Source organism: Colius striatus, chromosome 3 (genome assembly GCF_028858725.1).
Source record: "Colius striatus isolate bColStr4 chromosome 3, bColStr4.1.hap1, whole genome shotgun sequence".
Taxonomy (NCBI): Eukaryota; Metazoa; Chordata; class Aves; order Coliiformes; family Coliidae; genus Colius; species Colius striatus.
This window is the reverse complement of record NC_084761.1, coordinates 19,141,123-19,285,301: the sequence shown is the minus strand read 5'-3', so window position 1 is coordinate 19,285,301 and position 144,179 is coordinate 19,141,123. Positions and strand designations below refer to the sequence as shown.

The window sequence follows — 144,179 nt, the reverse complement described above, 5'->3', positions numbered from 1 at the left end:
TATTTATTTTGGAATTGAAGATGGCCTTCAAGTGACTTCACAGATTACCAAGGCCTAACTGTCTTGGAATAATATTCATAATTGAAAGCACAGTTTCTTGATAAATTTTGTTTATATTCAGAGTTCTCCCATTAAAGCAAAACCATTAAAAACCTGTATCATCATTTCTAGATTGGAAGTTGCAGTCTTTGTGGGGAGCAAAGCTCAGTTACCTCACTCATGACTTAAACACTGAGTTGCAGGAAAATACAGATTTTGGTTAAGGTACTTGGAGCTTTCTTTGGAATTTTTACATTTAAAAAATTGAAAAGTTTAAAAAAAGAGAAAAACCTCTTTAACTATGACTAGCTTAATGTAATACTGCTACTTCTGCAGTGTACCTGCACGTATTGCCGTGGTCCCGTTCCCATAGCACGCAGAAAAACCAAAAGACAGATTTTGCATAAGCTCAGAATTGCTTGGAGAATGAGTGAGGAGGAGGGCACTTAAGAAACCCCTGATTTTATGCTGTTACCAACTCCTAGCTGAAAACCAAATCAGTGTCAAAGTGCCTTGTAAACTTTGATGCTACTTTAATAAGCAAGTTCCTTTGCCGGACTGAGTTCTCAGAGGGAAATCACAGTAGCTCACAAGCTGTGGTGCAGTCCAGCTCTTACCTTCCCCTCAACATCTGAAATGCATCCAGGATGAGGAGCATTTTTGGCACCTACCTTTGTGTCTGCACAGAAGGGACAGGGAGTGGAGCCTGCCAAGTCTGTGGACCTTCAGGAGCTGACAGCCTGAACCCCACAGATCACTGGTCATGCGTGCGTGGCACCTGGGCCTTTGTCTGCCCTCCTTCCAACTCCATCTCCCACAGCCCAGGCGTCTTGGCTGGCTCAAACATCGTGCTGTCAGCATCTCCCGCCGTTTTCACATGGCTTCCTCCTCGAAGGGGACTTGCAGCCAAAGGAGAGCCATCAATGTCACAGTCCTGATATATTTATCATTCAGGGCTGGTAACAGGACAGTTGGTGATACAAGGGGATCAGTCTGCTTCAGTGTGCTCTCCAGAAGTCATGAGGAGCAAGTATGAATGTAGTTGTCACGGTGTCTTGACTCGGTCTCCTACATGTACACCTCCTGAGCCCCAGAGCTGCAAGTGTTTGCATTTGTTGGGCTGTGAAGCATCACTTGAAAAACCTGTGATTCTCTGCAGGACCTTCACTTCTGCTCATCACACCTCAGACGTGACTGAGGGTGCCGTGAAGGGTGCTTCTGCTTCTGTGCATGCACTGATGACATGCCGAAGCCAGTGGAGCTCATCTGTCACACAGAGGGAGACAGATCATTGTGGTGTGGCTTAAATAGCCTTGTTACAAGCACTGCCCTAGCCCTGTTCCTCATCACCTGAGACTCTGGTCCTAAAGATGCCAGTTTCCCCTTTTTTTCAGGGCACGTTTGGCAAAGCCAAGTACCTGCTCTTAAGCACATACTGATTTTTGGGATTAGGTTGAAGATGTCTCAGAACAGTAACAGTCAGGCATGGCGACCTTAGGAAATGCTGCTTCTTGTTTTGAAAGGACAAAGTTTATCCCTCGTGTTGAGCAGCAACCCAAATAGGGCAGGGTTGCTCAATGCTAGACCTCTAGGCCACTTAATTCTCTGCTACAGAAGATCAGTTTAAACTCAGGACTTACAAGCTTCAAAGCTCAGGGCACCCTTTTTAATTATTATAATTTTTATATTTTTATTGTCACACTACCAATCACTGCAAGTAAATGAGCATCATCCTTCATGGGCACAAAACTGAGCTTTGCAGGATGCTAAGTGTTATGATCTGGGGTGTGACAGAGAAGAGGTCAGCAGCGATTTTCTGAATGCAGGGGCTTGAGTGGTTTTTTTCATCTGGTCATGTGTCTGCAACTATTGATGAACTTTAAGTAGAGAAGAATCAAATGTTTAGGAAACTATTGTCATCATCTTCCCCACCTTTAACCTGCCTTCTTTGTGCTGTTACTCACAGCTTGTAATATGTGTGAGCTTGTTAGTAGCACAGTGTAAAAGCCAGCTTGAAAATGCTATGTTCCACTTCAGTGTCAAATTAATAGCGAGAAATAAAATCCCTGCAGCAGCTTATCTTAGTGAATCTTCCAAGAGGATAAAAGAGGAGCTTTACTCACTGTTTCCCCAATGGCCCTCTCCTGTGCTGCAGAGATTTTGTAGTGTTTCTACTCTTGTCTTTGAGGAGGAGAGTGTCATCCTCCATGATTGTAGAGTGACTAGTGTGTGAAACCTCGTTGCCTGGTCAATAATGGATTAGAGATAAATATAATAATGCAATACCTTATGATAAACACAAGGCTAAAGCTGCAATAGGACACTGAAAAACAATTTGGGTTGATGAAAGGAATTTGAGCAGGGGGTTGGGTTCTTCTCTTGCAGGTGAGCCTGCTTAGACCATCACATAGCCTGGTGGAGTTGTGTTTTCAGGCAGTCATCTGCATTGAATACTAATTTAACTGGACGTTGCACAGATTACCTCTTTCCCCAGTTCTTTTGGTTTTTATTATCTTCACATTATTGTGCTACTGCTTTCCCCAGTTCATCCATGGAGAGGCCTCACACAAACTTCAGTGATACTTTGTTTCCCTTAGTGGGCTTTGTCTCAGGCTATAGCCACATCAAGGTAAAACACCACATTCGTTTTCACCTACTGTCAGTCACACAGTCCCCGTGTGTCTCGGTTTCTGCTGAGCCTGAGTTGTGAAGAGGCATAGTTGCATCTGTATCAAAACACAGGAGAAAATCTGTGGTATGGAGCATGGTGTGAAAAGATGTCAAGCTTGCTGGGATCAGCTTCTTTCCGTGAGTATTTTCCTAGTGCACTCGCATGCCATTTGCACTCTGCAAGCTCACCTTGCATCAGAGCTGTTCACAGCTGGTGCTGCTCTTATTCTCAGACATTGAGGCCTGTTTCTCTGTGAGCAGCACGGTTTCAAAAATGGAGTCTAGGTAGAACAGCTGAGCAGGAATCGGACTTGCAGCTGCTGCTACCACAGCTCCCCCAAAGGCACTGTGTTAGAAAGCAGAGTCAAAGTTCATCTTGACACAGTAAAAAGCTTGGTCGTGAGCTAAGAAAAAAGTATTTTTATCATTGGGGTAATGCCGTCCCCTGGTGAACTCTGCTATAACAGTACTTTAAAGATGTATTTTCTTGATAACACGTGCATGGGAATAGAAATGAGTCTGGGAACACAGGAGCGTTTATTTGGAGAAAAAGCATTTTGTTTGAACCATTCAAAATACCTTCTTGTCACCTGAAAGAGAAGGAAATGAACGTAAAAACCAACCAGCCAGGAACATATCCAGCACTATATTGCCTTCATAGAAGCTGCACCTCAGTGCTCTCCATATCACGGGAGAGCACAGTGTGAGCAGTGGTCTGAAATTTGCTTGAAATTAATATTTTCTGTTGGGAGGATGTACAAGGCAGATATGGTGGAAGAAACATGGTGTATGAATGAGAGAAGAATGGCCTCTACTTAGTAAAAGCTGTTGCCAGCAGAGTTCTTCATCATAACACAACAAATCTTGCAGATAAGTTTTTAAATAGTTATTATTAGGGTGGTGATTATTTAAGGCAAAGTTTGTGTTTCTGTTGTTGTTAACGAATCCCTGGTTTCCAGTGCTGACTTGGTTTATGAATGTTAAATGTTCATTTATCATTTGTAAGTTTGATTTTTGGTGAATAATTAAGGCTAGCATTCATTATTTTCTCTAAGCCAGTCTTCACATCTGGGTTTTCACAATGAGCAAACATGCAAGGTCTTTTAATATGTCCAAACTGCAAATTACATTCAAAGTCAAACCAATAGGCAGTGTATTTTTGCCCACGAGTTTCTTCTGCTTCACTTAACACCTCCCAAGCATTTCAGGAGAGGCCCTCTGTCAAATCAAATAATTTCTCATGGGCCACCAAGCATCCTTACCCAACAGCTTCTATTCAAAACCACCATCCAAGTGCTGCAGTCCCCAGAGCCCCTCCAAAGCACTTACCTTTTCATTACCCGCACAAGTGTCAGATGCATGCCCTCTTCTTCTCTCAACATAGGAAGATTTTATACTTCAGTCCTATTTTTTTAAAGCCTTTTCCTCTTTCAGTTGCTTTGGTAAGCTTGACTTAATTCCTGTTTGGGGTAAGCTATTGCCCAGAGGTGGCGTTTACACTTGTCAAGCAATTTCAGAGCTGTGTAGTTGCCTGACCACAGAGTTAAGATGAGCTTAAGGAGTAGTCACTGTTATTATTTAGTTGGTGCAATATAATGGTATCTATAATTTAGATTTGTACTTTCACCAGATGATCATAGCATCATAGAATCGTAGAATGGTTTTGGTAGGAAGGGACCTGGTCCAACGCCCCTGCATCTTCAACTAGATCAGATTGCTCAAAGCCCTGTCCAACCTGACCTCAAATATGTCCATGGATGGGGCATTTACTACCTCTCTGGGCAACCTGTTCCAGTGTTCCACCACCTTCATCATAAAAAAATCTTCCTTATATCTAGTCTAAATTTACCCACCTTTAGTTTAAAACCATCATCTTTTATCCTGTCTAGGCTTTGTTATGATCATAATTCAATTTTTAAAAGAAGTGGGAGAATGATATTTCACTAACTTGACACATACTGCACTTGACTTCATCTGAGAGCTGTGCACTAATGTTGTCCATTGTCTGAGATGACAGTCCACCACTTCACCTAAGCATTGGTTGTATTTGCTCAGCCTTTTTCTATTGTAAAGAAGTTTTGCACTTCCCATCCCCACAGAAGGAACTTTTATGTCTTGTAATAAGTAACCTGGAGCCCATAAAGACCAAGAGGTCAACCATTCAGTCCAGATGAGTCTCATGTTTAATACTTGGCCCAGTTGTCTGCACAGATCTAGGAACACAGGGTCTGTGGGGCCAGGGCAGGGAGAGTAGTAGCTGAAGTGGGAGTTGTGCCCTAAACTTGCAACTGAGATAAGGGCTCTTGGCATAATTACCCCTCTGTGGAGTTCATACAGCCAAATCCTGACCATCCCCCTCAGTTCTTGTTCTCAGTCATAAGCTTGCAGAAGGACTACGAGTATCAGTGGCAGAAGTGTATGATTCAGACAAAGCAGTGCTAATATAAACTTGTTTTCATCTAGTCCAGTGTCCTGGTAGAGAAACTCCTGTAGACACTTATTTTAAACCTGTCTTGTACTGAGGTAACTTCATCTGATCTCTTGGTGACGTAAGCTATGTTTGACATAAACCAGAGTGAAACTGATTTCTGTTCACCCACACTGAAACTTCCAGCAATGTAACTAGCTCAATTTTGAAAGTTGTTTTAGGACATGGAATCTCAAATAAAGCTGGAGAGGCATGAGGAAGAGGAGAGACCTGTGGTGCCTGAGGACTCCAGGGGTGACAGCCCATGAAGGGGGATGTTGCAGGGTACCTGGATACCCAATACAGTGTAGCTGACAGGTACTAAGTCACAGCCCAGTTTGCCTTGGAGGAACTTAGTGCTGTTTCTGCACCCTCGGGTAAACCAACACATTTTCTGTAAAATGACAAACACAGCAAATGGGAATTTTCTGCCTAAAGCATTTAAGATTCTTTTCTGTTGTTATTACTCTAGTACTGAGCAGAGGTTTATGATGTACTCCAAGATGGTGATTGAATGTATCTACACTTCAGGACCTAATAATGTCAGCAGGAATTAAAAATGGTATTTTTTTAAGAGGAATACCAACTCTACATCAGTTGCCACCATTATCAGGGAATCTTTCAAAGCTTACAGCAAAGTTCCATTTATTTTATTTGTATTGATATCCAAATCTACTCAAGGGAGGAAGCTGGTTAGATAAAATCTTCATAAAAGAGAAATTGGAGAAAAGACTTGCAAGTTTTGTACCTGAAAGATTCCACATCGGATGTAACTAGAGCTCCTGTAGTATTTAATGTTTTGCTCTCCTGTCTCATTCATGCTTGATGCAGAACACATTTTTCCTTTGTGTATGTCAGTAGAGGGGCAAAATACAAATGCCACCAACTCCCTTGGAGAAATAGGACCACTGTACAGTACATGGCAACTTGTGGAATGCTAATGAAAAGTGATAAGTTGTCTAGCATAAATATCTGGTGCTGTTAAGTACATGTACCACAGTCTATACTAAATAGCAGGAGCTGTCTCTGTTGTCTATAGCCGTCTTAGTTCTACTGATAGACATGGGGCACCTGTCAGTGGTGCCCCTTCTGGAGTCTCACATGGCAGCAGCAGTGAGGTACCACAGATCCTCAGTGGCCAGCCTGGCTGATGCGCAGGAGCCAGTGAGCGCTCCCAATGGCAGACAGCTCCAGGCAAGTGGGAACTGTGCCTCCATGGGATTTTCAAGTGCTTCTGGGGAGTAGAGCCATTGCTGCTAGTGTGTGAGACTTGCCCACAAGCCCTGAGTTACTGAAGACCTCCTCCAAGAAAGTTGCATGTGTAACGCAGAATCCCAGCCAGGAGCTCTCTGACTCCAGGATCGTAGCCAGCATGACTTTCATTTGTTCTTTGTTCTGAGTGCATCTTTAACTCTTTTGTAAGTCAAGGCAGGGCTTTATTATAAATTGGCAAGTACCACAAACTAGAAGAGCTTTTTAACCCATGGGTAAGGCACTGCCATTGCTGCTTCTGTTTTTCTGACTGGTGTAGTGTGACTCTGTGATTTTGCTGAGCCCATACAGGAAGCCCTCAGGATGTTGTTTTGCCCAGTGGGCACTAAAATGTGACTTCTTTGTTTTTATCTGAAGTTGTGTTTTTTTCCTTGTTGAGCTAGAGCTCAGATTTGAGTTCAGTGCTCTCATTTCATTTGTAATCATGCTGTCAGTTTTCAAAGGGCAGCTCTCATTACACAAACTCTTGGAAACAAGAGAACCTCAACATCAGTGGCTTGTCAGGGCCAAACAAAAACACAGAGCCAGCTGCCAAAAGCAGACATATAGCAGTTTCCTCTCTCTGCACGTCACATCCATCCCACTTGTGCTGCAGGGGGACAGAGGGGAGAATGCTCTCTGGAATAGGAGGAAGTGGAATTTAGAAGTAATAAGGCTTAAACCACTTCCCCAGGAGACCTGCCTTTGCACTTATGACAGGAGCTTTTTAGGTGTGGCTAGCTATGTTGCACCACTTCCATCTCATCACTCAACACTGAACAGCAGATGCAACAAGAAGTTTTTGTTTCCCATTTTCTACTGCCTTTGTTGCTGCTGGAGGAGGCATTGTTTATTTGGTTTGCAAGCTAGAGGGAGAGAAACAGCCATGCTCTATTGCCTGAACTCTGGCCTGTGAGGCACGCAGAACAAGCCTCAGCTGTTACACAAAGCTTCTGAACTTTGTAGGGGATATAGTCCTCCTGCAGCATCACTATAGGGAATCTGAGCAGCAGAGAGAAGTAGACCATTGAGTCACTGAGCTGATTCAGCACAAGATAGCTCAGGTCTGAATGGAAGGTGAGCTGTAACATTTAGAAGGAACAGCCATGGGGCAGCCACTGTCATGTCAACACTTTAGGGGGAAGATATTTTGCACATCACTAAAAGTAAGATGAGCTGAATGCTGTGAAGGTGGTCAGGAGTGCAGCAGTGAGGCACTGTGTTACTTTGTGATGATTGCTGCAGAATTATGTGCTCTGGAAGCCATAAACCACACTTGCCTGCTATTGCATTGATAGCTGCTTTTCTAGTAGTACTGTTGGCTTCCAGTTCAAAGCATCTTCAGAGCAATGCTCAAAGTACATCTCCTATCACCTTTTCTCTGCAATCTGAAACCAACTTTATTCTAAGAGCAGCAACTCTCATATGGTATGAGTTAGATTTGATTTTTGTTGAAGACTGTAGGGAGAAATTCCATTCCCTCCTATCTATACATGTACAATTTTAAGAGCTATGCTAATTGTTCCCCTTGAAGTGTCAAAAAACCTGAGGATTTGAACCACCAGTTTTCTGCAGCCATGCCAAAAGCATACATTGTTATATCCATATCTCCTGAGCTTTTTGACCGCAGATTGCAAAAGCAGGTGTTTACGTCCCATGTCGTGTTATTTGAATGCTACAAGCTGCAAAATGTGGGTCTGGAGGCAACTTTCTGAGTGCAAATTAGAGCTGACCCTAGATGAAGTAGCTGTTACATAAAACCACTTACAGAATAGATGTGTAGAGGACTGCCTGACTTTCTGGTAAATCAAAGATCTGGCATCAAACTCGTCACTATAGCCACAGGTCACCGTGAACTTGGAGCCAAACTACATGTCCAGCAAAACTGGAGAAATCTCAGGAAAGTTCTCTGCTTGACTTCACTGGATAAGCAGTAAAGTCCTTCAGGATTGGTAACCAGCCAAGGCTGAACAAGAAACACTGGAGAGGTAAAGTTACATTAAAATACAATGAATTAGGTGCTGCTGAGGCCAAGCTGTTGCAGCTGGACCTTATACTTAAATAAATGCAATGCCCTCTACTCCGCCCTGGTGAGGCCTCATCTGGAGTCCTGTGTCCAGTTCTGGGCTGCCCAGCTCAGGAGGGTCAGGGAACTTCTGGAGAGAGTCCAGCACAGGGCCACCAAGATGTCTAGCGATAGGACTAGGGGTAATGGACAAAAGCTGGAACAAAAAGTTCCACTTCAACTTAAGGAAAAACTTCTTTACTGTTCAGGTGAGGGAGCCCTGGCACAGGCTGCTCAGGGAGATTGTAGATTCTCCTCTGGAGGTTTTGAAAACCCTCCTGGATGCATTCCTGTGTGACCTGACGTAAGCGGATTTGCTTGAGCAGAGGAGTTGGACTGGATTATCTCTAAAGGTCCCTTCCAACACTTACCATTCTATGATTCTATGATATGGAGCACTCTAAGCTCAAGAGGCCTATGAGGGATCATGTTTCCTTTCTAGTGCAGACTAGCAGTCTCCAGTTTGCCAAAGCTTTTGTTTTGCTGCAGTCCTTCTCAGACCAAGAGGATCTCAGGAATTGCCTTGGGCAACCTGATTCTGCCAGGTACTGCTCTGGTTAGGAGCCTACCCCATGAAAATGGAAGTAGTAAGTGCATTTTGACTGTACCACCTTACCAGAGACCAGGTTCAAGGTCATGCAGGAGACAAGAAGATAAGAAGGTCCATCTGATGAAAAGGTTGGAAAGTGAAGAAGGAAAGAAGAGGGTCAGGCAGAGCCAAATAACAGCTCAGACCTTGCTCAGCTTTTGGGAGAGACCTACTAAAGGTGCCAAACTGGAGAAAATGATGTGCGAATAGCAATGCAATTTAGTCACAAGTGGCAGCAGCAGTAACAGACAAGAGAGCAATAAAAAAGGCTAAACAAGTTTGAGAAAGTACTTTCCTATTTTGTTGTCCAGAGCTGACAAGTTTTATCAAGGCTTCTATCCCAGCAGTCTTGACAAACACCTCTCACTGCCACCTCCTGGCTGGGTACACAGCCTTGTGTCCCTGCTGTTGCCCTGAGACAGGAGGAGCACAGTCCTCATGCTCTGAAGAAGAGTCCCAGCTCTGGAAGCTGGCAGGCAGCAGGACAAACAGCACAGGCTTGTTGGGCTGGAAAGGCCCCCTTGCCAGCATGACCGAAATCATGGCTCCCCTTCAACAGGGAGGCCGATCCGCCAAATGCTGAAACTAAGAGCTGCACACAAGTCCTTTCTTGCCCCTAGGGGAGCAGCTGCTCCACTGCTGCCCTGTGATGGCCTGCCAGCCAGCCCTGTCTGGCTTGGAAGTTGGTGTGTCTTCTGAGGGAGAGAGAAGAAAGATGTCTAACCCTTCCACAGGTGCTTTCCCTGGCCAGTCATGCAGCCGTATTCCTACAGCTGGTAGTCAGGGACTTTGGAGTCTGAAGCTGGTGACCAAGGTGGAGCTGTCTGATTTGAGGCATTTTGAGGTTTTTTTTCTCTCTTTCAGTAGACTGAACCTTGGCAGGGAAGGAGAAAACAATCTTGACAGAAGAGATTCAGTGACAGAAGAGATTCGTTTTGTATACCTGGAGATACAGAATCCTGTCTGATGGGCAACGAGGGCACAGGATGAGCCACTGCTCATCTGATTCTCTTTTGGGCACAAATATGGAAGGCTGTGTTTTTGGGCTGCAAGTTGCTGCAGCCAGTATCATTGCACCTGTTTGGGTCAGATCTGAGCACAGTCTTTAAGAGGCCCTAAAAAAGAACGGTTTCCATCTCTTTTTGCTGTTGTGATTGCAGCTGACTGCTTAGTTCTGCAAAAGGTTTTCAAAAGGTCACTGCATGTAGCAGTGACTCACTGTAGCCACAGCCCTGGGAGCATTAACAGTTTGGGCAACTTCCAGTGTGGAGTTTTCCAAAATACAAATGTTCATGAAAGAGAAAAGAAAAAGACAGACACAGAGTGTTTTTAAGGACTCGGTTTTGTAAACGACATCTGGGTTGGCAGATTATATTACCTAATAAGTATCTAGATCTTTTGTGTGCTGGTATTTCACTACATATGCTGGCTCTGTCTTTCTCCTCATTTGGTTTTTCCTTCCTGTATGCCTTCACCCTCATCTTCTTTTTAGTGAGCCTTCAGCTTTTCAGAAGTAACAAAGTTTGTGCCCTTTGCAGGGTCTCCTTAAATGTCCTCCACCTCCTCCTAGCTGCTCCTTTCTCTTTTGGCTCTGCTTTAGGGATGTTATGGAAGAGCAGGGAAATATGACCTTATTGAAGCTACAAGCAGATAAGCTGTGTCCAAAGAAGTCCTTTTGTGCAGAGACAGAAAACAGCTGCTTTCCTGTTTGCAGATGAAGGTGAAACCAAGTACCAGCTTTCAGTAAGGTCTGAATAAAGATCTCAGCTCCTTAAGAAATTGTCAACAAAGAAGTAATGTAGCTTTTCTAGCACCTCCAATGGTGCTTGTTTCTCACAACAGTTTAGTGTCACAAGAAACAACTTCTTTGAAAGGCAGGATACAATAACGTGCTGGGGATTTTTTCTACTAGCCACATTTTAGGACATGACATCACCTTTGTGGTCTCACCACCGATGAGTGTGATATGTGGGACAGCAGCAGCCTGGCTTTCCTGATAGCCAGGATGTTCAGCAGACCAGGATGTCCTGAAATAGATCTAATCCCACTTCCTAACTTCTGGTGCCCATATTTGCTCAGTTGCTGACCTGCTAGCCATGTTCTTCTTTCCTTCTCTCCAAAAGGCCACACCCTCATCAACTGCATCTTACGTATATATCCTGGCACATTGTGAGCTGTGGGAGGGTGGTGAGACCCTGCCCAAGGCAAATGGGGCAGCAGCAGCATGTTCTTTAATCAAACAAATGGACTCTAATACACATTTTTTGCCATACCAAATCATACTCCAGTCAGTGGAAAGGTGGTGAAAGGATGCTAGGGCAGTAGAGTCTGCGTGGTGCCCTTGGACCCAGCCCAGCAGTGGTGGGTCTACCTTGTTGTATGTGGAAGAAGTGCTGGTCTTAACCCACATGCTGGGAGGAGCAAGGGAGGGAGTGGAGAGCAGTGAGCCCTGCACACAGGTCTGCTGCAGATTCAGCGCACACCTCTGGCACCTGCAGTGAAAAGAGCCTCCCCGGGTCAGTGCTGTGGGAGGAGCAGACAGAGCTCAGGGGGAGCTTTCACAGGTGCCACAGCTATGGCTGCATGCCAAGATGGGAGTGACTTCCTTGCCCTTGTCCCCATGCTCTGCTTCTAGTCCCTATTAACTGCAGCTGTAATCTAATAAAGCATACCACCTTAAATAAGGGCCAGTCTGCAGGCCCCCTTGGTTTTCATTATGCCCATATAGGGGGAAGGAAGGATGGAAGGAAACCTTACTGCACGTTTGTTACATGACTGGTAATTATCACAGCACAATGCTGTTACAGGTCCCAATAAAAATAAAAAGTCTTTGCAGTTATAATGAGATACTCATGCATGGCAGCACCAGAGAATAAACTAAACTTTTATTGTATGCGTTAGCTACGGTAAATGAAGCGAAACAGGGCTAAATTCATTACGTCCCATCTCAGCTGCATCTCACAAATAACGGGCCTTAAACATTTTCATCAGAAAGTCCATTTCCTCTGGTTGCCAACAGCAGTTAACTAGCACTGAATATTCTCTCTGCAGAGATGGTTGAACCTGAGGGTGATATAGGACAGTGGTAAACATTTGTTAAGTAATGAATATAACCTGTTTACAAGGAACACTCAACAGTCACAAGGCAATAAATAATGTCTCACACCTTTTGTCTCCTCCAAAGGAGGGGTAGCTCTGCAGTAGAAGAGCTGTTCATGCTGCAGCACCCAGCAGGGAGGTCGTGATGCACTGTGGATGGGGAAACTGAAGCACATAGGGCAAGGTTGGATAATCTCGGGTGATGTTACGGGTGTCACGGGTTGGTCAGTAGAAACCAGGGCGCTGAAGGTCACTTGCTCGTTTCAGAAGAAAACAAGCAAGGAAAGGTGGCAGTATTCTGGCCACAGAGTCCAGCGCAGGGCCACCAAGATGATCAGGGGTATGGAACATCTTTCATGTGAGGAAAGGCTGTGGGAACTGGGGCTGTTTAGTCTGGAGAAGAAGAGGTTGAGGGGTGATCTTATTAACATTTACAAATATCTAAATGGTGGGTGTCAGGAAGCTGGGACATCCCTTTTTTCTATAGTAGCCAGCAACAGGACAAGGGGTAATGGGATGAAGCTGGAACACAAAAAGTTCCACTTAAACATAAGAAACAACTATTTAACCGTGAGGGTGCTGGAGCCCTGGCACAGGCTGCCCAGGGAGGGTGTGGAGTCTCCTTCCTTGGAGGTCTTCAAGACCCGCCTGGACATGTTCCTATGCGACCTGATCTAGGTGAACCCGCTTCTGCAGGGGGGTTGGACTAGATGATCTCTAAAGGTCCATTCCAACCCCTACCATTCTGTGATTCTATGAGATCTCTCAGGCCTCCTTTAGTCAGAGACACTCAGCTCATGGTGGCATCCGTCTGGGTTTGTTGGGTTTTTGAGGTTTGGGTCGGTGATAGTCTTTAAGCAAAATTTTCCAAATGACTTTACAGCACAAAGCCTGGCGTCTTCTGCAATTTTTTCCTGCTGAAGTATCTTGCAAATTGAAGAGCACCAACTAAAATGTTGTCTAGTTTGGCACCGTTTTCATTAGATAAAGCTAGACGTTTGCTGCTGATAATGCTTTCACAAATTCAGAATTAATCATAGCATAATAGAATCTGGTAGCTTTGGTTGTTAATTCTCTATTGAGTCTGCATCCCCATGTTTATTCTCATTTGTTCTGATCAGGTCCATTGTCTCTAATATTGCTTTGTAAAGGGTAAGAAATAAATCAACGGTATTTAGCTTCTCTAACCATCTGGTCTGGCTTACATCCCAAAATCAATTTTTAAGTTGGACACAGTTCGTGTATTTTTGCCTTGTAACAGAAAACGTCTCTGGGGAGAGAAGAGAAGGAAAAGTCGCTACTAATCTCACCCCAGGGATTAATCATTTTATAGATGCCTCACTTGAAACTCTACAGGTTTTTATTGTTGTCATAGCTTCGGTTGTTGGGCTGAGCTTTTGCACAATTGCCAAAAGGAACTTCTTTCTCTCTGTATTAATGGGATTGATATTTTGAACAGCAACGCATTACTTTGAGGTATAAAAGCACTTGGTTTGGACGTGGAGTTTATTTGCTTTAGTAGCATTTGATCTCAGTGATGTTAATCTTCAGCATGTGTATACATTATAATGTGCTTCACAGGTCATTATAAAACCATCCTGTGGAGTTAAGCCAATTGTTTTTAAGAGGTGTTGTTAATGTAGTGAAATTTAATGCATTTGGGAGCTACTGTATTGCCACAGATGGGAAATATATCTTGTAAACTATAAATTTTTAAAAATTATTTAGCATCTCCATTGCTTCGTGGGGCCATGTGGCAGCCAGTGCAGAGTAATTCCACTGCTTTCATTAAAACACCCCATCATCAAACATTTAAAGTCCACGGGCGATGTTTTCGGGAACTGTTATAATAATTGGAAAAGGAAAATGGGTTCAATAAGTGTTGTAAACAATTATCACCAGCCAGACCTTGTCCCCTCCTGCAAACCCCATCTGCATTGCACATCTGGGCATGCGAAGCAGGGAGTAACAGTGCTCCATCTCGGCTACCCTGGCCCAGAAGAGAAGGCATGAGTGTCTCGGGGTCAGTCTGGGACACAGCAATGACAGAGAAACTTGAGGAGGACAAAACTGTAACGTAAGCCCCAAAGCTAATAAATACCCTTTCAGTCAGACATTAGTGTCCTCGCCTCCTGGCAGCCCGTCACTGGATGCCTGGGGCTCAGTTTCAGAGAGCCGTGTAGACTCGCTACTTGTCCAGATTGATACAAAAGGATTTCAACACTAGTGAAGATGTAGGGCCAATGTTTATTTCAGCAGATGGGATGCAGTGTAGCAGGGCCTGGGTGCCCAGGCCAGAGAAGGGTAGTACATCTGAAAGGAATGAAGTCTCACTGTCGTAATCAAGCAGTGATATGACCACGGCTGATGTGTGGGTTAGAGACAGTGTGCCGGTGCTTTCCTCCACATCAGGTTTGGAGAGCAAAGGCACAGAGGTGTCAGATGGGCTCAACTCATGCAGGAGAGGGAGCAGTCAAGCGATTCAGCAGGAAGCCTGCCACTGTCTCACCCTTCACAAGTACTCAGAGGGCGGGTTTCTTGAGCCAAACGCTTGCTATCTGACTGTCACACCTCCCTCTGAAGTCTGGCAGATACAACTCTGCAGCTTTTTGATGCGTTTTTTCTGTCAAGATGAGGTACGTGAAGTTAAAATTGCAAATTCTACTTAACATTACTAGTGGCTGGACTCTTATCTACTTAAGTGTACCAAGCAGTGAAATCTTTGAGTGCAGCTCATCCTCACTAGGGTACAAAGTCGCTCTATTGAATGCAGCCATCTCCTAGCTCTGACAGGTGGAAAATTTGGTCGTGCTATGTTAGTCATCAGCATCTTCAAGGTGATGAGATGTTAGAATCCCAATTACACCCAGTGGAGGAATATTCTGAAAAGAAGATTCACTTGATTTAGATTTGATATTTCATGCACAGCAGCCGTGATCTAGAGTGCTTCTCATCTGTATGGAGAAACATAGGGTGTCCAGACTTGGCGTCTCTGATCCCCATTCCCTGTCATACTCTCTGCGGTAGTTTGTGATTCCCTAATGATATGCAGTGCCATCACCTCTTCAAGGTCTTTTGTAGAGGAGAAAGATTGCAGTGATTTAGTGAAGGAGTTGTTTGATATGTAGCTACTTGCTCCAACTGAATTACGTGTACTACTAGGTATTAAATAAGCTTTTCTTAGGGATTGGACTAGATGATCTCTAAAGGTCCCTTCCAACCCCTGCCATTCTGTGATTCTGTGAATTAGTAGGTCATTTATGTGATTTGATATTTCATGTGAGTATCAACCTCTTTAGGAAGAAGCCAAGGTCTGACTGACTACAAGCACCTCTGCTTTGAATAACTACTACCAGGAGAGGCCTCCATTTCAGTCAATACTTTCAGTTGAGCTGTCCCCTTCTTTTCTTGAAAGCAGACTTTTCTCTAAGCCAGAGAACACAAACATCGAGCTGTGACGACCTATCAGTCACTGGCCACCTTCAAACAGGCCACCAGCAAGGTCTGCATGAGGGAGCTTTGCTAGAGAGAGGTTGCTGGATGTCACCCTGCTCCACTGACCCCTCCCATGCCACCCCAAGGGTACACAGCTGCACAGCTATGATTTGTGTATTCACACAGGAAGGCAGACCCGATGGTGGGAGAAGCAACCTCTTTTTGCTTCGAACTGAGGGTTCTTCAGCTATGTCTGGCAGCCAGATGAGGGACGAGGGCTGTTTCACTTGCCCTTGTGCACTCTCCCTTCTACCCAACTGGGCTGGATGCAGAGTCCTAGCAAAGGGCGAGCACCCCAAAGGGAGCGGCTGGAACCGGCCTTGGTGTGTGCCTGAGCACAGCACACCCCAGCTCTGGAGCATTTGTGTTTGGACGGTCTGTTGGCTACTGACCTAAATTGAGAGCAAAGAGAGCAAGCAGCTGCCCCACCACTGTTGCTCTGTTTTCAGCGTGGATCGAGCCTCCCTAATCCCCTCGGATTTTGTATCTACCAAAACAGCTTGGACCCATCAGTAAATTGCAGTGGCATATGGTCCAGGTTTATGAGTAATCTGGCACACGCTTAAGGCAAGGAGGACGTCATCCTTCAGCAAATACAGAAAATATTGTGGGGCTTTTTTTTTTATGACTGTATTTAATATAGTTGATGAGAAAGCTGTGAGAAATGTTTACCTTTTAAGCCAGTCCTATTTAAACTTCAGCTGCTGGTTGAAGAGCTACGTAACAGGAAACAAACGTAAATAAAAGGATAGTCCCATTGTTCTGCAAGCATTTTGTCGCTTAATACCCTGTGGGTACGTTTGGGGCTAGAGGACGGGGCAGCAGGTGTCACCAGTCACCCCAAACACAACATCTGGATGAGGAAGGTACCCAGCCTCGTATCAGCCACTTTAAAAAGTACTTATTGCCTCTATATAGGTGAAGAGATTCCTCTAGATGCCGTGCGTGTCAGGGGACACGGCCTCATTGCTAGAAGAGAGAGGACTAAAATGCAGTGGGCTGCTTTGGGAGAAGAAGGCCTGATTTTGAAGAGCTTGGTGGGCCTAACCCCATTAGGTGATGGCAGTGGATGCCCCTGCTCAGTTTCCAGCCGTTCTGCAAGGCTGTTGAAAGACACCACCCAGTATGAATTTACTCACCGTTGACTTTGTCTGGCCAGCTCACCTTAAAGATTTTCAGGTCCTGGTCAAGTAAACCTCTTTGCTACAGTCACGTCTTGTCAGGAAGATGAACACTGCAAGTGGTGTCAGCTGCCATTACCCAGCGTGACAGCAGTTCTGGAAGGCGCTGTCAGGGCTTGAGGCATCTGTAGGCTCAGCCAAGACACCCCAGGAGACTTCTGCCCCCTTCTTGGCCCTTCGTCAAAACTGGGGCATCTCTGGGGGATGAGGGAGGACATGAGAGATGGATGTGACTTTGTTAGGTAAAATGCTGCAGCAACATTGTGTGAGCTTTTTCTTGGCACTTAATTTATTTCTCCAAGTCTTAACCAGTGACACCATTTTTCCCTTCAGCTGGGATGCAGAGTTAATAGCTTTTCTTCTCCCCATTCAGCTGCTGTGGGCTCTGGATCCCCATTCTGCAGAGGGCTTGAACTTCCTTTCACTCTTCCCAAGATTAATCTTTTCTCAATATGTTTGAGCGATCAGCTACAGGAAGCCTCCCACTTGCCAGCTCTTCCCTAATTCTGTATTACCAGCCTCCCCACACTATGTAATACTTTGGCACCATAAAATGTTTTCTTTGGTTGCATAGACATGGGCTTTAGCTACAACATCCAAGGAGTAAGTCATCTCCAAGGCGAGGGCTGACTTGTCCTTTCCAGTGACCTGGTCAGCAGTGTGGGGAATGGAGAAGAGAACATGGCTGGCTCTGAGCTGCTGCTCTTCTCCTGTCTTTAAGGGCACAGGTTAGACCTCACCTCTGTGGAGCAAATGGGCTGCAAAGTGCTTCCAGCCCACAGCATCCCCAGAGTGCTGAACTGAGACTGCGGCTGCCACAAAAGCAGGATAAGGTGCTGTGCTCTGTGTGCTCTGCCAAAGACAGCATCACCCACTGCAGATCTCTTCCAATGTGTTTGTCCCTGCCTCTCAGCACAGAGAGTGATTAAACAGACTGTCAGTGGCAAGTGGCTCATTATGAAGACAAGGGCCTGTGCAGGGTGTAGTGATGGCAAGGAGCAGCTCTGAGCTGTGTAGGTCACTGTCTTGTGCCAGTGTTGACTTGCACGTGGAAGCACCCAAAACTTCAAGGGAACCTTGGTGTCTCTAATCAAACCAAAGAAAGCAATGAGCCTTTTCACAGGGGTTTGAAGTGGTGAGCTTGTACCAGAGACTTCACAGTTTTTATAAAACAAAAACATAACATCTCAAAGACTCAAATCATTATTAAATGGTCACTTCTAAAGCTTTGGAAACCAAGTCCAGCAATCAAAGAAATAAGAAGAAGTGTTTCAGTTGAATTAGACTGGATTGGACAATGCCACCTTGTAAATTACAAAAAAAAAGGGAATTTTGGGTGGTTATCAGATGGCCTGTTCAGAGGAAATTACTTGAAATAGCAAAGCCACTCCATCAGCTGGTTTGATTTAGTTACAGATTCAGAAAGGTTAGTGGCTTACTTCGGAGAGGTCCTGCAGTCCATGTGTTGATAGCTTTTGAGAGAGTTACCATAAAGCTTCGTTTATAGGAACCTGGGAAGCTTACTGTGATCTTTTTGTACAGAGACTGCAGAATATGCTGGCACATACGTGCCATACCAAAAGGCCTGAGGCCAGGGGGCCCTGGGCTACGTCTCCTTTCATTTTCCTGCAGAAAACAGAGGGACCTGATCAGTACATCAGGGCAGGTTGGGACAGGAGAAGTACTGCTAAGGAGTCTTGAATTAAATGTTCCTCTGGACATTGGAGGTAGCCAGCAAGATTGCAGTGGGCAGCCTTATTCAATCCCTTATCACTGTGGCTTGGCAGCCACGAGGAGAAGAGCTGTCATGGCATTTTAGTGACTAGGTTATTCTGTGCACAGTAATATTTTACACAGTAACATGGGGATAATGAAACCTTGAGTGTCAGGGAGGAAAGCAAACTGTGCATAGAGCAGGAGGCATGGTGCAACTTGTTCCCGTGCTCCGTGCCCTGCATGTTGGTGGGCAACAGCTACTGGGTGATGGCTGCTGACTCCCTGGGAAATACCAGGGAGAAGATGAAACAAAACCCTGGGTTTTCTGATTTGTATTTTGAAGTCAGGAAAAACAGTTACAGAGGTTGGTTGGGATTTATGATGTGTTTGTGGCCACTGTATTCCCCTTAAAAGCTGATTATGGCAATCGAAAATATTTCTCACTAAGTGCAGTGACTCCTCAGCTGCCTTCAGTTCCTGTGCTCTTTCCCTGTGTACTAGCAGAGGAAGTAGTAGGGGACGCAGAAAATGGTTTACACAAATCCCAAGGAGTCTTGTTCTACAGAGTTTCTAACCAAAAAGTGAAAGTACTTTGATAAATCTATGTAAATGAGAGGAGCTGCATTGCTAGCGAAGCTGGCAGGGCTCTGCGTGCAGAGCTGCTGAGCCTTGTGGAAAGGATATGCAAGATGTTGGCACTGCAGAAGGGAAGCAGAATTGGAGTGTCTTGGCTGCTGAACACTCACCCTGAGCAATCCCTGTCCCTGCTTGCTCTGTGGTTTGTGAAGAAATTCCAGTTTGTGCAAGGAAAACCTCCTTGCTGTCAGAGCCTTGCTTTCAAACCCTGCTAACAGGGCCTCAAGCAGCTTATAAATAGCTTAAACCTTGGGTTTTGAAAACTTTAAACAGCGCCTTTTGGATTGTATTTGTTCAAGCCTGTTATATCTTGGTGGCTCAGATTTTTAGCTCTTTGCTACAGTCTTTGAAGTAATACACTGTGTAGTTTAAAAGAAGTTTTGCTTTTTGAGTGGAAACTTTTTCTAAGGCTGGGGATTGTGGGATTTGTTATTTTTATTTTGCCTAGTCCTATCTTGTGTTCAGCAGTGGGATCAAGACCATGTGATCTCAGCAGTGAGATATCAAAATTCCTATCTGTGGGTCAGGGCATCCCCAAGCTGCTAACTGTGGCCTGGGAGGGTGTGGTAGTTTGAGCCTGGCTGGATGCCAGGTGCCCACCAAACCGCTCTATCCCCCACCTCCTCAGCAAGCCAGGGAAGGGGAGAAAATAAGATGGGAGTCTCGTGGGTTGAGATAAAAGCAGTTTAATAAAGAAGCAGCAAAGCAAAAGCAGATAAAGCTGTTACTCTCTACTTCCCATCAGCAGCGATGTCCAACCACCTCCCGAGAAGCAGGGCTTCGGTACGCGTAGCAGTTGCTTTTGGAAGGCCAGAAATGAATCTTGCCTCCCCCTCCTGCTCCTCACCCCCAGTTTATATTACTGAGCTGATGTCATATGGTATGGAATATCTCCTTGGTCAGCCTGGGTCAGCTGTCCTGGCCATGGTCCCTCCCAAGATCATGCCCATCCACAGCTATTGGTGAAGGTGGGGGAAGGAATGCTGGAGGGACAGCCCTGATGCTGTGCGAGCAGTAGTCATAATATTGATATCAACAGTAAGCACAGCACTGCAGGAGCTGCTGTGGAAAATCACTACCATCCCAGACCCACTACAGAGGGCACACAGGGAAAATACCTACGCTGGCACCATTGTCATAGCTGCGTGCTCCTGCCATGTCACTGTGACAGGGGGCTTGACTAGGTGGATGTTTGGTCTGAACCATTACTGTTGTAGTGGTATTTTTGAAGGGGCTTAGTAAAAACCAGTCTGCATAACTTGGAAGGTGAGAGGTGATGGGGCAGTCTCTGAGCTCATTGTCCTGCCAGAGCACTTATTGTCTCTTTCCACCTTGTTTGACAGTAGACAGGAATGTGTCTTGGTACATAGTATCTAAAAGTCATGGATCAGCTACATCTTGCTGTAGTAGTCATCTGGTTAGAAGTTACGAAGATCTCTGTATCAAGCATAAGCAGTGACCAGCAGTAGCTGCCTGGAACCGGGCTGGTAGGGACTCTTTATTTGCAGAAGGGTAAGGCATCATGAGGCATGGACTCTGATGCATCGTTGCTGCTATTTGGTTGGTAAAAAGGAGGGACTAGTTGCCTAGGTTTGTTAGCTGTGCTGGCCACAGGGAACAGATGGGTGCATGCCTTTTTGTGCCTTGCTCCTAGTGCTTTTTCCAGCTGAGCATGAGACCTCCTCCCAGTTCAGCTGTTTTGTGGTAAGTGGGCTGAAGAGTCAACATTAGAACAAGGGTTATAGTGACCCAGTGGACACGCTCTCCACTGTGGGACTGGCTGTCCCTCTGGTTCCTCTATTTCTGAAGCAAATTGCTGGAGCTGCAAGCAGGGAGATTAAGTTTTCTGTAGCCCCTAAGAATCCAAGGGCATCTGCTCACAGTTCTTATTTTAAGTGTGTGTTGACAGGATCTTCACATGCTCTGTTGCTGATGTCATGTTTGCTTGGATTGATCAAGGACATGGCCCCACCTTGCCCCGCTGCATCACTTTGAGCACAGCAAAGGCCTCTCTTGACTGCGCCCTGCTCGCTGACGGGGGCACAGATATCTTGTGAGGTCCTTGCCTTACAGCTGGCTTCCACTCCGTCAGGGCAGTCGCTGCTGTGTGGCCCCTCTGTGTGCAGGAACCGGCCCTGGAGCACATGGAGAAGGCAAAGCCGCGTGTTATACCTTGGGCATCGAGAGGAGGATGACTTCACACCTGAATAACTGTCAACACGTTCTTTCCCCTCTTACTGCTCTTGGTGTGAGGAAGAAAACAGCATCCTGCAGACAGTTCTGCCAGTATTTTCTGAAGCAGTTTGTGTCTGAGCAGGGGAAAGGCCTGGAGCAGCAGGTCTGCAGCAGAGCTGCACTCTGTGGCTGTTCATGAAACTCTCTTTATGTGGGTGGGACTTCACCAGGTGATCTTCCCATCTGTGTTGACAAGGCAGTATCTCTTTCCCAAAACGTTTCAGTGGCTGAGCAAAACCGTGAGTGCCTGATGGAGTGGAGCAGCCCAGCCCAAAGAGTGAACAAAAGGCATGATCTGTGCGTCCTAGGTTTCCTAGAAGCCTCTCTTCATATCTAACCTGTACTTTCCAGGTATTTAATTTCATCCATCCCACATCCATTTACTTTTCACTACCCTTAAGGAGTTCCATACACCATGGATCTTTGCATCCTTCCGTCATTTTTAACCACTTATACTCAAGACTTGTTATTCCTGATAGCCAAATTTCCAAGACAGTTTTTCAGCAAAGCTCTAGACATGATGGAACTATTGTCTCTTTGGAGGTAAGGAAACCAGTCATCGCAAGAGGTCAATGAGTACTGGAGTTGTCATGGTGCATAAGATACTGTGGTCAGTCCTTCGTGTTGATTCCTGAGGAAATGGCAGTAACTAAGTTGTTCCTTTGGGCATTTATTGGAGGAGATTTACAGGAGATCCTGGAGATGCTGGTAATATCAAACAGAGTTTTAGGGAAAATTATCCCATGCTCTCAGCAAAGTTTTCATCAGTGAAGCCAATTCATCATAATGAGAAATTAGATCATGAAGAAGAATGGATATGGAGAAGAAAGACGGGGAAAGGTGTTATTTGCTGTTGTCTCTGTTGATGTACTGATGGTACTCCTGGGCAGCCCTAGTTTTGCGGCCTTCCAGATGGCTCTTATTGGAAAGCTGTGTTCCCATGGGATGTGGCACCTCAGCGTGCCAGAGCCAGGAGCAGGGCTTTGTGTACACAGGGAATAAATGCTGAAATGGTGGAGTCATTACATGTGGAAATGTTAGAATAAGGGAGAGCAGCAGCAGCTGCAGTTTATGTGCAGACAACATCCCCAAGGCAGTGAGACAAGGGGTTTCTCTGCTTACCCCTGCAGCTGGGGCATCTCCCTTGCCTTACCTTCACATTTAACCACTCAGGGGTCCTGGGTGCAAGCTGACTGCTCCTGCATTAGAGATGAGAGCCTCTTTCTTGGGTTTTTGGGTTAACATATGGCAGGTCACACCCTGCAGAAGAAATTATGCTCTCCTGCTGTAAGAAGATTATGGATGTAGGAGGGTTACGCTGACTTGCCTGGCAGAACAGGAAGCAAATGGGAAGCCTGTAACTTGAGGTACTGAGCAGCTGGCAGCAGGGTGCTGTGAAAGATACTCAGACAGGCAGGGTCTAAAGGGACAGCTGAGCACCATGACAAAGTGCCTGTCCTTCAGCTTCATAAGAAATGGGTTGGAGGCAGAGATGTTTGGGAACACAGCTCTTAGAAAAACAGAAGGAAAATAAAATTCAACAGAAAGGAGCTGAACATGGGCTATCAGCATTCTAAAGAAATGAGTGCATGCCCTTGTTCCTCTGGGCTGCAGGAGCTCTTCAGCACCTAGGCTGAATCTCCAGCAAGTTGATTTAGAAATGAAAATGAAATAAAATTAGAATGAGCCTGCTTTTAATACAGAGGCTGTGGTTACATGAGGCTTATTTAAGGAAAAGTATGTCTCTAGGCACAGTTTAGGTCCTTGCAGATTACTGTGAGACCCCAGAACTCAGTGTTTCGTTATGCTGCGATGTTCCTTCTATGTTGTTATTCTCAAGAGAATGTAAACAGAAAAAGTCAATACTTAGTGATACAAAGGTACTGGTCTTAGCTCTGGTATCAGCCTTGTATTGCACCATCACAGACCCGCAGCTAAGCCTTGTCTCAGCTGCTTCTCTTAAGCGCCTTTCTCCTGCCTGTTTCAGCAAAGGACCACAGGTTATGCCAACACTCAGAGCATGCCCAGGTCACAGGAAAACGTGTCATTCCTCACCAGCTAATGCGTTGCAGTGATGATCAGCACCAACAACTTTTCTGCTTGGCAGGATCAGCCCTAAGACACCGGAGATTTGCGAGTCACTTAAGAAACCCCTTCCATCTCGGTGGCCACTGGGACTGCATTGCTTCAGCTGAAAGTCAGATTGTTACCATGATGTGTCAGTGGGCTCTCTCCCCTCGTTCCTCACAGCCACTCTTTCAGCAGACTCCTTGGCCGGCACCTGTGGTGACCTCATAAGAAACAGGCCCTTTGTACCAAATTTTGGCAAATCCACATGCAACAGGACCATTTCCCCGCCTGAAAACTGTTGAGCTCATGCGGAGTAATTTTCCAGAGCTCTTGGCACTGGTGTTTTGGCTGTGGGCTGATGTCAGTGATAAGGTCCTGTTTATTTCCAAGCTGAAGTGATAAGCTTTGGTGAAAAACTTCTGAAAATCCTGCCTGAAGGAGTTTTTCATTGACCACTAACAGTTTGTTGGGGGGCAGAAGGGCAAGGGAAATCGCTGTGCTGTGTGACTCCCAGGAGCTGCCACCAGTCTGCCCCATCCTTCACCTTAAGGTAGGATGTGCTATGGGGGTGTGTAAATACAGAACTTGGGCTGACACAAAGGGGAAGGTGCAGCCTGTTATCTCTTGAGCACTCTCTTTAGCCTAGGTGTTATGGGAGTTTGAAGAACAGAACAAAGGCAGCTCCAGAAGCTCAGGGGTCAGAGAGAGAGTATTATCTCCTGCAGCTTACACCAGTACCTACAGGCCCACTGTGCACACTTGAGCCTTATGCAGCACCGTGGGAAATGCTGGCATGAGGCAAAAGTCAAAAAGCTCTTCACAAGAGGAAGCAGATGAATACCATTCCTTTAGGGGCATGGAAAGAGGCAGGTGTTCCCACCTTGAAATCAACTCCAAAATCTGCTTTCGCTCTCTCTTTGTAGAGGTTGGCTTGGATTGGGGCCATCCCCTACGCAGTGTGCTTAAACCAGGATGTTTTCTCCCATACCTTGGAAACCCATGTGGAACAGGAAGGTAAAACAAAGAGTCAACGTGTCCATCCTGTGCTGACTTACCTTGTGGTGTTTCACTGTACAGCACAATGTTGGGCAGCCTGGCCCACATAGACTTATGAACTCTGTAGCTGCACCGTAGCCTGCAGCCCTGTAATCCCCCTGGTACAGCAATTGGAGCCAAAATCATGACCCTGAGAGCCTCTCCTTCCATTGACGGCCATAACTAAACTACTCATCAAACTGTGAGCTGAGAGCAGTTGAAGTGTATAAATAGCTGTCTGAAATGCAGCTGTAATGACTTCACATGGGAAAGCCACCTTGTTTCTCTGCTGTGCCCAGAGTTGACACAGGAAGGGAGAAAAGTGGCATTTCCAAAAGAGTGGAGGAACTCCTGAGCAGTTCTGGCCTTTAAGAGACTTTTTTTGTAGGTATCATTGCATGAAAAAAGATTTGTCTTGTCAGACTGGCATGTCTCAGCCTGTGTCTGTTGCCCTTGATGTTCTGTTTTTATCTCACAACTTGATGACTCAGAATTTGTGTTTGTAGCTGTGCACATGCGCACAGCCTTGTGCTGCTGCTGCAGGACACACGCGCTGGATCCCTGAAAGCCGAAGGAGTTAAACTGCTTTCCAATTGGCCTATTCATGCTAATAAAGTACCTTGGAGCTGGTCCAGCAGGCAGACACCTGGGTATTATTTGAGCATCTGACACCCCTAGAGAACCAGAGCCTTGATGAGCTTTATAGACTCACAGAAATCTTGGAAAAGAAAGGAGGCTTTCCATAGAAAATGGATTTTCAGGGCCAGCTGAAGGACATGATGTTCAAGATCATTGCTTTAAAATAATTTCAGCTGCAGTTAATGTGAGGCAAAGAAGAAAAGAAAACCCAAGACAGTGAAAGGATAATTAATTCCAAGTTTGAACTGCAATTTGAAAGGGCTATATTGTGAAGTGACCCTTTACCAACTTATATCTGAACTGGCTCTTCTCTTAAAACCCTCTTACAGATGAAATGTAGTGTTGTTTTACTTTTATACCATATGTTTGTTCTTCCCTAGTATTACAGAGTGACCTTGAATTCAATCCTTTCTTAGAAGAGGCTGATATTGTGGGGGGTACTACAGCAAGCCCCAAGAGCACCAGCACAGGCTTTGCTGCTGCGAAGCTGTCTCCAGAGACAGCCTAGGTTTCCCTTGCTCTTGGAGAGTAGCAGCTGGCTGTCCTCTGAGTTCTTCTAAGAGGTGGTCCGTCATCCTTGTTTCCTTCTTCCTTCTTTCTCCCCAAATAACCATAGAATGCAGCATCACCAAGATAAGTTTTGCAAAGCACTTTTTTTTGGCCACTCAACCACCCATTTAGAAAGCTACAGTGTTGTGGTACTCCCAGGGCTCTCACCCCATAAAGCTTCTTTTCTCTAAAACAGCTTTCAGCTCTGAGGGAACTTAGGTCAATAGGTAACGCTCTGTTTCTGACCTCATCTTCCTACTGTGTCTCCTCTATTTCTAGTACATTTTTCACTACATTTCTCCAGAAGCTTAGAAATGCTTGTTACGAGGAGATGTTCCAGTGACTCAAGCCTGTACAGAATATGATGTTTATTACTGGGCAATTCCACTGTAATCTGAAAAATATATGTTTCTGGCTTGTTTATTCTTTCTCATCTTATAAGCTGAGCTCTAGTGAAATTCACATTTTGGACATCATATTAGTACAATAATGCATTTCACACTGTTGTTTCCTAATTTGCCTAATCAAATAAAAGGAGATCAAGCATTACGTAACCCAGCCTCCCCATTCCAACAAGGCAACACCAAGCCCATCAGGTTTGCAGTTCAATTAATTTTCTATACACAGGGTGGCTAAAGCACGTAATTTAATCAGCATTTTGCAGTTCTGTCAATAGGCACAATATATTCTGGGTGTTGACAGTACCCTGAGCGGCTGCCCAAGTACTGAGGAGTTGCTGAGGGCTTAGGTAACGTGGAGAGGTTTTTAGAAGGCATGAAGGCATCTTGGGCTGCTGCATTAAATGTTGTTGTGTCAGTACCTCATAGTGGTACAGGTGTTTTGCCTTAGTATTCAGCTGCCTAGTAAATAAAATGCTTTGGTCTAGCACTGCAGGCAGAGCAGACAGGTTTCCCCATTCTGTCAGTAGATTATCCAGGAGAGTAAGGGACATTGCTGGTGCTTGGCCAGATGGCTAGGGCCAGTGTGATACTTGGCTTCTGAGGTCGTGAGTAAATGCTGAAGCAAGTGATATGGTCATGGAGGAATCTCTCCATGGCTGATTCTAGTCTTGTAAGTAAAATCCATAAATAGACAAGAAGTGCACTTCAAGTACATCCGTTTCTCTTAAGATACCTTAGAAGTGTGATGTTAAGACAAAGTTTTCCTCTTTCAGTTACCACAGAAGGCTTTGCTCTAGGAGTGCTGAGTCTGTAGGTGCTGGTGCTCTGAGCAAGTCTGCAGCCAGCCATCAGCTGGGGATAAATAAATGTGTTGGCCACACTTAAGCAAATCAAGCCTCATTGAGCATGCAGGGAACGTAAGAGAAAAATGAGCATCATCCAAAGTGGCCAAGGTACTACAGACCATCTGTAGTTCTCTTCCTGACCTCCCATGTCCAGTGAGGGGACTGTCCTACTGAGCATCCTCAGCAGCACTGCGCATAGGTGAATGCTTTTTTTTGTGTACTGCTTGATCTACTACTGAGAAAAACGCAGCTCTGTGTAGATTAAATGGTGTGCTTAAATCTGGCATGCCTTTCTGGGCTGCAGAACAAAACTGAGAACTTTAAAATAAGCTGCAGTATTGTTGCCATTGCAAATACTTTTTTCCTACAACATCTTGGAGAATATAGCAGAAGAATTTGAGACTACATTTTTTTAAAGGGAAGCCAACTAATGGCCTGGGTTTGGAGCTTTGTCATAATTCATTGTGATTTAGGAACAGCATTTCAGTGCTTATGACATAAATAGCAAGAGCTAAAAATCGTTCTAAAAAAAAACCTCTAAAGAGTAAAAAGAAGTTTTAGTTCTGTTTCCCAGGAGATTTGTCCCCAAGTTTCACTCTGCTGTGGAGTGTATCAGGCTTTTTCTGCACAGATGAGGCTTTTGCCTCAAAAAGAGGCATTTGTTCCAAATCACATTAAGGAGATGTTCAGGTAGTGTGTTTTAGTGGGCTTTGGCAGCAGTGTCAGTGGCAGCATGTGCCAGGTGCCCTGGGTCCAGGTGCCAGCCCTACATGGTAGGTGTGCTCAGGCCTGTGCAGCTCTGGGAACAGGGAACCTCCCGTCAATGAGTTCAGGTGTCTCCTCAGGCCCAAGCCTGTCTGCAGTGGCCCTTTGTTTCGTCCCAGCCTGCAAACTTTGTTGTGTGTCTGCACTTTTATCTAATGTCCTCCTTCACTAGGACACCTGGGGACAAGTGCTCCATGTCAGTAACAGAGGCTCTGGGCCTGGCTGCTTTTACTGCTTCAGCTTGATGCTAGCACACTGGCTTCAAAATCCAGATCAGCAGCTTGATGTTGGTGAACATTTCTTTTTTGTCTGCAACTTTGCTCAGCAGGAAGCACTAGTTTGTCCATATGGGAAGACTCCTGGGGGTCCCCATCCCCCACAAGAGCATCCCATTGAGTCAGTTCCTGCAGAAATATTGGTGAGATGAGGAACTGCGTAGCTTGTGGGGTTTGGAGGTGACCTTTTTGGCTCTGTGGTCAGATACATTTTCTTTGTCCATTACACAGGACTTGAATAACAGGCAAATCTGTGCTGAAACAGGCATCAGAGACCTGATCCAGAAGGCAGACGGGCCCGCTCCTACAAATTCTTGTATTTCGCTGTTGCTTGTGTAAAGACTTGGTTTACCACGTGATCCAGGCAGCTCCAGCCATAGGAAACCAGCTGAGAGCAATCCTATAGATTGCAGTTTGGGAAAATAAGCTCATTTACAAAATAAGGCAGAACAAGCAAATGAAAAAAAAAAAAAAAGTGTGAATTAAATAATATGACTTTGGTGCAAACACGTAAATCAACTGTTTGCTGTTCCATAGGATGCAGAGCCATCCCTGTAACACAGTAAGAATCGCTGTAAGTTTACTGCCAAAAAAAATTTAAAAATCACTGAGTCTAGGCAGTCTCTAGAATCCAAAGTCCCTCATTATATTAAAAAAAAATTATTGCAGCAGAAAACTTACAAGTGCATCGCAGGACCCACTTGTACTGTTAAACAGATGGCACCTACACAAGACCCAAAAATATATAACAATTTTAATTGAGCCAATGCAAAACAGATTTGTGAAATAAAACAGTACATGCCAGGTCTAATAAGGCTTTTACTAGAAATTTTGACATTAAGTAATTTTGTAACAGCACAAGAAGTATTTAGAAGACGCTCATTAGCAAATGTACCATTTACTTCTCTTGCTTACTGTAAGCTCTCAAGTTCCTGATCGGTACGTTCCTACCTGCAGTAATTTTTCCTTGGCACAGTTTGTGTGCCTCCTTTTGACATTTGAGTCTTGTCATTTTAACGGTATTGTTTTAAAATTCATCTCCTTGGGCTGGATCCTTTTCTCTTTGCTGAAGACAATGGCAAAACTTCCCCACCCCCTTTAACAGTCTGAAAGGAAACATTTCTCTCTTACAACGTTTGAGCTTGGCTTCCACAGCAGATGACCTCATTATTTATACCCATTCTGCTGAGAGTGTCAGGCTGAATTCTTTTACGTGGAAGAAACACTTAAACTGTGTCACCCACCAACATGCAAACCTACTCTTGAAAAGGGCAACCTCTATGCCGGCTGCAGGCTGCTGTGGAGGACAGGATCTGCAGAGCCTGGTTCTGGTTGTCCTTCTTCCTGCCCAGTCTCAGTCTGGGTGAGCAGAGCTGTGCATGCAAGGGAATTCAAAGGTGATCTCCAGAAAAATGTGCATGTTTTTCTGCCTGACAGTATCTACACACCTAGAAGGTGGCTTTAACAACCACTAATGTCTGTCTATGTCAAGTTATTGTCATGTCGTCTTCCTGGGCCATGGGATGCTTCCCAAGATAGGCAGCTGTAGCCAGAGAAAAAAGTCAGTGGTGCTTCTGCAAGATTAATGTCTAGATTAGCTACTGAGAGGGAGGCATGTGCTTGCACAGAACATCCAAAGGCAACTTATAACTTCTAGAGCTGGGAGACATCCAGCAGCGCGCCAGAGGCGCAGCAGGAGCAGCCAGAGTCAGGCCCTGCCTCCCTGTCTGCAGGGTTTATTTTCCAAAATTCTCCTCAGAGGCTCCTCTGGTGAGGGAGAAGGTCCAGTGAGCTAAGACAGATGGTGATGGCACCTTTGCAACTTCCCAACAAGCTAGAAAAAAGAAAACTGTTCTGCAGCAGACCGGTGTTATTTCAGTCACAAGGTAGCAGTCGATAGCACAGGATAAAAGCTGTATTTTTCCCACCTGGAAAAAGACCTCATTGATAGCACTCGGTTTCCTCACCTTTTGCTGCTGCCTAAATCATGACAAAAAAGACAATTCTTCTACAGCTGGCAAGGGATGTTTTGTCTAAAATGTCACAACACAGGAATCCCTAGTCCCCATCCACGTGCAGAGAGGAAAAGCAAAAGGTAAAACCTACACTACTTGTGGCTTTCACCTTTTTTTTTTTCCCCTTGAGTATGTCAACATGATTTGAATTGTAAGGACATGCTTAAAAGTGAAAACAATGAACAGTGCAGTCTTATGTCACCATGAATTTTGAAGAGGCTGGATAACTGTATTTAGAGTCTATCAAAATCACAGGCAAGGGATGTAAACACCACTTGCATGAGATAGCGTTTACTGAGATGATTAAAAGACAACACTCTCTTTTGCCTTTAAAAAGAGTTAGGACTGCACCCATAATGTAGGCATGTTAGAATATTTTAGTATGATGACGTTAAGTAAACATCAGCATGTAAAATGCAGAGTTGTGATGTTGCGTTAAGGGTGGTTAGAAGAGGAAAGATGTGGCATGGTAATCTCCTCCAGGAAAAATACCAGCACATATTTAATATCATCCAGCCTGGGCTTCCATGCAGTGCTGGCGACTCAGAATGAACCTGCATCATGGCATTCAAGAAAATTCCTGTACCTTTCACCTCAGACAGGCCAGCCTGACTCGTCCTCTTTGGTTTAAGCCCAGCAGATTAATGCTTGGTGAAAGCTGTAGTTATTGTTATATTAAAAAACAACTGAAAAGGAAAACCGATAAATTCCTTTTCATTTTTATTTCATATTAATTTCAACCAATTAATTTCTGCTAGTATCAAAACGTATGAAATTTTTTAAAAGCCTTGTTATATTTAGGATATCCTGTTGTTCACAATAGTGTTCCCTGTTCCTATAAATTCTGCTTTGTGTAGGTTGTGACAGGAGCCCCTCAAGGACCGTCTGGCTGGTGGTGATTCTATTGCTCTTTAGAAAACTATTTTCACTGCTGTGCTTTGCTTGCTGGTGATACTCTCATATATGTGTGGTGAGGCATGCATTGTGTTTCTCGGCATGATCAAGTAAAAGAAACATCAATTCATCTCTTAAAAAATGAGAGAATATTATAGAGTGCCGTTTCTATCTCATGCAAGCCCAGTTTTGTTCAAACAGCTTGCCTGTGAGCAGCATCTGCAGACACGTAGGACTATCAGGGAATCGAGCACAAAGGTAGTGAAACCAACTTTCTGTTTTCCTAACACTTCAGGGTTTTTTTCTGCTCGGTTGTATTGCATCTGAAACAGGTTTCAGTGTAACTGGTGGCATCTAGGTGAGAAGCCCTTTAGATTTCCTGCCCGCTGGAATTGCTACTTGCTTCACCTCCCCTTGTACACCCGCAGTATGCTACCAGTGCACTGCCTTTGTGAGCAAGGTGTGCACTGTTCACAGAGCTGGTGTTGGGGCAGACCTTGTGGGTCAGCTATAATGACCACAAAGGAATTCTCAGCATCTGAGCAAGGTGAGACATTTGCAAGTAAGTGAAATAACTCACTGCTCGGGAGTGATGTGGTCCTCCCTGTCACCCTTCAGGGCACTTGTAAATTGCCATGCAGCAGGATTTCTTTAGGTTTTATTCACCTCTTGGCTCGATGTTATTCTTTACACCTGTAACATGAAAACCCCAAGCGTGTTCCATCTCTCAGGGAGTGTCCCTGGCAGGCATGCCCCAGCTTGACTACACTCCCAGGCCCACAGCAATCCCACTCCCTTTGGACAGGACAGCAGCCTGGAGCACACAATCCTGAGAACCTCTGCACCTTCCTCATCAGATGTGTGTCTGATGAGACACGCTTTCTCCCATTGTTTTTTGATAAATCAGAGGTTTTCCAAACTAGTTTAACGTTTGAAGGGTCACATGCCACCCAGTGCCTGTAGTTGCTGTGTCATCTGTATTTTTAAGGATCTTTTTGATGTGGAAATAAGATGCTGCAGAGCAGACATCTTGTTAAAGAGCCATTTCAGACTGAGGGGTTTACACATACTTCTAAGTAGAAAGTTTTCTGGATCACTCCTGTGCTCACTGAATTTTTCAAGAGACCTGCTTTCCTTCTGCAGGCTAAAATACATACCAACAACGTTCTCAGGACATGTTGTTTTTGTGAGAAGACACCTGAGCTTTCAAACTGTGCAAAGGAAGTGCTCTATTAACTCTCAGAGTCGTAGTTTTTGTCAAGCGTTCTGAGCTCTCATGTGAAGGAAATCTCACTTGTGTCATTTTGAACCACTGGATCTTAAAGTATTATTACTCTATACCTCTTAACCCCGAATTATTTGTGACAGATATTCCACACTAATAATGAAACTCTCAGGGTGTTATCTTGGGCTAAAGGAAAAGTGTAACATAGTGTAATATCATGCCAATTAGAAGGGAAAATCAATGTAGGTACCTGAAATACGTTTTTGCTTGGTATCAGCCACTCTGTGAACAATTGCAATTTTCACAGTTTTTAATGAATATGGATAGACATCTAGAGAGGACAAAAGATTATGAGTGCATTTCTATTTCCATCGGTCTGTTTGTTACAAATATTCCTTGAGAGTCAGCAGATAGATTTGAGGGGAAAAAAAATCTGCATGTTTCCTTGTTATGCAACATGCTGCTCAAAATGCAAGCTGACAATTCCAGTGATATCTTAAAAGAAGTGTCGCGTTTACATTAAAAATGGAGGAAAAATAAGTAAAGCAGGGCTGAGTTTATTTTATCTTGCTGTCTGATCAGTGTTTCTGCCTGCACCACCTCAGTACGTTGAACTGGAGCGGTACTGAACCTCACCTGTGTCCTACCAAACCTACCTAGTTTTGATTCTTGGTCTCAGGTTAAGCTGGAAGGTAGAGAGAAGTTTAATCTGTGGCTTAAAATAAGCCAAAGATTTGTTGATGGTTGGTCTTCATTGATAAAGTGAGACTTTTGTATGCAGCTGGGCTAAAACATCCCCAGCCAACAGCCAGTGGCAACAAAGCTGGGATTTCAGGAGGTACAGGAGTGACAAGCCATCTCTGTGGGCTCTTCATCGTTCTGTTAGGTGACTGATGCTACCTACTGTACAGCCAGCGTCTGATAGGTTCTCACTAGCTGTGGGACGGTTGGGAACCCACCGGTTAGGCAGTGGCAGCTTTCTCAGTGCGCAGAACAGTGGGCTGTCTTCTGAAGCTGGTATCGAGGGTGACTGTGTAGCTGGCAACATAAAGGTGTAAGTTGTGAAGAGGGTGGGAGGCTTGGGGGCAGGAGGAGAAGAAGGAAATCATCACCGAAACTTAGATAGTAATTTTATTTATAGTTTAATGTGCACACATGGCTGTTGATGAGGCTACCAGTGACATAAATAAACTCAAGCAAAAGATGTAAGCGAGTGGATACATGTAAAGTCTTCTTTGGGCAGTGCCACGAATTTGGACATCAACCAAGAGAATTTTTTGTGTCCCTTGCAATTTTGATGAAGAGCACAAAGGAGATAATTAGACCAGGATGCTTCGCATTGCTCTTTCCATCTTGCACACATTCATGCCCACCAAATGTGAAATGTTCGCCTTTTCCCCTCCAACGTGATGGTTGTTGAACTTATTTTTAGTGTCATTTGATAAGCCTCCCTGCTCGCAGAGAGACATCCCACTGACCCAGCCACTGGTCATTGTCTATACCAGTTCCCATCAAAGCGGGCGCGCTTTGTCAGGTTTCGACTCGAATATCCATTTTGCATCTGAAGTACAGTATCGAAAGTGACTGGATCATTTGAGCCTTTTTCTTCAGCTGCTCCCTCCTTCCTCCCCCACAGTGTTTCCGCTCACGCTAACATAATTTGGCATCGTCGACGTGACACGACACTGGTTTTTCTAAAAAATTATAATACATACATTGTCAATGTTTTGTGATGGCCGGCGCTCCCATAAATTTAATTCCTAAATTGATGGAAGGAGGTCTTTTTCCACTGCTGAATCTTAACCGACGCTCAGTGCCCCCTCGAAAACCGAGTAATGCACATACAGTAATAGGTCATTCAATGTCAAAAGGCATAAAAAAGATGAGCAAAATCTTCACAGGCTGCTGCTTGCTGTTGCCTTTAATTATATTAATTAAACTTTGAAATTCTCATGCAAAGAGAGTTGCTGGCTTGTGACGCTGAAGAGCCCTTGGAGATTTGGGGGGGAAAAAAACCCTGAGATACCAGCTTAGTGGCTACTGCTTTTTTTGAATCTTAAAAAAAATAAATACGTAAGCCTACGACTGCTAGGTATGTTTATAGATGATGATGTTTTATGCGCTACTGAACTCTGAATGCAGGAAAGGGGAAAAAACCACCAGCCACAGTGTCAAGGTCTTGAAGCGTCAGTCCCTCAAACTCCGCTCAAGATCTCTGGTTACAGGCTGTCTTCCTGTGGAATAACGCTCTATTAATTTTCTTCCTGTCCCGGGTGCCTAATGAAAGAAAGGTGTCTTCAAAAACTAAAGGGCAAAGTCTTGCTTGCTACCAATACCTTGAGGCATCCTGTCTACATTTTGTCATGCGTGTGCACTTTTCAGTGTTAGAATGACAAGATTTCCAGTCAGAAGGTTCCCGTAAGGCACGATGCGATGGGAGACTCGCAAGGGGTTTGTGATCTGACATCGCTGTAAGGCACTCGGCTCTTGCGCCTGCTTAGCCTGGTGGGAGTTTTTATCCTCCGCCTTTGGCTAGTAGTCCCTGTTTAAATAATACGTGCCGTCTTTGCATCTGAGAAACTTTGCATCTCTGCTAAAAGCAATTACGTCCTGAGAATTTATAGTCCTTAAAAAAGCACAAAATAACAAAAATAGAAAAAAAACGTTATCATCTTTGGTATCTGTGTTCTCCCTTTCGTGTTCTGTAACAGCACAGGCATGCAAGTCAGTGCTCCTCTTCTTGTCACTGCTGCAGGTCGGAGAGTATCAGCACACTGGGGCGAACCACAGGAGCTCGACACGGCAGTGCTGGCTCCTGGGAGCGGGGAATGCAGGAACCTTCTGAGTTTGGGTTGAAGACAATCCAAGAAATGTGAGGAAGTGCTCGGTTCTCTCTGCTTAGTTGAAAAGTGGCAATGTGGCTATGTTTCCTCCTGGTGTCCTCTTCTCCTCCTCTACTGAGACTGAACTCGGGTGAAGTTGATACATCGGCCCTGAGGGGAGGAAGAAGAGAGAAGCTCTTATTGGTGGAGTCATACATGCAACCAAGATTTACAAATGCTGAATATTAGATGCTAGAAGGCGGCTGTAATTTAAATTCAGATGTTTGTGAAAATAACATACCCATGAAAAGCATTTTAAGAATTAATGGAAATTACACAGTGAGGCACTACATTTGACTTACAAATGTATGATGTTAGGGAAGCAGTGATGACACAGAAGACACATTTTGAACACTCTCAGGTTTGTCGCGAGAATAATTTGCAAATTCTCGGTAACTGTAGTGAGCAAACTCAAACCCGTCTAAACATGGTAAAGGAAGATCACAGTGAAGACACATACTCCCCACAGATCTCCCCCAAGCCAAATTCTCATGCAGTGCAGTGTGGATAGATGTGACTGTTAGTTAGCAGAGCTGATGCTGATTTTAAACTGTATTTTATTAGCAATAACCAGAGCTCTGCATCTATAAGCCCTGTTCTTATGTGCTTCAAAATCACTGTGCACCAAAAGGAAAGCTTGGTGTCATAGCTGAGTAAATACCATTCCCCCATAAATGGGCCTGGATCAATCTTGACAGATTTTGGTGTAGCTGAATGAAACCAATCCAGTAGCAAAAATCATGACTCCCTTTTATTAATTTGGAATAATAAAAATTGCCAGTCATTTCTCAGAGCTTATTTAAATGTCCCAACTGCAAATCGATCATAGGTTTTTGCAGTAGGGTGTATTCTCAACAGAACAGCTTCTCTCTTTAAACAGCTCTTCTGGGCACTGCAGTGATAACCTTTCCTTTCTGTGGTTGGGAAAAGACAGCTTACGTTGAGCCTTTAGTTCTGCACCTCTCCACCCAGAGAAAGTAACTGTACGAAAACAGTGCCGGCCAGCACTGCGCGTTCTGGCACGAGGCTCTTTGTTAATGACAAAGCCCCTCCACTTGCATGGGCCCTGTAAGACACAAGGCCACACCAGGTGGGCAGTGAGGAGCACATAAGGTGACTCCCTCAGGCAGGGACCACAGCCAGGCCTGCCATAGCCTGTTCCCAAAGGCTGTCTCCAGACTGTGAGGAGACCTGCAAAAGTAAGTAGGAGTGCAGAGTTCACAGTTTAGAGGGGCTTTACGGGAAATTCTCCTCAAAAGGAAAAAAGCCAAGCTTGTCTCTGTCCTCTTCAGTTCCTACTTGAGGACTTTGAAATTGCCATGTCTATGTAGCAATTTATAAGAGAACTGTAAAAGGTGACGCCAAGTAAACTGTGCTAGTTTTGGAACAGGCAGCTGTGCTTGCCCTTTGAGTCCTTATTTCTTTGACGCATGGTTGGGAGAAAATTGATGCTTTCTTCTTAAACCTAGGAGATTATGGAATTATTAAATGAAATTAGAACTAAAACTCATATTCCTTTCATTTATTTTGATCTAAATGTTTTACCAGTTGAGAGGATGATTGCACACTGTGTTTATTCAGCATTACTCAAGCAAGGCTTGGCTGGCACAAAAGGGGCAGCGCTCTGATAAGGGTTTTTTTTCCTAATACTTTTGTAATGATTTTATTTCTGTCAACTACGTAATAAATATAAAACTGGTGGATAGGTGGTTACAGTAATTGCAGGCTGCTACCATCTGCATTATAAATACAGGAGAGATGCAGAGAGACCAACCAGGAGTGCAGAGAGACTCCTTTAAAGGCGAAGTATAACAGGCCCGGACATCTTTATTTGCTTTCCTGTTTTCTTGGTTGTTTTGAGTTTGTTGTGTTTGGTCTGTTTGTTTTTTTTTTTTTTTAAATTAAGCATATCAGAATGGATTCTGTTGTAGAAGCAAAGTATTTCTGGAGCATAAAATCCAGAAATACTGTGTAACTTGAGCACTTCTGATGACAGAGATAATGTTTAAAAAACACTGACAGCAAGGATATTTACTTTTACATCCAAATCATGCCACAGCTGCAAAACAAAACTGCAAAACATCAGCAGACAACAGGTAATGGGAGAATTACAGTAGTTCATTATATCATTAATATTACAATTTAGCCATTGATACAAAATTTCTGCATTTGTTTGTAGCTTTCTTGCTGTTCTTTAAAGACAGTTGCCAGTGCATGAATTTATACACCTTTTGGGCAAATTATTTGACTATTATTTAGTTTGGTGTTTGCATTCATTTTGCACTTACAAGATGTTTTAGTGGCTCAATGCTTTACCTGAGGTCTGAAATAATCACTGGAATCAAAAGTAAGTTCTTCAAGGTCTGACTGCATGAAGGCAGTAAATGCAGTATGTTAAGAGCGGCTGAGTCCATTTTTAGTTCTTGAGAATGGCACTAATGAACTATATAACAAATGTCATTAGGGGGCAAACTAGCCCCTTAATTCTAGGTAAGATGGCTGTTCTGTGGCCCTAGGAAGGATTTCCAGTTCAAGAGTCATGTACAGAAAATTAGGGAAGACTTCCACCTTGAAGGCTTGTTACCAAAGACAGCATGGGTTTCCATCTCTGCCTTGGCTAGGATCCTACCAGGTAGCACAAATATAACTGTCGCTACGAATCCACCATGAGCAGCACCAGCCGTGAGCGCTGGACTGCTCTGCACATTAAGCTGCTCCTTCTGCTCTGTCGTGGCCTCACCAGGACAAGGGAGGATGCAGAAGGTCTGTAGTGCTGGGCCCTGCTCCGCTGCCCGGGTGCATTCTCATAAGTGCTTCAGCATTCTGGACTGCCCATCATCTTCTAAAGGCTGGCCATGAGTGGTAGATGATTTTAGAGCAATAGAAAGGAGGAACTGAGGAGGAAAGGGAACACAGACCCATTCCAAAATAAATCTGGAAGCTCCAAAGCCTTAATATAAAATCTAGAGGTGGGATCTTAGGAGTTAAAGGGCATAACTTTCACTTAGAATTGAGGAAAACATGTCTTGTTTTGTTCTAAACATGTCTTCTCTGTCAGTTTCTAGTAAGGATTAGAAAGTTTTTGGAAGATGTGTCTGTGATACTTCTTTTTCCTTTTACCTGACAAAAAGTCCCCTGCACTCTGAACCTACTTGTAGGCATTAAGTTAGTGAGTGTATTTTATGTACAGCTATAACTTCAATGAATTCCTGTACTGGCAACTTTGGCTACGTTTTCTGCTCAAAAGAAAATCTGAGGATGAGAGATTTCAGATGAAAACAAAGCCTTCCATAGAAGAAGTCATTTTTTGTGTACAATGTGATGTATGCAGAGGACAGAGCTGAAATCCAGATGTTGGAAAATACACTGAAAGTGCTAATTCACGAGAAGGTCAAGAACACTGTAGTGTCATTAACAGAACAGCGAATACTGCATGGCAGCATAGTAGAGAACAGCTTTTACTTTTAGGTAATGGGATGTGACAAGGTGCCTGTTTCACAATACCTACACATGAAATGCATTAAGAAGTAGCTTTCAAGCCAACATAAAGAGCTTTGAGGTCCTACCATGCTTGCAGTTTAAGTCTAACTTACATAATTACCATATATACCTTTCATGGTGTTATTTCTTACCAAAAACACATACATGTCTGTCAGCAAGCCCCTCTCTTGGTCTGTTTGACCTGATTTGTTTCCTGTACGTAAATCTTTCCCCCAAGTGCTGGTTTAGAGGGTTTCTCCTTCCCGGACACAGAAAGGACAGAGGGGAGCCTTAAATGAGCAACTGCCACCCATCTCTCCTGGTCTCTGCCCTGGACTTTATACTCAAGGACTCATGGAAGAGGAGGGGGAGGAACAGGAGGAATTACTTGGTCAGCCAGACTCCTGCTCACGTATCTAGAAGATATCTAGAAGATATCTAGAAAATATCTAGAAGACGGGACTGAGGGGGGATCTTGTCAATACTTATAAGTATTTAAAAAGTGTATGCAAGAGGATGGGGCAATATTTTTTTCTGCAGTGCCCAGTGACAGGACAAGGGGTAATGGACCTGCTTTAGCAGGAAGTTGGACTAGATGATCTTTAGAGGTTCCTTCCAAAACCTACCATTCTGTGACCTAGGGAATCTCAAAGCACCTAAGAAACAGCAGCTATTAAACCATTGCCATTGACTAATTTGTAGTTGTTAAGGTTTATCACTCTAGATCAAATCAATATGAACTGAAGGGTTTCATCAACTAAGAAACTAGGTTTATGCGATGAAACCAATATCACTGTCGTTGTACAAGCTGGTTTTGAGAAAAGGGTGCATACTTGTGGAAGTCATTCCTCTACATGAATTCAAAACCTTCTGTGTAGTGATGCTATTTCATCACTAAGATCACCTTTCAGAAACAGAATATTACATTGTTCTAATTAATCTGAACATTATGAAAATGACTATTTCCTTAAATAGATACACTGTATACCAAACACTAGACTCATCAAGTCTATTTTTGGCCTTCACAATTAAAACATTCATGTTCTATGTAACTAATTACACCAGGGAATTACCATCTGAGCAGCATTGCCATGACCCACCAGTTTGGTGAGTTAATGTTACGCTCGTGTCCCTGTACTCAATTAAACAATCAATACAACCAATTTGAAATCAGATGTATCATGCCTTGTAAATCACTGGATCATAAACCTTAACAATACCAACATGTAGTCAGTGTAAAATTGAACTAAATTAGTGGTTTAGGACTAGATTAATTAAAAAATGAGTTATGCAAGTATTCTGTGATCTTCACATGGAATAGGAGATTTGTCTCCATGCACCAGACGCAACAGAAAAAGCCCACCTTTAACTCTCAAAGATCTACCACAGATACTGTAGAAGAAGAATATGGCAAAGAGTCCTATGGCAAGGGGTTTTTAACTAAGAAGGAGTACTTTTTTATTTCATCAAAGCCATTTCTTAAGTTGTTGACCATCTTTCTGAACTGAAGCTACAGAGCAACCAATATAAAGTCCTTGAAGGGCAGACAATCCCAAGGGAAGTGGATGCTCAGCCTGAACTGTGGATTAGAACCTGACAATGGCAATGCCCCCCAAAAAAGATACCACGAGGTGCCTGCAGAAACAGACATGTTTCCTGCTCTGTCTTGAAGCAGTGCTCTGCCAGAACAAGTGCACCAGACGTATAGAGGGGAAAACCTTTTGGACTGCATTCTGATGTAAGCCTGGAACTCAGTTGTTGATGTTGGCTAGGCAGGTTTGAAAAGCATTTTAATTTGTATGTGTGCACGTCAGCAAGTGTGTGCCACCTTCCAGCAATCAGTAGTACTGGTCTCTGTGGTGGAGGCAGTGGGAGGAACTGCACAGGCTCCTCTGGTGCCCAGCCCACTGCCTGTGTGGCCACAGCTGGCCTGACTTGATCAGCGTGGCATTCTCCCCATAAGGAATCAGTTGACAGTACTGGATTCTTCCCTGTAGCCCTTTCAGTAAAGGGACACCACTGGGTAAACCTTTTCTCTTTGCTAATGATAGAGAACCCAATTTCCTGCTTTCCAAATCTCTTTAGAATCATTAAGTCCCAGTACAGAGCTTACTGGGGATAATGAACTCCTACACACGCTCCTGACCTGCACACTCACGTGCAGCTGTTGACAATAAAAGGGCCTTTTAAAGGAACAAAACCGCCAGGGATTCAAACTAAGCGCTGAGATGCCACCACTCGCAGCAAAATGTCCTGGAAAAGAGCTGAACGGCAGTGGCCATTTCCATACTGGTAGAATCCCTCTGCTTCCCCTCAGCAGAGCCTGGTGCAAGCCAACAGCTGGTACCACCAGGCCTGTGTTGGGCTATTCAGAAAGAGCCATCAGTGATCTTCCCTCAGTGTAGCCAGCAAAAGCAACATTAACTAGAGCTAGTGTCACCTTGCCCCATCTCCTGGGCATTAAAATTCTACTGGCATTAACATTTGTGCGCTTCTTTACTAGCTCCCCTGCTTGCAATGTATTTCACTGCTGTAGCTGTTAGAATATTATGCTCACCTCATAAATATCCATTGACAAGCTGGAGCATACAACTGAAGTGAAGTTTGTTGGCTTTTTTTAAAGATAGCTGATTTATATGTTTACTTTGGAGAGGGGCTGCTAACCCACCAATGTCCTGTGTGGCTCTGAGCAGCACTTGGAGATTTAAACTGATATCTCTCTTACATTTGCTCTTTGTCCCTGATGATCAGGTGACACCTCACCTCAGAGATCTGAGAGGTTTAGAATATTATAAGGATTCGGAATTGCCTTTACAGTCTGCTAGCAGAAACCTGTATGTTCTGTTGCCAGGCTTGTAGTGTTCAAACCTCATCTCTGCAGATGTGCATTTCTACCAGCATGTTTATTTTATATAACACAAAACCATTTTAAGTTGTCAGTTTCCTGTCCTTGCATATGTTGCATTATTGGTCACAGAAGACCATGCACAACAAGTTTCACTGGCTGTGTGCTCCACAACTGCCATCCTCAGTCAGCACCATTAGGCAGACACACAAGTTGCAAGCGAAGAAGTCCCAGTCAGTATCCCCGAACCACACTATGGTGGTAGATATTTAGCACCTGGGAAAAGATGTGCAGTGCTATACGCTGCTGGAAGTATTTTTCCATCGAATAAATCAGCAATGAATCTCTTAGAAGAATGATCCTGAACTGATGTCGCTGCTAAAGAACTCATCACTACTGATGCAGACATCATGATCATTTCTAAGGCTGCCCAAGGAGGCTTTCTCTCTGAAATGACTTAACTGATGGCTGAAATGTCACTTACAGAGATAAGGGAAGCTCTGAACCCCAAGAACAACACTGCATAGGCACAAAATCCTCTTAAAGTAACAAAATAATAAAAGGAAACAAACTACAGATGAATGGTGCTATAAATTTTTACCCTGCAAAGGATTTCTTTTTCATTCTGTCATTTTTTGCTAATAAATTAAGTGGAAACACATATAACTTACTATCCTTGTATTTAAGTAATATAGCCTCTTTAGCATGTGTGCATGAACCTCATGATTTTTCCAAGCAATCTAGTGGTCCTGTAGGTCAACTTTTGAAAATCACATAATCTGAATGTCAAGAACGGTAGTTTCACACTGAAAACCAGCATGATCTGCTGCTGCAAAAATAGACCCATTTGAGGAGAATGTGCCTGCACAATTACACGGACCTCAGTAGCTGAGTCTGATGTCACAGCCACCTTTTGTCCATTAGTCCTACTGCAGATGTAGGCAAATAAAAGAGAACATGCAGTCAACTGCACATAAGGAGGACAGGGCTAATTTCTTTTAAAGGACAGTTCCTGTCTGCACTAAGGAAATGCTGTATTTTAGAGTATAGGCCAACAAAACCAAACTGCCAGTAATAAGTTCAAAATGGGTATTTTAAAGACATTGTCAAAATATCTAAAAAGTGTAATGGTTGGTCATAGAATCTGCTGTTGCTCTGCCAGACAAGTATTGCTTGCAGGAAAATATGCAGCTCAGTTGTAGCCATCTGCCTCAAACTTTTACCTTAATATTAATATTATGGTGTAAGTATTAATTTGTGGAGAGAAATCCCACAGTATCTGTGTTATATCTGACACAGTCTCAATTCAGCAGTTTACTACTGTTGAACAAAGTTGCTGTTTTTAGATTTTTTCCAAGTGCCTGTGGTTTAGGCACCTGTTTTGGTAAATCTCGTATTGACATGTTTTGCTACATATTTGGAACAAACATCCACTGACACAGAGCAGGCATGCATATATAAAATGCTGTTGCTGTCTGGCAGGGCCTGGTATCCACTTGGTACACTCTTTGCTTAGATGTAAATGAATATACTTGGTGTCTGCAGTGAGGAGTCCAGGGGTATTATCTGTAATATTTTTAGTACACTGGCGGCTTTGAGAAAATGCTATTAAGAACAGCTTTTTACCCCACTAATAATGCTTATTTTGTAACTGGACATATGGACATTTCGGCACAGTTGCTACAGCGAACAAAATCTTTGAAGTGCGTGTTTACCAGTGGTGCAACCTTGTGAAACCCAAGACTGAAGGGTTTTTGTTGTTCAATATGCTATGTGGCACTGAAAGGAGCGCTTCTGCCAAAGCTCTTGGTACTTGAGAGCGAGGATGCAGGCTAGACTTTCAACACTCTTTTCCCACCTTTGAAATTCCCATAAGTTGTGCAGAGTAATGTGAAAAGCTCCATCCACACTGACCTCCTGCTAATCAATTCAAACATGGACAGCACAGGCACGTACAGCTCCCCACCAGCACCTGCACAGACCCACAGTATGCAAGGCTGCTCAAGAGTGGGGCAACCATTGGTGTGAACGAGCTCAAGAGCTGCACTTATCACCTCTGCTCCTCTTGTATCTGAGTGCTAGTCACTGTCATTTATGTATATGGGAGGCAGCTTGTGCCCTGACCAGTTTTCACAGGACAAGAGGCAAGTCGACTGCAAAGGTATGCAGGCAGCTGGAGAAGGGACAGGAAGGCAAGAAGTGCTCAAGTAGCATGAGCATTTGCCATCCTGCCTAGATAGGTTTTGGTAATGAAGAAGGGAGGGATTCATCTCCCTCTGCCAAGTTTACTATGACTGCTTTATTCAGCAGTTCTCCAAATAAACTACTGCTTTGAAAAAGAGTGGTTGTGACAAGCTGCCTCTCCTGCGAGTCGGCCTTCCAGGTCTGGGAGAAGAGAATGCGACGAGCTGCTGAGCCGGTTGTGTGGGCCTTAGGGGAGAATAAAACTGTACGCATTTGTAGCATCTGCTTCAAAAGGAGGTTGTGGCAAATATTTTATTCAGCAGAGCTGGAGGTCTCCTGTCTCTAGAGGGCAGGAGTTTGTTGTTTTCTTCATACAAGGAAAGCATTGCTTATGCAAAAGGAAAGGATGTAGAAATGGCCTGGAGAGTCCCTGTTTTTCTACCATAGATTCTTTGGAGTGAGGGCCCGAGCACGCTCCCCATCTGACCCCTTGGCAGTAAGCCTCCCTCACTCACAGCGCTTCTGCCTCTGTGGAAATACACCATGGTCTGGCAAGGTTTGACCCTTCTTTCCTGAAGGACACATTCTTGTTTTCCCATTGCAAGCGCCTGCCAATGGAGAGCTCTTCTCCTTCAGATCTAATTATGCCTTGGAAGGCAGATCAGGCTTGTTCTCACTGCCAGAGGGAAAGTGATCTCTGTCCTGGCAGCCCTCCCAGCACACACCTAGCCCAGTGCCGACCTCACTCACGTGGGTGCAGCAACCAGGACATTTCTTCTCCTGTCATCCCCAGAGCGACACTCTGAGCTGCCCCTGGGAGAAAACCAGAGGGGTGGGATTATAACACACATTTCCAGGTGGAGCTTTGAGACCTCATCCTTAATTTCTGCAGCACACATGCATTGCTGCAACTGAAGAACAGGAGGAAGATTTCCTCTAAGAAACATTTTGACACTTTTAACTCTTCTGAAACTTTCTGGGATGAATCCTTGTTAGACGTATTACCGGGAATTCCATTTATGTTACAGGAAGACCCCAGCCAGGCCTACTCCAGTAGGCCCAATCTTTCAGCATCCTAAATGACTCCTTGGATCCTCTACATCTTTTTTAGGAAGAAAAGAAAGAGAATATGCTCCTAGATGCATCACATTGCAAGCCTTGTAAAATCAGAAGCAGAGACCAATTTTAAACCCACTAAAATGAACAAACATCAAAACCTGGCACTTTGGGACCTTTTTAATCTAAAAAGGCAAATACCAGAACTTTACAGTTCCTAGACATGGCATTTCTAAAGCAGAAGTTGAACATTCCAATATTCTTCCATCCTCCCCTCTGTGCAACTACTCAAAGTGAGAAAAATGCAATTTATCTTTCTTTGAAATCATCGGTAGCAATAGATAAATCATAACTGTCGAAGAACCACTCTCTTCGAACTGCTTTTCTCCTCTATCCTCAACTCAGGAGAGTCCTCTTCAAGCCTCTCCTAAAATCTCCTTCCTTTAGGAATACCTCACAGTCTCCTTTTCCCGATGGACTTCTCTAGCTAGGGCTTTTCTGAAGAGATGTTATCATCTTCAAATGGCTCATGTATTTAAGAAGCAGATGCTCTACAGCTTTAAAGTGTATAAGTCAACTAGGGGTCATGTTCTCAGCTCGTAACAGAGCAATAACATGCCCTTCGTACCCCAGCTAAAAACATGACCTATTTAACTTTACGGTATCTGACTGGCATATGATAATTATTTGTAAAGAGAGAAATCACCCCAATCCTTTAGCATTTAGGATGCTATGTAAATAATCTTTAAAATAAAGATCACACAACTATTAACAAGGCAAAAAACCCACTTCAGAAATTCTGTGGGAAAAGGTGAATCTGTTTGAAGATGTAGATAGTGTTTAAGTGGATTCCCTTAGGAAGAAGGCTAGAAAGGTCCCAGCATGGCAGGAGGGTGCAGCTCCACTACCACTGTGACTGCTGAGATTGAGATGACTCTGTGGATGGCAAGACAGAGCCCCAGCAGGAGCCTTGCTGTGTTGCGCAAATGCCTGCACACGCTGCATGTAGGAGCCCTCTAGATGCCACTGTGATCCAGCTGTCACTTCACCAGCCGGAGCCTTTACAGTGAGATCCGATAGCTGGATCCTTCCCAGCAATAATGAATTCAGCATTAATGACACTGACCACGGGGCTCAGGGAAGAATGTGGATGCCAAGCTGTTTCCCCACCCCTCAACCCGGGTCAGCTTCCCCAGTACAATGAGTACACGTCAACGAGTCAGCTCTCCTTCCTGCAGACAAAACCCCGCAGCACATCATTAGGCTTTTGTTTTAATCCAAATGGATTAGTAATCATAAACTTCACAGATATTTGGACATCTCTCCCCCTCAAAAAGCCCCTTCTCTGTTCAGACCCACGTTAGAAGCAGCAGCTCCAGAATCCTCTACCTTGGACCAAGGCCTAAATCCTTCCTGAAAGCCAAACCCTCATACAACACCATAATTAAAATGACTGCAGAATATCTTTTCTCCAGTGGCCTGCTCCACATCTGATTTAAACCTTCTGGATTATGAGAGAGGGGAATCTATGAAGCTGTCTGATTTATGTTCATACGCATCTCTGTCGATCTGCCTTGCTCTCAGTTTGCAAAGATGTCTATTAATTGTGTGTCAGGCATATTTCAAACGATGCTAATTTATTGCTATTGTTGCTGGCATTACTGCTGGTTGAAGCCCTAGCCATTGACCCACGATTCACTGCACTAAGAGAACACAGAAGAAGAGATAGCTCTAACTAGTCTGTTACAATAACAAGTGCCCATTTCTGATGCTAATAAACGGGGACAGAGATGAAATGCCAATATGTGTTTCCACATCTGTCTAGCATTTGAATTAGGAGCTGATGCGTCTGTGCAGGACCACAAACTGTTAGAAAGTGAGGGCTGCATGCATGGCCCCCTTGCATAAAAAAAAATAAAGCTTTATCTCTCATTTGGACATTAGAGACCACAGAAGAAACATAGTGCTAGGACTCACAGTGCTGTAGTGAACTGTAGCTACTCATCGCAGGCACAGGTCAGAGCAGCCTTTGAATAACAGAGCTCTCGTGTGATAGAAGATCAGCCAGTAGCCAGCAAAGGAAGACAGGAATTAGGTGTTCTCATATAAAAAGTTATTTCAGCAAGCAAGATAGGGTGAGCAGCACACATGCTGGAGGTTTCTGTAGTAATTCTTTGCCCAGAGGTCTGCAATTCAGGAAGACTTTTGTGCTGGATTATCTTGACTGCTAGCAGTACACTTCCTATTTCCCACTAGCAAAGCATTTGCTAACAATTCACTTGGATGTCCTAGTGTTAGTTACCAGCTTCTGTTAATTTTTAGGCACTGCTTCTGATCTCACATGTCTTGCTGCAAATGAGGAATAGTTCCTTTAAGTTAGCAGCGTAAAGCCCATGGAAATAAGATCAGAAGCTGGCCCTCAGATTATATTATGACAATGTGGTGTCTATCACGGGCTCCTTTTCAGGACAACCGAGCAGTTGGCCTGTCACAAGTGGTGCTGGCAGTCTCTAGGATGTGTGCACTGTGAAGAGATACCGCTCGTGTCCTGCAGCAGTTACAGTCTTCCTTTCCTGTGGACTAGGGTATGTGAGGTGAAGTCTATTCTCTGAAATACTTTCTCCTCATTGGAAATCACTGCTACAGATGTGCTTAGTAGAGACACTAATGTTCTGCAGAAGCTAGGAGAAGTGTCCAGTGGGGACACAGTCAAACTGCATTTATTGTCTTCCCTGTACGCTCTTCCTAAGTATATATTACCAGCTACTACTGGATAAAGGATTTGGTCTTTTTAAGCTCTGAATCCTCCGGGCATTTATGGTTTACAGAGCTACCCACCTGGGATTTGCTGCTGTTGCTGCCCAGACACTGCCTAGATCACTTGATTTACTCCCAAAAAACATGGGGGAATGAGTACATGGTGCTGGATTTTGTTCTCTTTTTCAGTTTTCACCTTTCTCTTTCTCTCTTTTAATATGATCGATATAATTTGTATAATGAGTTTGAGTTTTGTTAAGGCTTTATTCCACATATGTCCAGAGATCTTGGTATTAAGTGCATCTTATAAATTAATAAATAAATATGCTCATTTGTTGTAGAATTTCTATTGTTGATTTGGGAATGGTAAGCTCTTGCAAATCTCAGCTTTCACCTTGCCAATCACTGTATTCCTGTAAGTGCACTGCAGTTACTTGGAACCTTTTCTGGGTTGGTGTTGGCATCCTTTTGCTAGATTACATTTATGCATTAGTACCATCTGTGCCTGCTGTACCTTCTGTGAGTTAGCCCTGGCCAAATGACTGGCATTTATCTGGAAGTGCACAAAAAAAAAAAAGGAAAGCAAAAGAAAAAGAAAGGAGGGGAAGGAGAAAGAGAGACAGTAAGGATAGTACCTAGAGCTTTATGCTTGCTGCTGGCACTAATGGGTCTCGGGGAGGCAGATGCACCAGTGAACACAAACAACTGCACTGTGCCCCCTTATTTCAACTGCTGATGAAATCTGCCATGTCATTTCTGAGAATTTCTAATTAAGAGCTGCTTCATCCTTTTGTGGTATTCAAATGAATTCTCCCTACCCTTGTCTTCTAAAGGAAAGACAAACTGGCATGACTTAAGAGAAAAAACTACTGCAGTCTGAGGGAGAGTTTTGGATTGGTATACTGCCTTTTTCCACTGCATCTTGTATCAGTTTGGTAAGAGAGTTCAGACCGAGTGGTGCCTTTAATATGTTAGCTAGCATTGAAGGTTATTTACCATATTGATTGCATATAGGCCCAGTCAATATGGCTTTATGAAGGGCAGATCCTGCTTGACTAATCCGATCTCCTTTTACAACAAGGTGACCTACTTAGGGGATAAGGAAAAAGCTGTGGATGTGGTCTTCCTGGACTTTAGTAAGGCCTTCAACATTGTTTTCCACAGCATTGCACTGGAGAAACTGGCTGCTCATGGCTTGGATAGACATACTGTTTGCTGTGTGGAAAACTGCTGATATGGCCAGGCCCAGAGAGTGGTTAACGGAGTTAAATCCAACTGGCGGCCATTTACCAGTGGTGTTCTCCAGGACTCAGGGCTGGGGCCCATTCTGTTTAACATCTTTATCAATGACCTGGCTGAAGGGATGGAATACACTCTCAGTAAGTTTGCAAATGACATGAAGCTGGGCGGGAACATAGACCTGCTTGAGGGCAGGAAGGCTCTTCAGAGGGACCTGGACAGGCTGGAGCGATGGGCTGAGGCCAGTTGTATGAGTTTTAACAAGGCCAAGTGCTGGGTCCTGCACTTGGGCCACCACACCCCCATGCAACACTTCAGGCTTGGGGCAGAGTGGCTAGAAAGCTGTTCTGCAGAAAAGGACCTGGGGTATCAATTGACAGCTGGCTGAACATGAGCCAGCAGCGGGCCCAGGTGGCCATCATGGCCAATGGCATCCTGGCCTCTATCAGAAACAGTGTGACCAGCAGGAAGTGATTATCCCCTGTACTCAACGCTGGTGAGGCCACATCTCAAGTGCTGTGTTCAGTTTTGTGCCTCTCACTACAAGAAAGACACTGAGGTACTGGAGCATGTCCAGAGACAGCAACAGAGCTGGTGAAGGGTCTTGAGAACAAGTTAGATGGAGAGCAGGTCAGAGAATTGGGGTTGTTCAGTCTAGAGGAGGCTGAGAGGAGACATGATCACTCTCTACAGCTACCTGACAGGAGGTTGTGACGAGGTGGGGTTAGTGTCTTCTCCCAAGTAACACGTGATAGGACAAGAGGAAATGGCCTCTAGTTGCACCAGGGGAGGTTTAGATTGGAGATTAGGAAGAAATTTTTAACTGAGGGGGTTATTAGACGCTGGTACAGGCTGCCCAGGGAAGTGGTGTACTCCCCTGGAGATATTTAAAAGATATGTAGATGAGATGCTGATGATGATCACAGACTGTTGGGCAGCATCCAGAGCGCCCCTCCTGATAGTCAGTCTTTTTTTCCCCAGTACAACTGCATCTTGTGGTTTATTCCTCCTAGATCTGCAGTTCCTTCATCTGGTCATTTAAGACATTGTGAACTAAAAGCCAAGACTTCCTCATTCTACTCCATTTTTGTTCTAAGTCCAGTTTCATTGAACCCAAGAAAAAGAACTTTTGTGCGTACTCTTAGTTGACAGCAGTTTGGATCAATTTGTCCTAGGTTGAAAATACAAAGAGCAGATATAAGTAGAAATGAAAGAGTTCCTAAAGTGAACACAACTATCTGCTAAGAATTTAAGAAATAAATACCTGGCTTAAAAATTAGTTTCATTAAATCAGTGCAATGTCAGTCTATCAAGGAAAATAATGTGCCTTACCCAGCCTAGCCTACATTACAGAAAGAGTACATAAGCTTCTGGCAGAGGGGCTATGAAGCCACCTCTGAGCTGAACAAAGTTCCTACTGAGGCTGATGAATCAAATGCTCTACTCCAAAGGAAGACTCATCCTCACTTTTGCCTGGACAGTGCCAAAACTGATGGAACTCCCTCTTACTTGTAATGTAAGCATTTACTGAAAGTAGGATCTTACAGTAGACCTTCTCAGCAAGAACAGATGTTGGAGTATCGGCAGGTTTACTTGTGCACTGTTTGATGCACAGTCCGTTCATAGTGTGTTTTTATCGAGATCTGATATTATAGAGCTTGTGATTTATACTTATACAGCATGACTCCTTCAGGGGCTCACCTCTACTGAGAGCTCTTGCTGCTCAGAGGTTTTGTAGGTATCCTTCAGAGGTATCCTAGCATGGAAAGTCACATCCTTTCACCAAAGATAATCTTTGGTAAAGGCCATTTATAAACTAAGCAATTTATAAGCTAAACTAATGGCATAATCATAATTTGTCTGGCATGCCTTTTGCTGTGGTTCTATAGCACATAGTACAAGGACTCTTGGTCTGTGACAGCAAGCTCTTACCAGCGGCTCCATCAAGACAAGCCAGACCAGGCCATCAGGCAGGTTCTGTAGGCAGTGATGCATGAGGGAGGCAAGTGGCCAGCCTGAAACTGGGCCAGAAGGTCCACCCTATGCCTGTGGAGCCCCTCCCTGGACAGAATACCTTGGGGAACATAGCCTGCTGCTGAGGCAGAAGGGATAAAAGCATCAGTGGCTGCTCTTAGGCTGTTGCATGAAGGTCAAGTTTTCAGACATGCTCTTATAAGCATACTAAACTGATCTGTTCCCTAAAAATACTCATTGGCATTCTCTTTGGTACATTTTCTGCTGTCTTGAACACTCTTTCTTCAGATTTACATCAGGACATATATGAACTAGAGGTATTTTTATAAATATTTTTATATAATAACTACTTTTTTTGTTTTGTTCAGAATGACCACTTTCACACTGTGGCATCTTTTCTGCTAAGAATACGATATTTGGAATTCAAGATTTGGTTTTTCTTTCTTTCCATATGTTCTGTGTTAAACATATGCTATACTTTATATTTAAAAACTTGCAGCAGACTGAAAAAAAATAGCCCACACCACAAAAATATGTTTGCTTCATTATCAAAAGCTTCTGGGGTTTTTAGTTTGGTTTTTTTTGAACACGTGGAAGGGAAACACCCTTGAGACAATTTCAGAATGTGAAACTAACTTTTAAGAGCTGTAGAGAGAGTAAACAGCTAGCTCTTCATTTGCAGCATATGTAAGTCTTGTCAAAGCTCAGAGCTTGTACAAAACCATGTAAAGGTGGTGACTGAGTTGTCAGCTTTGTAATGAAGGAAGGAAGCCCTTCCACCTAATCTCGGAATTGGCCTTTGAATACTTGCTAATACTTAATCCAACCTCTACTCAAAAATTGCGCTGATACAAATGAAGAATGACCAGCATCTGACAACTGTGTAGGTTCCTACCTTCTGACCTAAAGGATCTCTATTCCTTCCCTGTCCACGACTACACAGGGTTTTCCTATTGATCTTCTGCTTCTGTGTATAGAAGGACCTATTGCTTACCTAGTATGGGCAGCAAACACAGTGCAACACAGAATTGGACACAGCTGAATGCCAGGTCAGTATCTGGATACATCCAGATCGAAGCCATAGCAAGATAGGTGATCCATCTTTCAGTGACGAAATGTGAAGCAAAGTGCTAGCAATTATTTGATATATGCCACCATTATTTTATATAAGCTCAGCCTGTGGTTTTGGTTTCAGGCAGGGCCGGGCAACTATGACAACAACTTCATCACGAGCCAGATCAGCATCTGTATCCAGATGAGTCCCTGTTCTGAGCCAGCTACCTCTGTCCTTGTGGCTTGCAGCTTCCTTAGCTTGGGAGGAGGAGAAGGCTCACCCAGGGGCCAGCTCCAGCTAGCATGCGACAGCCATGCTTGGGGGACTTAGGGAGCGCGGGTGTAGAGCCAGGAAGCTTCTGTCAGAGCGACTGCTGAGGTGCTGACTATGCTGTGCCATGAGGAAGTGCATTGCCAAAGCCTCTCCCTTCTGCAAATAAGCTCTGCATCTTTGAGCTTTGCAGAGTTCCTGGGCAGCACATGCAGGGTGAGCTCTGCCAGATGCTGATCTCCACACGTCGTGGGTGGAGGCAGGTGGAGTGGCTCTGCACGTGCAACAGGCGCCTGTGCTGCTGCTGCAGCTGAGCCAGCTGATGCATCTCAAGGTAGCGCTCTGCTGTGAGCTTGCACCTTGTCTCTGCATGAACAGACACTTAGAAATGTCAACAAGAGAAGGAGAAAAAAGTTTTAAGGGATTTCAAAGAAATTATAATAATCCTCAGTCTATTCCAAGATTTCTGCCTAAGGTACTACATTTTTTAATTACTAAAAAGGAAATTAACAACCACCAAAAAAGATCCTTGTTTAAGAGTAGGAAAATGGTATGGTATGTTTAAATCAAGGTAAGACTTTTAAATCCTATGATAAATCTAATGGGTGAATTTGTGGAAGGAAATGGGGTTTGTCATTTGTTATATAAAAATGAAGTTATGTGGCTGTTGCTATGGTGACATCTTGTTTATTATACAGCAGAGTAAACTGTGAAAATTTGCTGCCTGAGAGTGTTTCAAAGTCCATACTTCCCCTCCTCCACGTTGTTTCAGGTCTTTTTCATGAATGTTTAATTTCCTCTTTGGGAGGGGAGGAGGGAAATGCCCAGTCATCCTCTAGCTAGGTATGAATATTTTAAACTTTACGAAATCACTGGTAATTTAGAACTTATCTCTGAAATTACCTGGTAAATGACCACAGCAACATTTAGAAGTAAAAAGCAATGAGGTGTGCACAATTACCTTCTAAAGCTGGAGACACACACATACTTAAGCATGAATTTAATTATAATATGGGTAGATTGGTGCCTTTTTAAAATCCTATCAGTGATGAGGATGACAGCTATTTCTAGTTGAAACCATAATAAGACAAAAGCCTACACTGTTAAATTATAAATTTATAAATACAAATTCTCTTGCAAAAATAAAATAGAGGTGCAATTACTGTAATTAGTTGCATATTTCAAATCTTTCTTTCAAACACATGTAGTTAAATTTGTAAAGATAGCTTTGTGAATGATCTTGAAATGGCTTACATATATTTAGCTGCAGTTAGTAAAGGCCTGATTTAAGCTGAATGATTTTTAAAATTTTTAAGTGACCCAGGCACGTTGATAAGGGGTCTTGTACCAGTTATAACACAATTTGATCAAGCCAGTCTGTCATTTGTGTGTGTAAGGCCTATTAAGCCCTGCTTGTCTAAGAAGCCTTGCTTCTAATTCTACTTTCGCAAGCCACTCGAGGTTTCAAAGCTTGTGAAGTACATATAGCATACAAGTACACAACATTCAAGACCTGCTATTGTCATTTTGATGTGCTGGATTAAGAAAACACACTGCCAGCATTACTCCTTGCTGGACGAGAATGATACAGCTGAATACGAGTACATTATCTTGCTTGCTGTCATGGGCAAATTCACAGCCCAGGTTTTTTGCTCCCATAATCTTTAAAGGTGTAAACTCCAAGATGAATACGAACAAAATACTTCAGCTAAACAAAACAGAAGCTATCATGAATGTGATTGATTTTTTCCTTGACTGATCCTGTGGGGCTGCATTAAGACACCACTAACATAGGAAGGTGTACAAAACATTGTCAGCATTATATAACGCTTCATTAAAACATGTGAAATGTGAAGACACAGGAAAATTTTGTTAGGAAATGTATCTGTAAGATCTATCCAAACAATCAAAACCAAACCAACCTACAAAGAAAAAAACCCTCAACAAACCTACTGACATGAAAAGCTGGAATGTGGTCAGTCTCTATATTGAATCAAACCTGATTTTGAAGAACTTTAAAAAAAACAGTCTTCTTGCAGTGCTTGCAATCCAATTATCACACCATCATAAATTAATGCAAAAGATGTTAAAAGGCCCCATAAGTGGAAAATATTAACAGGCAAGAGATTTACAGAAGAACTTATAGTCTCCAAGTCCCACTGAAATGCTTCACATTGCAGAAAAGCCTTTGAAAATCTCAGTCCTATTGCACTGAAAGAGTCAGATTTACCAGCAGAAGTACAGTCTCCTGGAGACTAGACTGAATTTATGGGGATAGCCACTTCTCTTCCATGCATGCCTATGGGATGTAACGTGTCCATGGAGCTTGGGACACACTCTCCAATATAAAATCAGATTGGAGCTGGACCAGAATCACACCCACCCCTCTCACCTCCCTCCTCTTTCATGCAAAGGTACAGTGAATCAGCATATAATGGTATGTACCATGTGTGCTGCAATACCTATGCACAAGAGGATGGGTTAAGGACAGAGTGTCAGTCTTAATTGGAGTAAGCTGTCAGACCAGAGATGTGCTCGTATATTTGAAAGTCTGCCACTTGGACATTAAAACAATCACATGCCAGAGTTTCTCCTGTCCCAAAGGATAGCACAGATTAAACTCAAATGATGAGGTTAATGTGGAAAGAAGTGGTTTTAGTTATGACTACAAGAGAAAGGCTCTTTTAAAAACAATCTTTTTAGCAAACAGCCAATTCAAGCACAAGGAGTGCCTCATGTTCCCACAGGACAAGGCACAGAACGTGCACTTAAGAGGTTTGAAAGTTTCTAAGACTCGTTATTAAAGGCTTCATTAATAACATATTTTAGAAACACTAAGGAAACTGCAGAATCTGGCTTTTGTAACAAATAGGAATTATGAAGTTGCATTACAGAGGAGGCATTGGAATTTAACTTGTCTTGAATTCCTACCCTTACATGACACAGAACAGATGACAAGCTTTGGCTGAAACCAGACCTTCATAGGCTGAAAAGCTGGGAGAGATTCCACCCTGCAGAGGAGTACATTAACTCAGCTACAGTCTCCCCAAAAAGAGAGAGTTTGTACTTTTTCCACAAACTTTTAGCCTTTGAAGAGGCTGTCTGAAGTAAGAGTAAAATGAATGGGTAATGTTGAAAGAAGACCAAACAAAAATCCCTTCACTGCTAAAAGTTGGGAATTTACACTTCAGTGATGGCAGCACTTGATATTTTAGGAGAGCTTAGTACAAACTTCTAATTTGCTTGGAATAAAAAACGCTGTAGTCTGTTTAATCTTTGCCATGGTTGAAGCACGAGCAGGAAGGAAAAGTGATGCATTTGGGGGAAGCATGGAGAGGTGCAGCTGAGTTCACCCTTACCAGTGAACCTGCTTAAGATTGTCCTTGTATCTGCAAAGCTATGACAGGCATCTGTAGTGTACCATGGACCAAATCCACCATTAATTCTCCATTTTACCATGATTTCTGTTTTAGATGGAAGCAGTGTTTATTATGGGCATCTAAACCTCAGTGCTGCAATGTATCATCTCCTGGTGTGTTAAAGTAAATAAGAACTGCAGCAGTTGTGTGTGAAATTAACACCAGGAAACACAAAAAGAATATTTATAAGAACTATCCAGCTTTCTTGTACAACGGTACTCTCTTTAATGTATTACCTTCATTTCGCCAAGAGCCTAGATAAGAAGCTGACTAAAAAGCTGATGGTGTGGATGATCAAGCTGTAGCAGTAGCTAAGCAAGAACAATACTTTCCAATAGAAAGATGGCTTTTCAGCTGCCTGCTGAGCCTCTTCCCCAAGTACCACACCACAATGGTTGCAAGCTCTTAAAATCAGAATAGCCAGGGATGTTACTTTGTGCAAGACTTCTCATTCTTATTGGGACCTAAAAGCACAGTCTGAGTGTAGCTGTGCTCAACCATGCTCTCTTGCTTACACTTCTGGCAAATGAAAGAATACAAAGATTTTTCCTTAAACTGTGAGCAAAATGGGGAGAGGAGATGAAGTAGCAGCACCTGGTATTATGGAGGGGCACTGGCAATTCTCTTGTCCTCATCAGAAATATGCTGTGGAGTCTTGGCAGTTTCTGAGGGCACGAAAGCAAAGAAGTGTTTGGCTGTGTGTGAAGGATGAGCACTGGCACTGTGTTATTCATATAGCCACTCCCAATCTGTATGGGACTTCTTGATCAGTCTTTCTTCAGTGTAGCTTCTTTTCAGTTACATAGCACTCTGCCACCAGAGAGATGTCTTTGTTAAAGGGAAAGCCTTCATTGTGATATTTCTGCCTTGTGTGTGTTCTTCACCCAAGGTACAGGTCACCAGCTGGCACTGTCAGGCTCAGTGGGACAAAGTGAATTATTATCAGGAATTTCCTGGGTAGAAGACATAGGATATAGCTGCATAGCAAGCTTAAAGTTTTTGGGAGGAATAAATTCTTAACATAATAAAACAAATAAAATCCCTTTGATATCTCTTTGAGTGGATATTCTCACTAAGGCTTTACTACTACAAGTATAGATCAGAAAAAAAAATGTTTCTCCACTTTTTCCTACAGACAAGTGATTTGGTCATACCTAATTAAAAAGAAGAAAAAAAAGTGGCACAAGTTTAATTGAGATTTTAATTCCATTACAGACTGTAGGAATACATCACTGCAGACTTGATCATAACAATAAGGAAATACAGTGACTATTCTTCCTCTGTAACAGATATAATAACAAATGATGAGGAATCCTGAAGTGGAGGAAGAGATGCACGAGTGTCTGCCCCATTCTGAGCCCACTCAGGCACAATGCAGTCACAGTGGGATGACACTCTGGTGGTAACTGCCCTGCATCCCCTCCTGGGACACACAGATAAGCTGCTCCTTTCTCATGCATTTCTGCCTCCTGTGAAGTGACTGCCCTGAGGCTGGCAGTGTACAAAAGGAGAGGAGGAGGCTAGCTTTTGGTTGAGAGAAATAAAAAAAAGATCAGGTAATAGGCCCTGTGCTCTGTGTATGAATTCTGTAAGGGATTAAGCAGCCAGCTGTCTTGACATGTTATCTCAGAAATGGACATGAGCTTGTCCTGGTTTAATACAGAGCTCTCAATGCATCAGGAGCTCACACAACATGGCAGCACGTGGGACTCTCAGCAAGCACCTATCCAAAATAGCCTTGGACAGGCTTTTTAAGAGATGAAATGTGTTACCAGTGGTGTGCAAGCAGAACCTCAGAGCTAATACTGAGGACTTCTGTGTTTGCTAGCTCAGACACTCCAGTGGGATGTTTGGAATTGCTTGGCATGCTCAGCTCAGCTGGCCACTGGGGTGGCCCAGTCCCACTGCAGCCAGGAAGGGACATCACATTCGCACCTCGCTGGTGCCAAGCTACAGCCAAAAGGAATCCCAGACTTGTTGGACCACACAAGTGTTGCTTTCCTTCAGGCTTTCTAGGGCAGGCCATGTCACAGTGCTGACACAGCCCTGGTGGGGCAAATTCCAGCTCTGCTGAGCATCAGCAGGTCTCAGAGCCTAGATAGCTATTCACCTGCTGCCAGCATCCCTGTGTCAGGATATGCAGGTACTGTGGTGCATCATGCCCAGTAGCACTGCTTTGCTAGTTCTGATATCAAAAGCAGGACAAGTATTTTACTGTAAGTCCTCCCATTCCTCTCTCAGCCAAGAAAAGTTTAAGTATTTATTTCTGAACAACACTTAAATGTCCAGATACTTCTCTAATTCAGGTAACCCTGTGTTTACACCTGCAAAATCTGGATCCAAGTGCAGAAAAAAACACCTGTCTCAACTAAAATTAATTCCTAACTCTCATGCTAACAAGAATCAGAACAATTGTTAGAACTTTTGGAATATGAATACATTCTTTGGAAATGTAGGTGAGAAACTGGGAGAATATGAAACAATGGGATTTTTTTTCCCAAGCAAAATAATAGCTTTCCTTAGCATTTAGACTGGTTGTGAACACAAGAATGAAGTGCAAACTCTTCTCAGCTGTATGACATCACTGCATGTGGGGTTGAACTGAATACAATAAAAAACCAGAGCAACCCCTCCCAGAATCTATGCAGAAATCCTTTTTTTTGTATGTTAGAATCAACCTTAGTAACATCTCTTGAGGCACAAAAAGTTCGAGTAGCACCTCAGCTTGTACAAATTATACGATTTTTTAAAGTAAAGTCCACAGTAACTATTATTTTAAAATGAGGTGTGTTTTGGTTTTGTTTTTTTTTAAAGTACAGGAGGAGAACACATCTTCACCCTTAGCTATTAAGTTCTCAGAAACAAGTTTTACTCTCAGACTTTTAACACAAAATTTTCCATTCCAGATCCTCCTTCACAAGAATTAGCATAGTGCTAAAAAAGAGAAGTGACTGCTTTAAGGGCTACTTCTTTCTTATTCAGGATGCTTAATAAATTGAGCACTATGCAAGAATAATTACTCATATTACAATCATTTAAAAAATTATATCACCTGAACATAAAAAAATGCTGCAGCAGGAGAAAAAAGGTTCTGATTTTTATGATATTGCACTTCAAGATTTAGAAAGGGGGAAAATATATATATATCTAAACAGAGACAAAATCATCCTCACACACACCCATCTGCTTCAATATTTGGTCCCTGGTAAAAGGCAAGGTTAAAATATTTTGGTTGAAGAAATAAAGGGCAGGTTTGTACTTTGGTGAATACCAAGGAAGGTAAGCAAACTGGTAGCTTGGAAAGGCAGTTCACAGGACTGCTGGCAGACAGCAGACTTTGGCATGATGCATTTGCAGTTGAATTTCAATAGGTCGGTAAGCTCTTGAACACATTAAGCATATCCACCACTGTTGCTGTGCAGCAGAGAACTTCAGGGCTGCTACTTTAATGTCTCCCTCTGTCACTTCAGCACTCCCCATTCCTGGCCAGCACTGTGGACCCGCTGGGCCCACCCTTCAAGCACAGTGTGTTTGGTCATCCTTTTCCTTTCCCAATAGGCCAGCATGGGTTTGTGTGTGCTGCGTACCTATGTGTTTATGAACACTCAGCCTTAGAAACACGTAGCTTTTTCCTTTCTTAACTTGTAAGAGCATTCAGTGAAGACATACCTTTGCAATTCTGGTCACTGTGCTGTCCTTCTAGGCAAAACTAACTGCTGTCACATATGCAAGGGCTTTTGGCATTACTGGCTCAAATGCTGGTTTAAACCTCCTGTTCTTCTACGGTGATGTCTATCTCCAGCAGGGTTATAAACTGGTGCTTGGCTGCTTACCATTCTTAGCTGCCAGGTCGACATACTATGTTTTCTGTCTTCCCAGTTTTTAAAACCATGCCTTAGCTATCTCCTTTGTGCTACATAGAAAAGACTCTTGCCATCCCACACACACCTCTGGAGATAATGACATGAAGACACTGCTGTATTGCTGTACTTGGGAGGGACTTTGGAAGCATGTAAGCACCACTGTGAAGTGATGATGATTTTGTTAAGCCAGAATAAAGAAAATGGGTTGTAGCATGTTGTAAAGTCAAACAGACACAGAAAAAGTGCAAATCAGTTTTCCTGATCTGAGCATCAGGCACCTCACTCATTGGCCCTCAGCTCAGGTTTTAAAATCCAGGTTGAAAAATTTTAGCAGAAGTAAACAGAAATGAAGCCAAACATATCACAATGGCATATCACCTATGTAGTATTAATGGAATAGACTAAAGCTGTTCCCCAGACACTTTTTAGCTTCATCTTCTAGTTTACATGTTGTTACTTTGACAATGCCAAGTCTAACACATAATCCTCACCATAAGAGGTCATTTCAGACAAAGTAGTGGCTGAACAATCAGATCCCAAGTGGATGAGGACATTGACAACTTTCTCAGCCAGGACATTTCCATATAGAAAATGATGTCCATGAGGAGCGACAATGTTATTTTAAACTGAATTTTTTCTTTGGAATCAACCTAGCTGCAGTTTCAATCCCACACTGTCTGTCAGCTGAATCACAAATCACAGTTGGCTGGGGTTTTCCTCCTCTTTTCCTTGTTGAAAGAAAATGAAGCTGCAGCAGAAAGAGGAAAAAAATAGCTAAATAAAAGCCAAGGATGGCTCGATGCCAGAGATGCTAGGAACTACCAATTCCTTCTCTTTTACCATACTTTCTGATGGTTCCACATTCATTTCCTCAAAAATATGCCATTTCACAAGAAATCACCTCAATGTAGCCTGGTTCCCAACAGACTGATACCTTGAAAGCACATCAGCACAGATACTGAGCACAGCTTGTGCTGCAGCTTGTCCTTCCAAAGAAACGGTGTAATGTCTTCTTTTTCTACCTGGCCACTTCCTCCGTGACACATACAGGCAATGTGACATCTGTGAAAGCGCTAGTTTGCTGTAAGATGTGCCAGGCTTATTGCCAACTGCCTGACGGTCAGCACATCTGTGCTGCAGCCTGTCCCCTCTGTCACTGTGCAGCACCATCGCCTCCGACTCGGTGGGAAAACCAGGCTAAAACATGGGACATGCTTGGGCAGACTGTGGCAGAAACATCTCTCAAAAAACCTTGCCCCAGCAGCCACTCCCACTTTGAAACAGCTGGTGTTGGAGGACAGCCAGGCCAGCAAACGCTCGGCCTCTTTACACCACCTCCACCGCCACTTGCAGAGGAGGCCTCCCAGAGCCTGGTTGGAGGCCAAGATGGAAGCAACCGAGTGACTCCAGAGGAAGAGTGGCCATTGCAGCTAAGTGTGCAATTGCATTTTCAACATAATTAGGTGCCTAATTGTGCGCCTAGGCCTAGCTGATGTATTTGCACATGTATCTAATTATGATTTATCTAAAAGCTCTCTGTCCATAATGCTTTGTTCTCCAATCTAAGAGGCATTCATAAAAGTGAGAGATGAGTTTGAGTGGTTGCTTTTCCCTAGCTTTGATTTTAAACTGAATTCCTGTTTATCTTGGTCTTTTTTAAACCATTCAATCTGACTGAGCAATGGGAAAACTTCAAACAGCAGTATTACTAGAGGACAAGCACAGTGCTGCACAAATAGCTGTGAAAAAAGACACCAGAATTCCAGGGGAGAGATCAGAATGAGGTTAATAAACAAAATTTCCATGCATGGCTTCTGAATAATGCCTATGTTGGACTTCTCCAGTGGAGTAAGAACTTGTACCAGGAATCACCAAAGTCAAAAGAGATCTTTCAATAAATGCCAAATGGGAGCTGCAAAGATAGCAACTTTTGTTGTGAAATGGAGAGTGTCACAAAGGCAGTACATAAGAGCACTGCAGCAGTACAGTTGGCACTACCTGCCTGAGCAATGTAATCACTTAAAACTTTCTCAGTGTCTTCTCTAGAAGCAACTATCAAAGGCCACAGTAATGTTTGTTGTTCACTAACTATAAATGTTCTTGAAAAAGACAAAGCAAAAGAAAACCACACAGATTTTTCCTTTAAATTACATTTCCTTTTACTTAGATAAAATTGCTGTATCCATTCCTAGGATCGTTCAGCTGCTTTTTAATCCAAAACTGACTTAACTCCGACATGATCAAATTCTCAGGACCAGCCAGGCTGCAGAGCCACGCACACCTCTTAACATAAACAGCATTGTGAAAATGTCTATTATTTTCCTTCAATGAAACACTTTTTATCCTACAGTATCCAATCATTCTTTATAGTGTATGATGTCAAAAACACTTACTGCACTAGCAGAGATCTGTGTTTCTTTTGCCACAGACAATAAATCTTTAGTGTCTTCTCGTGATACGCATCACTCCACTTGATCTCAGGAGGCACTATACGTCTCTCTTTCCCTCTGTCTCTTCTAACAAGGTCACTTTCCAGCGATGAAACAACTTTTCCAGAAGGTATAGTGTTCAATAATTAACACCTACTGATAATAGCTTCCCAAAGCAGTGCTTTTAAACTCTAATGCAGACCCTTCACAACCCTACAGCACAAAAAACCCTTGAAATAAATTTGAGCAAAATGTCTGAAAATATCGGCCTCAAAATCTTAAAATGCATACGACTAAACTTATCATTGATATAAACAGATCTGTAACCACTTATGCCAAAAGGAAATTCAGCACTTCTTCTCTCACCTACCAGCATTATGTTATGACATGTCTGAGGGGGTTAAGTCATCCTAATACATATAATATAATCTGGGAAAATAGAAATATCTCCTGTTGCTTCTGCTAGTTCATGTATAGGTACTGTAGTAACAGTGTCATGAGTTTTAGGTCACTCAGGAAGGTGTCTCTTACTGCAGAATTGCCGGTGAACCACTGCAGGAGAGAGATCCTAAAGCAGAAGTTGCAGTAAACAGAGTACCATTTCTTGTTGCAGTTACTGCGTTAGTCATTTCATTACTGCCAAACTAGATTTTCCAGGGGATCTCCAGTGAAAGCAATGTTTGACAAAAGCACAGAAAATAATGTGTCTAAGAATGTACCAAAAAAAACCAGGTTCACAGTAATTTCTCTCAACATGTTTCCTGCTTTTCTGATGAAATGAAGTTTGTTCATCAGAGGTGGGGTTCACATCACAGAGCTGAGGTAATTGGCTCCTGTGCCCCCACCTCAGGTTGCTCTTTTGGAGAGGCGAAGAGGAAGCACACCATCTCCCTCAGAATTCATCACCAAAGACAGCCTAAGCTTGAGTGTCTGCAAGGGCCAGCTAGGACAGCACTTTTTATTGGACTTGATTTCTTCCTATCTGTGAACTGTCATCTCTTTAGGACAGAACTTGCAGCTGGTCCAGCAGCCAACGAAAAAACTTCACTCACAGCTGTCATATAACATTGCAAAGGTGGAGTGGAGCAAGAACACTGACATGCCAGTCCTACCTACCATGTCTTCCTGCCTGTATGGGTGACCTACTAGTACAAGAATGCAATCTGCAGAGATGTGCCTAGTTCAGGGGTCTTAAGTCTGTGTGAGCTGAATTAGAGTAATACGCCAGGAAATGAAGCTGTTTCTTAAACACTCATGACCCTGAACACTCAAACCTTTAAAAGTCAAAATGTAGAATTTCACTTGCAATTTGAGCCACAGCTGTAATATTTACCTAGCACCAAGAAACGATCTTTCATTCAGTAAAAATATGTTATACGTGGCAGGAATTTAAAACATAAAATGGTCTAAAGCACTATTTCAGGCTTGATGGCTTTGTGCTGTTTATTGATTTGGCCCTGACTAGAAGCAAGTGCTAAGCAGATGCAGTTGGCCTTAATACCTCCCAGGTCGGGTCCACAGAGACTAGCCCAAAACTTCATGGGGAAAGACGGACATGAAGATACGCCATCAGTTTGGAGGGAAAGAACAGAGGATCTATTGGATTTCAGTTTTGTAGATCTGAAAACTTCTGAATACCTGTACACTGAAAAACCAAATGCTAGGAGCAGGAAGGGCTTTCAAGGAGAAAGCATCTGACTTTTGTTGTGCTCTGCTCACTAAGATTCAAGGGGTGCAAATGCACAACAGACAGGTAGGTATTAAGAACCACCTATATAAAAGGTGCTTGATATGTGCTTGCAAGGCAAAACTTAGTGAAATTTGATTTCTATCATTTTTTTCCATTTCTCTTCACCAGAGTGGGAAGGATAGTAACTAGCTTTAAAATATCTGGCATAGCTAGTTCATTCAAAGGAGCAAAGTCAATAGCAAAAAATACCACAGGGCCCATGTCATGCCACTTTCTTTTCCATTGGTGCCGATATCCACTAACAGTTTCTTTTGCTCTGACAACAAGAGAGTGGATACCAATGCACTCCTAAAGCAGTGAGATTTGAGAAACTAACCTAGAATTCATCAAGTTCACAAAATTCTAATTACAGAATCCTGTTAGATTTTCCTGTTCCATTACACACCTGCCTTTTCTTTGTTATAAATGTTGTTATAACAGGGAAAAATCTTACTCAGTTGCCATCATCATCTTAATAAAATGCCCCATCAAATTCATTAGCTGCCTATGGCTTCTGACCATCTGCTTGGGGTACATCCATGTCGTATTACCAAAGGGAACCCATGTCTACTACTAATGCATGGCAGATCAGTTGTCAGGCCTGACCCTGAATATCATTATGAAAATGACTGCACAAACCAAAGGTCATTTCCATCAGCTGTCTGAGACTCAAACTGACTGTTAGCAGGCAGAAGCCTTTGTCTGTAGACACTATTTTATTAATGAAATGAAATTAATGACCTGTGACCAGTTGTGGCTCAACAGCAATAGGTACTCTAGGTTTAAGAGATTCACCCAAAGCTCTCCAATGATGAGGGTTAACGGAGCAGTCCATGCTAGCTAAGGAACAGAGCCAGGAACAGGGCAACAAAGCATCACTGGGAGAGAAGGAAGCAGCCCTGATATAAGCATGTGCCTTAAAACCTAACTTCTCTCTCCTGGGCTGAGCAGTTATTCTCTAGTAGCAATAGATAGGATTTGTATACTATTTAGAGACCTGCCACAGTTTGCAGCTCTGGGGTGTACTTAGGTTTGCTGGGAAACTCCTACAAAACAGAGTAACATCGTCAGGCACTTCTAAAAATTTTCAGCCCTATATAATCAACTTTTTCTGGGATCACACTCTACTTTCGAAAGATACCTGTCCATCATTTTACAACCATTTCAAATTTTAGCAGGTTTTATGTTGCGCTATCCATGTAAAATAAAATATCATCCATCTACTTTGGCACAGATATAAAACATGCTACTAGCTGCCGTGCACTTTCTGTGCACCTGCATTTACCATCTCTGATCAGACAGTAATACTCTGCATCCAGAAAGGAAATTTCCGTTGTTTCCAACAGAAAAAAGTGACAATGAAATCCAAGGAAATCTTACCCTCTTTTATTTTATCAAACTGACTTAAATTGCAGGGTTTGGATTGTTAGACTAAGCAATAAAGATAAAGCAACATTGTGGCAGAAAACTACAGATAGAAACCTGTATTCAAAAAAAATAATCTTTATCTGTGAATGAGAAATCCTGAGCCCTAGAGTACAAGCAGTGCGATGGCAGTCCAAGTGCTGTCCTTAGAGGGTTATGTTTAACACTCAAAGGTGAGATGTCAGTGAGACTGCTACTTATCATCTGGTTAGCTGTCTGACGGAGGCTGTTGAAGAGAGATGGTGAGCCTAGCCCCTTTAACCTTCAGTGTTTGATTTTCATTTAGCATTTGTCCACCACAGTTACCAGAAGCTGCAAAATTCATTTCAGAGTGACTTGAAAGGAACAGAACTGTAGGCATCTACATATACTTTGTGACACGAAGCAGCATTAGTAACTCCATTACTTGTAATTGAATTAATTTCTTTTGAGACTGGGTTTAAATTACATGAAGGCTATGAGACACAAGCCATCAAAAAGCAGCACATTCAATATTCAAATTAAATGTTAAGGCTCAGGGCGTGCCATTCTGTCACACTGCTGAGGGACAAAACTCAAATGTACTGAGACATTCTAACTTATGGACGGATGTCAACTTGAACCTTGAAGTATAATGGGCTTTGGCAATGTATGGCACAGTCACTTCTTTTACTAAGTAGCAATTGCCCTTTAGACAAAGCACACAGACAGACAAAGATGAGAGGTGTATGTCTACATACATAAGTGTATGTATGAAAGCACTCTGTAAGGATACTGCAGCTGAGTTGTTCAGAAAATACTATGGTTCATGAAGATTCAGTCATTTTAGAATGCTAGTAACTCAGGTGTTCAGGTTCTTTTTAATTCTTTATGGATCTGTAGTTTATAATGGACTTAGATATAAAAAAAATTATTTCAGAACAAAAGCCAATTTTGATTTATGGAAATACAGTAAAAAAGATCAGAAGCAATAAATATATTTTTTCATCTTTTTTCTTCTTTTTCTCCCTGCCTGCTTGTAGCACACAGCTGTCACATTCAGTATCAAGTGTGCTGTAGTCCTTCCCAACTTTTTTTCCTGTCATTCATTCCTTGATCCTGAAACAGCTATGCAATCAATGCCAAGATAATGGAACAGCTCCTTCATCCCACCTTCTTTTTCATAATGTTGTGTTAAAGCTAATGAGAAAATCTACCTGCATGAAATGATTGACATATGCAGCTGCTTTCAGGCTTTAGAGACTCTTATACTGGTACAGTAAGTATCTGGATGGGAATGTTTGAGTATACACTGAAATCAATTCACCGAAATTCAGCCCAAGCTTATAATAAACTTATCCAAAGTGAGATCTGTGCTGCCACATCTACCTGTGCAGGTGCAGTGCAGCTGACACTAACACCTTCTGGGTGATACATAAACTCTTACTTTCTAAAACAATCTTTTCAGGATGTTTTCAGAAGCTTTTCCTATTGGTTAGTGAATTAGAGCCCAGTGAAGTGAAAGGCAAACTAGCCTATTTCTTTTCACTTCATTTTGTCACCAAGTTTACCATTGCAGAACCTCTCTAGTTCCTGGTCACTTCACTTCCATTCATCTCTGTTTTAAGTATTTGTACTGATCTCCAAATGGCAGTGAAATCACAGTCTGAAACTTAAAAAGTGCCAGATCATCGCTGAAGAAGGTTACTAGAGATGAACATGCTGCAAAAGTAAGATGTTAGGCCACAAGTAGTAAGTTTTCCACAGAGAGGACTCTGATAGAGAAATACCTTAGCAATGAGTCAAAATTACTGCCTTTTTAAGAGCCAAGGTAATTTAGAATTGGCCAGCAGCTAATTTCTATGAAAACCCAAATTGAAGCAGAAAAACACAGCAAGTCTTTGGCAGGTGGGTGTTTTTGTGAGATGCCCCTGTGTGGTGTTAAAATAGTCAATACATCTCTACTTAGGGAAAACTGAATGCATTCTACTGCAGAAAATGAGCAAGAGATGTCCGTAACAATTTCAACAGGCAATGCAATACCCAAGGACACGACAAAGGAGTTTTCAGATTGTTTTGTGTGCTTCACTAAAGACAGAGGTCTCTACAGCACTACAGCTGCTTTGTACAGACTAGTTTCAGGTGAGCTGAGTGATTGATCTGGAAAATTCTTGGACTTGGCTGGCAGTAAGTCTTCCCTGATTATAGACTTATTGTTTCTCAGCCTAAAAACAGCAGTTACACTCTTTAGTTTGAAGTATCTCAAACACTTGTGAACTTGTGAACACTTTAAGAACAGAATTTTAGTTCTTGACTTACTAAATGCTTGCTTATAATGGTTGCATTTTGCTTTGGAAAGCAGGACATGTCATGGCCTAGCACATCTAGCAAGAAACAGGAATCTTTTGCTGTCACTCACAGAGGAATTAAAACAAAAGGCCTCCTCAGCCCCAGCTCCATTTCCATACATGAGATTAACCATGTAAATAATCTTCTGTAAAGAAAGGAAGGACTGCAGAAATTTGTCACGCAGTTTGAATCTGCACAAAATTCAACTGCCAGCAATTCACAGCATTTTCTTTTCTTGCCTAGTTTACGTGCTTAAACCATAATCTGGTATTTCCCCTGCAAACAGTTCTTTGGTAAACACTGAAGCAATGTTACTGGGATTTATCACGCAGTTACACAGCTGCAGCTATGGATAGTTGCACCTCTATCCATTCTGGCTGTCCACTAGTAACTTGTTTAAAAATGAGAAAAAGGAACAGCGAAGGCCTCATGGAAACTGTGAAGATAAAAATGGTAATGTTTCAGTTGGCTATCTGTATGTGTCTGAATGGCCAAAGGCACATGGATATACATGCTGCACTTCAGTTAAACGTGACTTAAACCTGCAAATCAAAGATTTACGTTTGGAAGACATTCTAGGTAAATGGCATATCTAATTGAAATGGATTAATATACACACCAATAGAAACAGAGGTATAGATGTTTATTGTGTGGAAATTTAACCTTTGTGCAAAGCGGTTTTTTTAATTTTCGGCTCATTTTGCCAAAGAGTGTGTGATGCCTCTGTGCATGCAAATGCTTCTACAGGCATTTGTATACATCCATACATTTAAGTATTTCTTCATCCAGAAATGTATGTATGTATAAATTGTGTGAATGTAAATATAAGATAGGCCATATGTCCCAAAAGTCCTAAAAGAGCATCTGATGTTGATATGTAGACAGTGTGTTAAGGACCTTCCTAATTAATAACCCAGATTAAAACCTCTTGGCAATCAATTAAGATTAATGACAGAAGTCATTCTCTATCCCTCTATGCCCGCATCTCGGGCTGTGAAAACCCTGGGTTGTGAAACTTTAATCCTGTTATCTGCTGCCTTCTTCATCTGAAAAGCCTACAGATTAACACAGCAGACATTATCGAATTTACAACCAGCCGCTCGGACAGCTGCCCTACTTTCAGCAGTTAATGGAAAAGCAACTAATCTGGTTAGGGGTGTAGGACTAGTTCATAAATCTGGACGCCCAAGACAGTTAAAGCTGTCACGTCTCTTCTGGAGAGTAGCGACCAAATGAACCTGTCAGCTTTCTTCTTGCTGCTTCTTGAAGGTAGCCAGTCTCTCTGTAAACTAGACTAATGAGATACTCTGCATTAACATAAACCACATAAGGGCCACAGCCAAATTGGGAGCTGTGGTTTTTGACTGGGTTTGGTAGGTACACAGTTCCCTCTCTTCAAACTGGAAGCCAGGTAATGATTAAATATAACTGATTTAACTGCAATCACTCAATAAAAAATACGTTTTGAGGAATTAAAAAAGGGAATTTGGTTTTTCTTTTTGAATCATGCCCAATGAAAGTTATTAACAAAAACTGAACTGCCAAATGAAATGCTTTCTTTTTAGTACAGCTTGGAGGAGGGGAAGAATTTCAGCACTCTTTAGGGTGGCAGAGAAGGTATTTGACAGCTGGAGCAAATTCATACTCCACTCAGAAAAGACTGACTTTTTCTTTCTTCACAGGCATTGTCCTCACGCTGCTAGTGCAGGTTAAGTTAACGCCATGCCCGCTATGGTGTATCTGTTGCATTTTTGGAGGCCTAAAGCACTCATCTTTCAGATAGCTGTTTTGTAAACTGATAAAAGACAGCAAGGCTTCTGGCTGCACACTGTGGTGGCAACTCAGCTTTTAAAAATACTCTATTGAAGTATATCATGGCTTCAAAAAGAAAGATCCTATGCTGGCACAACAGTACTTTCATTGGGACTGTCACCCAACCACACAGCCTGCTGCTGTCCCACAGCAATGGTAAAGACAGAGGCACAGCACGGCCTCCAGAGACCTAGGCAAGGTGTGTCCAAGGAGCTTTTGTCCATTTCACTCCAGCAGAGTACTGGTCTAATTAGTAATAATGTCACAACCTTAAAACTGACAAGTAGATTTCTTTCTTTCTACAGTTTCTTTCATACACATGTTCATATTCATACTACTAGGTTCTCAAGGTTCAGTTTAAAAGGGCAACAGCACTCATATGCACAAGGGAGGGAATGCCGAAAGCACATAGAAAATATCCTTGTTTCTCCTAATGCTAGAACCACATTGTCTTTACTACTGCTTTCATTGCATGACAACTAGAAAATCCAACCATTAAGATGACGACTCTAACTAGTATGGGACACCTGAGAGGCAGACAGGATGGACTCGCCTGGATGGTAGCCTGCAATCCAGTTTTAATGAAGTCACACTCTGACACCTATTTACAGTGTACATCCTTCTGGAGGAAGTATTCCTATCTCGACATTTTAATTGCAGAATATTCTTCTGGGTCTTCAGCACACAGAAATTCTAGTAAACTCCTAATTGGTAATCATGTTTCTCTCTTGGCTACCACTCACCATTCTAACAAAACGGGCAGGTGTCTCCTCCAAAAAACCACTTTTTTCTTTTAGGGAGGCCAAAGTACAAATGTTTTTCTAAAATTTAGTTCAGTGCTTTGCTCAACAAGATGCATTGCTTTACTTTGGAGATCAACCACTGAATTCAGTCTAAACAGGGCAGTTGGAAATGAATACTCTTAAAATGTTTTCTTTCAGTTTCTGTAACAGTCAAGTTAATAATGTTAACAGTAATATGGATCTATTCTGGAAGTTGAAGAAAAACTTTTGCTCCAGTTTAGCTCTCAAGTATATAGAAACAAATTCACACTTCAAGAAATGTCAGGAGTAGTACTTTGGCAGAAAACAGCTAACAAAAAGAGGTGCTATAGTTTTGCAACTTCTTAACCATTGCAGAAATTTAGAAGATGTAACATAAAGTTTGCCAGAAGAGTGACACTGAAGTGTCTTTTCAAAACTCTCAGTCGACAAATTCTGGAGCATAATAACATCCCTGTTCCACTAAAATATACCATACTATCATCGAACAAGGAGCTCCAGTAAACTGTCTTACACTGTAATATGGATTACTGCTGGGCAAAGCTTCACTTCTAAAAGTTCTAAGCTGAAAGTACAGTGCTTCTAAGTAGCCACAATAATCTTTGTCTAACTGTAACTTGTTATTTCTCTACACATTTCAACAATTTGCAGTAATTAAAAAGAAGCCAAATGACCTTCACTTTCTTCAATGAGGTCCTCTTTGGATAAGAAATGGACAAACAGTTCTGGTTTTAGAGAATACAGCCATAAACCAAAAAGTCCTGCTACCACCAGTCTTGTTGGTTCCCGTTAGCCTGCAGGCAAGCAGACACTGCTCAGAAAGTTCTCAAGCACTGGGCTTGTCACAGTGTCAGCAGACAGGCAACTCTGTTGCAAAGGCAGGTGATGAACTGCCCACCAAACCCTGTGACAGCACTGTTAGAACTAACAGTGAGAGTACTGCTAGGCACTGCTGTCCCTCTTTTGTTCCAAAAGAGAGAGTTTTTTCACAGTTGTATGGCACTTGCAGCCTCAGATTCCTAATAATTACTGTTCCACTCTTGAATGGCCAGACTCAGCTAATAACTTGCTATTTTCTGCTTGTTCCCAGTGTAGGACTTGCTGAAGAAACACAAAGAGAACAGTAATGTGGGTTCCATCTCAGAGAACATAATACAGTCAGAGTGTTTTTAACTGTAAATTGCATGATGCTAACAGAGTTATAACACAATATAATTCTTCTGTGTAACACAGAGACACTTACAAAGTAGCATTACTTTAAACAGATGTCTGTACTAGTTCTGCAGCCATTAATATAAATGAATCTTTAAAGCAGGTCAATGCTAATAGGCTTAAAATTAAAAACAAGTATAAGTGAATTCCTTTTCACTAGGCTGTAACACTAACAAAGCTGAAAGTATTCTATAGTTCTACTATAGAAATTCTTCTAGAACCAGCTGCTTTTTTTTTCTTTTACCAGTCACACATATTTGCATCCTGATAGGGTAGAACCTTAAATACAAGTGCCACAGGCTATCTGTAGACTTAAAAGACATTTGCATGCATAAATGTGCAACGGATCAGAATCTCAGCCACTACCAAATTGCACTAAGCAGCAAGGTCATATAAAAAACCTGAGAACCCCTGATGATTACCTTTAGGTGCCTAACAATGAATCGGAAAATAAACACAAGCATCATTGCAAACCCATGCCAAGTTCTGTTCTTGTGCAGTAACAAACTCCCTGGATGAGGTGTTCCAGTACAGAAACAACACAGATGCCCATCCACAATAGCACGGTAGCGGTGTGTGTTCAGCTCTGCTTCCCAGCTGAACTGTGGACTGAAGGCTACTGTAACCTTGGTTAAAACTTCCGGACAGTAAACTGGTTTATCAAAGTACCCCAAAACTACTGTAGTTTATTCTTCTTTGTCTCTTTAATATGAAAGGGAAAGAAAGTCTAAATAGGAGTGTGAACACAGGGTAATGCATCATTTATAAATTATCTTGTTAGTGCAGAAACAAAACATGGCTTTGAAAACAAAATCTCCTGCTGCAGACTATGCTATGTTTGATGGGAGCCCTTCAAAAGAATCTATGGCTTAATGGAGGCTGTTTATGTGGGGACTTCGATCTGTACCTGCTGTCCCCTGTCACTCCCTGGAAACTTGGCGGCAGATGTTGCAGCATTAAGTTGTCTCTGAAGTGGCTCTCTGTCCTCATCTCCCCACCACAACAGAGTCAAACTATATTAGATCTCTTTATTTGTGCCTGAGGCATGTTTTGGAGCGCAGCTGTGTCCACCTCCATTCTACCTTTAGTGTTTCAGCCCCCAGGCGGCAAATGTGAGACCAAAACTGTTCTGCCACTCTTAACTACATCTGCTGACAATCCTGCAGCCTCACTGCGGGCTGCTGAGGACCTGCGCCTCCACTCTAAACAGATGTCGGCGACAACCTGCTAGCTCACACCTGTACAAGTTTCCCTAACCTCACGGATTGCTAGCTTAAAAATGTATGACTCAAAGGATTTCCATCTATAATCAAAGCTTCTTGGCTCAACCATGTGCGGCTCTCAAACTGGGCCACCCTCAGCATTACCTGGCAACACGGCAGAGGTGGGAGAGGAGGGATAGAAGGAAAAAAAAGCTCACTCTGCTTTGATACTTCATGCCTAAATTTCAATTACTTGATCAAGGACTTGAACTCAGCAGTGAATTCTTCTGCAACTGGGAACTACCAAGTTCTTCTTAATAAAAGAAAGAAGACAAAGCAAAACAACAATGTAGCTGTTGTTTACCTTAACAGTGTTTCCAAACTAAGTATGTGTATGTGTGTCTCACTGTACATATGTACAACTGCTCATCCCTTCACTGACTTAAAACCATCAGGGGTACAGCACAGAATCTCTACCTAGTACGTCAGGAGTAAGTCAACAGATAGTTTTTTCCCCCCAGATACAGAATGACGTGCCAGACAGAAACCGCACTCCTCCTAAATTTTACAAATTTTCCTCTTTTTTTTCAGCTGGATTCTGAAGGTTAATGAGCTACTTCTCTGTTTTTCATAAACCAAGATGTTGGACAATGTCTTCATGTCAAGTCCAGAGAAGGCAGATGCCTGACTTCACAATGGCTCAACAAAGACTTCCCTTGGCAGAAATCCTCAGAAACGCCTGACTGACAATTTTTTAGCCTGTTCAGATATCATTCCTTCTACATTTCTGTCTACATTGAATTTACTTGGAATCAATGATCTTAAAAGTCTTTTCCAACCTAAACGATTCTGTGATTCTGGACTGCGTATTTTGTACTTGGACTTATTGTTAACTTTGCTACATGTAACATGCATCATTCATGCAAACAGTAAATAAATTGCCAACCTAACAACGAGAATGATAACACTAGTATGTGATAATACTCTCTGTTCCAGCATTGCACTTTGTCATTCTACCTCTTCCAACACTTGTCTTAATTAAACCTCACCTTTTTGTCCTTTAGAACAGTAACAAACTTCATCCCAGGAAAATAATCCAAATACCATTTACCTCTCCTTCTCTCAAAGATAACTCTCTCCCTTTAACTCCTCTTTTATTCCATCTTTATGGTGTATGTTGCAAAAATCATGTTCTACTGTGTACTATCTCACACTACTGCTTTGTGGTATGAGAGAATCTGATCTGTCATGTGCACCTGGGACCCATTCGTTGAGAAAAAGCTGAAGTCTCATTTGGAGGAAACCCTTTGCTCCCATGTCTCTTCCTATGTGCCACACTGGGAAGCTAAATGCTTCTTTCTAGTAGCTTTGAAATACCTGGGTATTTCAGGTAAATCAGTTCCTGAGAGAAATGCTAAGATTTAAAGTAATACTTTCTTAAGTAATAACAATCAGAAATACATAATCTAGCTTCACTAGAAAAGGTTCAAATAATAACTCTATGTCCCAGTCACAGCAGTCTTTGTAATGGAGGCCACTTCCTCATGCGTCGTAAGTGTACTAAAAGAAAGGACTGTCTGAGAAACAAGTTTCCTCACTATTTTTTTTGGTAAAAGCTGCCTTTGACATGGAAGTGCAAAGCTACATAAAGCAACATGCATGAAAGCTGTTGGTGGTCACTTGATGTGGTTTTAGTGTTCTGATTGCCAGACTCTACTCTTACAAATAGCTGGTTATAAGAAAGACTTTGGTATTTGTTAGAGAGTTTACACTGAATGAAGCACGTGCTGTTTTTTGATTGCCAGCTGAACACACACAAAACACCAAATCTTTTGCTTTCAGGAGATCCAGATTTCTCCAGCACTTCTGAGCTGGTGTGATGCATCTTTCAATGTGCTCTGCTTCCCTAACGAGTCATTTTTGCTGTTGTGCCATTCTTTTGGCTTCAATGCTTTCTTTAGTTTATGTCACAGAACTCCCTCCCAGCTGCTGAAGCCTGTCTGTAGCATGCCTCTCTGTTGCCGACTATAGAGGATACACGCGCCACACACAAACCTCATCTCCTTGCTGTGGTCGCATCAAAGAGACTCTGTCGTACTGTCTTCGTAACAGTGCCCATAGTGCATCAAGTCGACCCTGTGGCAACAGAGCATCACAACGTTCAGTGCAATCAAATTAGGCAATAGAGAGCACACCACATCTGCTAAGGTACTGACCAGGGATATCCCTGGAGAAACTTACTGGCAGAACAGAGCAGCAGTTATTTAGAGCTGGATAAGCAAAGGATAAACTTAGGCTGAGACAGCCATACTGCACAGCCATGGTGCTGGTCCTTCCCATCAGGGAATGCTAAGGACTCCACTGGGGGTGAAGTGGCTGTGACTTAACCCACACTTAATTCAGAGCAATCAAGACAGAATATGTTTATTTGCCAATATCTTGGGCTGAATTGCCACATGTCCATTTGGGATTTCTCCCACATAAATGTATTTGTTTCCACAGCATCTATACAGCGAGTTCATCATTCTCAGGAAGGCTCGGACGTGCCAGGCACAGCCGACACACAGCTAATTCCTGCTGCTCAGTGAGTCCCACATGTAGCAAATGCTGCAGGTTCACTGCAAGTGCTCAGGCTGCCTGTGTGGAACACACATAACAGCTCTGATACTTTTCAGAAGTGTTCCACTCCACGCAGATGGGCTGCAAAGTTTGTGTGTGTGTAGGCAACAGGTCTTCGGCACTTTATAATGGTCAGAAGGGGCTTAAAAAAGATAGAATAGATGTATCCATATGTATCACAGCTAAACCGGTGTATATTCTGCCCTTAGACATTTAAAGCAAGGTATTTATGGATCCACCTTCAGTGTTTAAGAAGTCACTTGTTGGCAAGTGACTCATGGCATCTACAGAAGAAAATGGTTTTATTTGATGCTGTTTATTGTGTTTCAATTGTTTGTGAGACTTTTTGCATAATATTGTTTTATATAATTTTTAGCTTTTCTTCGTTGGTAATGAGAATGTATGCTTAAAACTTTAGTAAAACAGCTACAAACTGTGTAGCTTTAGGCTTAAAGAGATGGATATTGAGATAGATCAAATGTCGTTAAGCCCCTGTAGATTTAAATCTTACTATACGATACGTCCTTTTTTGGGGGAAGAGTAACAGAATGTAGCAGTAATGATGAAGTACTGCATTTAAGGCTAAAAGTTGCTCCTGTTATTCACCCCGAGTAGGTGTGTGCTTTGAGAATAGCACATTGCACTTGAATGGGAACAGCTGAGGAATAATGTACAATGCATAAGCCTGGTAAGGCAGACAAAATCCAGCCTTTAGTACTAAACTATGTTGTACCAAAAAGATTACCTTAATTGGCGTATACCACTTCTCCTGAATGACTGGTGAGGTAGGCTTTGGTTTAGGTGGTTTAGGATGAAAAGGTTCTTCTGGTTCTTCTGGGAGTTTAACCACAGCATTTTTTGCTTTTTCTAATCTAGCCCCTTCTTCAGTGGATCCTTTATCACCCCAGCGAACCTAGGTAAAGCAAAAGTTCAGACTTAAATACACTGTATGCAAAGAATCTCTTGCAAATAACAGAAGCAGCTGAAAAAGTTTAGATTTGGAAAAAGTTCTGAATAAACAAGGGAGACACTGAGGAAAATATTCCCTCTTTGTTTTTAATGACAAGTATTCTTACTTAAATACATCTGTAAATGTGAGTCTCAGCAAAAAATCAAGAGAAATACTGAAATAAAATTCTACCAAGTATCCCACAGGCTGTATAGGAGACAGGAAATATGGAAAATATTCTAAATAATGATGAAGAAATAGAATTTCCAGTTCTGATTTACCCTAAAATAACGTACCTTAATCTGGCACCCATAAAAACCTGGATTTTTGTCACTTCAGTTTTCCTAAGGCAGCATGTTTGCTGAGAACCACAATTTAGATAGATGACCATACTTGAGCAAATTGTAGCAGAAGCTCCTTGAAACTGCTCAGGTTTTCAAATAGTTCTGCAAGAAGATAAATGCTATAGAAAATGCACATGCAGCAGTCTAACCTGCCTAATACGTACATGTAAAACATGTAGCAATGTTTGTTTTATCACTGCCATAAGCATATAAAATACATACAAAGGGTTCAAAGAGAAAGGAATCCTGGATTATTGCTGTTGATGAGACAAGCACATATTTCCATCTCCATTAAAGGTTGCACTTGTACTTGCTGTGCTGTAAAGAGGAAATACGAGAAAAAACTTCCTTCTAAGAGACTTGATTCATCTTGTTACAGAAATCTTATTCCATCTTGTAGTTGGAAACACCATGCTGCCATTCAGAACAACTATGTTTGCTGTATTGTACAAAGAAACAAACCTAAGCAAGACTGTTACTTTGTCATCTGAAAAGAGCATCTAAAAGATAGGGCTGGAGTTTCAAAGTTCTTAGTAAAACTGGCCCAGACTCTTTTCAGTGCAAGACCTTCTAAGTCATAACATCTGCTACAATCTAGCCTGTAAGGAGGACTTGATATACCTAAACCAAGCAATTAAATACTGATGTTAGATCTTGGGTATATGTGACACATTGATGACTCATGAAATTGTTACTGGTTATAAGCTATACTCTTACTGCAGGATTCCACCAACATACTTGTTCTTTTCAGGGATCTCGTGATTGAAGATGCCAGGCATGAGAAGAATGTAAAAAAACCAGAGAAGACTGACCTTCCACCCTGAGGGAAAGAGCATCTCTGCACACTGCTTAGTAGCTATGTATCAACTCTATCTTGCCACCTGCCAATTGAAGCACTTGAAAAGTAGGCAGAAAAACAGTGGGATGCAACAACTCTCCTACTGTAAAAGGACACAAAATCATTTTGCTCACCAAGAAAAAGACATGCCCCTGGTCTCCCTTCTGCTGCCCAGGGAAAGGCAGAAAACTGTTCCAGGTCTTGCTAAGGACAGTCTGTAATACTGCAGGATAACTATGCCATTGGGACGGGAGAAGGGGGCAGCCTGACTTCTTCATCCTCATCAGTGCCAGACGCAGAATATGCTAAGTATGCAGGCTAGCCAGACCTTAGCCTCCTTCAGAAAAAAGAAATACCTTGGAGGAAAATCTTGTCTCATTTTATCAGCACCACCAAGTGTTTTTTACCACTGCAATCCCAATGTAAAGAACGAGAGCAGCAAAGTACAACAGAGCTTAATTTGGTCTGTAATACCATAACTTACCTTGGTAAAATACAGACTGTCATTTCTTAGGAGGGGGAATGTTTTGAACCTTTCTGTTATTTTGAACTTTATTGTTTAAATGGCTTGCTTAGTTATTTCTTCTTGCTGGGGAATCCTCTCTCTGCAATATTAGAATGGGCTTTCATGTACAAGTAGGCCCTGCTGAGTCATTAAAATGCATCTGTATCTTTCACTGTGATCAATGGTACTTTTACAGTGTTTTTTATGAGGTTGTTAAAATGTATTTTAAACACTGTTAAAACCATTTAGAGGTAGGTAGTGGATTCTTCACTGATAAAATGACCTTCTCCTTCAGATTAAAGTGACTTCACCCAGAATTTGTGGAGTCTGACAACACAACTTTGACATAAAAACTTACTGCCTTTAATCGGTGGGGTCTAGAAACGACATCATAAAGCTTTAAAGCAATGCCAAAAGACAGATCTAGGAAGAGTGAACAACACTGGCTCAATTACTCTGGACTGTCACAGACAAGTGAAGTTAGTGGGGAAGACAGGAATGAATATGTAACTGCCCCAAAAGGGAACAGAGTAAGCAAAGAGAAGTAGGACAGGAGTGGTAACAAGAAATTTGCTGCTTCATTTTCTATGTTTCTCTATGCAAGGAAGCTGCCAGAAGAATCAAACTGACAGAAGAATGGCAGAAGAATAGAACACAGAGAAGCATTAAAAAATAGACAACTGCTTTACCACATGAACTGAAAACAAGGAAGAAACATAATGACCAGTGCAGCAAGTTTTTTGTTGGCGACAGCACAGAAACCACACTTTAATGTCAGGTAAGGAATAACTTCCGTTTGACTTGCTTACCTTCATCATCTTATTGGACTGTTTTTTGTTTCTGTCTCGTTGCTCACTTGCTCTGCCTTGATTAGGCAAATTAACAACATTCTTTGAGCCAGTGAGAGGTCTGATACTGCTGTCTCAATAGCTGGGAGTGGGCTGTTAAGCCAGCCTTTCCCTCAGCTGCACTGTTACAGATACTACTGGGCAGAAGTAAAACTTCATTTTTGAATGCTGAGGCATTTACGGTGTGGTGCCCAACCCCAAAATTTGTTAGTATGCTTGTGTCCCATAGAAAGTAAACAGACAGCTGCACAGCATGAGGTGCCTTCCAAGTGTCTGTGATTGTGCTGTCAGTAGTTTCAGTTGGTTTACATCCTTAACCTTAGTACTGCACAAATTTTCAAACACAAATTAAAAGGTTTTCTAACCTAATCATTACTTTCTGCTCTTTTTTTGAAGAGGAAATATTATGTTTTTGCCAAGTGATGAACATGCATTTCTTTATGGTACTTAAGTTACTTGTCTTCAGGAGATATCTATGAGTTTTCTATTTTATTGTGTAAGATCTCATTTACAAACTAATGATTTAAACCCTGGAACCCCTTCTAGAAGCTCATCGTGTCTCCCATTAGAAATTCAGGCTTGCAATTCTTTATGTTGGAAAGTATTTTCTACTTGCCTGTGAAAAGCACCACACAAAACATTTTCTTTTATCCAAAATCTGAAGTTCTCCTGAACTGCAATTCTGAACTGCTGAAGGGAACACATACGCAACACAGCTTTAAACTTGCATGTTCTTCTGCTACATTTAAAAAGAACTCAAGTAAAGCTGATTCTTAGACAAAACCTGAAAGTTTGACCAAGACACATCAATAAGGCCTAGGTGGGTATTCCAGATAGAGACAGTTTCCTAGATAGAACTTAAAAACTGCAGAAAACTGCTTTTCAAATTCCATAAAGGCTGACTTGACTATAAAATCTGACATAAGGACGTGCCCATAAGGATGCACATTTTTCATTCTGTTTTAATTAACATGATGCTATCATGTCTCTTCAAAGACAAGCACTGTTGTCGCTGTGAGTTCCTTTGGGATCAAGCCTCTCCTTAGCATCACCATTGTCAGCGCATTTGGCTGGCCCACAGTTGGAGGACTTATGTTTCACTGTAATTTCTTCCAAAACATTCAGAAAAGGCTCTCACTCTCTCTTTCTCATTAGCTTGATGGAAAGAGCGTGTCTTCAGGCAGCTATTTAAAGTTCCAGTCAAATGGAACTACTGAAAGCTGTTCTTTCATAGGCAAGGTCAAAACTGTTCAGTACGGTAAAAAATTTTACAAGGCTTATGTCACTGGGAAGGAAGCACACATTATGCCCTTGTATTTTCAGTATGCTTTAAAAGTCTTTGTGTCCACCATCTGCAGCCTCAGAGAGCTTGTGTATTAGTGAATTGTCATCTCCATATCATACAAACCTCCATCCTTTTAATTCCCCCAACTCCTCGTCCACCATAGTAGGAAGCATCCACTGTGGGCCATTTCTTGCTAGGCAAGGGCTCCTGTTCTTCTTCCTGTCAACAAATTCAAATAACATTTACTTTTAACACATATTTTCCCCACTAAGTGTCTTTTTAGTATACTTCACTAGAATTCCCAGAGAGCAAAGTTTCCCCTTGTTAGATGTGAAAGATAAGATATTTAGGTTCCCCAAGTGTTTACCAATTTCCAAACAAAACTTGGTCATGTTTGGAAATATTTTTGATGTTTTGTGAGGCAAAAGCATTGCTGGCGACTGTTAGAAAAGTTCAAATAGGGAAGCTATCCATGTCTTCTAGTGGTAATTTTTCATTTGCCTTACCCTTTTCCTTTCCACTAATAAAAATAAGCAAAACAGACATGCAAAGTAAAGGCTTTGCAGTGGCTTCTTCTACAGAAAACACAATGCCTTCAAAGAGCCAGATCATCAGCAGTACTCATTTGGATTCAGCAGACGGTGTTCAGCAGATCTGCAGACAAAGGTTACACAGCCGACCACAGTTTCCTAAGCCAACCTTTGTCAAACTCGCTCTTGGCTGCCTCAGCTCGATGAAGTGTGCCTTATCATGGACTGAATTGTCAGAAGTACACTTGAGTACACTCAAGCAATTGAGTATGAGCAAGACTAAGAGGCAAAAAATACTGAAGACACCAGACCCTTTAGTGCATTATTGATCATAAGAGGGAGAGAAACTCCCTTATAAAGGTTCTTCAGTGTCTGGAATGCCAAAGCTGTGGGAAAATGCTGTTTAAGTCACACATGAATCTTTAGACTGTTATACCAGAGCTGCTCAGTCTTTCTGCTTTTGCTGCAGAACGGGGGAAAAATATTTTCAGCTATCTTGGGATAAAACCCCAAATATTTCTGTGGATTTGGTTTAATTTATGCCACACTGAGATGACTGAGACAGAACAAAGATTTGGACTTTGGCCTTCCAACTCTCAGCTTGAGACTTCCCATGGGGCAGTTCTTTCTTCTTCAGCAGCAAGGACAAAGAAATGAATTTGCAGAACACAGGAAAGCATAGAGGAGTGGTATCGTGTAACCAGCGAGATGAGCAGAATATCATCATACCATACCTCTTTTGGAGCTGGTGGAGGTGGAGGGGGATCTTTGATGACCTGAAAGAGATGAACATATAAAAGCATAAGGAATTGCACTGGCAATAACCAAAAGCCAATAGAAAATTTTAAGAGTAAACTGTTTCCATCTGAGTCTCCCACATCTACTTGCAAACTGGCAACCGCTGCCACCATGTCCCTTGGGTATTGATTATCAAGGCCTTCTGGAAATTAACACCATCCGTCTCATAGAAATCTACATCAGTTGACTGGCAGACACGTCTGCCACTTTGCTTCCTGACCGGATGAGACTTAGTCATTCTAAGTAATAGCCAGTGATGAAACCCTATGGAGTTAATTAGCGAGCCTGGGAGGAAAAGCACCCCAAGGTTTACTTGAGGTCTTGCATAATCTTGGACCAAGATGCCTGCTTCCTTGTGCCATGCTGCTGGATAATTTCTGGCCCAATGACAAGTGTGAAATGCCTTCTGGTAGCTCAGGCTTCATCTCTAGACATCCAGATCGTTTCCGCAGATCTCACATTTCAGATCTAATAATTTAAGTAAGTAGCTCCTCGACTGTTCAGTGTGAAGTGTCTGCAAGTGGGAGTTACATTCACAAGGCTTCTTAAACTGTTTCTGGGTAAGGCCCACTCTTAGGATAATTCACTTAAGACCTATATTTAAACCTCTGCCTACAGTTTCTTCCTGTTCCCTTTCTCACATACTTATTGTAGATCTCTGGGAGTTCCCCAGTACTGACAGGAATCCACTGAACAGTACAGGGAGGGGAAGAGAAAGGCAGTGATACTCTTCCACAAGAAAAGCAGGTTTGTAAGTTAAAAAGAAGTACTTCAGTGGTATCAAGTCATTTTTCATCCTTGAATATTGCACAGAAATGACTAAAAACACCCCATGTTTCTGCTATGCCTTAGTATTATACATACAGAACCAAAACTGTCCGTGGTGACAAACATGTAAATCTCCTAAGAAAGGATGGAGGATTAAATACCTTAATTGAAATTTATTTATTTCATTCACTCTGTGCTATTATAGTTCTTTCATTTACTGTACCACTGCCTATTAATAATGTCACTGCACAGATGTACAGCATCACACATGAAAGAAACATACTTTTCTTGACCAATAATCAAGAGTTTTCTTTCTTGATTTACATTTCAAGTCTCAGTGCCACCAAAATAGTTACTAGCTACTGCCTAAACAAAGATTTTTAGCATTGGATACAGGAATTCTGTCAATAAAATAAATAAGTTATGGCACCCTTGGAAACATTTTTCCACAGCACTTCAGGTTTAAGACACTGAATTGTTCATCAGGCAAGCTCAGAGTACTCTGAGTGGATTGGAAAGTCGACTACAGATTTTAACCAGACGTCCCTTTGCTGCTGTGATGTTGCAAGAACATCCCAGAAATTTCTTTATTTCTGAATACTTTGTTTTCCCACCCATGGGGAATTTTCAAAATACTCAACAGAAATCAGTTATTTCATCAGTGAGACATTTCTGAGAGCCAAATTGGAATGACTGCCCTAACTACAAGAAAGATCACAGAGGGATCATGGGACAGATTCTGAGAGATACTTGGATGCTTAGCAAGATTTCCCAAAACAGGAAGATAGATGGTTAATTCTCACTGACAGCAATTAAGAGCCTGGAAATGATAAAACAGTACTTTCAATACATTAAGGGTCACCTTATCTAGTTCCCATTCTTATTTCCCTTTTGCCTGTCTCTAACAGTTATCTCAAAAAAGGTATTTGGCTGCCAAGATTGCAAGCTGTACAGAGGGGAAAGGCCTAGCTAGGTTGCGGATTTATTACATGGTATTAACACTCCACTTTCTATAGCTTTACAATTCTTTTGCATTGCAGTCTCTCCCAAGCAAAGACAACTTTGCACAGTGAACTTCTTGGCGATGCATGCTAAAGTTTGCTTGGGCCCTATGTCTGTTAACTCACAAAATCAAGTTTTCTGCCCCAGGGAATCAAGAAAAATTCTACTTCTTGGACCACACTGGGCTTAAAAAATCACGAGGCAATGGCAGTTTTTGTTTTACTTCCTCAGCACAGGATCTAATCCTATGCCAGCTGCTAAGCTCTCAGAAGTTATAGGGTAAACTTAATTTTAAGCTAACCAATACATTAATTAGCTGCTATTTCTAATAGCTTCAGAAAATGAAACTTGTTTTAAATGTGACAGGGGGGTGAGAAAATAATCTGCTTTGAGTAGCAGATACTCACCCCTGCTGACAGAAGTGGAATGTAAATGCCTGCATCCTTATGTTTCCACAGGCTCCTCACACACTTATCTCTCTCTCCTTCTCTCTCACACACACAAAGATTATTTTCCAGTCTTCTGTGATACTTCAAGTTAAATCAGTGAAAAGCCATTTTTTAAAAAGAGAAATCCAAGGAACCCACGCAGTTTTGTCAGGAAACAATGCAAATGTAGCGTGAAACTGCACATACTGAAGATCATAATATTACAGATTAACTTTTCCTGAACTTGATTCAAATTGTTAAATACAGAAAACTATGAATAATGCTGCTGTCTTATTAACTCCACGTAGAGATGGACTACTTCCTAATTTTGTTTTGTTTTGTTTTGTTTTATTATCATCATCACCAGGCAAGGCTGCATCTCATTTATTTAGTTACAAAGAATGAAGACTTGAGTTTGGAGGAGAGCCGATTTCTTTAAAAAAAAAAAAGGAAGAAAGAAAAAAAGTTATTTGCTTCAGGCAACAGTCCCTTTGATCTGCTCATTAACACTTTTCAAATGTTCGCGTGATGTGGGCATTAGGAAATGTCAGCACCAGAGCCTGAAGCCAGCTTGATGCGATCATATGTTCTGATATTGAGGGAAGAGTGAAAGAACTGTCAACAGTGAACTGCCTTTAAAAAAAAGGGGGAGTGGGGGGAAAGAAAAAGGAGTTCCCCTACCCCAAACTAAAAGTGCACATGGACCTCAAAGCAAGGAACGCTGTCAGGACTGAGTCCTAGCAAGGACCGAGTGCTCAAACTACCTGAAGCTTAGCACCCTGCCTGCAAGCAGCTGGGTGTGCCATTGTGTGGCTCCAGATGCTCATTCCCTTCTGTCCACAACACCTTCTGCTTCTCTCTCTCCTATCTGATTCTGAAGCTTGGGATGCTTAGAAGGTTTGAGCGCTGCTGCTTTCTTCCTTGTTCCTCTTTTTATCCCATGAAGTCGGACTCTCCACCCTGCCAGGGAAGCAGACTTGGAGAAAGAGGAGGTCCTGCCTGGTCCTCTCTTGCCAAAGACCCTGGCATCAAAGCACAAAACTACATAATCAGAACTGGCAATAACATAAAGTGAAGACAGGTGCAGGAAAGAGGGAAAAGAATGGAGGCACAGTATAATGGTCTGAGGGATGGACATGAAAACAAAAAGAAAGGAGTCACTGGTAGGAGGTTCACTGCAACAGTATTTGATTTTGGAACTCAGTATTGTTGCAGCAGGGACTCCTAAAATTATCTGCCCCTTTTAAAGAAACAAAATAATATCCATGAGAGGTGAGAGGAAACTAAGATTTGAAGTGCCATGGTTTTATTGCTCCCATAGAAGTCAGGCTGCTTCTTACCAATATCTTGTCCACCTACAGCTCAAGATTCTCCTCAAAACAGCCAGTTATTCCTGCACCAAACTCCATATCCAAAAAAGATACTCAGGGTAAGTTACTACCTCTTAAAAATCAAAGAGAAACAGACTTAAGCACAGAGTGAAACAGAATCAGGGGACATTTTCTTACAATTCAGTGCAGCTCTTTGTGGAGATGTAGCTAGGACTCAATTATCTAAAGCAGGTGCCCATTACAAGAAGTTAGAGAGCAAAGATGCTCTTGAGTGTTGAAGATGCACCATGGCATTAAGGCAAGGTTCTGTGTGGCTTTTCTACCAGCAGAAGTCTGCTACAATATTATTTCCTTCATGACTTCCATCTCCCTGTCACACTGCCCGAGATGACTGAAATACCTAGCTGTAGCTGCTTTCTACAGATAAAAAGTGTACTAAGACATGTGAAAATGATCTATAAATCCAGGTTAGACAATTACTTTAAAATAAGAAAATACTAAGCTTTCTTCTGACTGATTTAAAAATTTCCTTTTCTACAGGAAGGCTCATGATATAAAAGAAAGTTGAACTGAAGTGACTAACTGACAGCATCTCTAGTTTTCTGATGGGACTGTACTGTGGAGAATGACAGAGAAGACTCTTTTTATTAGAGAAGAGCTTTTAGTTCTTGCCTCAGAAACCCCAGACCATAAGGGTGCAGATGGAGTCTGAGGACTTGTTGCCCTAAGATAGCTTGAGGCCTGATAGACTACACCAAAGCTTTTGATTATGTGGGTGTTGGTATGGTCCAGGAGAAGGCCAGTTCCTCTGCTGCTGCAGGTTCCACAAGCCTGGAATACAGTAACAGCCTGGAAGCAACCCCCACTTCCAAAGTCTGCAGTGCTGTCATTGAACTGGATGAACAAAAAACTTCACCAGTTTAAAAACCCCAACATCCAAGGAGATGGCAGGACAGTTAGTGAAAAAGCATTGCTGACTGCTGCCATAAAGAAGTGCACTCAGATGAGAAGAGATGCAATGTATTAAAGGGATTATTAAGACAATACGGGATTTCTGACTTGAGAGCCCATAATGGACTACAAATACCAATTTTAGTAACAGTACTTTTTAAATGGTCCTTGATTTCAAGATAATGTCTGCACACCGTTATGGCCAACCATTTTCAAATAAGAGAGAAAAGGCTTTTATCATAGATTTCACTGAAATGTAACACATGTTCACTCATTAGAAAGCCGGTGAGCAGCATCCCAGCATGCGGATTCTGGTTCACATGCCTGCAGGTCTCAGAAAGCCAGGAGCACTGCTAAGATGGCAGTCCACAGTGTTGAAGCTGGTCTCATCTTCCATTTATTCAGTAGCAGTCATGAAAGAAAACTCTCTCAACAGATAGCCTATGTCAGATATAGCTTTCCTGTTATTTTACCTATTTCCCATAGTATCCGTGTTTCCCAACATGATATGAGTTACAATTTTAAGTCACACATCCAGTGACTGTTTTAATGATCTTTACTCACCACTTTGCAGCAGAGCGGCCAGAACCACCAGAGCAGACCGAGTGCCACTAACAGTAACAGCACAAGAACAGCAATAAGTGCTGCTACTCCACTAGACTATGAAGAAAGCAGAAAGACAGTGTCAGTGATGGTGCAAATAACTGCTGTCTGGCTTTCCCACTCACCCAAAACAGCTGCCTACTGACTGATCCTAAAACTCAAATAAATTGTTCCCACTCACTGGATCCTATCTGCCAACTGTGAATTCCTCACAAAGGATCAAGAAGGGGGTCTTAGCCAAATTTGGATTTGGCACAACTTGAGTGACATCCTCCATATCACTTACATAGGTTATGTAGAAGGGAAGCTAGGATGCTTCAACAGGAGCTGTGTATTACAATGCATGATGTATCAATGCTGAAAAGAGGGAGCAGGTGATAAGATGCTATTCATGTTTCTCATTCCCTACATATTCTGAGGCCTGTAAGTCTCAAGTACTCTAAGGGACTGAAGATGGCATACTGAACACAGCAGTACTAATGGACATACTAAATTGGAAATGACAACACTTTGAAAACTACTGTTTTTCTGCCTGCTTGTAAACCTAAGTTCAACCTAAGTCATTCAAGTCATGGGTAATGGGCCCAACTTGTCCCAGTGCAAGTCAGGATTATTTCTGCTAAAGTCAGTGGATTCATCCTGATATAAAACTGATATCCTTCAGATATCTCAAGAATGAGGCCCAACCTTAAGAAAAGAAGGGGTACACTGACTGCTAAGAATAAGCTGGTAGACACAAACAGGGAAAGTCTCCTAAATCTGTGGACAGGTGCCTTTCCACCATGAAGACACAGATCTGTATGGATTGGCAGGCAGGGAGAATTTTAAGGAATCCCTACTAACAATACTGTCATAATCATATTTGAACCTGAAGCCACCTTCCTAAGAAATCCTGAAGAAGTGTTACTGGTTCCAGCAATCCCACCTTGAATGAGGAAACAAGCAGCACATCTCCCACCACCCCAAATCCCCATCCAGCAGGTGCTTGTATTCTTACACTTGATGTGCTGTGCTGCTGTGCAGGCTTAGAACAGCACTGAGAAAAATGCAATGGTGGCCTTTACAAAAGCAGAAGTTATTCAGACTTTGTCTGGGGAAAAAGGAAAGGAGGGATGCCCAAGGAGTCACTAAAGAGTACAGCATAACTAATTCCGTCCAAGTGAGAAAAGTTGTACTGGAGATGCACCATTGCAGATGGGTGGCAAAACAGATCTTTATTCCAAGAACACAAAGGTGCAGTGAGGTATGTGCATTTACAAGAAACAGGTAAGATGCATGCCTCAGTGCCTTGGATGCTGCAATTTTTTTGTTTATTTTCATTGCAGCAATGTGTGTTTTCTAGGAAAGTTGGAACTTGTAACTGTTCTGTACCGACTAGCCATCAGCTGCTCAGCTATCAGAATTAGTGGAACAATTCTAGCAGTGACCCATTTCTTGCAGTTGCCCATCTGCTACTATGGAAACAGCAGTTCTCCTTGTGTGGAGCTGTCTTTGCTGCAACATGTATGAAAGAAAAAAACCAAATCAAAACAAAGTAATAAAAAAACCCAAACAAAATGATCAGATGCATGACAGTTTTTCCTGTCAATGCACATCTGTACTCATTTTGTTCCTGCTAGTGAAAACTTTTGACCACTGAGAAGCACTATTAAGAGTACAGCAGAGGGAAAGCAGCCATACCCAGCAATTCAAGATGATCTGCTTTGCATCAGTGCTTTTTTTTTACCTATCTGTGCAACCCCAGCAGTTTTTAAAGGGGCATGATCAACTTAACATGTGCTGTTTTCTCTGAAAGGACCAAGGTAATGAGAAAAGCAGTCCTCTGTTAGTCTCCAGCATCACTCCTTATGTGATCATGCTGAGAGGCTGCTTCAGCATGGTTTGGTGTAAGACTGAAATACTTCCAAATGATAAAGAGACTCTTAAACAGAGAAACGTATTTGGGTAGTGTGTGTTTCTTCAGCTCTCGGTTCATTCTGAACACTGAGCAGCTGAACTGAAATGACTCTGATTTCTACAGTTACCCAAGTATTTACAGTTCAAATGAACAGAAGAAAAATGTGAGGTTTTCTCTTTTAGGTTAATCACCTAAATGAAAATATTGTTGGAAAAATACATGCTGATGAGCAGAAGGTACTGTTCTCTATGCTTCTGTGCCTGACAGGAAAGCTGCACTGAAGTCACACTTTAAATGAGGCAAATTTAAAGAAGCACAGTACTTGTTCTGTGTCTAACTGTAAAAAAATTAACTGTCTTGCCTATATAACATAGAAATCAGAAAAAAAATAATAGAGAGCAGAAATATGAGATTAGAAATTTTATATATTTAGTTAGAAAAGTCACTGACTGCCTAAGTATGTGGTTTATCCTAGAAGCTGTTTTTAACTCCTCTTCTATAAGCCTGTGATAAAAACATATCAGGATGTTCACACTACCTTATCGCCAAGCTCAACTTTGGTTCTCCAGCCTGTGCTTTGACAAAGACTGTCTCTCCTGATTAGCAGAGTTGAGAGCCTATGTTCTTCATCTGGACAGCACCAGAGTTGGGCATCCAAAGTCAGATACTGTGAGTATTCTCCTGTAGGACCAGAACCACCTTCCGCAGCCAGGCTGAAGTCCTATGGTTCTGCCTGCTCAGCTCCAGCCTGCTCTCACCGATCCTACTCAGTCGCTGACTGTGTTACACCTGGGTGTATGACATGACCGTACTTATAGTGAGCAGGTCTCTGATGGCACAGAAGCTTCCCACTATATATTGAGAGCCACAGCTGCACAGTCTGCTACGGTAATTTGTTGTAATATATTTAGCAAAATACAATTCACAGGCTAGAGAAAAAGTTAGGCCTTGCACAGACCAGGGGCTCTTAGAGCAGAGCCAGCTGAGGTAGCCTGCAAGAGGAGGATTCCAAGGCTTTCCCTCTACATATAGTTCTGCATCTGGTCTAAATCATCAATCCCTGAAGCAGCCTGCAAAACAGATATAGCAGCAATGAAAGGAGAAATCCTTACAGCAGAGTCTATGTCAGAAAGCAAAGGTAAATCTCCACAAAAGAGATGGCTTTTGTGTGTTATTAGGAAATTTCAGATAATACATATAGCAACACTTATGTGAAATCCTGCAAAAAAAAGATCCTCCTAGAATAAAGCTGTTTGCCACCTTAATAAGAAGAATTAAGAAAATTGGTCTATAGAACTGCAGAAAAAAATCCTGTCTGTGACTCCCTACACACGCTTCATCAGGGAATTACAAAACAGCTCAAAACTCTTTGTTGCATGTAGTGGTGCTATAAAAGAGATTACAAGTGTGTCTCAAAACACAGAGAAAGTTACTTAGGACATAGATATATGTCAACACCTACATATTAAGAAAACCACTATCATTAAATTTTGTCTATTCTATAGGTGTCTGCACAGGTGCATTTTTTAGTTAGGTGGATTTGTGCATTCTCAACATCTAACACACTTGCATGGAGGTTCTCTGCACTGAGAGGGCACACAATGGTAAAACGAGAAGCTGGGGTTTGGGATTTTACATTCAATGATGTTCACCATTTACTTACACACTCTGAAGCAGTGATTGTTAATGAGCTGGACATGAAAGACTGCCCTTCATTCAAACTCACCAAAACTTCCAGAGTTCTGTAAAGAAAGAGAAAACAAAACTCAGCAGCCATGAACAGTCAATGTGCATATATACTACAGAGGTGCTTGTATGTACAGGACCCTGTTCAACAGACAAAGTATTCCAAGGGAAAAAATGAGAGACAGGGCTTCTGGGCTGCACTAGATGTCAGAAGGGACTTCACAGAAATCACAAATTTAAGGTGATTACATTGTGTTGTTATTTCTAGAAAGCACTGATGACTTTTAAGTGATCGTGATACTTCGGTGCTACAGGGTTGGACCTTGCAGCTTTCAGAAACTGATGTTTGGTCATTTCACACTGATCCTTTTTTCCCTCAATTTACATTGTCTCCCAAGGGTACTGAGTTGATTACTAGAGAGAAAAAAATTCAGTCTTCCCAATAGAGAGCTAGCTGAATAGTGAGTATCCCTTCCCAGGCCTGTGTAGCATAAAATACTCCAAGAAGTTTTACATTAAATAAATTCAAGTTCAACTGTAAAAATAACATTGTTTTGTCTGTTCCATAAACATCTCTTTAGTCATACACAGACATTATGGATAAAGATGTCGGATAATTATAAACGGTCAAGACTTACTATAAATAGTACATAAACACTGCATACAAATAGTATGTGGTTTACATTTTACAAATTAACCCTAGAAGAAAACAACACATGGTGAATGTTAAACATAAGAAGACTCTTCAGCTTCTCTGGCTTGGATTCCCAAGATTCAGACAGTTTATGTTATGCATTGGTGTAATTAAATAAAAATATAGATATCCATGAATTAAAATTTTTAATCATTTATACCATTCTTATATGTCATGAATTTTTATTCTGGCACAAGCACTTAAGTCAATATGGAGTTCAAAGCTATTTTAACTAATTTGGCTAATTTCTTTTTCAGTTTTAGTAACAATGGAGAAAGTTGCTTCCGCTAAACTCATTTTTAAATTATGTTATGAATAATTGATCTAACAGAAAGAATAACTCTAATTTACTTCTAATTATTACTGGAATAAGTGAATCAGATCATATAAAAATTTAAAAATCATTCATTCTTCTTCAAATGCACTAAATAAAGCAAGCTATATCAAAACTCTTGTTAGTGATGAATTTTTCACATTATGCTTTTTATTATTTCTTTCTATTATCAATGTTTTGCTTTGCCACATTCATGCAAGCTGCTGTGGGAAAGTGCAGCATGATGCTTCTGCTTGGGTTTGACTGGCAAAACAATCCTTTTGACTGCAGAACAAGAGGGTTTCAGGCTGTGACTTTTCTAAATCAGAGGAAGACTTAAGTACAGCCCAAATCCAGACAGGTGTTACTGAAGACATTTGTGTATTTAAACTCTCAGATGTTTTGGAGATTCGTACATCATAAACACATCCCTCGATGCCAAAGTCTGTCCAAGCCACTAACCCACAGCACCATTACATTAATATCCTCTATCGGTGTCCTGAGGACAGCGTCATTCTACACTCTGGTCATACCACTGCATCAACCAGGGCTGTATAGGTGTAAATGCATCATGGAATCATAGAGTAGCTCAAGATAGAAGGGAATAACTGAATTCAGCCCATAAATACTGAAGAATCCACAGCACACAGAAGTATTTTGGGATAGCAACTTTTCAGTTGAGCACAAATTCAAAGAGGAAATGTTAATCTCTTAAATGTTTTATTTTCCCCCCATTAGCCTTATCTTATGTTTTTACAGAAACACACCACAGCCTCCATACCAAGTTTTGAACTTGGTTACAGCCCAGAAAGGGCATTCCTCACAATCATGCTTCCAGAACATGGAAGCTATTCAGCCTTTCTATTTTAGCTGTACCTAAATATATTGTAGGTTTTCCTCAGCTCTTTTATCTTTGGTTGGAACCATTTCTGTAGTCTGTTGTTGGGCAAAACTACCACTGAGATCCAAAATAATTCTGCCTATGCACTAGTCAAGAACTGCTGGATTTGGCCAGTAACACTTGTCTACAGTTGCTGCCAGCTACTGGGGTTGAATTTCCAAAATGCTGTGAGATGCCTGTGTTTTTTTCCATTTATTTTTTCTTTGAAAAGTGAACGTGAATACTGTTTCCTATGGAGTTTTTTTTGCTAATCAACCAATTCCCTTTGCTGCCTGGTAGTATCATCCTCCCTCTATACCCATGTATGTTCTTTTCAGTCAGGACAGCAATTCCTGACATCATTTAATAATGTTTTGTAGCCTCTGGCAGTTTGTTGATTTATGCAACTTGCTACTATCAGTCTTCTTTTTCAACCTATGTGGTTGAAAAGGAAGATGCATCAGTGGCTGACTACCAACGCCAACACTAGCAAGCACTGTCTGAAATACCATATACTCAGGCTCACACATTTTTCACCTGAGCAACTGGGAAACAAAACATTTGAAACTTTAGAAGAGAAGTAAAGTACTATTGAGGCATGCTCTCACTGTGCTAGCAGTATCTCTCATTGCTACTCATTTAATTTCATTCTCCTGTATAAGAAAGCCTACACCAAAAAAACTACCAAGTTCACTTAAATGGTAACATAAATTATTTCATACAGATCTTCATAAAAGTAGGCTTTCTCTTATATCTTTAGGAAACAAATTACTTCTTTTGCAGCAATGCCTCCTATACTCACAACCTCCAGGCTGCACTTCCACCCTGGTATGTCAGCAAGACTATAGGTGCTCATCGTGTCTTACCCTGCGGGTGGGTGTTCTAACTCACTGAAATACTGCATTTCACACCAGCTGTTTCAGTGCCTGTGAAAGGCAGCATACTTTAGGAATTCCTGGACCCGTGACTTAGGTGTTGGGCTTTCTTGGCTTTTCCAGAAAAAGTCCAGCTTTCAAGATCCTGTTCAACTTCTCACTCTATTTCTCTCTTACGCGTTATAGCTTCAGGCAAAAGTCACCCTTTTTTCTTCTACCTTCCCTGTGTCGTGCAGCAAACTACATACTCCTGCTGTGAGACATATTGTTTTCTTAAATTTATAGGAAGGGTTCTTTCTTGTTTAAACTTTACAATTTGCTACATAGAGCTGGCCTCTATTTATGGCTACCAAAAAGCTCCACTCAAACAGGGATTCCCAGATGGATTGAGAAGTGGTAATGTTACCACTACTGTCTTCTACAAGAAAAGGCAGCTTTCAATTCCAAGGCCCACCAAAAACCATTTACTTGGCTGATGTGCTGTACAGGTCTGAGAGCTGCATTCCGGCTCCTGACACTTATCTAAATATTTTACCTGGGATTTATGAGAGCAACCGTGAGTAGGGATGTCTGTAATCCATTTATTTACACAACTTGCCCAAATCCCAGAAGAATGTTGTGCTGAGCTGGCAGGGTCACAGGGACACAACTCCAGCATTTCTTAGTTTCAGAATACAGCCACGCTCAGGTACGAGGTAAATGGCGAACAAACGTTTCCTAATAGAGTACGTGAGCTGCTGGAAACAGATCCTTGGAAGTGGCACAAGAATCTCAGTCCAGCAAAAACGCCCAGGAAGTTAGTTGTCATTATCTGACTGGAAGCCTACTACCAAGTCTGCTCAGGACAGTTACTGAAGGCCAGTCGATTCAGACAATTGCTTGAATCAAGAGCTTACCCATATTTTGAGAAGGTAACACTGAGGAAGCTCTTGTCACCCTCTGGGGCAATTCTGCGGACAGTAAAGACTACACATCTGAACCTCATTCACAGCAATACCGCTGTACACCAGTCAGGCAATAGAAAAGATCCTTGGAAAGAGCGCTGATAACCCGTGTGTCTCCTATGGACTGTGGTAAGAGCAGAGTCCTTGGTGCTGTGTGCCTCCTCGTGACTGTCGAGCATTGCATTTCCCCAACCTTTAGCTGTCAGTCTGACAAATATCCCAAGCAACAGGCTCACTGAACACATCAGCTATCAGCACAGATATGAAGCAGTAGGAACAACCAGTTTTTCTATCAACTTCCATTCTGATACACAACCGCAGGGATAAGCCATTTGAGATCTTCATAGGAGTTGATCATACTCTCTTAGTTCTAGAAGCCACAGAGTGAACTCATACAGATAATCATCTCATCTTCAAAAGGATGAACCTGTCAACATACAAAATCACTTCTTTCCTGAAATTGTCATGTCTGTAGGGTGTAAGAAATGCCTTTTTCATTTCTTTAGCATCGACCTATTTGATGGGCGATAAGTATTTGGTGACTCATATAAACACTACCCCTTCAAATTTGGAGTTCCAAAAACTAGGTGCCCTGATTCCTCGTTCACAAACATCCAAGAGAAAGACATATACATACGGACATTCAGTGTTTACTAGTAACTGTCCACATGTGTGAGGCTTTTAGCTCAGCACTCTGTGTAAAATGCAAATATTTTGAAAATAAAACGACATTCAGCAGTGATTCGATTTCTGGGACATTTTCATTTCCCACTGCTGCCTGTCAGTATTTTGTGAGTATCTGGTTCCTTCAGTAAGGCTCAGATACAAAAGAGCTGAACCAGCCTATATCACCAGATAACATTTCTAAATCTTTGAGCCTCTGCTGATACTTTTTTGTAGATTGGAGGACCACAATTCAATGGGTTATGAGACTGTAGTGATTTTTCATTACAGGCTTTGCCTACAAGGGAAGGAGCAGCACAGATTTTGGTCAGCTGGTCATAAGACCATACCTTCAGTCTCCCTGGCAGCTATAATCTGAAACTCCTCAAAAACACCTGCTCAGGCACAAAATATCCACTATTATAAGTATGTATGGCCAGATCTTCCAGCAATTATTTACATGATTTACAAGACTGCACCCATAGTATCTTAATTGCTTTCCAAAGACTCATGGAAATTTGCCACTCCTTTTGCTGATGTATGTGGAGAGAGCAAGACAAGAGAAGAGAAAGTGTCAGTGTCCCACCCTACCACAGAAAGACGGACTATGCTGGTATGGGAGGCCCATCTTTGAACCCTTGATTCACTGTGATCTGGTCACAAACACAACAGCTATACTCGCAAGGGCAGGCCATCCCTGATGTAGAACAAGCCTTCTGACCACGGTGGTTTTTTTGCAAGGAAACATTAGATTAATACTAGTTTTGTACCAGCACTGAACAAAAACAAGTGTGGCACTTTTGAAAGGTGCTGCAGAGCAAAGTATCTACTGAGGTCAACACTAAATGAAAACCACAAAGAATCAGGAAGTGTAAATGTTGATGTTGCTGCAGCAACCCAGGAAGACATCCTGCAATGTTTGGCTAAAACCTCACCTCTGCTGCGTGACACATTCTGTGAGTCACAGTGTGGCTCTTGCATTTATGCACACAAGAAGGGGAAGCAGACCCTTAGGGGAACAATTGGAGGTTCTCATAATCGAGTCTGGCTCACTCCATGCACTGTTATCCCCAAGAACACAAGGAGTTGACCAGCTTCTCTGTGTCTAGCTTGAAAACACAGCTGTGGGAACAAGCCCCTGGGGAAAGTCAAGAGCAGCCCTTCACACTGTTCCTCAAAAACGTAGCAATGCAGAATCTTTTCAAGGCTTTTAGCCAGGATGTTCATTCCTATCTTCTGATCGCTGCTGACCCAGCACTCGAATAAACTGGAATCAAAGAGATGACAAACTTGAGCTAGTAAGCATGTGGAGTTAACACGTTGTGCAGATACTCACAAACTCTCTTGCTTTTTACGTACCACAGTTCTAACATTCAATTTTCCAGTGCTCCATACTTCTAAAGCTATTTCATTGTCATAGGAAAATCTGGGATTTATTTACAGGTCATAGCCCTCACACCATGTGGAAGGGATTTTCCTCTATTCTGTCTGTGAAGTATCTCTTTTTGGAATGGAACCAATCCTGGAAAATGGAGACTGAAAGGAGCTTTTTAAAAATGTTCTTATTTATGCCCAAAGTTAACCACATGACTCTTGCAACTGTCAATTGCAACAGGCACAGCCCACTGGCCGTTCTAACAATTTACCAAAAAAAAGTAACTTGAGAAGACCAAACAACTGCAATTCTTTCTTTCCTTTATGTCCACTGCCGTTTTATTGTTACAGAAGATGAACGTGGCCCACTGCCATATGTCACTACAGCTCTGGTCTAAAGAATTTCATATCCTGTGAAATACAGCTGACATTTCAATCCACGGTACCCTATTTGCAAAGTATTCATTTGCCCCTTACTTTATGAGTATCCAATAAAAGACTGCCATTTTATGACCCATTAAAAAAGATGAAAAATTAAATAAAATTGTGAAAGACATTTGCTGGAAGTAATAAATAATTTACCTCCAATTTTCACGCACTGAAAATTAAACTGGCAACTGCTCAAAAAGTTACTAAAATTATGGTGACTAAAATTATGGTGACAAAGGTATTTTAGAATCAAGTATCAGCATTAAAATAGCTAAAATGCAAGTTGTACATAGCGAGAAGGAAAAAAATATACTTATGTATTTAAAAGGGTGCTTTCCATTACAAAACCTACCTCCATGAATTAATACTTTATTACACAGATAATATTGCTAAGGCAGTAGTGTATGTGTGTGTCTGTGTGGAAAAAGAGTTTGGTGGAACTACCAATTTAAGTATAATTTTTTGCACACTTATCACTTTACACTCACGTAATTTACAACCTGTCAGCACAAAGGGGTGCTTTGGTGACCACCCTTAGATGGTCACCTGAAGGATGGGGAAACTGGAACACATGGTGACTGACAACAGCACGTCTAGGTTTTTAGCACAGATGTACTCACCACTGTTCACAGCTGGAGGAAATACAAGGTGTCACTCAATGCAAGTATTCTGCGGTTTAGAGTTTGAGGGAACAGCTCCATTGCCGAACAATACCAAGTTCACCTCAGGAGGTGGGCTGAAATTTTTAGTCGCAGGCAAGGCAGCCTCTGTCATGCCATCTCTCATTTTCTGCCTGAAGGTTGAAAAGCAGGGGCAGTGGCATACACAGGGAGACACCTAATGCTCAGCTATACAGTAGGGGAGACAGCCGTAGGACTCTGAGCAACAGGCAATTGTGTCTCATTGGGGTCAGCTCTAATTTCACTGTATGGATGCAAGGGCTTCATTTGATCACCTTGAGTTTGACATTGTTGGCCATTACTTGCTGGGAATACACCTAATATTTACCCAGACATTATCACCAACAAAAGCGCAGCGTGTCCCTTCCCCTGTTTGCCACTAACAAACACACTGGGACCACAGATCTGACTCTGTGTCAAGGGACACATCCCTACAGCAGGAGGAGGCCATGCAAAGCCACGCAGGACGGGATTTCAAGTCCTTCTGGTTTTGTTTCTTTTCCTAGTTCAAAAGCTCCAGCTGTGTAAGGACACGGCAAGCTCCCTTGAAGCAGGGTTACAAACCTTGCCTGACAAATGTTCAGTGCAGTTCCACTGTGCCAAGGGTCACCTCGGCCTGGAAAGCATAGAAGCCAGTTAAGTCAGTGGGAACTGTACTAGAGACAGTAATCTGCAATTACTAAAATGGTCATTTTCTTCCCATCAACCACATAGGCACAAAAAAAGAATATTTAACTGTTTTCCCGAGGAAAGCAAGACCTGAATACTGTGCAAATCATTACAGTGTTCTGGGATTTTGGTAAAGAATTAGTACAAAATCTTCCTCTCCTACCCCTTCTTTGGTGTAGTTTAGCATTGACATAAATTCAAACTTTAATTCTCTTTGGAGCCCCTCATTACCCCAGAACTACAGAGCTTTCTCAGCTGTATTCAATATAGTGTCTGTTAGGGTTTGGCTTTACCCAGGAAATGGACAGAAGTGCACAGACAGTAAGAATTTCACTGCTGGGAAGTGTGAGTGAATTTTAAAGAATTGGTAGCCAGCAGTGAATTAGCTCTGATCTCCTGGAATCATGGGAACTTGCAGTAACAGGGTATGAAATGTCATTATTATGTTAAATTAGTCTATTAATTCAGCTCAGGATACTATGTCCGCTGCATAATATTAAGCACTTAGTTCTGCTCACGCACTCTTTCTTAATGCTCTGGGAACACTGTGTGCCCTATTGAGGAACGTGAAGGACTGCATTAGAAATTACTACTGATCTTAACATCAGATCCATATGTCTTAGGAGCCAGTTAGCCTATACAATTCATTGAGAATGTTTCCATCTGTGAATAGTTCCCATTATAATCTAATTATGCCAAACTAAATGTATTTCTAAAATATTTTCAGAATTTAATATTAATAACAGACATTAAGCCTAATTCAGCCCTATTTCTGCTTTTCCCCTACCTGAGTTTATTTCTCTAGCTATTTTGGAGGGGGGAGATTGTACCACATGAATAATAGGTAATCATACTTTTTTAAGTTATTTTTCTGGGAATAAAATGCTTGCATAGGAAAAAAAAGTTCAAGTGCTGGTGCTGAAGCTAAATACTACATTTTAGTGACTTTGCAAAGAAAGGACTTAGTCCACGCAGAAGAGGATCTGATTCATGTCAACTCTCTTCCACCAGTGCTACTGGGGAAGAACAGCAGCTGTTTACATTGAAGGATAATGTTAATATGAAATCAGTGGATCTAATTAGCTGTAAGTATATCTATGATGGAAAAGTATTCCAGTCACCTGAGTACAGAGGCTCTAGAATGAGAAAAACAGGTGAGAACAATCTGCTTTGGAGGTGGCATCCTACCACTTTGTGAGCATAAGGAACTCACATGGCTGACAATCGCAGTAGGAAGTTAAAAGGGGGCAAGCATTCCTCCTTTCTTCTTGCGTTTTTTGGTATTGGCTAGTCTTACATTCTTGGTGTTGGAGCAGCTACTGTGTGTAGGGATTATAGACCTGGCAAAGGCTGACAGGCCAAAGGAAACTCTTTGTTTGTCGTGATAGCTGGTACCACCTTTTGCAATGGCAGACAGCCTATTCTCTTTCATCGACCACTTTCTAAGGTACAGGTATATGACTGCTTACTGTGAGTTTAACTAGTCATGTGCAGTTATTGTGTCTTTTATCCTAATGACTGATGTTATTTGAAATGTGAAATAGCTTAGTCAGCAAGCTACCTCTAAACTGAGAAATCCTATTGAATCCTAATTTTAATTGCTTCCCTTTTCTCTGGACAAAGTGTTCTTGTAGCAATGTATAGTCAGAATGTAGTTTACAGACTGAGGAGGACACTTGGAAAATGGGTCCTTGAACACACCCTTGAATATTTAAACAAATTGTCTTTTAAGTGGCAAAGTACTCACGTGCATTGCCCCTTACATTAATAATGCTATTCTGTGGCTAAATTCAGCTCTTGGTTAATTGTCACTAAGGTTGTGATGTGGGCATTGAGTGAATACAACCACAAAAATGAAGTAAACGTAACCTCTTAGCTGGGAAGAGAATGGAAAACACTCAACATGCCACATGAAATATTACTGTTTCTTAAATTTCTCTGAAAGATAGACAAGTAAAATCTGCACCTTGTGTACAACTTCCTTCTTTGGCACTTCTTTGCACTTGCAACGTGTTTTCCAAAATTTTACTTTTCTCAGCCAAGACAAGGTGACAAAAATCATAGTAGTATTTCCATCCACAGCCATAGAAAACAAAAGTAATTGTCCCCTTCATCAGGTTTTCAGCTGTTCACTTCCAAGTCACAAGACAACTGAATGAAGTTACACACAATTTTCTCAATACTCCTTAGGGCTGACAACTTTCTACTGATATTAATGAACTTAATGAAGTTATGGGCTTGTCTGGGTAAATAGCTCATCTTGTATGTTTATTTACACACTTGGGAAATCATATGGATTTGCATCTCTGCATGCAATTCAAGTGGGAGATAGACCAGGTGTGACTTGTGAAGAGCATCACTTAAACGTACATTTAGACTTTATTTGTAATAACACCTTCAGAATTTCTTAGCTTATGTATTTTGCATTTTCTTTCCATCTGGTAAAAGGAATGCAGAAAGACAAAGGCTAATTTTAACTTACAATTGTTACTGACTAACCCTACATGGAAAGGTTGCAGTGTAGGATGAACACAGCAGTGATTTTTTTCAGCTCTGAAATGTGCATGCTGTTGGCAGTGTGACTGTTGGATGAAAACTGTGTATTTGAGAGTACAGTGGCTGTGGTGGTCTCTTATGCCAATACTGAGCTACGACAATGTGAAAACTGGTGCTGGGTTAGGTATAAATATTAGCTTATTGCCTGCTTTGGATTTTAATGCTTGCAGTGTTAGAAGGAAGTACAACTGTGTAATCTTAACAATAAGTTAATGACACTTTTTGTGTGGGAATGTAAATCTGCTTATCATTCACGCCCAGCCCCCACTCACACACATTTCCAAAGGCTTTCATATGCCTCCTTTGAGAGAACTAATGATACTGTATCAGCTTTCTTCCTATTTAGATATTTATTTCATATTTGCTTGAAGAATCAGGCCAATGTTTTTGAAAGCACATTTAACTATACCATATGCCTACTTAAATCATCCCTATCAAACAAGTTGTAGGATGATGCTCTGGTTCATTCTGTTCTGTTTTCTCTTCCTTCACAATGTGTTTATGTATATTTATCCAATTTGTTCTGTTCCTCTTGCCAAATTGCAGGTTTGAGATCTCAGCTATGCAGGGGCAGCTGTGCTATTGTTGATGTCTTACAAAACAAAGGTCACAGACTGAGCCTGTATCACTAGAACTAATGACAGCTGTATGTTAACCATTATGGTACAGACACAGAATTGATCAGGGTTCATGGATCCTCAGAAGCATGAATAAATCTTACCTTGCCCTTTGGTAAGCAAGAGCTCAAGTCACATTTTTGAGAACTAATTTTTGTGCAAATTAGCCCCTTGTAAAATATCCTGCTGTTTGTTTAATTTATTGACACAATTTCTTCCTCGGGAGGGGGGTGCAGGGGAGGTGGGAAACAGCCCCATGACAAAAAGCTTAAGTCTGGAAAATAAAATGACACCCAAATTGGAAGGAACTAGCCTTAGCTTTTCCCACTGTTGAGACTGATAAGACTTAACAGCTGTCCCAACCTAGGAAGCCACTGACCACAGAAAAAGCAGGCTACCACAAGATGACATTTCCTTGAAGAAGGTTGTTGCCAAACCTAGCTCAGCAACTCTAAGCATTGAAACAGCAGGGTGGGACTGTTTCAAATGTCCTTTGTTTGCTAGAAGAGATCAATCTGCAAGGCCTGTGAATTCAAAACTCTTTGCCCCTTGGGTGGCCTGACATATTATTCCTTCTTTTCCTGCTGCCTTTCAGACCAGAAGCCAAGAGTCCAAAGTTACTTAAAAGGATTTTTTTGAGCTACATGTAGCTTTTGAAGAGGAGGGAATGTAATAGCTTGAGCAGACTAACAAGATGAGGCACATGTCCACATACACAGCTCTGAGACCATACAGCTGGCTTTGAGGCAGCCTATCTAAGGCTAGTTCGCCAGTGTGCTATTAATTATTTAAAAGAGAGCACTGGGGGAACTACCACTGCATCTGTCACTTGCATGCAGGCTGAACCTTCACTCATTGCAGGGCAGATGTGTTTATTAGAAACATGTACCAACTAGCTACTTAATGGGTTAGACTTGTTAGCCAGAAGTTAATTAGGCAAACATAGTAAACATCAGTCACCTTACAAAGAATCAGTCCTTTAACACTGCTTTTTCTTCTTTAGAACTTCTATTTCAACCACAAGAAAAAGAAAGGTAAAAGTAAAGATTCCATGAAAGAGCTGCAGTACAAAATAGATGTATAGAATTTCATCATGTGAATGAACTTAAACTGCAATGCTCCAGATGATTGCCTTAACTGTGTTCCTCTTAATACTCCAGGAATACTAGCATATGGGAGAATGCAGGGAGGCTTAAGGACCTACAGGTGTTGGAGAAGATAAGGAAAATAACAATGTAAGAAGTCTTTCTCAGTGTGGTCAAGTCAAACTGCTGCTGTATATAATGTACACACCCCTGAAGACACAAGTACTTGTGTGGCATTTTGCCTGCATGGTGAACTCTGAAACACTGCTGGCCAATGTAACACACTTTTGTTCCCCAAGATATGAAACTCAAAAGTAATGTTTGACTTTCTGGCTCCCAGGTTCATGTTACAAGGACCACTGGATGGAGGAAAGGCATAATATGTTGTATCTTTGTGTTAGTTGGGGCAGGGGAGAATAGTTGAGATCCTTTGTTAGAGGCCTGCCATGACAACCATTTTGTAGAACACCTTTCAGCTGCTCTCATTCGAGAGCAGCTGTCTGGAAACCAAATGAGGTAATTTGCAGGATGGAGCCTACAGTCCATTCATCTTCACTGTCTGTTTGCTTTAATGTGTCCATGTTCTTCCTCTTAAATCTGGTGCAGGTATTAATAAAAATGACACTTAGAAAGAGAGGAAAAAAGATTTGAAGTACCACTTCTACAGTCATGGAAACATCTTTTACTCAAAGCACCTAGAATTAAATATGAAGCACATGCTTCCTTCTTTGTATTGAGAGATAGCTTCCCAAGAAGATGGAAACTGAGGGAAAGAGTGCCACTGACAGCTTGGGTGTGAACTCTTGGGCTTTCAGCTAATTTTAGCTTTCACCTGCATAGCTGCTGTAAAGAATATTCAGGGCCCCTCAAGTAGTGAGCAGCTCCCACAGTACTGTTTTACTTTGAAGTGTTTGTACGTTAATTTGTAAGAAACACATAGGAAGAAATACCATGGGTTCACAAATCTCCTCCTCCAACTGGAGAGAATTAAAAGCTCTTCTGGACTACAAAACCTCAAGCCCCTGTTGAGAGGTGCTTCCATAGCCATGTTTAAGTTGAAGTTTGTAGCTAATTCCAATTGTACTTAACCCTCTGGCTCTGTATGTGTGCTCTACAGAAAAACAGAGCAGCTAATTCTGATGTAATTCTGAACTTCAGAGATTAAGACCATACTACTAAAACCTGGGCCAAAGACAGAAAACTCTTGCCTGCATTCAGGCTATCACAAGTTACAAAAATGGTATAAAAAGAGAAGAAATAGAATCATAGAATGGTAGGGACCTTTAGAGATCATCTAGTCCAAGCCCCCTGCAGAAGCTGGTTCACCTAGATCAGGTCGCATAGGAACATGTCCAAAATTGAGGCTGTTTTAGCAGTAGCTCAAACAAATATACAGAGGTGAATGTGCAGAACAAGCAAAATGTCAGTGTCAAACACTGACAGCCAGGTAGCATTATTAAACATGACAATTCTTGTTGTAGAAAACAACTTCTTTTCTAAAAGTGAAACAGAACAAGAAAAGAAAAATGTCATATGTAAGGAAGTTGAGAAATTTCTTAAGAGCAAGACCCGTGGATGCAATGCTGGTTAAGCTAGTTAATGGAATAGGTTCTTTAAGGCTGAAGGTGCTACATAAAGTAGCACCTTCCTCATCTTTTTATTCCAAAGAGATAAGGGACAAAATCTGACTTGTAAAAACAGGATTAAAAGGAAACTAACAATAAAACAAAAATATTAAAATCTAAAGACCTGAGAAACCACACAATGCATAACCCATACACTGCTGTTAGTGTTTCTGAATTCCCTCTGAGCTGCCATCCCATTCATAAATGAGTGCAGAACAAGCAAAGCAGCTGTTGTCAACAGGAAGAACAAAGACTTGAACGACACAGGTTCCTCCAGTGAGAAATCTGGTTAATAGCCAAATAAAAGCATGTCTCAAGGTGGCATTTGCAGCTCCAAAACATGAAGGCATGTGTTTAGTCCTAGAGATCATTTCCCACCACATTATTTTTCTAGGACAAAATTTCTTTCTTAGAGTCAGTCTAAGCTATTTATTCCCCAGTTATATTCAGACTCTTGTAAGGCTTACTCAATAAGGTTAGTATTTCCCTTTGTAAATGCTTATTGGAATGTCCAGATAGGAAGTACATTTAAAGTTACCACTAAACTTGTGAACTTGTGCTGCTGCTAAGAGCCCTTACTATGAGCAATACATTAAAAAAAGATCTGATTATGGCTAACATTATCTCATGCACTGCCGTATGCTTTGCTTCAAGTGAACTGCATGCTGCAGTTGGAACTTCAGTCAGTCACTTTGAAACTGGAGGCAGCTAAGAATTTGGGAATACATACATGGCAATTTTCCTTCCTACCATTCACAAAACAATTCCTATGCAGTCTTTGCTCTTTAAGTGCCACTAGCTGTTCATGTTGGACAGAATGTAGGAAGGGATATATGCAAGCTGAAGCCAACATGACTTGAAGGGAGGGCAAATAAGGTAATTAAACAACAGTAGTGCACACTGTATCACTTCTGCATGCAATCCGATCATAAATTCAAGGTCACTGCAAACAAAGTTTCACTTGCACTCAGGTTTATGTTTGGATTTGACCTTTTTGGCTTGGTTATTCCTTACACTTACAAGCCCACGGAGAAAGATACTGACCACTTCTGTTCTAGGGGGCGCCTTGTGTAGAGTCAAGTGCCATTCACAGACAGGCTGTCAAAGTGTTACTCAACTGAGAGATGGAAATCATGTAGTATTTAAATTATGGCAGTGATCCCACTTAACCTGGTGTTTGCCCTTTGGTGCTTTGAAATGCACAACCAACATAGACTTATAAAAATATACCAGTTTTTCCTGTACTGATATTCCAAAGAGACAATGGTTTTATGACTACAGACACACTTAAAGTAACAGCAAGCTCAAATAAACGTCTGATTCAGTGTCATTCCCTTGAGCTGTGGCAGGACAGCAAATTCAAGCCTGAGCTAAAAAGAGGAACTAATTTCCTCAAATATTTTGCAAGATACTAAAGTTATATAGCTTTTAAATGGTCAATGCAGCAGAATATGAGTCAGTTTTAGTAAACCAGCTTAACTATAACATTATATTTGCCCTCACAGTATGTAAGTTACCTCTCAAAGTACACAAAGCAAAGCTAGTCAACTAGGGTTTGTCTCCTTATCTTCTTCCTGCAGAGCACACATGGAATCTATCCTTTCCAAATTATTTCAATACTTTCTAATATTATTTATAATGAATAGGTTGCTCATGTAGAAATCCCAAGTAATTCTCATTTGCTAGCTAATAGAGGGTCTTTTAAAATCAACTGGTTTTGTAAACAGACTAGGTAATTTTGCACTTCAGAAGTAAAAGACAAGAAGTTATTTTCAGTGGCACAAGAAACACAGTCATGGTGTCACAACCTAAGGATACCACATCTATTTGCTGTTCTGTACTGAGAAAAAAAAACAGGCTTTTGAAAGACTGGTTAAATTATAGCTGGCATTTTGGAGGCTCCTAACAAAATACAGCCAGCGGCTAGAAAGAAAGTTTGAATACACAATGACACAAGTCCAGGAGACCATGGGTTTACCAACCCAACGTCTTGGGTACTTTGGCATTTTACTTGTTCCACATGGAACAAGTGGAATTGTTCGGCATTTGAAAACTGATAATCTGTCAGTCAACAAAAAATGTCTCCAAAATATATGAAACCTGTAAAGTTAGTCTCTACCACTTAACCAAGCTGCAGGTTTAAAAGTCACAAAGCTTACTTTGTCTGCCTGTGTTGCTCTTGATTTCACTAGAAAGAACACTACAAAAAGAGCAGACCAGTTGATGCTATGTGAGCGACTAATCTTAGCTCCACTACATGAGGCATTACTGGGAGTTATCCAGCAATAGCCTAGGCTGTGCCAATGGAAAGTCAAGAGATCAAGTATGTACATATCTTTCATGGCTGTCAGTCTTCTGCATAGGAAATGGTTTATTTCTGAGCCAAAGTTGTAATTGCATCAATACCAGGTTATGGAATTACACTTCACATAGTAACTAGTGAAAAAAATTGTGTTCTTGTGAAGCTGTACCATTTCCTGTGTGTTGTTCATGCATCATTCTTAAAAACACTGCTGAGTGTGCTTCCACTTGGACTGTGCTTTAATTTATATCAACACTCCATGTGTTTCGTAGTATTTGGCAGGAAAGGCTGTTTACATACTCTCAGACTGACCATGTGTGGAAAAGCACAGCTTCAGGTCTTGGGGTGCTTGATACTAGGGATCTAATCTACTGCTGCTCTTCTGTTGTAAGGTAACGCCACTGAAATACTTGGCATGGAGAGGAGGGGTTCTTAATCTGACTGATTTACATGGTTCTGATGACAAAATGAGTTCTCTTACAACTGCACATGGTGCTGTTTTGTTTTAGTTCAGACAGCAGTTTGTTGCAGCTGTTTTGTTGTACAATTGGCACACAACTACATGTAGTCTAGCTCAACTGAAAATGGTGCAACTGCACTATGGAATATAAAGGCACATAGGTCTAAAACTCCTGTTACACATTATGACAAGAACAACAGTTCACATAGCTATGTAAACAGTGATTTGAGTATCAGGATAACATAACAGCATTAAAAACTCATGTCCTTCCTCTGTTCTCCACGTAATGCTCCTCCATGCATGTTTTCCCTGTGTTGCAGCAAAGCAGCACTCACTCCCCAGAGAGAAGCTTTGGCTGCTGCATAGAGGCTACAATGCAGCTCCTTTGCTGGGATTCACCCCACTCTTCTACTGGGGTTAATTATTGAAGTTTTTTTCTTCTACCACTTTCTAACTTTTCTCCTCATGGTTGAAATTTTATGCACAAAACAGATGTATATTTAGGGTTTTGCTATCAAAGTGCAGGTAAGGTTGTTGACTGCTGCTCAACTCAAAGGTAACTACTGAAAACCTTAAACTAGTAAGAGTTGTCATAGAAAAATGACAATGCAGAGCTGTAGCAAACTGCTGTGCTTCCTACTCCATTACTATTAATCTCACCCCAAACAATTCTCTGGAAAGAACTATTTGCAAAACAAGGAGAAAGTCAACAGCCTGTAAGCCTTCATCCTCCTACAGGGCCAAGATCTGACATGCAGTTTCCTGACTTCTGGTTAGCTTAGAATTTCACAAATCTGAACAATGAAATTGAAGTGATCTTAAAAGCCTAGGGCATTTAAGAGGAGGAGGGAGAGATTAGTTCTCAAAGGGCCAGAAGTAATGTGCAGCCATGGCCAGTGACACTTAGAAGGCTGGAACTGCAGTTTAGCCACAGTGCTGTTTTGAGATTGCTGCTGCTGTTAAATTAGTGCCTTGTTTTATCATTACATGTTGAGCACTGGTATGCATCTTGACACATAATTTTAATAATAGCTTGTAAGTGTCAGTGATAATGTAATCTATGTAACAATGAGCCTAAAGATTATCCAGAAGAGAGCATATTATGCCCTGTTAAAACAGCTAATCTGCATAAAACTTATGACAAGCCAGACCTTTTCAGTGTTTAATAAACTGGCTGAATATTCATTTTTAAGGCACTGTCCAAATTGGTTTGGTCACAGATGACTATTTAAAGCCCATTCCAAAGCTGGCAAATACACTAGGGAAATAACACGGGGGGGCGGGAGAGAACGCAACAACAAACCACTCTCATTAAAACAACAAAAGACAGCCTATAGACAAAACCCTTCATGATTAACGTCAGGAATAACAGGTCCAAATCTAACAAAACATAGCATGATGTTTGTTTCAAGTACTTACTGGCCACTTTTGTATAGGATTGGTGCAGGGCAGAGTAAAAAGTCCGATTCCACCGTTTTTGGTTTTTCATCTGAAAAAAACCAAATCACACGAGCTTAATATTCTGTGTTGCCTGAGAAGCTGACATGTGAACATGCTATGAACTGCCTTCCCTTCTCTCAGTATGCTGGTTTGGTAGTGTCTGGAACTTGCAGGCAAGGCAGGCTCAGGTCAGGGAATAAATCTGCTTTTTCAAAGCTGCTCCTTGGACATACAAGCCCAGAGCTGACTTTAAATATGAGTGTGAACCTACATTACATTGCTTACTTCATTTTACTCAAGTCAGTTTATGCTTGTCCAGAGAGAAAATTTCCCGGAATTGAGACCATTTTTGCCAAGAGTGAGAGCATTATTACAGGCTTCCTAATAGCTGGAAGATTGTTGTTTTCTAATTAGCTCCAATCCTGGGCACTGCATTCAAGGACTATTTTATCAGTTGTGATTGGAGTGTCAGTTTCTCCAGTGTTTCGCATGCTTTTGAGTCTCTTATCTTTTTGGAAATGGGTTACAAAGCTCTTCTACCTCATGCATTTGGTAAGCTGCGAGAAATTCTGCTCTTGTGTGCAGAACCCTCCTCTCAGACTTCCCCACAGCAAGACTTTTAATTTCTGTACTGGAGCTGCTCCTGCAAGCATGGACTATTTCCTGATTTAGAGGTGAGAGCAGATAAATGATCTGCCAGATAAACTTGGAGATGACTCTGTCCTGCATTTAGGGAACAGGCGGACGTACAAGTAGTTCAGGGGCAGCTGAAGGAGGAGCTGTTAGCATAAATGAGCTTTTCTTATGTGCTATAATCTGCACTGACTGCTTGGCCTAGATTTGGGGCTAGTTGTGAGGTGGGGAAGAGAGATTAGCACATTGCCATATGTTTTTGTCTTAATGGTATGTTTCATAGATTATTTTTCTATCCCACGGCTACATTTGGCAGGTTTCCTTTCTAGCATTTGGTAATGGTTCTTTATAAATGCAAAATGAGAAAGATGCCAAATGCATCTTTTAAAACCAGAACAACTGACAAAATAACGGTTTGCTCTGAGGCTGGTCCCAAAGCAGAGCCCAGGCTATCAGTAAGGGAAACTCTAACATGAAAGTACATCATCATGCAAGTGCCCTCTGTCATGCCCTCAAATGGTGAAGGTTCTGCCAAGAGACTGACAGTTTGTTGTACAGAAGAACACAATAACACAGAAAAATTTTCCTTTTCTTGGGGCCATCTCCTTCCTCCTGCTACTGCTCAAAGAGCCCTTCCTAATTTTTCATCCATTTGAGCTCCAATGGTCTCATTTAGTTTTTCTCTGAGATAAAAGCACTTGGAGCCCAGCACAGGCTGTCAACAATGAACTTGTGTATCAAGGGAAGGATCACAATAAATTTCCCTATTTCCTACCTATACTACTCCCCAAACATGTGCTGTTGTCCATTGCTGAAGATGAGAACCTGGGTGGGTTGTAGCAGGCCTCTGGCAAGACCCCATACAGCAGATTGTGTTTTTACGCTGCGACATACAATAAATACATCAGTATGCCATTCTCCTACCCTCGCACCCGCTCCTGAAGCCAAGGGAAAAAAAAGTCAGCCCAGAGATCTAGTTTGAAATTCTCACATCAGATGCTAGTGAGTATTTGGGGGCTTCATTCTGTCCAAGTATAGTTATTTCTACCGTGGTAAAGCAGACATACACATGCTGTACAGCTATAAAAGACCGAACAATCAGAGAGATGGAGAAATCAGAGTCAGAAAACACTTTGAAAGGTCGTTTCAAGAAGGCAACAAGCTTCAGACATTGTTCAGTGATGTGTCTAAGCTGTTAAAAGGCTTTCTAGATAATTTGTTTCAGGCGTGAGAAAAGTTCACAGTGAGAACCGTTCTCCTAATACAACACCTAGATCTGCTGCAGAATCTGAAGCTTGTTGCCTCTTTTTCTATCTAAGGATTGACAGAGACCAGATTATTTTTCTCATCCTTGCAGCAGCCCATACTTAACTACTACTTTGGTCATTCCTCATTTCCTGTAGATATAACAAACTGAACCTTTCTGTCCTTTACAGCTTGTGTTCTGGACTTCTGTCCATCCTTGCCAGCTTCCTCTGGACATCTTCCACAGTGGATTGGATCCCTGACATGTAGTACGGGGCACGTAAAAATTCAAGTTCCTAGAGACTACAGTTGGCAGCACAGCACTGAATTCAAACAGCACCACAACCTACCCATCATTACGCACTGTAAGCTGATTTGGTGTATGCTGCTAGAATTGCTACTTTGAGCGTGACAGTACTATCTCCTGGCAGGACAATATGTTGGTGATGCTTAAAGAGAGATTTAGCTATTTTCCATAACTTTTGTATTCCATAGGTCCTTATCTCCACCGGTATCTTAATGTACTCCGTCAGAACATCTTGAATGGTATGAATGCCACAACAAACATAGCCATATTGGGGCACGCCCCAAAACACGTGAAGAAGGTATGTGCTGTTGTTTTAACTTTGCAAACGGACAGACTTGGGTATAGAGAAGTGACTGCTCATGGTAAAGAACAAGTCAGGAGCAAAGTAGGAATAGAACTGAGGAGTCCTGATAACATGCAAACCAGACAATTCAATTGAAACTGTAGTTCTAATGATCTTCAGGTCATGTAACTTGGTGTCTTGACTATTTACCCTAGAGAGTGTGAAATTACTTTTATTCACTTGGAACTCAACTAGTCTGTTTGCCCCTTCTGCAAGTAAGAAAGGTACACCACGATAATAAATACACAACTGCAGAAATAATGTTGCCAAATAATTTCCAAATTCTAGCTCTATGATGATAATTCAGGCAACAAATTTAAAGCAGTAAGCTATAGGTTAGTGTAGGAAACAAAGGTAACAAATTTTAAGTGAAACTGAATGGAAATTGTTGTGAGCAGATTTTATTTACACATGCTGCCTTTATCCAAGAGTACCATGCTGCTCTGTTTTTCTTACAAAATATTTTACATATTGAAGAGACATGAGTAATTTACAGCCCAATCAAGTATATATGATGTCCAGAGTAAGGAAGATAATGTGCTGGAAACACATGTTCAATTCAGTAGGAATTTAAAACACACTAATATAAAAATCAGACAGTAGAAAAGGAAAGAATCAGTTGGGTTTTTTTTCTACGGTCCATTTTTTGGTCACTTTTCCAGTCTGGCTTGCTTGTAAGGGATACTGCTTTGAGCGAGAAGTTGGATGTACTTATACTATCCATCCACTTCAGTTTCCAGATAGAAAAAGCGGCAAGGCTTCCACTAATGGGATATTTTCCATCATCATCTACTTTGTGCCAGTTCAGGGAAAAGAGTAGCACAAGGAGAGTAATCCAGACTCCAGAACGACTTCTCTTCTGCTCTGCTGCAAATTAATGCACTGGGCAATAGAAGACCAAGTTCTCAGTATTTTGCTGCAAATTAAACTCTCCATGAGGATACTTAATCAGATACCAAAATTAGTCTGCACTACCTCTCAATTACTTTTAGACCTTTTCTAACTTCTGCAGCCTTCCACTCCCAAAGTTTTCCCCAATTACAGTTGTTTGACAAAGGAATAACTAAGGATTGTAACATCTGGCCAATGGTGACTTGTAATAATACTTTTTTTTCAAACTCATAATTTACAGCTAATGGCAATTGGATAGTAAGTTCCAACTACTAAGCAAGATGCATTATAACTCGCATCCTCTTACTAATTCTCAGAGCCTTCCTGTTTTTCTCCTCTTGGATATTTTTTTATTTTAATTAAATGAGTAAATGAGAAGCAAAATAAATTGCTTTTTTGAAAATATAAAGGCAGATAATCTCAAACGTAAATACTTACGAATTGTAGTTCCGTTCACTTGATAGGTACAAGTAACACTATCAGTTCTCCCACCAAGGGTTAAGCCACTTCCTCTAAGTACAACTTGAAACTCCTCTGCAGAGAAAAGGAAAAAACCTTAATCACCATTCCAACTTCTGCAATAAGTCTGACAAGGAGAATTTCAATATAGCTTGCAATAAATGTAGCACAACATAGTAATGCTTCAAATTCAAAAAGTCTCCTTTTTAATTGGCCCCAGTACTGCATTCTTCAGTCAGATCACCAGAGGTTAAATGAAGACTCCTTCCCAAATCTTAGTCATTGAGGCAGCCCTATTAAAATGGAAGTTGATTCAGACTGTCAACAGGATCTGGGGCTCAACTGCATGGCAAGAAAGTTCCTCAGTTGAATACTCTGATAAATGAGAAATCAGGGCCTCCTAGCAAGAAGACTCCCCAAACCTGGATCAGGCCCACTTAAAGAGTGCCAGATGAAGAAAATATTTCTCCTAAGTGCTATTTCTCTGGCAGATGCATAAGAGCCACACTATTTGTGAATTGTGCAGATCAGGAATCAAAATGATTTGTTTACCAAGGCTGCTAATTTCATTGAGATGATATATGTTTTTACAGAAACATCAAAATAAGGAGATTTTACAGCTATCTTATTTTGATTGGTCTCAAACTCTGTGAATTGTGAAACCCAGAAAGGCAACAAGCCCTTAAAATTTTGTGCAACTCTTCTAGTTAATAAATGTATTATCGCTTGCTGCACAAAAGATGTACCGGGGCAGAGCACTAGAAATACTGTTATGAATTTATACAAACACAGGTTATCAAATTTCCCAAAACTCAACTTGGTGAACATGGGTAGAACAGCATGTGTCACAGAGTATAGCTGCTTTGAATATATGAGTTAAGTGCAGAGGGGCAGATAAATGGGTCTCAACTTTTTACATGCATTACCTAAATTATGAAAGTAGGCTCTGGAAGACAGCTCTTCTGAGGAGAAAAATAAGTTAAGAGAGATCTAATCTATCTTAAACTCCTTGAGGTTTTTTTAGGTAGAGATGTTTTACTTTAGAGATCTTTTTCTCTAGACTCCCAAAGGAGTTCTCCTTCGAGTAAAACAAGGAAATTGCAGTCCTATAGTAATCAAGTAGTATTTTGCAATTATATAAACTTACCTCCCACACAGACACTGGATGGCTCCAAATATAAAATCTCAGTGCATGATTGCTTCAAAACCTGTATCAAAGGAGGAAGGTAAACATAAGTAGGTTTTAGAGTGCTATTTCAGTGAGAAACTTTAAAAAAAACAAATGCTTGTCCCTGGAAGATACACATGCACAACTACAGGTTGCATTTGAGTAAGTCTGACTTTGTAGGATGTGGCCTTGACTATATAAAAGTTCTGCATGCCTCCACAATCAAGTTTCCGAAAAGTTCATAAGACTTCAGTTAGTTTGTTAGATCTGGGACAGTCTTCAAAACATAATCATGTCTGATTTTGGTCTTTGCATTTTAGTCCAGATCCCTAACCTAATTTTCCACAAACTCTAATCCTAATGCTAAAGCCAAAAATTATTCACAAGGAGCCTGATCCAAAACCTGATCCAGTCAAAAGCAGTCTTCCAACAATCTGTGGTTCAAGCCAAGTGCACATTATTCCAAATGCTGGCACCCTGCCCTATGTAAAGCAGAGCAAGAATGCACAGTGTTCTTAATTGCACTGCCTTCTGTTGGATAGGGTTTTTTGACTGCTGTAAAAGTCAGCCTACTTGGATTCTCTAACCTGTCCGGGAATATTCTTGGAAACATCTGGGACAAAACAGTTCTTCTGCAGGTGACTTGGAAACACAAGGGATGGGACATAAGAGGAAGAACTAGAGATCCTGGGGTGATTTGTCCTTACATACGTCTCAGACACTACCCCTGGTTCCAGCTAAGTCACATTTTATCCTTGACACATACATCAAGTGATCAAGTTAGCCATGGTCACTTAAGCAGAGGTATAAATAGCACTTAGGTGGTGTTTTACTGCAGACCACTTCATTTTCCATTAAAAAACAGTGTATCTTGTAAGGAATGGGTCAAGCTTATATGAGTGCAACTACTGCTGGAATCTAACCATGAAACCCAGAACTTCCTGCTGCCAGGATCTCAGTTCCAAGGCAGGGCCCTGTCTCTTACATATTACTGTTGTCCATGTTACAGAAATGTTAATGCCTCTCTCTAACCAGGTAATGGGATTTCTACTAACTCGGGGGGAATGTGTATCTTGAACTTTGTAGGGCTAAATGCACACGAAAAAATCCACAATTTAACTGCCTCCTACCTTCATATGATAATATGCAATTTTTTTTCCCAATGGTTTTTAATTTTCCTCTCAGTAAACTTTCATGATGTCTTTACACACATATTTTTACATATTACCCTGTAATATGGGGTATATTTTTAGCAGGATACAATGTTACATGGAATCCATACACTGCAGAAAGTACTGTTACTATCTCCTCTCTACCTCCATTTGCCAAAACTGTGACAGCTCCTGAGCTGGCCTAAGTCTGTTTGTAAATGTATCTGTCTTACTCGTAACTTCTGTTGTTACATGTCCAGGCCCTGTAGAAACAATAACCTATTTGCCACCGTTTCTTATAGCAAAAAGCACACCAAGCTTGAAGAAAAAGAATAGCCTGCCTCATTTAACACTCTGCATATTGCCTGTCTCTCCAGAAACTGCTGTGCTTCAAAGCTCATTTATAAGCATTAAGTAATATTTAAAAGAAGAGACCTTGCAGATGCATATGTTTGGATGAGACAAAGCAGTAGAAAATTTAGGAAAGAATGTAGATTGAGATTCAGTGCAAGTCCATCAGTTTACATTAGCCAAGGATCTCATTTCACATCCAAAAAAGGACTTGGCTTTTTGATTGCTATTTCAGAGTACAGAGAGGAAGAGTTACATAGCTTATCTTAGGGGGGGATTACTTTGTGCAAAAGAAAATATGGACAGAATAAAGCATTCTACTCTTAATGTAAAAATATGTTGTTTCAGGGTCAGATTAACAGTCTATCTTAATGGGACTATAGATTTGGTTTACTACAAAGTATAGCTCTCACAGTTGGCAGTATCAAAGCCCATTGAATTCATTATTTTTTTAGAGCAGGATTATATTCACAGGGAAAACACACTGACTCCTATCCCATCCATATCTGCCCACTGTCTGATGAAGCAGCACCACATTATGAATAGGGGGGTTAGGAAGAGGGGAAGACAATGCCAGACATAATATGTCCTTTCTTGGAAAGCATTCTTTCTGAAATTGCATTGTATCTCAGTGATTTTTCTAACACTGCATTTCCAAAAGCAATATAAAACAGGAAAAGTACCTACTTGGACATGCTTAATGCTCTTTGGTTTTAAGAATAAACTGGGAATAACAACCCCAAGTGAGATCAAATATGGCCTACATTAAATGATGACAATTCATGAACAAAAGTGAATTTCAACATAGGGTTGCCAACACACTGATTTCCTGCACAGCAGCAGGAAATGTAAGGATGCTGCTCTTGACCTAAGGCAGGAAACACTAGGTTTTAATACTGTTTCTCAAAATAAACAATTGCTTTGACATTAATTGTCATTATTTTAGTTACTACTGACCATCCCTTGCCATTTTAATTGTACTGTTGAGATTGATTGATCCTCAATCTCTTTGCAAGGATGGTGGCTTACTGTCATGTTTCACCCACAGAAAGACTACATTAGGAAAAACTGTGAAAACACTAACTTTTGTTTTTGGAAGTTCAACTAGTTGCTTTTGTCCTTTAAAAAGCTTCTTGATAGTCAATGCTTAAAAAAAAAACACAAACAAACTGTAATGGTATAGAAATCTCCCTTGTCCATGAAAATCCTTCCCTTGAACAAGAATCATAAAGTAATCCTAAAGTCACAAAGTAAACCTGAGAAGCAGAAGTAGAAGGAACTTTGTAAAGAATTGACTGGAATGAGGTGGAACCAATATAAAAGCCTACAGACAGCTCTTTGGTCAACTTTTACATTCTGGATTCTTCTCAAGACTTCCCTTAAGCAACACAGAAACATACAAAACTGAGTTTTCCATCAATTAAGTAAAATCAGAGCATTCATGCAAAGAATAAAATCCCATTCACCATACCAAAAACAATCAGTTGGAATGGTTTGGCTCACAAGATATGGTAACTAACATTTAGCTGTCACAATGGAAAACCTGAAAGTATTTTTGGAGACAGCAATCACCAATTGTTCTTTAACATGTGGGAGAGCAGAACATATTTTTGCATCTTCCAAGGATGCATAGAAACTTGTGGCCTTTCTTTTCTCTTGCTTTAGCTCACACTCTTTTCTCTCTGTTCTAATCTCTATTTCTCAGTCCTTCCATGCAATCTGTTCCTTCAAGCTAGCACACTGCACTCCAATAAAGAGCAGCTCTCCTTTCTTTATGAGGAATTATGTGAAGGTGTCTTACCCATTTCACCTTATGATCCATGTTCATAATATTCCTTCATGTCTCTAGATCAGGGTGGTTTCCACTTCACCCTTTCTAGTACCTCTGTGGAATGATCTTTCAACAACAGCTGAAGAGGGATTTTTCCAAGGAGTGTGTTAATTGTCAAGGTCCCCCTTTGCAAGACAGGCAAGCGTGGAGCTCATAAACAGTGTGTGGGAGCTCCCAAGCACAGACAAGACCTGGTATTCTTGCCACTTCTGCAGCCCCAGAGGTGGGATATGACCAGTCTCAGTACCAGCTTTTAATGCAGCTCAGTTTTCTTATCATTTAACAACAGGAAAGTACAAACCAAAGCATGTGTATAATTTCACCCTGCTCCACCTCAATGTTTTTAAAAATGTGTAAGTAACAACAAACTATCTTGCAGTGGAAACATGGGCTGCAAAGCCAACCAGATGGAAACAAACTCTTACAAGAATCTGTACTACACCCCTCTTTCACAGTTCAGGATGATCCAAGCAATGATCTGGCATTGCAAATTCCTTGTTTAGTTATCTACAGCCCACAGGAAAAGCTGCAGTATATGGCCATCCTTGGATAGCATAATTAAACACACCGCTGACACAAAATAAATTCCAGTAAGAGTATAAATTGCCTTAGTTTAACATCATGCAGGTGGAGATTCAGATAGTTTATGTCATTCGTTTCATTTCCAGAGCTCAACATCAGACACAGGGCACTCTCCTCCTGGGCCTGCAAAGGCTTTCCTTCTAGTCATGTTCCAGAAACAAACAATTCCCCACAAACCAAAGTGCAAACCAGAGCTGAAACCCATCAGCCTGGGTCCTGTCACCTCACAGCTTCAGAAATGGAGAACTGTGGAGGAACTACAGAGAGGTTCCAAGTCTGAGGCAGAAGTGTGCTATTTGGAGCTGCTTACAGCTGGAAACAGGTAGAAGCTAATCCAAGCAGAGAGGATCACATGGAAATCATAGCTGTGAGCTTGCCATTTTAACATTTGAGAGGAAGCATATGTGACAGCTAGAAAAAGAGTTTTGCTCTTCAAGGTAGTCAGTCTTTTGTACTTAAAAAAGACCTGAAATTCAAGCCCCAAACATCCTCTTGTTCCACAACAGCAGCAACAAAACAACGGACTGCTGAGGAAACCCTATTCTATAGCTACTCTCTATACAGAATTTGTTCTACCACTGCCAAATTGCAGCAGTGGTAGACAGATATCTAAGATTAGAAAATGCTGCTAATGGTGCTTTCTACAAACAGTTATTACAGCAGCTACCTCAATAACATGTGTCATGAACACAGCTTATGCTCACTGAACATCGCCCAACACAGCTTTAGAAGGTTGGCCGAAGGCAGCGAAACCTCTAAAGCTTTTAGTGAAACCCTGTCTTATGGTTATTAAGTGAATGGACACTGTGTCCAGCTGTGCACTTCTCAGTAATGCAAGTTGTTAATTTCACAATTCTTCCAAGAGCAGGAGTTATCAGAATAAAGGAAAGGAGATATCCCATGGGCACTAAAAAGCAAATTCACCCTTGACGTAAAGTCACCAACATGCACCGGGATTTTACTTGCCCAAAAAGGCTATTCTTTTCTGAACGGGTCAGTTTCAGTTCAGCTGCTGGACTGTCCAATTCTGTCTATAAGCCAGCTATTACACATCTTATCAGCACCTCTGCATACCTTTAAGCATCTGAATATTCTGTTCAATACAGTGGGATGAGATCCTGGCTTACAGTTCAAGATGTCCCTTGCTGATAAAGGCTTTTATGTCTCATGCAAAAAATTAGATTCAGCTTCCTTTCCTGAACGGTCCTGTACATTCTGGCATGTGCACAGTTCTTGGAGGCTCTGTCCTTCACAGGGGTCTCTGTGTACCCTGCTCTTATTATCAGCATCAAGCACTTTCCATCAGACCACTAACAACAGCAAAGCATGTGGCAATTGGAATCAGGAGCATTTAGGTCCTGAACCAGACAGCTGGCACTCAGATTTTCTTTAGTCCTACATTGTCCAATTGTCATCTATCTCAAGCTATTTGAGAGGATTGCAAACCACAGAGTCTTCTGTGCAATGTAAGTGTAATCTTCCTCTGGCACAAAGCAGTACATATGTAAATTTTTTTAAAGCGGCTGAAGAAAGTCCATGACTTTATCAACTTTTCAGTTTGGGACTGCTTTTCACCAGATTTTCACAACCTGATTGTTAATCAGTACTTAAAATCCTTATCAATTCTTATCAGTGGTACGGATTTCTATGCACTTCCCACTAGAAGGTTCTTGAAGGCTTGCATAAACTTCACAGCCCACTTACTAAATAGCATTTATATTTAGCACTTTCAGGATTTTTGTCATTAATGAAACATTTAATTCAATTAGAGATGTTTTACAGAAACACTGTCAGTTTCTGACCTGTAGGTGTCTGAATTGAAAAACAGAATCATATTTCATTAGATTTAAGTTGCAGAAACAATACACTTATAATTTCATTAGCATAGAAAAGGCAGGCATGCCTGAAAAAAATTTTAAGAATGCAGCCAAATAACAAGATGACACAACGCTCACTAGTGCTTATAATCTTTGCAAACTTCACCTGTTTATAACTTTTAGTTTGTCATAGATCTTGCCTCTGCTTTATGCAAATATTTCTTCTAGTACCTCTTGTCACAGACAGGGCCCACCTCTGCTTTGACTCACTCTTCACCCTTGCTACTGCCTCTCAGAAGTTCTCAGAATTTAAACAGTAAAGCTGTACAGCTCCTGCAGCTTTTTAAGTATTTTGACTACCATACACTCAGAACATACTGTTGAACAGAGCTGTACCATGTGGTACAGTGTTATACACAGGCTAAAACAACTTTCCCTTCCAGCACTTTAATGAATTTCACATTCCAAGAAATTGTGAGAACAATGCAGTAGTAACGAGCCATAAGCAACTCAACTGTACATTGACAATTAATAAAATATGCTAAGTGTCAATTTATTTCACAGAACCATTCGATTTTGCTTAGCCTCAGTATGCAGATCAAAAGTTTTTGGCAGCAATCAGCACCGTAAATCATAACTCACATGGCATCTGTTCCTCCTCAAAACTGTGTGCTGAGTTCAGGATTTGGGGCAGGTTGTCAGCACAGCTGGACTGTATTCTTTATTGAACCACCACCACAATTATTAAGTCTACAGTTTTGAAACTAGAAAACTATGTATGGGTGGCTAAAGTGTTTGCTTCCCAGTAAAAAGATCATTATAACCATGACCTGCTGGAGGAAGAGAGCTCTTCAACAAATTTTCATCGGACTTGATTGACATCCTAATAATTTTGCACAACTAAGGATTTCCAGAGTCACCAGAGGCCTTTACTCAGAACAGTTTAATTGCAAACACACATATCTTCCTTTATATGACTGCTCATTGGAGCTCGAACCCATATCAGGCCGGCTTGACTTTTCAGGGGAAGGTAATGTGGTTTCATGAACAAAAGTGCGATACTTCAATACAATAAATGCATCTAACTTGCTATTTCCAGAGCCAAGTTTTAAAGAGGAAAAAATGTTCACATTTAAAAAATAATCTTATTTATTACGCTCACGTTTGTCAGGAAGTGCAAAATATGCTGACAGTGCAATATAATCACTTTGGTGGTCCACGTGCAAAAATCTATTTACAGCAGTACTGGTTCCTGTGCACTGCACTCTGAGCTTGCACCTGGAGCACTGCCTGTTTGTATGCTGCCAGCCAGTCATGTGTACACTCACTTCAAAATATGTGCTGCACAACTCAGAAAGATGGCAGAACCATGCTAAGATAACCTTCAGTGCTTGTCTAACAGAATCCTCCATTTCCTGTGGATATTTCCACCCCCTTTTCTTTCCTCTCTCCCTTCCAAATAGGAGGTTTGCCATTTTCTACAGGGATGCTATAAACACACCTAGTGAGTAAAATGTAACCAACCGTGAGGAAAGCAGGTCTGGGAACTATGGTAAACTGCAGACATAATTTAAACTAGAGAAGCTATGTTCACAGTGTGACATGCTGAGAGAATGTGCTTTTCCTCATGTACTGTGCCAAGTGCATGAAACCTGCATCACAAAGAGCCTTTAGCTCTGCCCTTGACCCTAGATATAGTGGTAAACATGCTCAAGTTAGCCACTCACAACCTTGTCATGGTTACTGTAAAACATAGATACTTAATTTGATAAAATGTACTGAGAAAAGCAGGGCAGGATGGGTAGGTGACACACAAAAAAAAGAAAAACTGCTCACTAGAAAAACTGTGTCTAAGAGGTCCTTGATAACACAGGAACTTTTAAAACTACCTTCAGCATTACTAGTCTCAGTTGGATCTGTGAACATAAGCAAAGCCTCTTGTTTGTCAGCTGTAATACTCAGTTCTGCAGGCTGTTTCCTGATTAGGGATTGCCTACACTTCTTGGCTCCCATTAAGAGTTGATCAGAGAGTGTCACACACCTGTACAACTGAGGCTTGAGGAGCAGCTATTTAAGTGGTAGGAAGGACCAGAGATGCTTGTGTGGGTGTACCAACATGTCTAAGGAGGTTTAGAAACTCTGATTTTGAGCTACATTAAGCTGTTCAAGCCTGTGGAATAATGCTCCAGAGTTAGTCCTTTCTCTGGTAAGTTAATACTTTATTGAGCTTCATCTCAGCATGGAACTCTAAGGCTTCTCAGAAGAATGTGTAATGAAAACAGTGTTATGCTATTGTTTGGTTTAGTCATTCTGAGCTAGGTTAGTCTAGCAGCCTGTCTGGCCAGAGGGAGCCAACCAGAACCTGAGTTCACACAGGTGCTTATTTTTGTGCCAATTGCTTGAATTAGGACTATAACCCGTATTTCCATGTGATATTATTTTTTTATGAGTCATTTAGAAGTACTACTGCCAGTTTTCTTCCTTTTTTTTTTTTTCTTCTTGTAATTTCAAACTATTTTTTCCCACTACTGCTGAGATGGTAAAAAGGAAATGAGAGTAAAGCAGGAGATACTTAATTGGTGTAATGGACTCATTTCTATTTTTGTGCTAGATAATGAATTCCTGTCTGACTGTAGATCAGTGTTTTTCATAGTGAATTCATTCATTCACAGCAGGTATAAGTGGACATGTGTGAAAACAATGTGCTGAACTGACCATACACCAGTATTTTCCATACTGAATACACTTACAGCATGTAAAAGTGAACATTTGTGAAAGTAGAGTGGTGAAAACCTTTAGCTGTATGTATGCCACTATCATTACAGGTTTCTCTCATTCATTACTTCTTTGAGGTTTTTTTTACCTAAAGAGGAGTTGAGCCCCCTTAAACTGTGGTGGTCAGGCTTTCAAGATCTGGAGTAGGTTAAAAGACAAACTGAATACAAGCAGAGGCCTTTGTTTCAGTGATTTGGGACTTTTAAGTTAGAAGCACCTTCACAGCACACCTGTCTCTGGACAAGACAGCTTCTCCATACAGTAACTACTGGTTAAATTCCCTGAAGTTAACTGCTTATTTCCAAAGTGAAATCTTACATTATTTGAGACAGGAACATGGACCTTGTGATACTATAACCTGAACTTAATAGGAAAAGAGTATTAAAAAAAAACAAACCCAAAACATGGGATATGTATGCAAAATGAAGTTCCCTACTATGTCTATCGGTCGGTCCCACTTCACCTATCTCCACCATATTAAAGCAAGCCCTACCATTTTTTTTTTTTTTAACAAGTGCTAGTGTATGTGGAAAATTGAAGCACCTCACAGTAGACATAAGACAATCCATTTAAGAAAATCTGGAATGAACACAGGCTTTCACAGGAAACACCATTTTGATGCTTCTCACCAAAACAGTCACAGTAGAGGAACATAGCAGTCACTGCCTAATAGGCTCTATTCTATCTGTTGCCAAACATCTGTGCTCTCAACCATAACTTGCTGCCAACTTCAGCCTACTTCCTGATACTGCTCATCAATGCCTTAGACAAAGAGCAAAGGTAAAGGGAGTGCGGGGAAGGTTTCTATCCTATCCCCCATCTAAATGAAAAAAACAGAGACATTTGGTCTTGCATAAAATAACCATGAGATTAGACCTACTGCAGTGTCAGGATAGTGAGAATACATTAATTACACATGGTCTAAGCAGTGCTATCACTGAGTAAACCTAATGCAGATGATAAAGCTGTGGGCTGTAGGAGATTCATACTTCAACAGCATCAGAACCTTTACCCTCAAATTGCTAAAAACAACCCTAAAGCCCTTACTTATCAAGTAAGGAATAAAGACAACTTGTTACTTTGCATAACAGGTTGTCCCTTCTATTAATTAGTAAGGAAAATCTGCATTGAAAGAAGTTATAGCTAAGGAAACATTAGATTTCATCTGGACTTGAGAGTGTTTCATTTTAACCAAGTTTTACAGCATCGCTTATGTAACATAACTGATGGCCATGCAGGGATAGCTGACAAATCAAATCCAAGTCACGAGGCACATGCATGCTCACACGAACTGAAACCATGTCAGTTATGTTTCTGGCTTATCAAGCTCTCTGTTCTCCAGGAGAACATTATATGGTTTGTAATATGTCAGAGAATGTCAAATTAAGGGCTGCACAGCAGTGAAGAGTAGGGCAGAAAGCGTTCCATTCCAGGCCATTGATTCCTTTTAACAACTACATGCAGTAATTCCCAAAACTATCTACTCAGTCTCAGTCACATGGAAAACATAGTACAACGTTAGCTCTGAACCTTGCACCCAGCGCAGCTTGAATATTAGACCATCCAAGGGGATAAAAAATGACTGATATAATCAGAATAATTCTTTTAATGATAACTTGTTGCATTTCTCCTCCCCCCCGCTTTAAATGTTTAATAGTTTGCTTCCTGGATTCCCGGTGCAGAAACTGAGCATATTTTTTTCCTACAGGAAATGATCCAATTAAGTTGATGTATAATTGATAATGAACTGTTTAAGCTGATTTTGCTCTTGAAAAATCTTAACAGTATGCAGTCAGTTGGCTGACCCTCCTCCCCTCATCTGCAGCTGAGGGAAATCATTTACGGAAAAATGGGGAAGCAGATTCAGCATACTCTTAGCAAGCTAGACTAGAGAGGCTTTTTGGCTCTAGGGAGCTGAGCTGCCTCAGGGCACAAGTATTGACTACTTGAAAATAACATAGTCCCTATAGTCCACTGTGACACAAGCAGTGTAGACAGATGAGGCTCAGTAAACATTCACACTGTGCATTTACCACCATTTTTAACCTTGGAGCACTAACTGTTGCATTGGACTATTTCCCACTCTTCATAAATATGAGTTCTGTTGATTTGTTGCCTTACAGCAGGTAACATTGGGAGATGCTGATAGATTTGTGCAAGTTGAATAACTCAGTAACGCCTCAGTACAAAAGCCAGGTCAGATCAAGGAGGTGCTGCTGGTACCATGGCTAGTGAGGAAGGCATTAGATTGACAGCAAGAGGCTGGAGCACACAAAACAGCTCTTGCTCACCTCAACATAACTGAGTGCCACTTGCTTCACTTTGTTCTTTTCCCCACTCTGGCACCAGCTTGCTGTCTAGTGTGGGTCGCTTAGCTCTCTTCCCTGTGCCTCACTCTCCTTGCTGACCTTTTCATTGGACTCTAAGGTGTGCAAGTCTGCTATTCAAGTCTTGTCAGCAACCTGTGCGGCCCTCCTCTGCTGAGGCACTGAGGTACAAAGACTTTCACAACATCAAGATGAGATAGGATTAAGTAGGTGCTGAGAGCTGTTGAGTGTGCCACTGCCATGTACATCTTATGCAGTAGTTCCTTTTGGGCCCTGCTGACCTGGCTGTTACCACTTAAAGGTAGGAATGCCTTGTCACATACAGCAACTGATACAGAAATCATCTGACACAGAACCCCCTGGATATTCAATAGACAACCTTCACCATTGTTCAAATGATTCGGAGTGCTAGGAGGATTTTGCTGACTGTTCTTGACAACTGGAGTAGACTTCCTTCTATCATCAACGAGGGTTTTACTGGAAAGATATTTTACAATTAGGCAGTAAGATTTTTAAAGCACTATCTGCTTGTACCGCTTCAGCAAGAGTCTGCCACTAGGTATGTTATGTTTTTTGGGGTTTTTTTTAATGGACCTTGAATGCACTTAATCCTTTGTTCAATTTTACTGCTCTTAGATATACTCATTTGATAGTTCTAAGCAGCGCTACTTTAGCCTTGGAGTTAACATCCTACAAACACAAATCCCTAAGGTTTAGCTTTTCACAGAGAGGCAGATACTTGAGTTGCTACTAAGAAATCCCATAGTGTGGGTTAAGGTACCACATAGCAAGTGGTTCTACTCACTTCATCAGACATTGTCACAAAAAAAGGCTCCTCCTGCAAAAGGAAAACTGATATATGTGTAACTCATTCTTCCAAGAATCATTCCTTCCTGTTGTACTGTCCTTTTTTTCCATCACAATTACAGGGTTAGTTAACCTTCTTCCACTTTTTGTTAAGACCATTCCTGCTGTGAGACCTATAGGGCTGAACACAGCAACCAAGATACAGCTGCAAGGAGTCTATCTGCAGGTGAAGAGTAGTGTACTCTACTATGCCCTGTCTCTCCATACCTACACTGATATTCACCACTTAAGGAGTTGTGTATCTTGTTACAATATTATCTATGATTTTGCAACTTTCCTTGGACAAACTTAAAACTTTATACTTAGGGTTAGCATTTTTCCCTGAGGAGCTCAACCACCTTGGAGACAGTTCAGCTTCAATTTAAAATGTTTTACATAATGCAACTGCTTTCCTTACACGTCTTGAACAGTATTTTTTAGCCAGTACGTTTAAGGTTGTCTTTACTACGTAACATGAACAATTCAAAGCTGAGCATCTGCAAAACGAACAAGTAAAAAGAGTTTAACCAATCTATCTCTAATCCTTCCCAGGTAGAATTCTTCAGAAATTTTGTTACAAAGATAAAATCATTCAAGGCTGTTGGGGGTTTTGGGGGTTTTTTTGTTTGTTTTTTTTAACTGACCACTTCCTCTTAAGCTGTGCGTGTACTACTTCCTGTAATCTTATCTGGTAAGTTTTGGTGGAGTTTCTGAAGTATAGAATTTATTTTAACGTCCCATATTAAGTGCTGCCAACTCAATTTAGTATAAAAATGTGTTTAGGTTTCCTTAGAACTGTCACACGCTCTAATAATGTTACTGAAGTGAGTTCCTTTAATGCAACTTTTAAAGGCACAAGATTTATCTAATTCTGCCTGCAGAGACAACTGGACAATTTTCACTTGCAAATTGGTAGGACTTGTGTAGAGATCTTTCACTGGGTTTGTTCTTCAGAATGTGGCACATAAAAGCAATTCAGATTTACAGAGCTGTGCAAACCACATGCACAGAAATACAACAAGAAAGTGGGCAAAACATGAAAAATAAATGAAACAAAACATCATACTGATTGACAGCAGTATTAGGGGAACATTGCAGAAACTTCAGTCTTAGGAAAGATAGTCTTGTCTGAAGATTCAACATGTTATACTCAACATGTTTGACTCAAGTGGTCCTAGCACCTTGGCTTCCAGCTCCTTAATTGCGTCTTCTCATTATTCCTCTGTTCCTTGTTTTGTAAATGATCAAACAGTTAAAATTGATAGTGTTCAGAAAGGCAACATTTCCTGCTTCTATCAAGACAAACATCTGTTCTCCTCCTTGACAGGGAGTCCAATACTGGCTTTTGCATTAGGGAGAAGAGCCTACCTGATGTCTGAGATACTATCCAACTCTTTCACTGCCCTCAGACCCGCAGTCTCTAGTCACCTTGCAGGAACTGATCTCTCAGGGAAATGGTGAGTCTGAGCTATTTAAAAGTACAAAGTCTCCAGTTTCTCAAGATGAAAGCACTGGTTCAGAACCATATCTGGTTAGATCTAAGTGAGGCACTCATGAGTTAGCTTGCCTACAGACTGCTTGCTTAGAGCTTAGCACCCTTTTATCAAGAGATGTGCAACCTCACAACACTTCCCTGAAACCAAGTAGGAAGGTGTTATTTTGGTTATGATAGACTCAGTCAGATTTAACAATGTGAATGATAAATGGCTCTTCATCAAATGGGGAAAAAAAAAAAAGAGGATTTAAAACAAATCATACATAGGAAAGGAAGAGAAAAAAGAATGGGTTTCATTTTGTTATATAGTACTGGAGCTGTCACATTATGATACAAACAGTACATTCCCAAACCCTTACAGTTCACTGTGATGGCTTGCTCATGAGGCCATACTCTATGTAATTATCAGCCAAACTACATCAGTAAGCTGTTCCTGATAACATAATAAATTGCCTTCAGCATTTTTCTTTTAAGCTCTAGACTTTTGCTTAGATTTATTTATCCTGACAATGCTGTTCCGTTAGTACTTTGCAAGGTTAGATATTAGTAATGCTAGAAGAGCTGGAAACTTCACAATACAGTTGCCTCTTCCCAGAGGTCTGCACAGTTTTGAATCATTAGTTGGTATTTTTCAACAGAAACACAACACAGCATGGTGGTGCTTAAATCCTTACTCACTTGCCTAGGATTTTATCAGAACTAACAAGGTCAGAACACAATGTGAGCCTCTCGACATCTCAGCTAGGTCTTCTCTAAATGCTAATCTTGACTGTCTTGAATGTCAATCTCAGGCCACAATTAAACATATTTTGCGTATAACTGCTTAGTACCAGCAGAAGCAGGTACTAACAGACACTCTATGATAAAGCTCATCACTTTTTTTCCACCAACAAATGAGGATGAACTGCTTGGCTCTCCTGGAATTTGCTACAACAACACAGAAGCCAGAAAATCTCACAGCTGAGTCCAGTAGAGACAAAAGTAGTAGAGGCTTCAAGCAGCCCCTCCAATCATGCCTACTGAACAGTTTTGTGTTGTAGTTTTCTTTGAGCGTTTAACTGCTCAGTTGCTGCCATTTCTATCAAGAGTATTTTATTTAAAGAAGTGTTCAACAATGTTCATGGAGGGTTTCACAACTGCCCCTTTGACATCACACTTTGAGCAATGTAGGGGTATTTCATTTTCATCTCTTTTGAAATCAGCTTTCCCTTTTATGAGAGAGCGTCTCTTTGAGCTTGTATTCTCTAGCTAACTTGCAAACTGAGATGGATTTATAATTATAAAGTAAAAGAAACACTCTGACTATTTCATGTTCAATTAGATCTGCTTATCAATTTTATAATGCCATGACAATGAATTGTCACCATTGGTTAAAATCCCTTCAAAGAACATTGAGTTATAGCTACAGCACCCCAAAAAATTATGTTGATATAGCCACTCCACATGCACTGCAACACACACAAAAACACACAAAACACACAAAAACTCACAAACCAAAAACTACTACCTATGGATACTTCCATCCACGCTCTGTGGTAGAACAGGGATGCTGGCAAGGTATCATTCTCCCACTGCTTTCAATAAATACATTTGATGTGCTTACTTGAGAAAAGGAGAGTTTCAAATGCTTTGACAGTTAAATGAAACTGTAGTTAGATACAGTGCTCTTCAGAAAGCTATAAACAGTATTCAAGACTCTAAAAGCTCTGGGGAGCTATCAAATCACTAGCAGTAACTGGTTTCAGTTGATCCTTTATCTCAACAAATGAGACTCATGCAGGCAAGACTGTAGTCAGTTGGTATGTTTCCTATCCAAAAAACCTCCTCATGCTCCTTTATCAGCAAAAACTATTTCCACTGCCCTGATGGCCACAACATAACAGTCTTTTTATGGACAGCAATATGCAGTAAGCCAAGTGTTAAAAGTCTATTCCAGCTGCAGTCTGTTAAATAAACGCTAAACAGTTCAGGAGAATCATCACAGTTTAAATGAGCAGACAATGCATCTAAGCTGTAGAAGTGTACTTGAAGTTTACTTTTCTGTACAGCCCTCATAAACGCTAAGTTGTTATCTCAAAACAAGGTGCTGCCATTATGTGCACCTTTTCTTGCTCTATAGCTGCAATAAGCACAAATCTGGGATATTTGCACAAGTGCCAGAGGAAGGCGGACTGAGGCATGTGCAAACTTAGCCTCCCAAATTTTGTGAGAAAAGCTTCCCTTACTTTGTCCACAAAAAAGGTGAAGGTGCTTGAAAGACCTTGGGAGGTATGAAAGAGGCAAGATGGCACTGCTACTGACCAGAGACTGAACAACGACACATTGTCTGAGAACGGGGGATAAGAGGACAATCTACAGATTATGCCCATCTTTTGCATGTTTGAATCAGACTTCTTGAGCTGAGCTCTTCACAAATCTCAAGCAATAGTATTCCTGCTGCTTTGCTTCCTCAAAGATCAAGAAGAGTAGAGAAACCTGACTCCCTGAAAGGGTCCAACCTGCAGGTCAGCGACCTTTCTTGAAGGGGAAACCCCCAATGCAAACATTTTTAGTTTTTTTATCTAGTTCTAGCTTGACATACGCATTTTGAAATGCAGTATCTTTGAAAACCTAACATAAGCAACTGGAGAATGTTACATCATTTTGCACCAGTAAAATAACTGATTCTTACAAGTTTTCAATATGGCATAGAATGAGATTTTTAAAAAGCAGTACCACACAGGGTATACTCTCTTTTCAGTGAAAAATGTTAGTGCGTGAAAAGGTGGATTGTATCTCTTTAGAATGTGCAAGGAAGATTCTGAAATTACATTTACTTTAAAAAACAAGACTGAAAATAAGTTGTTTCACTATGATTTCCACAAAAACCATATTATTCAAGGGAAGTGATAAATTCATGAGTGCATAATAATTATCCTGTATGTGGCTAGTATCCTCTATTTTTTAAAAAAGGAAAGTTAGTTATAATGGGATCTCGAAAAAGGAATTCATTATTGGTTTTGACATGACTTTTGACAGTAACCTTTTTCCATTGTGGTCCCTACACAGAGCAGCAGCAACGCTGTTAAACTGTGTGCATAAAACACAACAGCCTTCAGTTTAAGATCAGGCAACTAAATTAGGTCCCCACAACGAAAGGTGTCCTCTTGACACAGAGCTAAAATACTGTCAAGTCAGATCACAACCAAAATGTTTCTCTTGCTTTCATCTCTTCTTGCAAATCAGAAAAATCAGATGAAAGGCCTCATTTCATGGCATGCTGAAAAAATGAACTGAAAAGTCTTACTGGGAAAACAAGTGGTTAAAGTCAAGGCTAAATTATCTATAAATTATCTATATTATATTCTTTAGAATGCCTCTCTATGAAGATTTGGGCAACTCCTAAATTACACTCACTCCTAGTGTTTTTAACCAGTTGTTCTCAATTGTCATAGAGTAACAGCCTCTATTATTTTCAGACAAAACCTATAGCAGCCTTTCTTCAATGCATCCCTTTCAAACTCACTACACTTGTATGAAGACCCTAGATTCCACACAAGGTCTGAGCACAAATAATTGCAGGAGTGGCAGGCCACATTCATTTCAAGAACTGTATGTCTAAGATAAGCAGGTGAAAACTTAATATACTACAATTACAAGTTTAGGAACAAGTAAGTGGGGCTGGAGAGTATGCTGTAATCTTGAGGAATTGTTATGCATATTGCCTGATACTCACAGAATTGATTATCCCCTTAAGTGCTTGAAATCCTCCAGTGACAGGGAAAACTTGCTCTTTTGTATCAGCAATTTTTTCAAGCTTTGGAGAGAAAACATGTGCAAACACGTGAATCGTTTGGCAAACTGAATTTGTCACACTGCTTTCCACCCTTATAATGTAAATGGATGTCTAAAAACAACTCCTATCAAGTCTGCAAAGAGAGAAAAATTTGAGTTCCCTCACAGCTATGACTTTTCTAAATGAGATGACTTCCTACAACCTACTGCAGCTAACAAAATGGTGTAGTGGTTAGCCATCGTGTCAAAACACCAAATAAACAGTTTAAGGCCTGTATCTTGGTGGTGATTTTCTAATTCTTTCCAGAATGACCTTCCCTGATTGCTCTGCCTTCATTAAAAAGCCTTTCTATGTGCCTTCTGTAGTCAAGACAGTATTTTTTGTATACTTCTGTATATATAGTCTGTATACTACTATCTTTTGCATACTTCACCATTTAAGTCACCTTCACTGTACAAGACTAGCTACAGCCTTCATTAGGACACAGCAACTCTGGAAGAGCTTTCAGCCAATGAAGGACATGGATTCTTCTTTCCTTTTCTTATCCCAAGGCTGCTATAGACACTGCTTGAAGCTCGTGAACAGCTACTCTGCTCATATGATCTGTAGCTTAATCTGGGTTTTGCCTGCATCCTTTCCCATTGGCAGCTATCAGTCAGCAAGCATATTTCCAATGGGTCTTCTAGACAAGGAAGCGATACTCGCACATTCTATTTACACCTCTTGAGTGTCTCCTTCCTGAGCCAGAGAAGACATTATACTGCCTAATATAAGTAAAATTAATTTCTATATTACTTTACCTCATCACAGGGTTTTATACAGTTAATGTTCTGCCCAGTAACCTAAAATAGTAACATTCTTACCTGTTCTTGTACAAAATCAAGGACTCCAACACAGTAAACTCTAGCTCCCAGCTCTCTGGATTTCTTTGCCTGCCCCAGAATAGAACAGAGGAATGAGCTTTTTTCATTCAACAGGCAACACCCACCCTCTTCAAAATATAAACATGCATTTTCACCTAGAGCTCACCTCTTTCTCTGCATACAAGGGAATCTGACCATCTAGCTTGCCATCTGTCAATGCAATGATGATACTAGAAAACCTTGAGGCTCCTTGCTTTGCAATTTGCACATTGGCCTGAAAACAAAAAATATATATCATAGCTTAAAATTACATCTTTTTAATCAAAATGCATCTTATAAGTGAACTGAGCATCTGAAATGGCACTCAGCCTCATCTTCAAACTCATCTCTCATGACAGCCATCTGCCTCCCCTTAACTCACTACTAAGAAGGAAATCATTCATCAGTATTTTCCAGTCACCAGTGAGCCCATCTCCACAGGGCTGGGGTCACTAACTGATTAACTCTAGGAAACACTTGATTCTTTCTGGACAGATAGTCTCTGAGTTGTGAAGTTCCCCTCTCTTCAGATCCACTGTAAGGCTTCCTTTGCTGCTCTCCAGATTTCAAATGCCAGGCAGTAGGCTCCAAGATATAAAAAGAATGGCTTAAAATGAAATATTCTTTTTAAGTAGCATCAAACTTCTGTTTGCCCAGCTTTTCAGCCCACAAATCACAACAACAACCTTAGCTCCACAGGCATAAAGGAAGAAACTGAGTTTCTATCCATAACAGTGAAAGCTTTGATCCTTACCTTCTCCCTCACCTTCAGGGCCTGAGTCTTTCAGCAAAACGGCAAAGTACACTTTATTTGTACATTTCAAGAAACTCCATAATTAAGATAGTCAAAAATTATGACTATTTTTCTTGAAAATGCTGATCTGTGCAGTAAACTCTCAATAAGCACATGCTCTAGAAGGTATTGGAGGCATAGAAGGCATTTACCATGTAATTGGTATGCTGCGTTAGCTGTTAAATTCACGACAAAGAAACGCTCTACTGCAAAGGATCTAGTCAAAGAAATTCCATATGGCAATTTTCTGTGATGGCTAATCTTCTGCATGGGATTTGCATAGTATCTGGGCAATCTTGGGACCATTTAGAAACCAAAAAGATTTGAGTATAACAAAGACATACAATAAATTAATTTATGTTACAGGCTGTTGCTGTTGTTATCCAAAGGGTGAGAAGAGAGGGTATTTTTACTCATTACTCATTTACCTATTACTTATCGCAAGAAGATGAATAAAACCTACCTGTTTTAATCCTTCATGTATATATGTGTCACCTGCTGGTTTTACCTCCTCCAAATCCTTAAGACCTTGCTTAATTTTCTCTCTGAAAACAAAAAGGTGGAAGACTTAGTGTGATTTCAAGCAGAGAAAGGGGTTAGTTTATTGGCAGAAAAAATAGTATTTATCGTAAAGGAGATCTGAAATCAAAAATTGTAAAATATAGCATTTAGCTGAGATACCATGTGGAGGCAGATTTTGTATTTGCAACGGAAGCAGCACAGTGGTAACAGATATTTCAGACCTAAATAACACAATATGCCTCAGTGAGTCAAAGAGCTAGAATAAAGTAAAACGTTTCTGACTGAGCAGATATTGCAAACACGTGGCAAAGCCTCAGCATTCAATAGCCCAGTGGAAATTCTGTAATATTACATCTACTTTGCTCAATTAAACCAACTTCACTTCCAATCACACTGCAATTAAAAAAAGAAATCCTCTAAAACAGCAGTTCTGTTTCCAAAGAAATCTTCCAATATGCAGGTATTTAATGGGTAAGAACTGTGATAATTAAAATCTTCTCCCGTCAAATAAGTATCAATAGGCAAACGTAAAATTTGCCAAACACCTTGTATCCAAGGAAAGGGACTAGAATTAGGGGTCATTTTTAAAACATTTGGCTGTTGCTGCCTTTTTATGTGACCTTTGACAAGACATCACACTTTTACAGAGGTCACAGGTCACATATATTTACCAGGAAGACAAGGTTATTCTATGATTTCTTATGGGCCCTTAAATAAAACCAATTTTGACTGTGAGATGCTCACTTCACTATCATGATAAGACTGGAGAAGCCAGTAGCACAAAAACAATTCTTTCCAGTGAAACCAATATGAGCACAGAAAAAGTAGCAAAGATATTTTAGCAAAAAGATACAATCCTACACAATTCTTAATTCTTCTGCAAGGAAAGTTCCAGTAAAACCCATAGAAAGTTGTGCTGGGAAAGGACAAGTGAAAACTAAGTAGTGACAAAATTTGGGCCAGAATATATAGAACACTCTAACAAACCTAAGTGACAAAGAGGAAACCAGCAGGGGTGAGGAGATAGAGGGGAAAAAACGTTGTAAGATGCATGAAAGCTTTCCTTAGGGCAAACAAAATGAGAAAGAATGCATATGCTGCTCTGCCTGAATGCCACCCACTAGTCATTTGTTCCACTGACGGGCTTCCTCTATGTTTAGAACCTCTGTTCCAAAGTACAATCCATAGCTCTAATAAGCTCCCAATCACAGGAGCAACTGATACAATCAGAAGTGGAGGGGAGAAGAGAGAAATGTGGCATTGAATATATGGAAGAGAACAAGTTATGTAAGATAATACAATCTGTTTGATCCAAATATTTTACATTCAGCATCTATAGAAACAACTTGAAACTGATTATGTATGAACGCAGATTATAAACCACATACTTAGTGCTTGCCAGGAATGAGTGGCAGCACATCACAGGCGTGAGTGTTCTCCTGCCAAGAAACAAGCAGCAACTGAAGTCACAGTTTTCTGAAACAGATTTCATTTTGCAAAAATAGCTTTTGTGCAATCAGTTCAGTTTTATTTATCTAAAATGTCTTGTGACCCGGTCACACAGAAATCTATGGTGTTTTCAGGCCTCTGCCTATGAGGGCTTCCAGGAAAATCTCTGTCAACATGAACTTTTTTAGCTGCATTTGATCAGTCACCACCTTTTTCCTTCGGGGCACATCTGTACAAGATAGGCCCAGCCAAATGTGAACAAGCTCCACCAGTGCTCCAAGTTGGTTGGGGACAAGTAAGTCCTGGTCTGACTGTCACAAAGTCAATGAGAGTGCTGGACTTGGTGCTCCAGCAAAAGGGCCTTACTAAACAGCAGGTTTGTTCAATCCTTCTAAAAACTCACACCCAGACAGTTTGAAGGGTGGGTGTCTGCCTCCATTATTCTGACAATGGGAATTGTTTTAGTCAACCAACCATTTGAAGCCCTCACTCCTGCTCTTTAGTGCTCTCAAAAATGTCCTTCCTCTAGTTTCTCTAATGGGTTTTTGTAGCCACAAAAATCCACAGAGAAAGTCTGGCTTTAAAACTCATCTGTACTGAAATAACAGAGCCATGACCTCAGTCTGGGTGTCTGGATGCTACCACAGTATAGCTCAGTAACGTGATAAAGGCTGAAGGGCCATTGGCTTCCTGGTTTGAGTCAGAGAGATGTGCAACAAGCAAAACAAAAACAGTAACTCGCAGTCTGTCTGTGTTTGGGCTGAAGAAGTACAAATTTAATATCTCTTCACCATTCAGCATATGTGCTGCATTAAATCTCTGATTTTTAGAAAAAGCACATCTAATTTTTAATAGCTACCCTGTCTGTTCTCTCTTTTAAGTTCTGTAACTACTTCAGATAATTCTTCTAGGAGCAGCCAGACTAACACAACCATGGCTACAAGCTCTCTGTGGTTTTGCTTTGTGTGTTCTTATTAGCTAATCCATGAAGGGGAGATGTAGGTGTAATCCCAGCCCGGCTAAGGTCGAGAGAGGTTCTGGAGGCAGCTTCAGAAGTGCTCATTGCTCTTACCTCTCTGGGGTACCCTGCTGCTCTCTGCCTCAGACAGCAGGACCTTGCACCAGCATTACACATTTCAGCTGCACAGGGTGTGTTTGATGTGAGCGACGTTGTGCCAACTCTGCTAGAAGTAGTATAGGCCTATGTAAAAATGCTGCTCCCTAAAAGGCCAAAGTCTACACAGAGCTGGTCTCATACCTTCATTGCCTCCCTAAGGAAGGGCACAGTAGAATTAAATTTAGAATTGAAAACAGGCCATTTAGTAACGAGAGGTTACAAAGCAGCCCAGCTTTGCAAAGGACTGAAGACATCAATTTAACATAAAATGTAGCAACCTCTCCTTACCTGAGCTTGCTCCACCATTCCGACTTACTTCCAGGTCTAAATGTAACCGTTTGCCTTTTCAAGTTAGAATTACAACTATCATCAGTTTATAGGAGAGGTTTCTCCACACGAGCTCTGTCACACCAAGCTGCAAGCTTACATTTGGGCAACTCGGCAGGTACTGTTTTCATCCCTGTTTAGTATTATCTCTTGCTTAAAGATGAATTGCAACAGTAATAAAAACCGTGTCAGTAGACAAGTCGTCAGACTACTACAAATGTTCTTAAGGCCTTGTTTCCTTGCAGAGATAGTGTCACAGCCAGCATTTGCAGGCAGTGGAAGACAGCGAACTTCTACTGCAGCAGGATGTAGATCACTCCCCCATTTGAGAGGACTGATGATAAAGCTACAGGCTACTTAAGAAGCACAAGCCACCTTGGTTTCTCAGAGACATGATGCTGTCTTTGAGAATAGGAATACAATAGAAAGGGATAACCATTCTCCTCCTTAGAGGAAATAAATGCATCTTCATCACGTGCAAAGAAAGGCTTATACTTGCTAGAAAGCAATCTGTGCTTGAGGACTAAATCTTAAAAATCAAATACCTGCTTTTTTGGGGGGGGAGGTGGTAGAAAATTCTGCATTTGTACATTAGTACAAATTACAAATTTGTACAATTAGTACAATTACAAATTTGTACATTAGTACATGAGCTTAGAACCAACCGAAATTGCCACATAAGCCTCAGGTAATGCTAATTCAATTGGGCAAGGAGCCAGCCTTGTATGCAACACTGAGTCACTCTAATAGCTATGCAGTTTTCAGTAGCTCTCTGGATAGGGGACAATATCTTAAATTTCTTTTCCATGTTGCATTCAATACAAATGCTAGAATCTTGAATGATTTTCCAGCGTACTGAGAGGATAAACAGACAAATGGTGATTCCCAACAAGCACATAGTTATCATCAGCAATGAGGCTATGTGCCTGTGAGGCAACGTACTTCATCTCTAACAAATAAAGGCAAACAAAACAGGTACGTGGATTTTGCTGCTAAGAAGGAAGTGTAATAACAGGAAAACACACAAACTTGTTAGTGAAACAAAGTGGGGGTGGGGGGAGTGCTCTATAAGACGAACAGAGCTGTCATACAGGTAAAAAGTAAACCCTGCACATCAGCCTCCTTAGGTGCATAATTTGGAGGGGGTCTCTGCTTTCTACACCTCTTGAGTACTACAGAGGGCTGGCTGCAATTATAATAATTATTCTGCTTCAAACGTTAGGCATCCTGTATGGGCTCCAGATGGGAAACACGCAAGTGGCTGACTCTGCGGTGCTTGATACACTGAGCAGAATATGCTCTCTGCAGATGGCTCTATTTTGGCAAATATCTCAAACCAAAACGTAGAGTTTGATCACATGACCAAGGCTCAAAATGCACTGATGTCTTGCTAGATTACATATCTTTGCAGAATGAAGGAATAGTCAGTGTGCCACCAGACTATGGACAAACACCATAAGGTACAATCAGTCATGTACCATGTACTTAAGTGTCCTGTTTTTCCATCTTTAACATAATCTATCCTTCTTTAATATAATATTTCTTTAGCTTCATCAGTAGTTTCCCCGAAGCAGTCAGCAGGGCTAGTCCTGGCCATGGACACCAGCCAAATGCTGCAGAAGTAGGTTTACAGAAACCTGAAATCTTGTTGGCCAGCTTGAGCTGGCCAAAAGAGAACACAGATGACTTTCTGCCATCTGGATGATAGCCCTAAGTGTATCCACTTTTCCAAACAACTTGCTCTTCAAAACTAATAGTAAAACTGAGCCCCAAATGTGAGTGCACAAATCTTTGTTTACCACTTAACATACAGGTACCAGCTAAACTTAACAGGGAAAATATGTGTCTCTAAAATGGGATATAATCACTGTGAAAAATCTTTTCCATCTGGGTGTTATTTTCATTCTATGCATTTATTACTGCATTGTGTGTACTGTGGTTAACAATGACTTCTGTTTAGAGAGTTATTCACATAGCATTGTTCAGTCACCAAATATTTGGTAATCTGGGGGCTTCATGACTATTGTGTGGGTTTCATCTATATCCACAGCTTTATTATTGTGGGGAAAAAAAAAAAAAGAACAGCAAGAACTTTGTGCAATCAGAAGACTGAGAATTTCAAAATAAATTTAAAAAAAAAAAGACTTCCCTACTTTGAACTAACTGCTGGGAATGAATTGTGGTTTCCTGACATTTGCGAATTAGCAAGTAAGCAAGAGGAAAAATATCCCTGCAAGTCCAAAATGCACATAAAAGAACCCAAGGCCATAATACCCCATAATCACACACACATGCACACCCATCGCCACAACTGCACTGTACTTAGCATCCTCATCTTCTGTTTGGAACAATGGCAGTTAGACTTTCCAAGTCATTTTCCTATGTTGACTTGTTTAATATTTAAAAGGACAGCTGTTCCAACTGTCTCTAGTTATTCTTACCTATGTACTTATGGTCACAGTTATTAACGTCTCCTTCTTCAATCTCCTTACAATTCCTCCTTTCCCCTACCACATTCACAAAAGCATCAGCAAACACTGCATTAAAGAAAAGTCCCACAAAAGAACTCCCTAGACCTCAAGAAGGCTCTTCGTATACTTTAAATGAGGTTTCCATGGCTTAAAGCACGCCACAGACATGCAATGAAAAAGACACTTGTGCTTTTGTGGCAGGGTTCCAGAGCTCTGCCCAAGCATTCCAAGTGGTCTGTGTGCGACCAGTGCTGACTCTCCGTGCTTGATAAGGAATAGGCCACCAACAGGGATTAAGGGTCTATTGAAATTGAGAGAAAGGATCTCATTGACTTCACCAGTCCTCAGAACAGGCTTGAGTGTCCTGACTTCTCTCAAGCCAGCTGGCAAAATGCTTTATGACCTTGTCTCTCCCCTCAGAGAGAAGATCCAGTAGCCAAGTCGGGGAGGGGGGGAAAGGGAAAAGTTGGCTGTTCTCATCTCAGAACTACTTTTAAAAATGCTGAAACAGGAAGGGATTATAATCAGGTCTTTAGACAACCTATTTCATCCATACATCACCACAGTGCCACAAAAATCTCAAACCTGTCAAGTGGCACCAACTCCACTGTCTACAACCAGTTCTGAAGTCGTGATTTGAAAATACATAATTAAGTACCTACCTTATGTGAAATGATGGGAAAAATTAAGTTTACTATTGTATTCTTTACCTAGACATGAAAAAATATTATCTACAGACCCTGTTCGGCAAAGCAGTGGCAGAGTTCAGGTCAAGAATTTCTTTACGATTGTTCTTCTCCTTCCTTTTTTACTAGGATATCTATTGATATGTTCACAAAATTAAATCTACCTCTGCATAGAGACTTCATGACTGGCCATCACTTAAAGGTATCAGTTATTGTTTAGTATCTGTTACTGTTCCTCTGATTTAATAAGAGGTCTGCAGGGAGGGAGGAGGGAGAATTAAAAACGCAGTGCACTAACCTGTCTCCAGTTAATGGCATAATGACATGTGCCTGGGTGGAAAACACAATAAACGATAATCTCATCTTGGGGCTTTTGAAAAAGAGGAAGAGAAAAAAAAACAATTTAGACAAATGAAGAGAAATATACAGATGCACAGCATTTAATTCACTTATTCACGCTTCATTAATACCACTTTTATCCTCCAACTTCCAAAGAAAAAAATTCTGAATTATAAACTCATAACAAGAGAGGAATTAAAGGATTTGTTCCCATCTACTCCTTAGCCCAATGCTTTGAAAATGAAGTAGCAGATTTACTGTTCTCTCTTGTCTGACTAGACTCCAGATCAACACATGCTAAGCTTAACAGTAAAGATCTCATGCGACCCAACTGAAAGTGAACTTCACAGGTTGTGATGTACCAGCATACAGAAGATAACACATCCTTTTATATTTTCATGGTCACTCTTGTGAAAATAAGTCAAACTCAGAGGAGACTGTTGCTCTGGGGTAATAAACATGTACATAATCAAAAGCCAGTTTCCCCTGTTTAAAGGTTGATGTTGACACAATATAAATTTCCAACTGTGCATTTTGGCCATAAAATCATTCAAGGCAAAGAAACAGTGCTTTTCAGCTGATTCATCTCTACTAAAGTAGTATGACAAACTCAGAATGAGTGTGCTTCTGTTTTGGTGATGTAGAGTTCTGACACTTAAGATCAACTTCCATAAAAGTATCTGGGGAAACGTCATGATAAAAAGCAACACTATTTGAATTGAAATTATTAAGGACTTCTATCTTTTTTTGAAGAAGCACACCTGTGTCTTACGACAAGGTTATAAGGAATTATATCCTATTATCAGTACAAAATGCCTAAGAACTGATGCTCCGGAAGTCCAAGACAGTAACTTTCCTAAGGTAAGTTGAAACAACACCTCTCTTACTTGCCTTTAATTTTTAATTCATAAAATTTCAATATAGTTAGTAACTTTATAACTCACTATATGTGTGACAGTATTAATTAATCACCTTAATGTCAGTAAAGACCTAATACTTGTAAAGATGAATGACCATACAATTTCAGTTCACTTATGTCAAAGATGCAACTTAAAATTATCAACATCATGAAAACTTAAGTATTGGGCAAGCCTTTGCACAGACCTGCACAGATCTTGGATTTAAGATTCAGTCTTGCAGTCTGTCCACTAAGGCTCGGAATACAAAAAACTGAGATGCTCTAAATTACATTATAATCTGAACCATGGGAATATCAATCTTCTCAGTCACTGAAAAAACAAGTACTTGCAATCTCAATCTCTGGTAATTACATCACCACCTAGTCAAGTAATGTGAGACTTCCCTGTTTGAGATGCAACTAATCTGTGCGTAATAATGTCAAAGTTACAATTTAGCTAACTCATCTTTAGGACAACCACAAAACTGTCCTCTTCACAAGATATCCCATTTCTGTTCCACTCTCCAGCACTCAAGACACTGTGCCAATGGAGGAGGATCATATGAGCACACCCATTAGATCTGATAGCCCTGCCAGGCTCAGGCCTTTCAGAACACAGATAATCAGCATGCAGAGCTGCTACTGCAAGCATGCAGGTTACAGACAAGTCAAACTGAAGAGCCGATACATCACATTCCTCAGGTGAGGACTGAAGGAAACTGCTACCAGTTGGTCCTTTGTCTTCTTTCCACAACTACTGTTTTCAACTTAAGCAATGGCAAGGTCAAATGACTCCATGCCCTATTCTGAAAATGTACTGAGGCCTGCAAGCAAGACAAAGCACCTTGAGCCTTCACAGGCACTCCAGCCCCATCAGGGAAACACACAGGAGGATATACTGTTCAGGCTCCCACGACAGCCCAACAACTGTCATGCTGTGCGTAAGGCCAACTGCTCAGCACCCAGACACTGAGATGCTCGTAGGTCAGACTGTCTGGCTCTGTGCCATAACTGATCCTCCTTTAGTGTGAAAGGCCAGCAGAGTTAACTTGCCAGCTCAATAGCTTTATTTAAGATAACACAGCCAGATCACTACACAACAACTGTTGCATAAGAGAGCATCACTTGGCTATGAAAGACTTACACAAACAAGCACCATTTTTCAGTGGGAGCAAAGGTATATTTTTGCCACTCACCAAAAAGAAATGCTGCTTTTTGGTATCCTGAGGCTCTTCTTTATTTAAAGAAAAAAATATATTAAAAATTCTAGAACTTTCAAAATAACTCTGAAAAGCTTGTGTCACCCACTTTGCTTACAGAGGGTTTGATTTTTACAAGATGAATGTAAGCAATATTTAATGTAAGCAATATTGTCAAAGCCTAATTGTATCCCTTTATTAGCAAGGCAAGATTATCATTACTTACTGCACTTCATTTCCTTTATGTAAAACTATCACAACATCTATGTCTATGTCTTTGAGGGGGCTTCTTTTGTTTTATTGTGTTTTGGGTTTTTTTTTAAAAGCAAAATGCTGCATCACAGTACTCCTAAGCTGGTTTTATGGAGTACAGTTACCTAGTATTTACAACAGCTGTTTCTGTGGCAACAAGACCTGCTGCTAGTCAGTTACAAAATTGATTATATATATTTACAACAAATATACTGTTAATAGCATAAACTTCCTGTATCTTTGAGCTTGAAAGACAATCCCTTCCTTTTGACCTGCACCATATATTTACCTATATACAGACATGTATTCAGACTGCTTTCTTTACCTATCTCTATCTATCTTCCTTTATCTATCTCTAAAAGCAACATTCAAGAAGTACTCCAGAAACAAGGCTTGTGACTTATGGAAGAAAAAAAAAGTTTAAAAAAATAACCACATTATATCTGACAGAGACTTTACATATTAAGCATTTAAAGATGCATATTACTCCCTTTTTACTGAGCTCCAAACATGAGGAAGTAAAAGTTTCCAATATTTTTCAGCAATCTGGGCACTAGCAGAAAAAACTCTTAACATGTTTGTGAAATGTATCTACGGAGCTTACAAACTATGGAGGTTTTTCTTCCACATGTCATTGCATTACAGATGTCACAAGGATCAAAACGCACCTCACGAATCTTTCTGTCAGCTGATTTACAAAATCAAATATTTCATGCCAGTTCTGTGCTACGCTCCCAGATCTGAAAAGAAAACAAAAGCACATTAGTAGGCCCTATTTAAGGAAAGCAGGGACGAAAGGGCAACAACGTCAGTGAGAAACTTGACAATACAGAACTATTTGCTTTTCTAATTATTTCAAGTTACTACCAATCTAGTGGAACTTGCACATGATTTTTGTCAGGATTCGTCCAGCGAAGGCATGGCAAAATGCATCCCGTAACGAAAAATACATACACAATACTGCCGTGAAGCCCGACTACGTCGGTTCCCCACCGAACCCAACTCCTCGCTCCCCGCCCCAAACGCGGGGCGTGCTGATGGCGATCCGTTATGGACAAACTTCACCACAAAAACACAATGATCAACAGCTGTGGAGGGGGAGGGGCGGCAGATGCTGCCGCCTGCTCCGGCTGCCTCGAAAATATTTGTCCACCCAAGTACTTTAGGTCCGAAAATGCCCCCTTCCCTACAACCCGTCTTCCCGCGAGCTTCACCGCTTGCACGGACGCGGGGGAGTGAAACTCACCCCGACTCTCCCCGCCGCTGGGCCACCGCGAGAGACAGAAACTTTCTGCGAGGCTCCCCGCGCTCGCCGCTTCAGCGCGGATGTCGCGCCGAGCCCCGCGGCGGCGGCCCTCAGCCCCGGGCAGCCGTTAGCTTGCAACGGCCGGCGCGCGCGGCGCCCCGTCAGCCCCGCAGCCCCGCGACGGCTCCCGCCAGCGCGCGCGACCGAACAAAAGCCGCGCAAGGCGGCGACGGCCCCGTCCTCCCGCGCGCCCCTTACTTGTCCAGCACGAAATACATGTCGAAGGCACCGTGGCACGACGGCCCCTCCGGGGCCGGGGCGGCGGCGGCGGGCGGCAGCGGCAGCAGCAGCAGCGGCAGCAGCAGCGCCGGGCCCCGCGGGGCGAGGCACCTTCGGGGCACGGGCCTCGCCATGAGGCCTCGAGGCGGCGGGACGCGGACGCGGCGGCGAGGGGACGCGGGGGCCCCGGCGCTGCCGTCCTGCCGCTCAGCGGGCGCGGGTGGTGCTGAAGTGACCGCCCCTCGCCCGCCGCCGCGGCTCGCCCGGCCCGGCCCGGCCCTCCCCGCCCGTCAGCGGCAGCGGCGGTGCCTGAGGCGGGGGCCGGGGCCGGGCGGGCTCGGCGCGCCCCTCTGCGCCTGTGTGGCGCGGCTCTCCTCCCTCACCCGAGCGGCTTCCGCGGCCACCCGCAAGTTCGGCAATGGCGGCCCCGCGGCGTCCCCGTGTCGTGCCCCCCCCTCCCCGCTGCCCCCGCCGCAGGCGCCTCCCCGACAGGCAGCTGCCTCGCCGGCGGCCCGCGGCTGACCCCGAGTTCGCGTCCCCGGCGGCCGGGCCCGGCGGGAGCCTCTCTCCGCCCTCCACGAAGGCAGGGTGAGGGCTGCGGGCCGGGGCCGGCTTCTGGCGGCGTGGGGTGCGGGCGCGGCCGCTTTCCGAGAGACTCTGTGCCCTTCGCTGCCGCTGGGCCAGCCGCGCTGCGGAGGGCAGCGGGTAGGAAGCGGGCGGGGCGAAGCGACGGGTCTGGAGGTGCGAAAGGTCGCCGTGCCCCTCTGCGGAGCGCGGACTCGCGGTGGGTGAAGCCCACGCGTCGCATGGTCGGAGAAGCCCTACCTGGCTTCAGCTTGGTTTGTGCCCACGCGAGCTGGCAAAACTGATGGCGGCATGCTGGGAATACATTACTCCACGCTAACAGTTAAAACTCGCAATTAAAACCCTCTCTGAGCTTCCTGTGCTTCGAGAGGGCAGGCGGCTTTCCTTACACGTTCCTCTAAACCACTTCCTCGCTGGGATTTGAAACTCGACATATCCACTAAGTCAGTGGATGTCAGCTACCCTTTGAGGAGATTTAACCTGGGACCTCGTGGCATCCCTTTTTAAAATTATTATTATCTAAAAAAAAAAAAAAATAGGGCTCTTTGCCAGGGATACTGGATGTCGAACATTTTTCCAAATCAGCAGCCAGCTAAAAGCTGTTGCAATCTATGCTACAGGCATACACGTTAGCCATTTTTTTCTGTGTTAAGAACCAGCTACAATAGATGCAAACTGTTGCTCTGGGACTGTGCACGTGGTAAGCACCAAAATGTACTGATTTACAATAGACTTTGCAAAACTAAATATAGAGCAGACATTTGGTTTGGAGCATAAGCTGGATCCTTCGCTGTGAACATGAGGCACTGTAGAAAGCGTCACTTTTATGCTGCAAGAGTATTATCTTTCAGCTTTTTCCATCTGTGGTTTCAGATTTTCACAGGAAGTTCAAACAGGCTTAATAATCTTAAAATATTATCTGGTGGCTAAAAAGATGCGTGAATTTCCCGTGAAGAAAAATACTGGTCATGTGACAAGCTGCATAAACCAAAATTATCTTGTAAGTTAAAAATAAATAAGTTAAAATAAATGTCTAGCCACTCTTTCTTTGTTTCCTTTCCGGAGTTTTCTCCACGGGCACTGTGTGAAAAGCAATTAAAAGGACCTGAAATAAAACTGGTTATTATTTTTACCATTTGTAATTCCAGCCCTTTGTTTTCACAGCATCTGTGTTGAGCAGCTCTTGTTTACAGTGGACTGCATTCACTGCTACAATGGACGGAAGCTCAAGAAACAGGACTCTTGAGCATCAGAGACCACAGGAGACTTCAAATTAGGACCCCTGTAACATGAGTTAAGATTTTACTAGCCAAGTAAGATGCTGGAGCTCCCAAAAGCCTCTCATCCATCGTAACACCAGTCACAGGAGCAATGAGTCAATAAGGCTGTCCAACTGTGGAAAGATGAAACACAGTTCAGAGGTGTCCTGTGCCTTAAGACAAAAAAAACCCAACAAGTGTCCTGCAGTACCTGTAAGTCCTGGCTTGCAATGGAAGTGGTCAGAGGGTGAGCAATTCCCCAAGACAAAAATCTCCTGGAAATTACTGATTTCCCCCATCACCTGCCAAATAAGTTATTCATGAGTCAGTCTGGGTTTGTGACTGGCAGTAAGCTGTCATGGCCTTGTGGTTTTTATTAAATCCATGGTTTATGGGGCTGTATACAGGATATGACCTGGAACCCTACCATTTGTTCCCAAGATGCTCTTTTCTTTTTTCCCTTCATAGTAGCAATATCATTTCTTAGATTGATCATCTTATTTACATTTCACTTTCAACATTCACTGCTCCAAAGTCAGGTTTTAATGTGATGAGAGTTCCTCATGCTGTTAGGCATGTTGCTAGACATGAGGAGGGCAATGATCCTCTCAGGATTTATATAAGTCTGGATCAGTGCTGGCAACACAGGTAGTGCTCCAGCCACCAAACTACAACCCTGCATCTCACAGCAGGTAGGCCTTTGTACCAGGGGGGAAACAAAAGTGTGTATTTGATTCAAGAGGGGTTGCTCAAGAAAAGTTTAAAGTAGAAACACATCATTTGTATTTTTCTCT

The 144,179-nt window shown here is 41.7% G+C and overlaps 1 protein-coding gene across 2 annotated transcripts; it reads right to left on the bottom strand.

Annotated features, from left to right (window-relative positions):
• Window positions 1-33,269: 33,269 nt before the first annotated feature.
• ANTXR2 (ANTXR cell adhesion molecule 2) lies at window positions 33,270-142,388 on the bottom strand. Of its 2 annotated transcripts, none has more exons than XM_061993807.1 (17): window positions 142,367-142,388; window positions 140,685-140,756; window positions 137,627-137,698; window positions 131,220-131,301; window positions 130,091-130,198; window positions 129,925-129,993; window positions 129,002-129,082; window positions 112,091-112,151; window positions 110,923-111,018; window positions 107,045-107,114; window positions 89,437-89,515; window positions 85,838-85,933; window positions 80,730-80,771; window positions 79,589-79,684; window positions 75,442-75,609; window positions 74,133-74,213; window positions 33,270-35,149 (listed from the first exon to the last, which is right to left on the bottom strand). In XM_061993807.1, the coding sequence occupies exons 3-17, from the start codon at window positions 137,689-137,691 to the stop codon at window positions 35,111-35,113; spliced, it is 1,233 nt and encodes a 410-aa protein (XP_061849791.1). In that variant the 5' UTR covers window positions 137,692-137,698; window positions 140,685-140,756; window positions 142,367-142,388; the 3' UTR covers window positions 33,270-35,110. The 2 variants fall into 2 exon arrangements, with proteins under 2 accessions (XP_061849791.1, XP_061849790.1); XM_061993806.1 differs by lacking the exon at window positions 142,367-142,388 and adding an exon at window positions 141,521-141,905.
• Between the last annotated feature and the right edge of the window lie 1,791 nt (window positions 142,389-144,179).

What these genes read in the sequence shown, in the direction of transcription:
- ANTXR2 (XM_061993806.1), bottom strand. Translation starts at nt 141,675, where the DNA reads ATGGCGAGGCCCGTGCCCCGAAGGTGCCTCGCCCCGCGGGGCCCGGCG. An exon ending in ATCCTATACAAAAGTGGCCA is followed by an intron (nt 89,516 to 107,044) that starts GTAAGTACTTGA and finishes CTTTCTTTACAG; the next exon opens with AACTCTGGAAGTTTTGGTGA. An exon ending in GACCACAGCAAGGAGATGAG is followed by an intron (nt 35,150 to 74,132) that starts GTTTGTGTGTGG and finishes TCCTCCCCTCAG; the next exon opens with GGCCGATGTATCAACTTCAC.